The 131,080-nt window shown below is 40.4% G+C and overlaps 2 protein-coding genes across 14 annotated transcripts; one reads left to right on the top strand and one right to left on the bottom strand.

Moving 5' to 3' along the window:
• Positions 1–7,865: 7,865 nt before the first annotated feature.
• Hnrnph1 (heterogeneous nuclear ribonucleoprotein H1) lies at positions 7,866–17,268 on the top strand. 8 transcript variants are annotated; one of them, XM_027953310.2, is made up of 14 exons: positions 7,894–7,955; positions 8,432–8,560; positions 10,066–10,221; positions 10,424–10,567; positions 12,090–12,228; positions 13,174–13,352; positions 13,440–13,511; positions 13,567–13,700; positions 13,845–13,980; positions 14,327–14,386; positions 14,479–14,538; positions 15,312–15,404; positions 15,852–15,901; positions 16,497–16,683. In XM_027953310.2, exons 2-13 carry the CDS (start codon positions 8,464–8,466, stop codon positions 15,899–15,901), a joined length of 1,320 nt encoding a protein of 439 aa, XP_027809111.1. In that variant the 5' UTR covers positions 7,894–7,955; positions 8,432–8,463; the 3' UTR covers positions 16,497–16,683. The 8 variants fall into 8 exon arrangements, with proteins under 8 accessions (XP_027809107.1, XP_027809108.1, XP_027809109.1 ...); XM_027953309.3 differs by having other exon boundaries at positions 7,895–7,955; positions 14,479–14,568; XM_027953306.2 differs by lacking the exon at positions 15,852–15,901 and having other exon boundaries at positions 7,866–7,955; positions 8,448–8,560; positions 14,479–14,568; positions 16,497–17,268.
• A 4,114-nt stretch (positions 17,269–21,382) lies between these two features.
• On the bottom strand, positions 21,383–79,077 carry Rufy1 (RUN and FYVE domain containing 1). 6 transcript variants are annotated; one of them, XM_071612154.1, is made up of 19 exons: positions 78,808–79,077; positions 63,927–64,100; positions 62,695–62,812; positions 57,996–58,097; positions 55,392–55,515; positions 50,150–50,211; positions 48,991–49,056; positions 45,719–45,788; positions 43,492–43,593; positions 42,088–42,204; positions 39,755–39,922; positions 34,099–34,196; positions 31,538–31,657; positions 30,781–30,910; positions 28,442–28,536; positions 26,453–26,641; positions 24,877–24,925; positions 23,064–23,141; positions 21,383–22,009 (listed from the first exon to the last, which is right to left on the bottom strand). In XM_071612154.1, exons 2-19 carry the CDS (start codon positions 64,084–64,086, stop codon positions 21,866–21,868), a joined length of 1,992 nt encoding a protein of 663 aa, XP_071468255.1. In that variant the 5' UTR covers positions 64,087–64,100; positions 78,808–79,077; the 3' UTR covers positions 21,383–21,865. The 6 variants fall into 6 exon arrangements, with proteins under 6 accessions (XP_071468255.1, XP_071468253.1, XP_071468257.1 ...); XM_071612152.1 differs by lacking the exon at positions 78,808–79,077 and adding an exon at positions 78,310–78,620; XM_071612156.1 differs by lacking the exon at positions 78,808–79,077 and adding an exon at positions 77,985–78,001.
• Positions 79,078–131,080: the final 52,003 nt, after the last annotated feature.

A 131,080-nucleotide genomic window follows, 5' to 3' on the forward strand; every position in this document is an offset into this window, starting at 1 on the left:
AAAGTGTTCAGCACTAAAGCAGCTGCAAACACTGAGGAGGAAAACTACAAACATCCAGATAACCACACAAAATCACCGGTGCTCCCACCATCGACCTAAATTAGTCTGTGTAAACATTTTGGAAATATGTATCTTTACACCCACCCACACACACAAATTTTTTCTGTGTATGTTTGTTCTTGTACATTTCAGAAAAAGTGAACCATACTGTGTTGTTCTGTTCATTATTTTTTTTCTTTCAATGAAGATCATAAACATCTTCCCAGTCAAAAATATACTTCATCAGCACTTCTGATGTCTGAGTAATTTATTATACAGATCAGTTTTTCTCAACTTTTCTTTTTCATGTTTGCCACCCAAAGAATCTTTTTAGATATTTTCCCTTTTTTTTTCTCCCCTTGTAATTGTTTTCCAATGTTTCTCTCTCTCTCTCTCTCTCTCTCTCTCTCTCTCTCTCTCTCTCTCTTTCTTTCTGCTGGGAATGGAAACAGGGCCTTGTGCATGTCAGGCAGACACTCTACCCCTGAGTCACATTCCCAGCCCTCACCATGTAAACTTTTAATAGCAGAGATATAGGGTTTACAGTCATCCCTCCTTTGGTTACAGAACCCACCTCCTCTTCCTCCCCAGGACACCAATATCTGAGGATGCTCAAGTTTATTTTATTTTATTGTCTGGTACTGGGGATTGAACTGAAGGGTACCTTTTGATCCCCGAGTCACATCCCCAGCCCCCCCCCCTTTTTTTTTTTGAGACAGGGTCTCTTTAAGTTCTCAGGGCCTCACTAAGTGCTGAGATTGGCTTTGAACTTGCAATCCTCCTGCCTCAGCATCCTGAATTGCTGGGATTATGGGTGTGCACTACCAAGCCCAGCTCAAGTCCTTCAAGTCCTATATCCCTGGGCGCTGGGGATATAGCTCAGTTGATAGAGTGCTTTCTTTGCATGCACAAGGCCCTGGGTTCCATCCCCAGCACCAAAAAAAAAAGGTATAGTACCTACTACATACATCCTCTGACATACTTTAATTCAAACCTAGAGTACTTATTAGGATACAATGTAAGTGCCATGCAAATAGTTGCATTATTTAGGGAATAATGATGAAAAAACATCAGTGCCGCGTCCGGCCAAGGGAGCCGAGTCCGGCGAGGGATGGCGAGGTTAAAAGACACACAGGACACCAAGGTTCTTCATCCAGGAGTCAATACCCTTTATTGCTAACACACTTTTTTTATACCCCAAGCAGCAGAAGTGGAAAACTACCCAAAAGCAGGAGGGAGGGGGGAGAAATTTAGTTTCAACATCTGTTATTGTCAGGTACCGAAACCTCCCTTAAGAAGAAGTCCATCAGACCAGAAAAGGTCAAGGCATTCCGGTGGGACACATATGTCTCAGACGGACAAGCAGGAACAGAAAAACCGCAAGTTCGCCATGGCCTTGTGAGCTGGCCACACTGGCATGCAGAACAAACTAGTGGAGGTAGGGCTCCAGGGGCCAGGGTAGACCTGCTGCCAACACATCAGCACATGTTCAATGCAGACAGTTTTTTTTTTTTTTTTTTTCTGGATATTCTTGACCAGGAATTGGCTGAATTCATGGATGAAGAACCTGATGACAGGAAAGGTCCATTGTATTTATGTTTGTGTATATTTCACACACTCCTGGTACTGCCCACCCCCATGTTTTACATGTGTTTTGTCTTAGTTTATTGTTTGTTTTTCAATTCTCTCAGTTGATTCCATGCAGGATTTTAAAAATTATTCTTAAGTAATCCAATTTATCAGTATTTGTCTTTGTGGATATGTCTTTAATTTCATGCTTAGAACTGCTTTCCTCACCTTGAAACTTCATAGGTACATACATTGTGCCTTTAGTTTCCCACACTTTTAAATTGAAATTTCCCTAAGATATTTAAAGTTCAATATGTGATGTGAGATAGAGCTCTGACGTTAGTTTTCCCCAAATGACTAGTTATTTGTATTAACATCAGTTACTGAAAAGTCTTTCCATTCTGATAGGAAATTTTATCTTATCAAACGCTTGAATTCTAAAATACACCTTGGGCTTGCTTCTAGATTTTTCTGTATGTGTGTGTATGTATATATATATATATATATATATATATATATATATATATATATATCTGTGTTATATATATATATATCTATGTGTGTGAGTGAGATACACTGAGAATTGAACTCAGGGCATTCATTTACTGAGCTATGTCCCCAGCCCTTTTTTAAATTTTTATTTTGAGCCAGAGTCTCAATAAGTTGCTCAGGCTGGCCTTGAACTTTCAATATTCCTGTTTCAGCCTACAGAGTGGCCGGGGTTACAGGTATGTGGCACCTCACCTAGTTGCTTGTTAATTTCATATTCTGCTTTCCCCCCATGTACTATTATATCATAGAATTGCTTTATATTTTTAAAAAAATCTATACAAGGGGCTGGGGTTGTGGCTCAGCGGTAGAGCGCTCGCCTTGCACGTGTGCAGACCTGGGTTCGATCCTCAGCACCACATAAAAATAAATAAATAAAATGAAGGTATTGTGTCCACTACAACTAAAAAAAAGCTATACAATTATTATTTTAATGGCTGTAACATGTCATCACCCACAAAAAAAAAAAAAAAAAAAAAAAAAAAAAAACTAGCTTATACCAGTTTCACCAAATCTAAGATGTCATCAACTTTTTTTCAAGGGTAAAGTACTGGGGATTGAACCCAGGGTGCTTTACCTCTGAGCTACATCCCAAGCACTTTTTAGTTTTTATTTTGAGATGAGGTCTTAGTTACTTAGGGTCTTGCTAAATTGCTGAATTTGGTCTTGAACTTTGATCCTCCTGCCTCAGCCTCCCAAATTCCTGGGATTACAGATGGGCACCATCATGCCTAGCAGATGTCATCAATTTTAAACTCACTATTATTTTATGTTGCACTAAGAAGAAATTCTGCCATTAGTTTTTTTTTTTTTTTAGATTTTTTTTTCACAAAACCTTTATTATATTTATTTATTTTTATGTGGTGCTGAGGATTTGAACCCAGGGCTTCACATACCAAAAGCACTCTACCACTGAGCTATAGCCCCAGCCCTGCCATTAGTTTTAAGACATATTCTTATTTTAGCCAGGTGTGGTGTCACATGCTTGTAATCCCAGCAGTTTGGGAGGCTGAGGCAGGAGGATCACAAGTTGAAGGTCAGCCTCAGCAATTTAGTGAAGCCCTAAGTGACTTAGTAAGACCCTGTCTCAAAATAAAGACTCAAAAGAGCTGTGGATGTGCCTTAGTGTTTAAGCACCCCTGGGTTCTATCTCTGGTACAAAAAAAAAAATCTTTTTTGAAGAGGTTAAACTGAAAAAAAAGTGTGTCTTATAACTGATGAAAAATATAACAAAGAAGTGCTTCATTTCTAGATGGAAAGGGCTTCCTAAGCTTAAAGAAAAATCTCAGGGCTGGAGATGTAGCTCAGTGGTAGAACACTTGCCTAGCATGTGTGACGTGCTGGTTCAATCTCCAGCACAGAAGAAAAAACAACAGACAAATATCAATGGCTTTGCTGTCATCAAAATTAGAAGATTTTGTATGTCTAAACATTAAAAAATTTGGGGAGGCCCTAAGAACTTAAAGGCCCTAGAGAACTTAGTGAAACCCTATCTCAAAAAATAAAAAGCCCCGAGGATGTGGTTCAGTGGTAAAGCACCCTTGGGTTCAATCCCCAGTACAAAAAAAAAAAAAAAAAAGCAACGTAAAATAATAACAGCAATTAAAAGTTAAACAGACTAAGAAAGGGCTGGGATTGTGGCTCAGTGGTAGAGCACTTGCCTGGCATGTGTGAGGCACTGGGTTCGATTCTCAGCACCACAAATAAATAAATAAATAAAATAAAGGGCTGTTGACAGCTAAAATATATGTATATATTAAAAAAAAAAAAAAAAAAAAAACAGGGCTGGGGTGTGGCTCAGCAGTAGAGTACTCACCTAGCATGTGTGAGGCCCTGGGTTCGATCCTCAACATCACATAAAAAAATAAAGATATTAAAAAAATGAAATGATGACTTCTGAACTAAGCATTCAGTTAAAAAAAAGACAGAAAAACTGGGGCATTAATAATCTTAATAAAGAGCTCTTTGTAGCATGAGAAGCAATATCAAAAGATTGCTAAGAAGAAGTCAAACTTTATATGAGAAACCGTTTTTTAAAATGTCAATTTATGTAAGAGAAAATTGGCTGTATCTATGACATTTATGTATGATTACTCACTAGTAATCAAACATATGCAAATAGAAGGTTTTTCTTTGTATTAAATTAGCAAAGATTAGAGGAAAAATTTCAGTGTCTGCTAAAAGGGGGTTGCAGAACTCTCACATATCACAGAAAAGATTGTAAAGTGCTATAACTTTTTATTAGTAGTAAAAATACTCAGAGTCTTCCATTGAATAATTTCACTTTTAGAAGTCTATTCTATGGAAATTATCTTATCTTTCTATGATGATTATACATTTACTCTTTTTAAAAATATTTAGTTGTTGATGGACCTTAATTTTATTTATTTATATGTGGTGCTGAGAATCGAACCCAGTGCCTCACACATGCTAGGCAAGCGCTCTACCACTGAGCTACAACCCCGGCCCACCATTATTCTTTTTTTTTTTTTTAATTTATTTTTTATTTTTTAGTTGTAGATGAACACAATACCTTTATTTGATTTTTATGTGGTGCTGATCGAACCTAGTGGTCCACACATATGAGGTGAGTGCTCTACCACTGAGCTACAGTCTCAGCCCCACATTTACTGTTTTATAAAGAATATTTTTAGTTGTAGATGGACATAATACCTTTATTTTATTTATTTTAATGTGGTTCTGAGGATTGAACCCAGGACCTCATATGTGCAAGGCAAGTGTGCTACCACTAGAGCCACAAAACTTGCCCTATTTAATCTTATTATGGAATAAAATTCCAGAAAACTTTAGAAAAATTTTAGGAAAAATAAACATCTTAGGACTATGGCTATGTTGTTAAAAGGGAAAAAGATTGTTTTCTCCTTTAGAGAGAGTCTCTTCCCTTTATTGCGCATGCTGGTCTGGAACTCCTGGGCTCAAGCAATCTTCCTTTCTCAGCCTCTGCAGCATTTGGTACACCATGCCAGGTGAAAATGATTTTTTTTCCTTTTTTTTTGGTATTGGGGATTGAACCCGCTGGGGTACTTTACCAGTGAGCTACATCCACAGCTCTTTTTTTTTTTTTAGAGAGGGAGAGAGAGAGAGAGAGAGGGAGGGAGAGAGGGAGGGAGGGAGGGGGGGAGAGAGAGAGAGAGAGAGAGAGAGAGAGAGAGAGAGAGAGAATTCTTTAGTATTTATTTTTCAGTTTTTGGCGGACACAACATCTTTGTTTGTATGTGGTGCTGAGGATAGAATCCGGGCCGCATGCATGCCAGGCGAGCGGGCTAATGCTTGAGCCACATCCCCAGTCCCCACATCTCTTTTTTAAAAAATTTTTGAGACAGGATATCACTAAATTGCTGGGGCTGGTCTTGTCTCAGATTTGTGATCCTCCTACTTCACCCTCCTGTCACTGGGATTTCAAACATGCACCATGCACATGGCATGATGGCATTTTTTTAAAAAATGCACTACCAAGGGGATTAGGGTTTTCCCCTCATCTAATCAGAAAACAGTTTTCTTAGGTAATCTGATAAAAACCAAAGCACTCAAATGCTGTAACCTACTAAGAAGTGTAGGAGCTGGGTGTGGTGGTGCACACCTGTAATACCAGCAGCTGGGGAGGCTGAGGCAGGGGGATTGCAAGTTCAAAGCCAGCCTCTCAAACTTAGCGAGACCTTAAGTAACTCTTTGACATCTTGTCTCTAAATAAAATACACACACAAAAAAAGGGCTGGGGGGATGTGGCTCAGTGGTTGAGTGCCCCTGGATTCACTCCTATCTATCTATCTATCTATCTATCTATCTATCTATCTATCTTCTATAAATAAATGAGGAGGAGGAGAAAGGTGTATGTGAAATCCTGGAAGGAGAAAAAGTGTTCTTGCTTTGAATGTCCGGGGATATACCTCCTGGCTGGAAGACCTGGGAGTCTGGCATCTTGATGACCTCAGCAAAAATGTCTTCTGCTTCTAGTGCTTTTTGCAGTTTAGTGTATGCACCTTCATTCCTCCTGCCTGTTCCATTTATCTCTTTCACACCCAGTAACTTCGTGTTACAAACAGTTCTATGGTTCCCCTGCTGAAGTCCTGGGATAGCTTCTTGTGCATAGGGATTCTTGTTAAAGACTTATATGGCGCTCTGCCTCTATCTTTGGACTCCTATTTTTTTTTTTTTTTTGGTCAAGGAGATTGAACTCAGGGGCACTTAACCACTGAGCTACATTTCCCAGCCCTATTTTATATTTAATTTAGAGACAGGGTCTCACTGAGTTGCTCAGCCTCGCCTTTGCTGAGGTTTGCTTTGAACTCGTGATCCTCCTGTCTCGGCCTCCCTAGAGGCTGGGATTACAGGCGTGTGCCACCGCATACAGTCTTTTTGATCTTTGTTTTTGGTACTGCAGACTGAACCCAGGGGCACTTTACCACTGAGCTACACCCACAGCCCAAATTGCTGAGGCTGACATCGAACTTTCGGTCCTCTACCTTGAACTGGTGATCCTCCCGTCATGGCCACCAAGCCCTGCATTCCTATCTGTCCTTTGATGAGTTCTTTTGTCTTACTAAAACAGTTCCGGACTTGGCCTTCACACCTTTACATTCCCGAGGGAAACACTTTTTGCATCCCTCTTCCCAGGGTGACCCGAGGGTCACTAACTGTGGTACTTCTGCAGCACTGTCCAACACTGACTTATTGTTAGTTTGTTGCTTGCGTCTACCAGGGCTGGGGGGCGGCAGACAGCCGGATCAGACTCTGGGGAGGCTTGGGAAGGTAGGGGCATCATATTAGTTTTCGGTGGTCCTGATGGAAATCACAAACTCTTCTGATCTCGCGCCACATGGGCACAGCGGGTGACCCTGAGGCCTCTTCGTGAACTGTGTCTCTACCTTGGAAATGGAATCAGTCTTGGAAAGAGTAAATGGTAACTGTCTCCCCAGCAGCGTCCAGACACACCTGCAAGCTCATCCTGGGTTCACGAGGCGAGGCAGGACTTGGCACTGGGTGATCCCATCTCGTGAGAGGGCCCCGTGGCTTTCAGGCCCCACCAACCCTGGGGCAGAGCGGGGGTGGGGGGGTCGCCCCGTGTGAATTCGTTAAGCAAAAGCGGGGTATTGGCTTTGGCATGGGCACAAGGATGCTGTGGAGGCTGCGGCCTTAGGCCTTATGGCTGCAGGTAAGGGGAAGTAGTACACACGCTTTGGACTTGCTACAAGTCGGGGGTGGTTTTGGGGACAAGAAGTCTGCAGCAGGGTAGCTAAGGCTGGCTCTAGAGAAGAAAAGGGGACAGGTAGCTTGGGGAAAAGGAAGTCCGCGCCTGTCTTTTCAGGTTGGCCAGGAGCGCGGATAAAACCAAGGGGAATAGGAGGACAGCTATCTCGCGACAAGCCTGAGCTTGGGACTACCATACAGTCCCCATAGGGAACTGATTGACGCCATTCCCCTCCCCCACTCTGGCGGGTAGGACTAGAGAACGGTTCGAAGAAAAACGCATGCGCAGGAAACTAAGTTATAAACCGCTGAGGCTCGAAGTTCAATATCTGTGGGAAGACGCAGGCGCATAAAAAGCCCGGCACCTTTACGAAGCCGGAGGCTGAGCCAAAAACGCATGCGCAAAATCGTCTGACTGCCGAAGGTGGGACCACTGTATATATTACGCATGCGCCTAGTTGCTGTGTGATGCAAGGGGCGGTGCAGGGAGCTGGTTGCGCGTGCGCAGAACTTGTTCAAAGGGCCTTATTTAGGTTGCGCAGGCGCCCGCTGGCCATTTCTTCTTAGCCACGCCGAAGTCGTGTGTGTAGGTGAGTCTCCGCGGATCCTTGTTTGCCGCCCAGCGACACCCAAGTATGCTCTTTTTTGCGGGGATTGGTTGACTCCTAAGGCTCTGGTAGAGCCTGGGGGCCTTTGGCAAGCTGTGAAGTGCCGCTAAATGCCGCGGAAATTTCGCTGAGCCTTGGCAGCGCCGCCGAGGCCTGCAGGCCGCGACGACTCTATTGTGTGAGATGTCGGAGGAGGCGGAGCGGAAGCGGCCGCCGCCATTTCCTTGCCTCCACGCTGGCTCTAGGCCGGGGTCCCTTCGGCTTGGAGTTTGGGCACTTTGTTCCCCAAACGGCTTCGGGGTTCGGATCCTTGGCCGATGGTGTGGGGTATTGGAGTGGGTTAAGGTATCTGCACGGGTGGAGCTCCTGACACCTTTCTGGTTCCCGTGCGGCGCTCCGACGGTGGAGGGTCATTTGGTTAACGTTCTTAGGTTTTATCCTCATAACCCGCCTTACAGTCTATTTCGACGCCAGGATCCTCAAAGAGACGATGATGTTGGGCACCGAAGGCGGAGAAGGATTCGTGGTTAAGGTCCGGGGCTTGCCCTGGTCTTGCTCGGCCGATGAAGTGCAACGTTTTTTTTCCGGTGAGTTTGAAACAGGAGGCGGGAGTTGTCAGCCCCACTGTCGGGCGGGCTGGCGAGCGGGCCGGCTTGCGGCTGGGGCTGAGCTGGGCTGGGCTGGGCTGGGCTGGTCCGGGGCGGGGCGGGGCGAGTGGGCCTTGCGGGTGGCGCCCCCTGGCGGGACGCGGGCGGTAGCGGTTCCCTCTGTGCTGCTCGCGCCCAGCGGGTCGCTGTTACGCAATGGAAATTGTGAAAGCTCCACCCGTTCTCTTCGCCCCCCCCCCTCCCCCGGATGGGGGTGCTGCCCACTGGAGTTTTTCTTTCTTTTTTTCGATCTTAAAACAACTCATCTCTTGTGGATGTCCTTTCTAAAATGTCGATTTGGACAAGTGGGATTTTCCCCCTCAATCTTGAGAAAATAGACTAGTAATAGCTGGGCAAATTATAGTAATTTAAAGTATAATTGTTTTCTGATTTTGGTGGTGTTTGGAAAGGGGTATTTTTGTTGGGAAAAGTTAAAATGGTCACTTTCTAATTTTAGTTTTCCTAATTGAGATTTGGTAAATGAAGAGTTCCTGCTCGTCTACTACTTAAAAAGTTTTTTTTGTAGTTGTAGATGGACAGCATGCCTTTGTTGAATTTTTTATGTGTTGCTAAGGATCCCAGTCCAGTGCATCACACATGCTAGGCAAGAGCTCTGCCACTAAGCTACAACCCCAGTCCACGTCTGCTTCTTTATTTAACTCCCTTTACAGTTGAGGTTTGTGAAGCCCAGGGATGTTTTCTTAGTTGTGTAGTTTTTTTTTTTTTTTTTAAACAACTGTATGTAGCTTTTCTGAATAATTTCTCCTGGAATCTTCTTGTTCCTGGTATTAGTAAGAGTAGACTTGAGTTATATTTGGAAGAAGTTTTCAAGTTTTGGAAAAGATTCTTGTAGTATTGACTTACTATCTGAATTTAGCTACGGTAACAGAAAACGACCTGTAATACAAGAATCAAGTATACTGGAAGCCACTTTTGCAGGGGGCAAGACTGGGTTTGGTTTCAGCTGTGCAACTTGGAGCATTTTAGCTTGGTAACATGATCCCCTTTCAGGTGAGTATTGGGCCTGCATTGGATTTGATTGAGAAACTGTAAACTGTCAGCTGTAAAACTGTCAAATTGGTTGGACCAAAACTTAATCTGATGTGTTCAGAAAATGCTGTAAAGTCCCAAGGTCCAGATGTGATCTTGTTATAAGTTCTAAGAATGATGAGACTTGAGTACCAAGCGTTAGAGATGAGTTTGATTACGAACCTGCTTTGAATATTGGGTTTTCTTGAATTAAGATGTATTTAGGGAATGAGTTTCATGGATGATGAGAGAATGAATGCTTAAATACCGAGAGACATGCTAGGAGTTGGTAATATCTTCATTTAGGCTTCACAAGTAACTTACTTTTTAGTGGTGACATAAATGGGCACTTCCATCTGTATCACCCACAGGTAGTTTAGGTGTAAATTCTGTATTAACGGTTGTTTTCTTTCCAGACTGCAAAATTCAAAATGGGGCTCAAGGTATTCGTTTCATCTACACCAGAGAAGGCAGACCGAGTGGCGAGGCTTTTGTTGAACTTGAATCAGAAGATGAAGTCAAATTGGCCCTGAAAAAAGACAGAGAAACTATGGGACACAGATATGTTGAAGGTTTGATTTATGTTGCCCTAGTAACAGTAAAATGTTAAACACATAGTTCTTACCCTGTTCTGAATTTTAGGTATTTGACCGCATGGAAATGGTCATCTAAGGGAGTTTATGGCAACTCTTCTTAGTTTATCTAAAGACCCAGGAAATCTGAACTTTGTTCTATCATTTTCCAAAATTGACTAATTCTAAGCACCTCTTTCAGTATTCAAGTCAAACAACGTTGAAATGGATTGGGTGTTGAAGCATACTGGTCCAAATAGTCCTGACACGGCCAATGATGGCTTTGTACGGCTTAGAGGACTCCCCTTTGGATGTAGCAAGGAAGAAATTGTTCAGTTCTTCTCAGGTATGTAGTCCTGTTGCTGAGCAGTGAGTTTGGCTAGCTTCTCGCAACATGATTATTTAATAGACATGATTAATTAAAATTGATTAGATTAGGTACTTAAATAGGTTGTGAGTATATGCTGATGAATTAATGTTTTCTTCCTAGAGACCTTCAAATAACTTAAGCCCATCTTAAAAAGGTGGAAATTAGAAGTACCAAAATGTTAACTTTGCTTATATTTAGTATTGTAGTTCAGAGTAGATGTTTGAGGATTGTCCTCAACAGCTTAACCACCTCCCTTACATTGCTGTTTAGCAAAGTACTTCAAGTTAAAGGTAAGATTCTTTAACATTAGAATGAGTGAGGTTGTTGTAATTTATGAGTTAAGTGTCTTTGTTTCAAGACACTTATTTGGTACATGAGACCAGAAATAATTCTAATGGTCTGATTCTCTATGCAGAAAATTATTATGGAAACATCTTGGTTTAGCCTGTTATAAATTGTTACTGAAAAGTCAAATGTAGTTGAGTACAGGTTGAATGCTTATAGTTTCAGTACCTGAAAAACAGTACAGAAAGCTTTGAAATTGTTCTGGGCCTAAAGTATTTGAATGTTTTTATGCTGAAGAGCTGATAAGATTGCATGTTTAGCAGAATGTTAGTTCATAATGTTTTAAATACTATTAATATTCTTGATATAATAAAATTGGATTTAAGAGCAAGAAATCCTTTCATGGTTTAGTGTAGGATGTGTTAAAATTTTGACTCAGATATGTATCAAGTCCTAATATTGTCAGAATTTCTGAAATCAAGTCTGTTTTGTTTTATCTAAATTGGTGAGAATTGAATGTATCTGTCAACGTTAAAAATGAACATAATTTCATATCTTCTAGGAAAGTGCTTTAAGCCCTTTTTGTAAGCTTGGGAATGTATCCACGGAAAGGATTTTTCATAGACGGAATTTCCAGAAGTGAATCATACTACTGTTAGAGCATAAGAGTGCATGATTGTGCTGTGTAGATAGTTGTTTGTTGAAAGTTTAGATTGTATGTTTGTCAATTATGTGATTTAAGTAATGTTTCAATTTTTATGAAATGTTTAAATGTGTACTTGTAAAAAAAATTTTTTTTGAAGTTCCAATAATTTAAAGCATTGAAATATAAAATGAGGTAAAAGGTGTGTCTTGAATTTAGTAAAACTGTTATTTTAATGCTTGAAAATTATATTAAATTCTTGTATACTTTTCAACATTGCATAGATAAGAGTGTTTTTAATTGTTGAATTCTTAATGCACCTTGTGTGGAGCAGCAGTTTTTTTTTTATACATTCATACTGTACCATGGGGTGTGTTAAGAATTGAGTTATACTTTGTAATAGTGGAACTTCATATTATTGCAATGCATATTTAAAAGAATACTTGTTGAAAACATACCATTCACCTAAAGTTAAAATTCTGGTTTATTTAAAGCTATAAGAAGAATCATTTCTGGGCTTGTGATGTTAATATTGCCCCCCTACTGGGGTTATTTGTCCTTGGGTTGAAGGGTTGGAAATCGTGCCAAATGGGATAACATTGCCGGTGGACTTCCAGGGGAGGAGTACGGGGGAGGCCTTCGTGCAGTTTGCTTCACAGGAAATAGCTGAAAAGGCTCTAAAGAAACACAAGGAAAGAATAGGGCACAGGTGGGGATGGATGGTTGGTTGGATATGTCACTTTTCTTATGGTAAACAATTAAATCCATATTCTCTCTGCTTAACAGGAGGAAATAAATAATCTATTTCCTATTCCCAGTTAATTGATACTTTGCCATGTTCAGACTTTTGCTAGTCAGCGCCCTATATTGCTTTTAAATAAATTTGAGGTTTTAAAATTGGCCCTAGTTAATTTGGTCTGCTATGTGATTTTTGTGAGACTCTTATTAACCCCAGTCAATGGAGTTGAGAGACTATGGCTTTAAAAATTAATGCAAACCTGGCTTTAGCTGTAATAACACCCACCTAGTAAATTAATATTACCATAAGAAAATGTGATACTTTCTGATCTTGTTTTTAAAGTTGAAATGCAACAAACTTTTTCTTGCTGTATAAATATTCTGCATATGTATTAATAAGCATAGCTTTCAAGAAATTGTCACAAAAGGTTTTATTCTCTCTGCTTGTGACTATTTTTCATTGAAGCATGCGCTTACCTATGCTGATTCCTACTAAAAGCATAGGCTGGGGTATATATTGGCGAGAGGAAATGTGTAGTGTGGGCTAGATTGTTGGTGGAGGCTGGCCTTTTAGCCCACTTGCTATACATACTGCCAATGGATTTGAGTTGAAATGTGTTGAAAGTTGAGTGGAATTATTTCCCTCCTAAATCATTTATTTATAGTACTCCTCTCTACCCCTAAGGTTGGGCTCTGCCTCAGAGGAGTTTTTTCCCTGTAAATTTTACATTTAAAGTAATATTATTGAGTGAATTTCTGGTCATTGCCTATGCAAATATAAGAAATCTGGCTTTAAATATTAGTCAGTTTCATGGCTATGACTAGATTGTTTTCTTGTATAGCTAAACACCTGTATGAAATGAACTAATGTTTTCTCTCCCCTCCCCATTCCCCTCCCTCTTGAACACTGCTTTAGGTATATCGAAATATTTAAGAGCAGTCGAGCTGAAGTTAGAACTCATTATGATCCACCAAGAAAGCTTATGGCCATGCAGCGGCCAGGTCCCTATGACAGACCTGGGGCTGGCAGAGGGTATAACAGCATTGGCAGAGGAGCTGGCTTTGAGAGGATGAGGCGTGGTGCTTATGGTGGAGGTATGTGGTGATGTGCAAGGTGGGACCAGTTTGTTCCTTGTTTGTCTAGGTATTTTCATTTGATTAATTGTACTTTTTGTCTTTCAGGCTATGGAGGCTATGATGATTATAATGGCTATAATGATGGCTATGGATTTGGGTCAGATAGATTTGGAAGAGGTAAGGTAAGAATTGAATTTCTCAGCTGAGGAGTATTACACTCTTGTCCATCTAGACCTCAATTACTGTTTTTCAGGAATGTCTGATCACAGATATGGGGATGGTGGTTCTACCTTCCAGAGCACAACTGGGCATTGTGTACACATGCGGGGATTACCTTACAGAGCTACTGAGAATGACATTTATAATGTAAGTACAAGATGAATTCACAAGTCAGATATTTAGTATGACAGTAAAACTTGGACCTTATTCTACTCGAAGAAAATTGGGTTTACAGTTTAGTTTTTCATAATAGTAGCAAATTGACTTGATTTCTTTGAAATGTCGTTTTAGTTTTTTTCACCACTCAATCCTGTGAGAGTACACATTGAGATTGGTCCTGATGGCAGAGTAACTGGTGAAGCAGATGTTGAGTTTGCTACTCATGAAGATGCTGTGGCAGCTATGTCAAAAGACAAAGCAAATATGCGTAAGTCTGAATTAATCACTTGGACACTTAGGTGGTTGTGAACATTTTAAGATAGAGAAATAGAATAGTGGGTTTGGATATGTTGGAAATTTGTGGGTTTTAAAATTAGTTATGACTGAAGGAGATTTGTTATGAACATATCTTGAAGTTTGTTTTTAATTGATAATTTAGATGAATGTTTTATTAAAGACAAGTTTCTACAAACATCAGAGAAGTAGCTAGACTTTTTTTTTTTTTTTTACCAAAAGTGTTTGAAGTTCACAGATCTACTTGTTAAAGAACTTAGTGTTTATCTTGTTTTCTTTCACCAACAAACATTTTCAAACTTTCTTTTCTCTCATTTCAGAACACAGATATGTAGAACTCTTCTTGAATTCTACAGCAGGAGCAAGCGGTGGTGCTTACGGTAGCCAAATGCTAGGAGGCATGGGTTTGTGTAAATATCACTTTAGTGTCCTTTTTTTAAGCTAACCTTGTATACCTTTTCTCTCATTTCAGAACACAGATATGTAGAACTCTTCTTGAATTCTACAGCAGGAGCAAGCGGTGGTGCTTATGGTAGCCAAATGATGGGAGGCATGGGCTTGTGTAAATATCGTTAGTTTTTTTAAAAACCAAAATATCTGTATAAGTCAATTATTGTAAGTTAAGTTAATCTATAATAAGTGTAGCATAATTAATAAGTGTAGCATAATATTTAAGTTTAGTATAATTAAGTTAGCGTAACAATTTAAGTTAGGCAAAGAAAGCAGTTTATTACTTTAAATGAATTTTGTAATGACTGTATTAATTACTATGTAAATTTTGAGTTGAATCAACTGCTCAGGATAGATAATTCAAATTAGATTTCAGTACTTTGGGGGGAAATGTAGAATGCAGCTAAATTATTAGAGTATGAAGCTTACATCTAAAATAAAATAGTAAAAACAGGATTAAAATAATTAATTTGGGGGCATAATTAGCTGGGGATAATTAGGTATTCAGTGATACCTGTGTATTGACATACTTAAACGTAACAAGCTAAGGGGGAAACCCCACTAAATCCAGTCAAGCAGTTTCATGAGATGTTCACAAAATGCCTCTGCTTAAGGAATCGTGGATTTAGTCCTGCTGATGTGTATGCTGCTGTTAACCATTTGGTTCATAAATATTTGACTAGCTCAATGACGAATAGAAGAGTTAATCTGGTAAATAGACAATAGACAGAAGGAGACAGGGTTAGTAATATAAGATGAAGACTGGAAAATCATAGATATAGAATTACAAGCTCGGTACCACCAGGTACCACATTACATAAGGAACAAAGCTCTAATGTTCTCTTAACTTAACAGCAAACCAGTCCAGTTATGGTGGCCCAGCTAGCCAGCAGCTGAGTGGTGGTTATGGAGGAGGCTATGGAGGCCAGAGCAGCATGAGTGGATATGGTAAGCATGTTTTTTTATATACGTAAAATAAAGTTTAGGTAGGTTTCTTTAGTTGGGAAGTTATGCAGGTTTCTTTTTTGTGAGATTGGGTTATTAAATGTATGCTTTTGATCCTAATTGTTCTTAATAGCTTAATTCTCAGAAACAATCATTGGGCGGGGGAAATGTTCTATGAATTTAATAAATTAGTGATTGCAACTTTGAAATACTATCGAGCCAGAAACCATGCCTTCATTTATTAAAACATTAGAATAGTACACTTTTTCTGTCTTTTGGTTAAATCAATTTTTTGATGGAGGGAGATTTTTAAAGTAGAATGGTGGTTGGGTTTAGGACCGTTATTTACTAGTCAGTTAACATAGAGATGGTTTTATTAATTTTTTTTCAATTGGTCTAAAGAATGGTGATTTTGGTATTATAGTCTTACCCTACAAAATCCTTTTGCAGACCAAGTTTTACAGGAAAACTCCAGTGATTTTCAATCAAACATTGCATAGGTAAATATTTTCTCAAAAAATATAATTTAAATTCCCAATAGCAAATACTGATATGTTGTAATAACACTATTTCTATAGCAGTCAATGGCTCTGACTTAACTCCATGGAGGCTGCCATTTTGGGCACAGTGAGTTGCCTTTAGTCCAACTTTGTCCTCTCACTTCCTGCCCACTATGAATAGGAAAAGCAAGAGACATCCCCTGTGCTCCCTATTCATACATGCCATTCGAAGAACACAATGTGATTGTTATGGTAAATTTTTTTTTTTTTAATGCCTTGCTTAGCTTTAAAAAAATGAAGTAATTTTGCAATTTTTGAAAAACACTAGTTTTCCTTTAAACTTAATTTTCCACGTTGATCCTGAAGAATCCATTTAAATGGTAGCACAAGAGTCTGGCAAGTTGGTACTGCAGAGAAAAGGGGTTAATTGAGACTTGTTTGGAGTCGGGATTCCCCTTTCCCAAACATGCTTCTCGCCACTTGGACAGCAGCCATTTGTACTCGTATACATTTTAAATTTTTTCTTGGAATGCATTATTTTATTTGACTGAGTGTCTGACACTACTTCTAACTTGTCAAATTGATCTCTTTGCAGGTAGCCAAGGAGCAATGAACAGCAGCTACTACAATAGTGGAAGCCGTGCATCTATGGGCGTGAACGGAATGGGAGGGATGTCTAGCATGTCCAGTATGAGTGGTGGATGGGGAATGTAATTGATCCTGATCACTGACTCTTGGTCAACTTTTTTTTAAAGAAAAAACAAAACTTCAGTTTAACAGTTTTTGAAATCCAAGCTTGTGACTTATGCTTACTCTATATGTGGGAATCAGGATTATTTGAAAGATTTAAGGTTCAGTATTTTTGAACACAGCAGTCATCCAGGATGTTAACAGCAAAGTTGAGTAAACTATAACTGTTAAACAATTTTCAGCTTTTCTCAAGTTAGTTATATTGTAGGATGTACTTAAGCAGTAAGCGTATTTAGGTTAAAGCAGTTGAATTATGTTAAATGTTGCTCTTATACCATATTACATTGAACACTGTTTGGATGCATGTTGAAAGACATGCTTTTTGTAAAACTCAATATAGGAGCTGTGTCTACAATTAAAAGTGAAACATTTTGGCATGTTTGTTAATTCTAGTTTCATTTAATAACCTGTAAGGCACGTAAGTTTTAAGCTTTTTTTTTTTTTTTTAAGTTAATGGGGAATATTTGAGACGCAATACCAATACTTTAGGATTTCGGTCTTGGTGTTTGTATGAAATTCTGAGGCCTTGATTTAAATCTTCATTGTATTGTGATTTCCTTTTAGGTGTATTGCGCTAAGTGAAACTTGTCAAATAAATCTTCCTTTTAAAAACTGCACTTTGTCTTGTCTGTGCTTCAGTGTCATGTGGACTGTTTCTTGGTGCTCTATTCCTGCCTGGGGCGTAGGTCCTCGTATCTGACTGGCAGAGAGGCTCGGCAGTTGAGGCTGTTGTTAGATGTCTTCAGACTTCAATTCCCTTCAGTGCAACTGCAGGTAAACATGGCTTTGGGGTCCTTGGAAGAGCTGTATGGTTTGGCCTGGCTGCACAGGACCTGATCTGAGCTGCTTATAACTTGTAAGCACTTGCATAAAACAAAGGGGAGCTCACTGCATGGCCTGCATGTCTGGGAGGCCTTCAGGCATGGCTACAAAAAATTCCAGAAGCAAGGGGGTGGCTGGAAGCTGCCCTCCCCAGTCTGATTGCATTTTTTGAATTTTGTATATAGGTTGTCTGCTAAAAGGTCATAAGATGGTTTTTGTTCTGGTGAACCCTGGGGCCTCACCCATACAAGGCAAGCACTCTGCCACTGAGCTGCATACCCAGCTCACAGACATTTTTTAGTTGTATGGACACAATACCTTCATTCTTATGTGGTGTTTAGGATTGAACCCAGTGCCTCACACAAGCTAGACAAGTATGGTACCTAACACTGAGCTATAACCGCAGATCCTTCACTGTCTGAAATTGCAGTTTTCAGCTTTACATTTTTGCTTAATTCTTAAGTCCATTTGGGAGCAAAACTCCCATTGCCTTGCAAAACAATTAAAATATCATAAAGCGCTTCTTGGTGTGCACATAATTAGCTTTAATTTCATACACTGAAATTCATGTTTTGGTTGCTCAAGTTCAAATGATTTTTTTTTAATATTTTTCAGTTGCAGTTGGACACAACACCTAGACATAAGTTAAGGCAGTTCTTAGAGATACAGACCAAGGAAGCTCTTTGGTAGATGTATAAATAAGGTCCTTGTGGTTTGGGAAACATTACTTATTCAAATGGTATTAGAGAATTTAGGTTGCAGTCATGTGGTGTGTGGGCTTATGGCCTTTAAAGCTGTTAAATTATTACCATGCCCATCCTGAAGGTTTTTAAACTTGTTACTGTACAGTGAATAGACTTGAAAAAGTGTTTTGTTCATTTCTTGTTTTCCTTGGCAGCATTGCACATAGAAGACTTACATGGAGGGTTCTGCAGGTGTCGCTTGGTTGCATGCCCTGCTGGGAGGAGGATGCAGTTCCACACTAGTGGATGGAAATGCCTACAATATACCATGTAGTTTTTATCTTAAACAGGCCTAGAGATAATTTTCAGGCCAGGCAGTATTAGGAGTTGACACTATAATGTCATAATTTGCTAAACGTGATGCTGCCCTTGTGATCTTGGTAAGTTAATCTACAACCAAGAACTTTGAGCCTTGAATTTCTTCTGTGGATCCTTTGGGTAACAGTGCTTGGAATAAGAAACATCTTTATTGAGACACTTGGCCTGGCTAGAGCATGGTGGCACATTTAGTTGAGGAGGATTGCAAGTTTAGGCCAGTCTGGCCTAGGCACTGGGATTTTAAAAATGAGGTTAAGAACCATTATGGCTCTTTTGAGTCCTGTGCTTCATGAATCAGTCCCTCATCTGGAACCTTGCAATGACTACAGAATCTTTTTTTTTTGGGATTTGAACTGAATACTATGCAATAGCTATATCACTCTTCTATACCCCCAGCCTTAAGAATCTGCATTTTAAACCAGACATGAGTGTGCATCCCACCCCTGACCCCTGCCCCTGCCATGTCCCTCATCACCTGCATGTTTATACTTCAGAGGCACTACTTGGCTGGCCCTCTTGTTGGGATGAGTGGTGCCAAACCAGGGACTTAGCAGGTTCCAGAGTTCAGATGTATATTTCAATTCTGAGTATGTTATTTTGACCACCGAGACAACTAAGTGTTTGTATCCTTTAGACCTGTGTCCATTGTCAAGGTTGGGTGAAATATCAGACATATTAGTGGGAATTTTCATGTGAAATTTTTTTTATTGAATGTTCGGAGCAGTGTTGAAGTAGGAAAGTATTACTTTCCTTCCTTTTCTGTGTGTGCAGATGAGACCTAATGCTCAGAAGTGAAGTGACTTGCCTAAAGCTCCCTGAAAGTTCAATTTGGGTGCACTGAAAATAAACGTACAGATAGATGGTACCAGAACAGTTTGGGGATGTAAACTTTTCCTGAAAATTGGGCCCTGTGTGGGGTTAACAGGTGCTTTGTGTATATATATATATATATATATATATATATATATATATATATATATATATATATGTAGTCTATTGTGATGCCATGTGGTTCTATAATAGGGTTTGAAAACATATAGCTTGGGGTTGGAGTTGTAGCTCAGTGGTTGAGTGCTTGCCTAGTACAGGTGAGTCACTGGGTTTACTCCTTGGCACCACATAAAAAATAAAGGTTAAATTCTTAAAAAATCTCCAAACTGTCTTCCAAAGTAGCTTCATATTTCCACAAGCAATTAATTAAAATGCCTTAAAAAAAAAAAAGCCTACAGTGTGGAATGAATGTGGCTTTAATGTGGGGCAGATCTAGTTTTGAAGTCTTGCTATGCAGTTCTGTGCTGTAGGGCCCTGGGTAAATCCTGGGGCCTAAACTTCTGACCCTCCCACATTTTTCCATCTGTAAGACAGATGTTGAAGGGAGCAATAAATGTGGAGTTTGGTTTTGACAGTACTATAGATGTGTCATAGAGTCAGGACTGATGGAGGTTGTAGGTGAACCTTCTGCAGGAAAAGCCCAAGGAAAGACAGCCAGTGTTGGGTTCTACTATGGCAGGTCTGGTACAGCTAATATCAAGCTAAGGAACTGTGGGAAGTGAAAGCATGGGGTTTTAGAAAAGCAAGGTGTCAGTCTAGAAGGTTGGGAAGTCTAAGACCTAGATTGGACTGACTTGTCTGATGTCTGGGCATTGCATTACCTCAGGTGGGGCTCCAGAGAAGAACAGTCCGAAAACAGTACCTGCCCTAGCATTTTTTTTGGTGGGGGTGGGGGCAGGGGGGTTAGTGAGGCTGGAACCCAGCAGTTCTCTACCACTGAGCTACATTCCAGGTCTTTTTTTGGGGAGGTAATGGTGGGGTACTGGGGATTAAACCTCAGGGGCATTCTACCACTGAGCCACATCCCCAGCCCTATTTTGTATTTGATTTAGAGATAGTGAGGCCTTAAGCAACTCAGTGAGACCTAAGTGCTGAGGCTGGCTTTGAACTTGTGATCCTCCTGCCTCAGCCTCCCAAGCCACTGGGATTACAGGCATGTGCTACTGCATGCGGCCCCCAGTCCTTTGAAAATAAATGCCTCACCCTCAACTCCTGCCCAAATCTTTGAGGAAGGATTCCATTAGCTTTCTAAAGCTGGCCTTGAATTTGTTGTCCTGCCATTCGTTGGAGTTGCTGTATTATAGGAGTGGGCCACTAGGCACAGTGTACTCACTGCTTTTTTGGGGGTGTGTGTGTGGGGGGGATACATTTTAGAGACAGGGTCTCACAGCCCCTTGCTTTTTTTTTTTTTTGCTGAGGCTGGCTTTGAACTTGCGATCCTCCTATGTTGGCCTCCTGAGCCGCTGGGGATTATGTACCACCACGCCTGGCTTTCACACTGTTTATGAAATTAAAAATAATGTGTGGCAGGTACTTTTTCCACAGGTTTTTCTATCTATCATTTATCCACTCCCATAAATAGATGGTCCCGATTTAAGATGGTTCAACTTGGGTCATTTTTCAACTTTCACTGGTGTACCCCAAAACTAGAGTTTTCCAATAAATCACATGCTTTATATAAAACAGGCTTTGTGTTAGATGAGTGCTCAACTGTAAGCGCATATTGCAGGCAGGCTATGATGTTTGACAGGTTAGGTATAGTATTTTGACTTATCTGGACATAGCCCCATTGTAAATTAAGCAGCACCTCTATAAATAAATGAAAGACTTGAGCTTTGATAACAAGCTTAAGGCCATAGCCCCAACTTGTGCAATGCCCACTCAAAAGCATCTTCACCTAAAACCTTGCTCTCCTGGCTATGGACCTCATGGCTCAGAACCCTAAGAGCAAGCTGGAGGGCAGGGTGCCCCAGGCTTCTGTGCAGTTGACACAAACTTGCTTTTTGTACACACCAGGGAAAAATAAATGACTTTATTGCATGGCCAACAAAAGGTATTCACAAGGACATGGAAGAGCAAATCTCTAAAGCAGATAAAGCACAAGGATAGATGCTTTGTGCTATAAAGCATTGCACAAATAAAAAATTATGGGGAGGAGAAAAACTGATTGCATACTAGAGTACAACTGCTATAAAAAAGGATAAATTTGAGAAGTGAAAAATGACAGCGAAATCATGTTTACATATGGACCAAAGTCAGTGATGGAACAAAGCAGATGGAAGAGTTTCAGTCCAGCAGTTAGTTGCAGTTAGTTCATACTAGGTGCTCAATAGCCACTTGGCACACTGTCTTCGGAGCAACAGCCACCAAGTGGAGATCTCATTCTCTGATTCTCTTGGGAAACTTCCCCAGCCTCTGGTGTTCCCTGGAGACCCAGAGTTTGGCACTGTACCTGAGGCTGCCCTCCATGCTGAGGCTCTTGAAGGTGGCTGGCCAGGCCTCAGGAGGCAGTGGATGAGCAGCGCTGCAGCAGCAATGTGTGGCAGTTGTCACACACTCGAACTGGCTTTGGGTAGGAGGGCAGGGCCAACTCGTTGCTGGAACAGGTGTTGCAGAATATGTGCCCACAGTTCCGGCAGTGGTGCTAGAGGAGAGGAAAAAGGTAGTCACAGACCCCTAGGGAGATGTGATCTGCATACCCACCCTAATACATTGAGGTCCCTCCCCACAGTGACACTGTCTAGCAATCCCAGTGTTATGGAGATCCTGGTTCATTCTCTGATTGCTGCATTCCAGAGTGGTGACCCAGTGTTTTTAGCCAGCCTTCCTGGGGCGTGAGGGAGTCACTCACTTTATAAAATTGTTGCCATGAACCTCTTAGGTGCTTGGGCTCCTTGAGTATGTGACAGACACCAGGTGGGCAGAGTGGGCATCCTCTGCTCTTCCTGGCTCTACAGACTTGTTAGACTAGACCCAGATCTTGAACCAAACCACTCACCTGGGGCCAGTCAGGCCTGCACTGTAGACAGACATGATCGAAAAGGCAGCCTCAAGAAGGGTGTCTCCAGCTCTGAACCTACTGTCCGGCACTGGCAAGGACTCTGGCTTTTCCTTTCCCAAAGGATATTAATAGGAGCAGATGTGGACATGGAACCCAAAGGTGTGTGGACGGGGTTGGTAGTGGCAGCGGGACAGGACTTGCCCTTAAATTCCCAGTGTTGCTTTGTTTGCTTTTCCATACTCAGCTTGTTTTGCTGAGGCTGCTCAAGACCCCTTGTATCCTGGACCAAAGAAGGAGGGCCTAGGAGTCTAACTAGATCCTGGAGGTGGCTATGCAAACAGGCAGATTTACCTGGGGCAAGTGCCCTGACTGGGGCCCCAGTGAGTTTTTGGTGACTTCCCGTGGATTCTGTTTTTGCCTAAATTGGCCAGACTTTGGTCCTGTTGCACACAGAAAATTTGCAATGGTGTACTTCCCTACAGCAGCTGTGTCATGAAAAGGACTGGTGATGAGGGGCCTGTACTGGCCAGGGTCCCCAAAAGTGAGGGGAGCCAGGCTGGACAGTCAGTTGCATAGATACGTTGGGGGGAGAATTGCCCATTTGCAGACCAATGAGTGTGATCACATTCTAACATCCGGTTTGACAAGGAACTAGAGAAAGGGGAATCTCAGTGGGTGACAACTCACCCCTACATACCTTTCTCCGGGAAATGGAGAACTCTTTTTCACACTGCTTACAGTGTGTTGCTTCGTCATCTTTCAGCCAAGTATGACCCTGAGGAGAAAGAAAACCCTGGAATTCCATTTTATGTCTTGGCCTCTGATGGGAGAGAAATTACCTGTGTTTGGCTGCATCCACTGTCTCTCCCTAATCACATCTGGTTTCCTTGTGAGGCATTGCTGCTTTCCTGCCAGATGTGGCCTCATACAAGCTGTAATGTAGGGAACTGCTATGACTGCAGTTGTCATTCATGTGTTCCAGATGGTGCCTGCCCTCTCAGCCTTCTGGTCTGCCTCCCACTGGGCCTTAAAAGATTCTCTAGCATCCTGTTACTTTGAGCCTCTCCCTTGCCCTTTCAATAAATCCCTTTGGCTGACATCACCAGAGTCAGTTTCTGGTGCTTGCTTCTCTTAAGCCATGCCTGAGACACTATCCAGAGTAACTACCTGAACTAATAGAAGGAAGACGGGTAGTATCTGAGTGGGACCAGGACAGCTGGTGACATGGGTCCCTGGGGAGATGTGCAGCATGTCCTCATGAATGCCCAACCCCCACCCTCAGCCCTGGGAAGCAGCTTAGCTCAGTTGTAGAGGAGGCATCTGGGGCTTTGAAAGATGAATTTTGGAAGACTTTCTCTGGGAAAATAGGACATGTCTTTTATTCAGCCTTAGGGACTAGGGTCAGAAATGATGCACTTTTCTGGCCCTTTAGTATCTGTTGGACATAACAGCAGGCCCTTGGGGCTACCAAATGTGTGCCCAGGATGCATCCCACCTCAAAAGAGCTCAAAGTAGCTCCAGGGTCCTGTTCTATGATTTTATCCTCCCTCTAAACAGTTAAGCTGTCACTGCTGTACACTTCTACATATGGTGGGGGATATAAAGGCAGGTGTCTTATAAAAATTACAGCCAAGGAATTTTCAGTTTGTAAGGGAGGGTTGATTTTGTTTTGTTCCCTTGTGCTGGGGATGGAACTCAAGGCTTCATACACATTGAGTGTTGTATCACTAAGCCACATCCCCAGCCCTGGGGACAAAGTAAACTTATGTTACATAGAAGTTCATACTGCTGTTAGTTGCTGTGACAGTTTTTGCTTCTCACCTACTATTGTACATGGAAGTTAGATACAGCAATGTTGAGAGTCTCTGTTCTGGACACACAAAGGGTGACAGATGGAGGAGGACTGCTTTGGCACTGCTGCCAAAGCAGAATGGAGTCAGAAAAGCTCCTGCAAACAGGGGGGCTGCCCTGCTTTGAATAGCCTGCCCTGGGAGTGATGGCAAGCCTAGAAAGTTTGCCTTTGCTCCCATTCTCCACAGCTAGCACACACATGGATTCCCTGCTTGTTCCTGTTCTTAAGTGGTATGTCGCATTCTGCCTTCCCCAGAATTATCTAGAATCTTTCAGTTGTCCAGAAACAACTCAGGATTTGGTTTAAAGTTCCCGGAAGTGACATGGTGCTCTGCAATGGGGCCTATATCATGATCTCTGGTTCTTAATCTGGGGGGGAAAATTCCAGCTTTCTTCCTTCCACATTTTCCTTCCTCTGGGGTACCTGTCATCTAGGCCTATTTTAAAGGTACAGCTGATGGCACAGGAACTGCAATCAGAAGATCTAGGTTCCAGCTCACACTTGTCCACTTGTTAGTCATTGCCACTGTCAAGTGACATGAAACTCTTGTCTTCACCTCCACTGCCTCAACCACGTTCTCATCTGATTGGGGAACACATAAATGCACATACTCATGGCAATGAGTACTGATTCTTATGCTAATAACATAATCTAATACCTTAAGTGCCTTATTTACTTCTTTTATGTCTTCCATCTTCAGCTTGGACCTGGAGGGCAAAAAAGAGATAATTTTGTAGCAATGAGAGGTTCTAGAATTTTAACAAAACTGCAGTGACTGTGGGCTCTGTGAAAACACTAGGACTAAGAAGTGTCATCCCAGACACTTCATCACACTGGCTTATGTGTAAATAAAATGAAACACTCTTTTGAGGCTGAGCTTGGAATCAAATCTGGGCCAAGAACAGACTGTAGCCTGCAAGGATTTGAAAAGATTTTAAAGTGGTTCCAATCATTTAAAAATTGATAATGATCTCATAGAAGCCCAGGTTTCTGGCTTCTTTGGATCTGTGACGTGCTTGCAGTAGGGAAAGGCTTGGTTTCTCTCAATTCTCCCTGGCCAGTATTCCAAGAGGCAGGCTCAAAAGGCATGGTCTTGTTTGTTTTGGAACTGAGGATTTAATTCAAGGGCACTTAACCATTGAGCTATACCTCTGGCCTCTTTTTTTTTTTTTAATTTTGAGACAGGAGGGCTGGGGAGATAGCTTGGTTGGTAGATTGCTTGTCCAACATTAACAAGGCCCTGGATTCAATCCCCAGCACCCCCCACCCCCAACACACACCAAAAAAAAAAAACAATTGAGAGGGTCTCCAAGTTGTCCAGGCCAGCCTTGAACTTGCAGTCCTCCTACTTTGGCCTCCCAAGTTGCTGGAATTACAGGCTTGTAAATGACCACACTTGGCTGGTCATTTGTTCTTGCTTCATTCATTCTCCACTCTGTTGTTAGGAATAATTATTTAGTTGTTCACATAAGAGACAGGACTGAACATGGTCTAAATTGGCAGAACTAAATCAAATAAAATCAAACTGCATTTGCAGTTTGGGGGAAGTCTGAGCCTTTCTTAAAAGCTGAGATCAATCTAAATTGACATTAGATTAGGGGCTGGGATGTGGCTCAAGCGGTAGCCACATCGATCCTCAGCACCACATACAAAGATGTTGTCCACCGAAAACTAAAAATAAATAAATATTAAAATTTTCTCTCTCTCTCTCCTAAAAAATAAATAAATAAATTGACATTAGATTAGACTGTCAAAATGGCAGGTCTCTGGGGGAAACAGGCCAGATTGCTAAATGAGGGATTAGAAAATAGCATCAGGCATTCACTACTGATCCTGCAGACAGCTCCTTCCCTCCCCTATTCAGTTGCAGAAATAGGCCAGCACGCTGACAGGATCAGAGACCGAGACAGTCCAGATGGACAGGCTTTGGCAAATTAGGTCATGATGGCAGTCTGAACACACAAGAATTCTGGAAAACACAACTCAGGAAGCACCCAAAAGTCGCCAAGATACAGGAACTTTCTTAGCTGGTAATGGGGTCTGAGAACAGGTTTTTCCTCTTCTGGCACCTGGTACTGGCTTGCAGGAGGGAGAAAGAACAAGGGGAGACAGCATGAAAGCAACTCCTGAGATGGTCCTGTCTGGGTTGCACATGCCTGACCTTGCAAAAGCTACAGAACTCAGCTGTGAGCAGCATGGTGACTGGGACATTTCCAAGATCAAAGGCCACTGACATTTTTGAGGTCTCTGGCTCATTAGAAGGGTAAATTCTAGCTGTGCCTTGAGTTTGTCCAGTGTGAGAGGACAGGTAGGAGGAAGCATGGTGCACGCTCCTGGCTGCAAACCCAAGTGGCCTGCTCTGGCCATCCCCAAGTTCCAAGTCTGCTTCTGGTGAGTGTTCCTGAGGTGCCTGAAGAACTGGCCTGTGATTGGAAAACAAGGAAAGACATTTGGCTCTGCCATTTCTCAAGGAACTGCCCCCAGTGGGGCAGAGGCCAGAGCAAGATGATTACCCAGCCAGCTGAGAGCATTGCAGGACACTCAGCCCCAGAAGATGGCAGGGATGAGGGTAGGAGGGGGCTAAGCAGCAGCCCTAAGCTTGTCTAAGCCCACACTCACAGACGGTGGGTGAGGATGGAGAATAGGCAGCATCTTCATCTGCATGTAGGAATATACAGAATATGTTCCCACCAGACCTGTCTTTTATTTTTATTTTTTACTATACTGGTGAATAAAACCAAGGGCACTCTACTACTAAGTTACATTCCTGTCCTCTTGTATTTTTTAAATTTTGAGATGAGGTCTTGCTAAGTTGCTGAAGCTAGCCTTGAACTTGTAATCCTGTTTTGGCCCCCTGAGCAGCTGGGAATACAAGTGTGTGCCACCATGCCTCTTATTTTTCTTAAAAAATGGAAGACCTTTGCTGGGCACATGCCTGTAATCCCAATGGCTTGGGAGGCTGAGATAGGAGGATTGCGAGTTCAAAGACAGCCTCAGCAATGGTGAGGCGCTAAGCAACCAGTAAGACTTTTTGTCTCTAAATAAAATACAAAATAGGGCTGGGAATGTGGCTCAGTTGTTGAGTGCCCCTGAGTTCAATCCCTGGTACCAAAAAAAAAAAAAAAAAGAAAAAAGACCTTTGACCTTTCTATACTGAGAAGAAAAAAATTCCAAGTTTGTACACACCCACATGCAACATGAGTGTTTCTAGCTTATTCTAATTTTCGTTCCCATCCATGGACCTGTGATGGCCACATAACACCTCAGCCCAAGCTATGCTGGTTACCAGGCCCCTATCTCTATGGTCATGGCACTTGTGTTAAGTGATAGTCCAAGACTTTGGAGAGCAGAAAGTAAACTCCTCAGGTCTCTGGGAGCTATGCAGAAAGAGGAACTTCCTCTGATAAGTGGTCCCACTGGGTACCATCTTGCCCCTGTGGGGGCTAGACACACCCGTGAGGTATATAATAGGACAGCAGAGGTAGGAGGTAGACTGGCTCCTGATTTTTTTTTTTTTAAGCCAGTTTGAGTTGGATTTCTATCACTTGCAACCAAGACAGACTTAACCCATAAGAAGAAATATCTTATCTATCCACTCTTTGAAAATTGAATTATTGTAGAAATGGACAAGGTCTAAAATCTGCAGTGTGACCTATTTCCAGGGCCATGTGTGCAGAGCAATCTCTCCAGACTGGGACACTGGGACACTGTGTAACCCTGTCAAGGCTACCAGGGTCTGTGCACCATCAGAACCTGGCAGAAAAGAGCCTCTGGTGGATCCAAGTGTCAACTCCCAGAAAAGGCAGGTGGGCAGGGCTGGCCAGTGTGCTGGCTGCATGGCAGTCTTTCTTAAACCACCTCTGTTCACTCTGGCCTGACTGTAAGTTGACCCAGCATCATCCTTAGGATCTAGATGTTAAGTTTGTGAACATGAGTGTTCTGGTCAATAGAAAAGAATATTCACAATAAATTAATCAATAGCTGATTAAAATTCCCATAGTTGATATCAGGGCTTGATTCCCTAGAGGCCTGACTTCCTAGGAGGTCACCCTTGAAAGCAGACAGGCCTCCTGAATAGCCCTGCCTCCTCCTAACAACAGGAAATAGGTTTGGGTGAGGTGGGCAGACTGGACTTGTGTGATACTTCTAATGGAGAGGCTACAGCAAGCCTGCTAGACCCAGCCCTGCGCACCAGGGGAAGGTGGGGGAATCAGGATTCTTACTGGCTGAGGTGCAGTCCCATTTCCTGGAGGGCTTGTTCTTGCTCATCACAGACCTTCTGTAACTCTACCTTCTCCTCTTGGAGTTCTCGCAGCTCCTAAAATGGATAAGCCAGGTCTGATATAGAATCACATTGTCACTGCACACCACTTAAGATTTAGTAGCCAGATCAACAAGAAGATCAGATTTTTTTTTTTTTTTTGGGTGCCTGGAGATTGTACCCAGGCTTTTGTGCTAAGTAAGTACTCCACCACTGAGCTACACCAACAGCCCTTTTCACTTTATTTTGAGACAGGGTCTTGCTAAGTTGCCCAGGCTGGCTTTGAACTTGCGATCCCGCTGCCTCGACCTCTGCAGTAGCTGAAATTACAGATGTGTGCCACCACATGTGGCTATATCAGAAAATCTTGCAAGAGCAAAATGTCGTTTGTTGCATTATTGTCATTTAAGACATTAGTGGATTATTTTTCACCCGCTTATTAAGAATGGGAAGCTGAAAAGTGAGTGCTATTGTAGGGGCTCTCAGCTGGGGACAGGGACATGGGACAGAGAATAACCACATTAAAAACAGTTATCCTTACAAGGCAAGTAAGGCTTTGCCTGGGCTTCTATTAAAGACAGACATTTTTATTTGTTTATTTGGTGGTGCTGGGTATTGAACCCAGGACCTTGTGCATGCGAGGCAAGCACTCTACCAACTGAGGTATATCCCCAGCCGGAGACAGATATTTTTTAAAAGCAGCTATTTTAAAAAGTATATAGATGAGTCTTATACAAAACTATATGAAGGTGCTGGGTGCAGTGGTTATATACCTGTAATGCCAGCAGCTTGAGGCTGAGGTAGAATACCAAGTTTGAGTCCACTTAAGACTGTATGAAAAGCTATGTGAGGGAGGGAAGCTCAATGGAGGACACAGACTGTGATCTGGGACCAGCACACCTGGCAGGGCCAGAATGGAGACACAGGGTTTTCGGGCTGATGGGAACAACAATGAGACTTAGACCAAGCAGTGAGCAGCTTCCCCAGACATGCCCCCCTGTACCTTGGGAACCTACAACCTATCAAGGGCTCAAAGGCATCCTGAGGCTTATTGGTGATGTCAGACACATTGTTTCTTTTGTTGGGGGATGGGTGGAGGAGGTATTTCAAATACAGACCAAAATATTTTGAGGAGGAATAGAGGAATATGTTCTGTGATGCAGCATAACTTTCTAAAGGTCCCCTCTTGTCCTCTACTTCCTCCCTCATCCCCTCTGAGTCCTGCAGAACCTTTCCCTTCTGCAGCAACTTAAGACACTTTCTAACGGCAACCAAGAGAACCTCTTGGCTCTAACTGCATAGCAGTATCTACTACCTCATCAATGCACAAAACCTAGGTCTGGAAGCTGTGTTGGTGACAACGGACCCTTGTGACTGGAAGGTATGGTGAAGGCAGTGCACTTTTTTGGCTCAATCCTGCTTGGGAACCTGTTGTATGACCCCCCCAACAAGGGAAGACCTCTGCAAGTCACAGTACACCAGGCTGGAACTAACTATCCAGAATGGTAGAAACTTCTGGGAAGCTGGCTGACTATATTAGGGAAAACATTTTCAGATTACCTCGTAGTTTCCTGAGAGGTGTCCAATTCTATAACCAGGCAGTGATGCCGTACTAGCACCCCCTCTTCTCTTGCTCACTGAAGCCTCAGGATCCAGGACATATCTTCAAACAAGTTGGGGCCTCCAGAGGACAGAGGTGATACCAGGGAAAATATATGCCTCAGGTTTTCCCTAGGGCTTATTTTGGGCTCTGGTTCAGTCTGCTTCCTAGAGATGACCTGACTCTGGACAGAGTGGCTGGCCAACCTCTGGGGTGAAAGTATAGACTGGCATATGTTCAAAAATATTGAACTCTCCTACAATACTCTAGTTTTCTTTCTGCAAATCTGCCACTGGCTCTCCACCAGTAGATGGTGATTGCTCTCAAATGAAATGGACTGCTGGCCTGAAAGGTACCCTGCCAAGTCTCCTGGGCTGTCTTTGCTCATTATTCAAGCCTCTGCTTGTCAGTTTTTCTCTTCCCAGATCCTCTGCCTCACTGTGAGGAAACCCTCCTGTTTTATTCTTTTCATAGCACTTAACATTCTCTGAGTTTATTTGGTTGGTGGCTTATTGACTTATGATTTGTCTGTACCTTTTCCTCAGATGCTTTGCTGGGTTGGGAACAGCAAAAACAAACCCTGGAACAGGGCCTGGCTCCCACACAAAGGGCACATGGAGGAGTAGGCAGGAGCATCTCTTTAGCAGAGGAGCATGGGGACTGCTGGATGCTCTTTTTCTCTCAAGGAAATTTCACCTTACCTTCTTTAATCCTTCTACTTGCTGTAGTTCTGTTCGGAGCAGAGAGGAGGTGTCTTTTTCATGCTGTAATTCTCGCTGAAGAGCTTGTCTTTGCTCTTTTTCTGATTTCAACTCTTTCTCTAGACTTGAACTGTTTTCCCAAAACAAAACCAGTTAGTCTCAATGGAGGTTTTTCATAGAAGATTCACAATTCACTCCACAGGGAAGGGAGTACCACCTGAATTTCCACAGGGGCATCTAAGCCCTTCAACAAGGTAGTGAAGTCAGGTTTCCTTTTCCCTAAGGGTCACCTGCACTTCCATAAGGACTAGGAATGCTAGTATTCACACCACACGAGTGAATACTCTTCCTGAGATAGAGACCTGAGGGTCAAGAAAATTCAGTATTTATTCTGCTTATGATAGCCTATAGACAGCCAAGAATATGGGAGGAAGGAAGCAGAAGAAGGTGATCAAGGTCAGAGATGACATTCCACTTAAATCCTGACTCTTCTCTCTCACCAGTTGAGTGGTCCTGGGTGGGGTCCCTGGAATCTGCTTCTAATATCGTTCGTCACATGGGGAAGAGCTATGTCTTTTCTCTCATTATTGTTTTTACACTTAGCATATATGATCTCATCCTAATCCTACATTTGCTGGGTAAACTCTGGGGTAGAACACTATTGGTTCCCAATTCTTCCTGGAGATGAGAAAAAAGATTGGAAGCCACCTTCCCAGTCCTCCCCAGCATGCTTCTGCCTACCATAGCTCTTTCCTACCATTGCTCGTGAAGTTGTGACAGCTGCAGCTGCAAGGCGCTGACCCTCCCGCCGAGCTCCTGCTGCAGCTTGTGGCTCCGCTCCTCTGCCCCCTGTCTTGCCCTTTCAGAATGCTGTAACCTAGAGGCAAGCACACGCATGGACTCCATCTTTGTAAGGAAAGGGTCATCTCAGGTTAAGGTACAATTATCACTGGCTTGAATATTTCCTTTTTTTTTTTTTTTTTTAATGAGTCAGTCTTGCTATGTTACCCAGGCTGGTACTGAACTCTTGGGTTAATGCAGTCCTTCAGCCTTCTGAATAGTTTTTTTTTTTTTTTCCTCTCTCTCTCTCTCTGTGCATGTTAGTGTTACAGAAAATTGAGTTCAGGGCTTCAAGTATGCCAGGCAAGTGCCTTATCACTAAGCTACACCCCCAGCCCAGTGAATTTTTTCTTTTAAACACCCCCAGCCCAGTGAATTTTTTCTTTTAAAACTAATTTACAGTCTAACTGACTTGTGTGTGTATATGTAGAGTCTTAGCACCTGTATAGCAAGACACAGATACTCCACAACCAAGATACACAACAGTTATATCACTCCAAAACCCTAGTTTTGTCCCACTGTAATCACACCCTCTCTCCATCCCAAACTTGTGGCAACCACTCATCTGTTCTGGGACACTATGGCATTACTTTTTTGAGAATGATATAAATGGAATTATACTTTATGGAACTTTTTAAGACTGGTTTCTTTTTCTTGGAACAATATCTTTGAGATCGACAAAATTTTTTGTGTCAGTGATTTATTCCTTTTAATTGCTGAGTTATATTTCATTGTATAATTGTACCAGTTTGTTTATCTACTCATCCAATGAAGGACACTGGGATTGGTTCTAGTTTTTGACAATATGAATAGAGCTGCTGTAAATATTTGTGTAGTGGTTTTTGTATGGATATAAGTTTCATTTCTCTTTCGAATATGTCTAGGAGCACAATTATTGGGTCATGTGATAAAGATATTAGTTTTTTTTTGTGGGGGGCGGGTACTAGGGATTGAACTCAGGGGTACTCAACCACTGAGCCACATCCCCAGCCTTTTTTTTTTTTTTGTATTTTATTTAGAGACAGGTTCACACTGAGTTGCTTAGTGCCTCGCTCTTGGTGAGGCTGGCTTTGAACTTGAGATCCTCCTGCCTTAGCTTCCAGAGCCACTGGGATTACAGCTGTGAGCCACCGTATGGCACAGATGTTTAGTCTATTTTCCAAAGTGGTTGTGCCACTTTGTGTCCCATTAATTATGTATGAGAATTCCAACTGCTCTGTGTCCTCATCAGCACTTGGTACTGTCATTAAAAAAAAAAAAAAAAATTAGCTGGGTATGGTACTACTTTCTTATAGTCCCAGGTACTCAGGAGGCTGAGGTGGGAGGATCACTTAAGGACATTCTGGACAACATAGTGAGACCTGGTTTCAAAAAAGAAAAAACAAAACAAAACAAAAAAAACTAGCTGTTCTGATAGATATGTGGGATCTCATCATTTTACTGTTTATTTCTCTAATGGCTATTGATACTGAATATCTTTTCATGTACTTATGTTCTGTTCGTATGTCCTCTGGTGAATATCTGTTTAAAACTTTTGCCCATTTTTTTTTTTTTTTAGTTGTATTGGACACAATACCTTTATTTTATTTATTTATTTTTATGTGGTGCTGAGAATCGAACCCAGGGCCTTGCATGTGCTAAGTGAACATTCCACCACTGAGCCACAACCCCAGCCCCACTTCTGCCCATTTTTAAATCAGATTGTTTGCTTGAGTTTTTAAGAGTTCTTTATAAATTCTGGATACAAGTTCTTTGTCATATGTGATCTGTAAATTTTCTCCAAATTTACATCTCGCCTTTTTATTCTCCTATGTCTTTCACAGAATGAAAGTTTAAAATTTTGATAGTCTAATTTATCAAGTTTTTCTCCTATGAATTATGCTTTTATGCTACACCTGCAAAAAAGATCTCTTTACCTACCCTAACATTATGAAGATTTTTTATGTTTTATTCTAAAAGTTTTATAGTTTTTAGTTTTACACTGAAATTTATGATCCATTTTCAGTTAACTGTTATAGACACATGAGGTGTAGACTGAGGTTCCTTGCTTTGCGTATGGGTATCAATTGTTCCAATATCATTTACTGAAAAGACTCTCCTTTCTGTACTTGTACTCTCACTTTTGTAAAAACAAGTTAAGCATATTTGTGTGGTCTATTTTTGGAATTTACTGTGATCCACTGATGACTTGATATATAAATGTGAAATATCAAATATCAGCGAGAAGGCACTCATTATATGGTTCTAACCCCTGAGAGGACAATTTGATTTCACAGTGACCAAAAGGCAGATTAACTGATTATGTGCTTAGGTCACACTGCTGCATCCAGTCCTCTTGTTGGGCAAGATTATGAGTCTGGAAAAGGGAAGTCACCTCAACTTGTCTGTACTCCTAAGAGGCACTATGAGTAGGTCTCTAGGCCCCCAAAATGCCTAGCATGTTCTAGGGATGGACTGTCTGCCAGGGGAAGTGATTACCTTTCTTCCATTTGTTTCATGCTAGACATAACTTGATTTGTTTTTCCTTCATAAGATGTGATGGCTTCATTCTTCTGTTGTAAACTGCTCTCTGCATTCTAAAAAAGCAAGGAAAAGGGTTCACATTGCTGCCCACCTTTCCCCCTATGTCTGTTCCACATTATAAATAGGGTCTAAATGTTAACCTTGCATGTTTTAACACTTTCAAGAATACTGCATTAATTGCTGCTCTTCCCTAGATCCTTGGAAGACAAATTAGGTCAAGGTTCTTAGCTCTGCTAACAGGAAGAAGAGCAAAGAGGGAGGTACTGGAATCTGCCCCTCCATAGCTAGAGCAGACTCAAAGTGTTCCTGAGCTGTCCCCTGTGCCAGGAAAATCTGCCAATTCATCTGACACCTCCTTTCAGCTGTCTCAAGGGAGGCAATGATAGTCCCATTTCTCCCATTACAAGAGGGACGCTTAGAAAGAGAAAGCAAGTAGCTGAAGGTTAGGGGGCACATGAGGAGTGAGGCTGGGTTTACTCCCACACCTGTATGACTTTCTCAGTTTAGGCTTTTAATCACAACACATTACAAGTAACCAGGAGGGGGCACTCTTTTATGTTTACAAGTGACACCTTGAAAATAAAAGGACACAGACAGGCTGAAGAGACATTAGTCCTAATAAATTCCTGAATAACATCCAGCCTATACTCTCTGACCGCCTACTCAGAAGGCTGAGGCAGGAGAATCCCAAGTTTGAGGCTAGCCTCAGCAACTTAGCAAGACCCAGTCTCATATTAAAATTTAAAAGGGCTGGGGATGTGTAGCTCAGAGGCAGAATGCTCCAGGGTTCAATCCCCAATACTACAATAAAACAAAACAAAATTAAAATAAAATAAACACTATGTGGTATTTCTTTTTAAAAAATTTTTTATTAATTATTGATGGACCTTTATTTATTTATTTGTTTATATGTGGTGCTGAGAATTGAACTCAGTGCCTCACGCATGCTAGGCAAGTGCTCTACTACTGAGCCACAACCCCAGCCCATTATGTGGTATTTCACTACACTGAAGACACATCATCATTTTTAAGTGCTGTGAAAAGAAAGAAAAACAAACAAACAAACAAACTGAAACACGACATGCCATTGACTGTAAGAAGCATCTTGATTTCAGGGATACCAAAATGTGAAAAATGTGCCTCGTGGATGATGAAGTACTTCTGTCAAATATGAGAGGCACAGTTAATTTTATTTTCGTGTGTTATGGTGCTGGGGATAGACCCCCAGGGCCTCTTAGATTTCTAGGCAAGTGCTCTACCACTAAGCTCCTCTCCTAGCCCCCTAGAGTAGTTCTTGTGGCTAATTTCAAACTTTAGTAAGTGTTTTTTAATGAAATAAAGACAAAACAAACGAGCATCATTTCAAAAGTTGAAAATGAGTTATAGTGCAAACCTGCAAAATGAGAAAGCAGAATATAATGAAGGAGAGGGTGGTCTGTTTTTTTCTCACAGCACGTTTTTTTTTTTTCCTTGGTACCAGGTGGTTGAACCCAGGGGCATTAAACCACTGAGCCATCTCCCCAGCCTGCTTTATATTTTATTTAGAGACAGGGTCTCACTATGTTGCTCAGAGCCTCACTAAGTTGATTGAACCCAGTGCCTCACTCATGCTAGGCAAGTGCTCTACCACTGAGCCACAACCCCAGCTCACTATGTGGTATTTCACTACACTGAAGACACATCATCATTTTAAGTGCTGTGGGGGAAAAAAACAAAAAACAAAAAAACTGAAACACATCATGCCACTGACTATAAGAGGCATCTTGATTTCAGGGATGCCAAAATGTGAAAATGGTTGGCTTTGATCTCATAATCCGCCTGCCTCAGCCTCCTCAGCTGCTGGTTATTACAGGCTTGCGCCACCATGCCTGGCTCTCACAACAGACTGACATGAAATGTATGGGTATTCCCATACCAACAACCCATGCTGACAACAAATGGTATCCTACAGTTCAATTCAATTCTGATACTAATTATGCAGAGTTAGTACCCACAGGTGGAAAAGTCCCCAAAAGACTGCCCTTACTTCCAACACTAGTGGGTCCCATTGCTGATATCCACATTTAATTCTATTGATACTGTTGATGAGTATGAGAAGGTGCTATGGGCACACAGACAAGCATGCAGGAGAATGCTGTGTGAAGAAGACAGCAGAGATGGGGGTGATGATTACCAAGAAAGGCATGCCAGGGTTGCCAGGAACCAGCAAAAGCTAAGAAAGGGGAATGGGAAAGATGCTTCCTTATAGCTTCCAAAATACTAACTCTGCTGACACCCTGATCTTAGACCTCTAGTCTTCAGGATCCCGAAACAGGAAATTTCTCTTAAGCCATCAGTTTTTGGTTCTTTGTTACAATACCCCTGGCAAACTAACACAATCTACTATCAAAACATACTGTAAAGCTATGGTTATTCAGACAATAACCATCAAACAGAATAGAAATGTCAGAGACAGCTGGGTGTAGTGAGTGGCCCATGCCAATAATCCCAGGGACTCAGGAGATTAAAGCAAGAGGATCTCAAGTTCAAGGCCAGCCCGAGCAACTTACTGAGACCCTGTCTCAAAATAAAAAATAAAAAAGTATTTGGGATATAGCTCAGTGGTAAACTGGGCTTAATCCCTAGTACTGAAGGGGGAAAAACTCTCCAAGAGGTATTTAATATTATCACGTGCCTCAAAATGAGGAATATGATGAATTCAACTGTGTACATTTGAAGCCTAAAGTGGAAAGGGTCTGAAGTGAAAATAAGTGGATACAATTTTAAGAGGAACAGAGAGTAACTTGGATCACAGTGCTGCCATAATAAAAGTCTAACATATGTGCAAGTGACTCAGCAGATGGGTTAGCGTTGCCAAAGCAGAAGCAACAAACCAGAAAGCTGGGGATCCTTGTTAGTTATGGCAAAGCAGTTAGTAAAACTATCACTCACCTAAACTTGGAAAACAAAGCACTTGTCAACTATGCTGGTGCTCCAGGAGAAGTGGCTGAGAAGAGCCAGAATGTTAATACGTGTTGGCTATCCTTGCTATCTGGGCAAGGTGCTGGGAATAGGGAAGAGCCCAAAGAGTTGAGGTTTGTAAAGCCAGCTGTTCTGGACCTTACAATATATGAGATAAGACTAAAAACTGAGTAATAAAGGCTCTATAAAACTTCTCACATGGAGCCAGGCACAGTGGCACATGCCTGTAATCCCAGCCACTCGGGAGGCTGAGGCAGTAGGATCCCGAGTTCAAAGCTAACCTCAGCAAAAGCGAGGTGCTAAGCAAATCAGTGAGACCCTGTCTCTAAATAAAATATAAAATAAGGCTGGGGATGTGGCTCAGTGGTGGAGTGCCCCTGAGTTCAATCCCCAGTATCCACCTCCATCGACCCCCCAAAAAACTTCCCACACGGTACAGGGATACAGTTCAGTGGCAAATTACTTGCCTAGTATGCATTAGGCCCTGGTTTTAATTCCCGGCACTAAAACAAAATTCTCAAGCAGCAAAACTCAGATCAAATTTCGTTTTCTCACACCTAAAACTATTGTTTTGGATTATCTGCTGTTAATAGGACGGAGAGAGAGAGAGACACACACAAAACAGACATTCATAGAGCAATGACACAGGTATGAGAACTGTATTCAATGAACTCTGCTCACTGACAGACCAGAAGTGATGAATGAGGCCACTGTACTGTCAAAGGAGCCATGAGTCTGGTCTGAAAATTTCTTGTGGCTGTTTGGTTCCTATTACAATTGCCATGCTGGCAAAGTGACACCAGCAAAAAGCTGGCCATCAAACCTGCTTTTTGTCTGTGGACATGGTCTCTTGACTCCCCCTTGAATATTACTGAGGAAGATGGTGGACTTTAGGTAATATAGAAGCTCTTTCAGAAGGCAGTACCATAGAAGCAAGAAATGCTAAGAAACAGCCTACCATTAGGTGCCACAGCCTTTACAGTTCCTGCCCAGAGGGCATAAGCAACTACTTATGGGCCAGCAACTGCCTACCATGTTTCCCTTTTCCAAATGGGTGCTTCTGTTGGGTGCATCTTTGTACCATCCTGTACTAATATGATGGGCTATTGTGAGAAACAACTGTCTTTCAGCTCCAGGGTACATGGGCTGTTGGAAAGTGCTAACCATTAGCCAGGGCCTACAGTTTTGGAGGAGGAACCAGATGGGACTTCAATAGCAGTTCCTATAGGGATGGCTATCATACAGACAATTGTGTCTACCCACAAATATTCTCCCCTTTATCAGGCCTGTGGCCCAGGAAAGATGACTCTCTCAGAATCCCCTTGAAGCCAAGTGTGGCCTTGGTGACTAACTCTTTCCCATAGAACTGACTGGAAGTGATGTGTGCAACCTGTATCTCACTGCTAGACAGGAAATCCTTGGCCCTGGACTTTTGTTCTTCTCCACCCTTCTTATTGCAGGAACGGTAACAACTAGAGTAGCCTGGAAAGCTTAAAGTGCATTAGCCTAGGCCCCTAAATGACTGTGGAGAGTATATATGCTAGTCTAAAATGGTCACTTGGAACTCTTCTGTCACATAAATACATACTTCCATATTTATAAGCTATTCTATTTTAGAGTTTACTAAATTATTATAGTGGTTTTCCCCTAACACACAACACTAACTAAATTTGTTTCTCTATGGTCTCAAAACAGAAGAAAACATGAAAAAAAATTAAAATAGATCATTTGTAAAAAGGATAAAATTATTTTTCTCCTTTATTATTTCATCTTACATAACAGTTTTTATTTATTTATTTATTTATCGTGGTGCTGGGGATTGAACCTAGGGCCTTGTGCATGCGAGGCAAGCACTCTACCAACTGAGCTATCCCCAGCCCTTAACAGTCCCCCCCCCCCCCCCCCGCAAAGGCAGAAGAAATTAGTTTTTTAGTACTGTCTGCTCTCACATTATCTGTGACATAGATATTACTGGAAGTGAGGGTCAAACTATGTCCATGGAAAATGAAGTATGTCTATTTTGGCAATAAAATAGGAACCAGAACTTTTAAAAAAAAGTTTTAGGACACAGAATGGTACCCTTGTGGATGGCTTCTGGGAAAAACCTATATAATTTTTAGATGCTATTTTTCAAACTCTGATTGATTCTTTCTGGCATAGTTCCCTTTGATCACTCTGAAGTGACATAAGAGAAGTAAGCAACTAGCTGTGTGACCCACAGGCTCAGCAACAATAACCTCATGGCAAAGTTTGGAGAAGATAACACTAAATGCTATCCTTAATTCCTTTCTCCATCTCTTAGTGCATACAATGAATCACTGAAATAGAAGTAAACAGCTAGGAGACACTGATAAAGTTTGGCTTGCATTAAAAAGATATCATGCTTTAGTTGTGCCAGCAGGGTTATGTGATTTAGCCGCTTAGTTCTGCCCTGTCATTTCCATTCTCCTCATTTCACAAGGACTGCTGTCAGACTCAAATAAAATAAATGTAGTACCACAAAAGGGCCAAGGACCAGGTCCGAAACATACTGGGCACTCACAGATATGTATATGCCCATTCTGCAGGAAGAATGATGTAAGACTGAAAGGGAGCACATGGAAAGCAGCAGGAAACCAGATTATGATATAGACCCAAAGCCAATTCCCACCTGAACTTTGTGAAACATCTGTAAGTTAATTGCTTTGACTTCTTCCAGCTGTTGGCGTAGGGCAACAAGTGTGTCCTGCTTCTCGTGGGTATCCTTTTCCAGTAGCTTCATGGCGATTTCCATTTCCATTTTCATTCCAATTTGTAACTCCAGCTCTTTTTCTAGTTCCTTTAAAGGATATTTACAAGAAAAATGCAATTAAAGTAGATAACAAAAATATATTTAACTGGGGTAGTATCTTGGGCAATGACTAAAAGACAAATTACAAATCAGAACAGGTTTGAGAAAAGTCTGTCTGGAGGTTAAGTTTCTCCCCTTTTCCTCATCATATAATTAAATTTGGCTTTACATTAAATCAATAGAAAGCTGACTTGGCAATAAGAGCCTACGGTTCTAGCAACCAAGTTCTCCGAACCCAGAGAATTAGAATCCATAATCTAAAATGTGTCTTGTGCTTGCATGCTAGAAGGGATCTGATGTTGCAATGTTACAATCTCTGGAATGATTTGCTACTTTATGGCAAAAAACATACAACCACTTTAAAAATTTCTTTCTTTCTTCTTCTTCTTCTTCTTTTTTTTTTTTTTTTGCTGGGGCTGGGATTGAACCTATTGTATGCTAACGATTTTGAAATGGTTCTTTTCATCCTGAATAACTTAGGCTACTTTGCCCCACATTCATTCAAGGAAGCAAATAAGTAAAGCTAGCTACAAATTGGGTTTAAAAAAGCAACTGAAGTCCTAAAAAATAGAAAATGTAATTTTAAACTATTCCAATAAAGCTAAATGAGGAAGGAGGGAAAAACTGGGCTTGATAGGGAATGTAGTGGCAAAAATCCCAGCAACTCTGGGAGGCTGAAGTAGGAGGATTTCAAGTTTAAGGCCAGCCCCTGCAACTTAGCAAGATCCTATCTCCAAAAAAGAAAAGGGGTGGGGAGAGGGGGGAGTCAGGAATGTAGATCATTGGTGAAGTGCTGCTGGGTTTGATTCCCAGTACCAAAAAGAAGAAGAAAAATGTGTTTAATAAAGAACTTGCGCCACTGACAGACAGATAAATGGAAATAATAGCCTAAGAGTGTGGAGAGCACGGACTGAGAATGGAAGTGCCAGGTCTGAGACTGGGGTTGCTTGATGCTTGGTGCCTGGTAAAGTTTCTGTGCAAAGGTGCAGGATGCCTACCTGTTGTGGTAATGCCCTCCATGAGGAGGCTCTGTACTAGAGTCTTATCAGCATTAACCTTGATGTCAGGCACACAATTCCTGGAATAGAGGAACTCTCTTGCTAGACAACCACAATGTTTCACCAAGCTCCCCTGCTCCTGAACCTACCCTCATAATAGTAACTTAAACAATGGACTTTCTTGAGAGCTACACAAAGCTGCATATTGCACATTGCAACTGTAGAATGTAACTGCGCAATTAGTTGTATAATGTTGCCAACTCTGTAACTTTCATGAATACAAAGAATAATGCTTGAATAGTCTTCATCTGATAATGAGACATATATAAATAAAGATTGCTGGTGTAATTCTTTAGACTTGCTTCTCCATTAGAGAGCAGCGCTCCACATGACCCCAGCTGTTATCTTCAAAATCTGAGTCTGTGAGTCTTTATTTTTCTTATCCCCCTTTGCCCCTCACTGGAACCTGCCAGACTGGCTACACTGGTCATGGCATAAGAGAATGGTATTGTCAAAGAAATCGTGAGTCTAGTCTCCTAGCAACCTCTAAAAAATGTTTATAAAATGGGAACAAAATATAAATGACAATGCAGAATTTCATTAGGATTTTTTAAAAAACTAACAACTTATTTTATTTTATTTTTTTTTTTGTACCAGGGATTGAACTCAGGGACATCTGATCACTGAGCCACATCCCCAACTCTCAAACTAACAACTTCCTATGAGTGGCATCAGGTTTTAGCACACACGTGAAAAGGGCTGGTTGTGTTGGTGCAAGCCTGTAATTCCAGCGGTTCGGGTGGCTGAGGCAGGAGGATCACGAGCAAAAGCTCGTGAAACCCTGTCTCTAAATAAAATACAAAATAGGGGTGGGGATGTGGCTCAGAGATCAGGTGCCCTTGAGTTCAATCCCTGGTACCCGTCCTGGCAAAAAAAAAAAAAAAAAAGCGTGTAGACAGAAGGGTTGGAGTCATGGCTCAGCTTGCCTAGCATGTGTGAAGCACTGGGTTCAATTCTCAGCACCACATATAAATAAATAAAATGAAGGTATTATGTCCATCTATAACTTAAAAAAAAAAAAAAAGGAATAGAGGGATTTAACTTGGAGAGCTACAGAGAAATTCTTCCTAAGGATGCCCAGTCTTGCATACTTACCAGTCGAACTTTCTTCTCCTCCTTTAGCTGCTTCCATACATCACTGTACATTTCATCCAGTCCTTGCCGGGTCTGCTTGTAAGTCTCCAGCTCAACTTTGGTGTCCTGTTTTGTTATCTATAGCAATCAAGAACACCAAGAGGAATGGTTTGCTTATGGTAAACAAAGTAGCTACAGAGTATTTAAACTTTGAAAATATGTAGGACAATTTCTGCTTTCTTTGCATGATAAAGGTGAAATCTATAAAGGTATTAGAATTTGAAGATAAAGAATGAGAGTAGCCAATAAATTTTTTAAAAAGTTGGGCTCAAATAGCAAATTTATATTTAATTTTCTTTAAAACAGTACAAGAGACCCTAGCAGGAAAGGCTTTTATCCAATCTATCATTCAGTATTTATTGACTTTTTTTTTTTTGCACTGGGTGGATTTAGTGGTGAATCTGATAGGGTTTCTACCCTTAAAATTGTCAGGTGAGACAGCTGCAAGCTGGCAATTTTACAAAATAATACGTGGATTCTATGATGGAGGATGTATAAAGAACTATGGGAATATGGGAGAAGGGTATAAGCCCATCTGTGGGTATCATGGATGGCATTACAGAAGACTCAGCATATGAGCAGAAGTTGAAGAATGAAAAGAAATCTTGGCATAAAGGCCCATAAGGCTAGGAAGTCCAAGTGGTCCATGGGGCCTGAGAGTGACATTGGCAGGGATAGAAACAGAAATAGGAAGTACTTTCTGACATCAAAGGCACATTCTGAGAACTGGATCATTATTAAACTATAGTCAAGTTGGGTGTGTGATGCACATCTGTAATCCTGGAGGCTCGGGAGATTGAGACAGGAGGATCACGAGTTCAAAGGCAGCCTCAGTAAAAGCGAGGTGCTAAGCACCTCAGTAAGACCCTGTCTCTAAATAAAATACAAAATAGGGCTGGGGAAATGGCTCAGTGGTGGAGTGCCCCCGAGTTCAATTCCTGGTATCAAAAACAAAAAACTAAAGTCAGCTCTCATACCTGCAGTCTCTGCATCAGTAGATTCAACCAATCACAAATTGGAAATATTTGAAAAAAAAATTATTCTGTATTAAATATGTACAGACTCTTATTCCTTGTCATTATTCCCTAAATTATACAGGATAAAAACTATTTACATAGCGTTTATACTACATGAGGTATTATGAATAATCTAGAGATTGAGTTATAGTATCTGGGAGAATATACATAGGCTATATGCCAATATTACATTGTTTTATATAATGGAACTTGGATTTTGATATCCTAGGGAGATGATCCTAGAACCAATCTCCCACAAACACCAAGAAAAGACTATATGAGTTGGAGACTGACAATAGGTACATCTGAGTGAGTAACATGACACATAACTATAAGGTCAATTTCTTACCTCTACGCTCTTTTCACTTCTTTCACGAATTAATTCATTTTGTTCTCTTAATTGCTGCTGTTCTTCTTGAAGTGAACAAATCCGATCTGTTGCAGCTGACAGCTGATTAAGAGAGATTTTTACATTTCTTAACATCAAAGTTAATCTTACTGTTAAAATTAAAATATCTACTCGGCATCTTCACAATTAACAACTTATTTTCAGATGCCTTATACTGAATAGGGAATATATGGTTCAAAATCCCAAAGACACAAAAATGTATATAGTAAAACTCCCTCTCCCATCTATCTACCTGTGCCCTTAGTGATCTCAGCTCTCCCCAGATTTTCTCCCTTTGCAAAAATGGTAATATACTACTACTTCATGTGGGCAATGATTTATTGACCAAAAAAATCAGCAACAGCCTGAATTCTACTATTAGAGAAATGGTTACATAAATTATAGTGGAAGTAAGGCAGGTGCACTGACACACGCCTGTAATCCCAGTGACTCGGGAGGCTGAGGCAGGAGGATCGTGAGTTCAAAGCCATGCCCTAGAGAAATCCTTCCTTTCCTTGAATATGTTTAGGGAAAAGTTTAGGGAAAAGTATATAGAAGTTGGATGGATCTGCCTGAGGAGAGGATATTACAAGTAAGGGAGATGATAAAATACAGCAGCTAGGTCCCTCCTTATTCTAGACTCAGAACACAGCTTGCAGAGAGATGGGGAGGCTGGAGAAGGAGCAAGAAGCTTGATATCTGTCTCTGGTACCTGGCTCTGTCCTCAGCATCATTTCCCAGTGAAAGGACCTAGAGCCATTGAATGCCTCTCTTTTTCTTTTGTCAAAAGCAGTAAAACTCCTCAGAATTACTTTCCATTCAGGCTTGGAAGCCAGTTGGGTTTCTAAGCCATTGCTGTGCCCAAGTGAGACACCTTAAGGTTTTAAAAGGGGTACTACTCTCAAAAGGGAAGAAGCAGATCAAGGTGGTAAAAGCTACTTTTCTCTACTCTCTGAAGATACAGAGAGCATACCTTGATGGAGGAATACTTTTCTCTAAAATCTTCTCTTATAATAATTTGCTTTTAACAAAAATAACCCAGCTGTTCAGTTTTGATACTGAAATCAGACCTTCAGTCAAAGCATGCTACCTGGTCTGAGAGAACATAAAGTGATCTGCTCATTCTAAAATCAATTCACATTCAAGTACTCCCCAACCCTCACAACTGTTCTATCAGGCATAGTCATGATATTCAGTTGGCAATCTTTATGACAATACTGTAAAGTATGTATCATCACCCAACTTTAAGACAAAAGTGAGGCTCAAAGACCTACCAAGGTGACCGTGTCTTCCTATGCTAAATTCAGTGAAGTTTCTCCCATGATGCCCCTACCAATGAACACTGTCTTTGAATTTCCTTCCTCTCTTATAAATCTGAGCTCTTCCTCTGAAAGCCTTCAGGACTGGCCCCTCAGGAGAAAGCAGTCAATTAAAGTGTGCCTTAAACCAGGGTCCTTGTTACAAAGGTGTGCTCACTGAGTCTCCTTTCACTGTCCCCTGTCTCCATGTCTTGGAGGTGTTTCTTTTCCATCTCAAAGTCCTCTTCCTTCCCAATGAGACTAGTGGGGAGGCCTGAGCAGCAGGGACCGCTACCTGTGGAAAGCCTCAGAAAGGCTGAGCAACCCCCCTCCTGCTAACAGGAGACAAGATGTGTCCACCAAAGAGCCTGCTGGGCAGCTGGCAGCAAGCTGTCTTCCTCGGCCTCAGCCCTCCTTCTTCCTGTCCTTTCATTCTCTCTTCCTAGTGAGAAAGCAGAGAAAGACCATGCTGTGGGGAGACCGTTTCCATGCTCCTGAGAGGCCAAAACAGAAGGGGTGGGCTACGGTGCCTCTCATAATGGAGTTTGTGCCTTCTAGGGCAGCAGGGAGGCATGTGACATCACAGGAAAGGTGGAAAAGAGGAAGAAACTGCACTTTGACAGGCAGAAGCTGGACTGTTGCAAAGTACTGTTACTTTGGGATGATAAAACCTAAGACACTAAGAACTGGCTCATGATCAGCTGAGGTGTCTCACTGGGAGTCTTGAATAGGGCAGAACACAGATATTCTCTTGTCCCATGTGCAGCTCAACCCAAGGTTAATAATCCCCCTTCCTAACAGTGAGAAACTTTGGTCAGATATACCAACTGTACCATTTTTCTTAACTTTGGGTCATTCTGTTTGTTCAAGGGTTTCAATAAGTTACAAACCTCTTCCTGAAGCTTTGCATTAGTCTTTTCCAAACCATCTATCTTGGTCTGAAGATCTCCAACTGTGCAGCTGTAGAAAAATAAAAATATTAGGTAAGTGTGAACTCTTTTTTCTTTAAAGCTTTTTTAAAGAAGGACAATATCTTTATTTATTTATTTATTTTTTATGTGGTGCTGAGGATCAAACCCAGTACCTCACAAGTGTGAGGCAAGTGCTCTACTGTTGAGCTATAACCCCAGCTCCTAAGTGTGAACTCTCTGTTTACCCAAATTGTAAATGATGAGAAGAGAAATTCTTAGATTTCCTGGATGAAATGAAAAAGCAAAAGGACTCTAACTCAGAGGAGATGAGAATAATAAAAATATTGTTTTTATTTAAAAAAATTTAAAAATACTTTCCAATAAGTTTCACCCCTAAAATATGTGATTTATTCCCTTTTTAGTTAGCTGAAAATATTTTTATTCCAATACAATAGATGATGGAACCAAAATGTGTCCACATTCACATAGCTAAGGTAATAGTAACAAAGTATTGGTACTTTGGTGCAGGAAGATCAAGTGATTTTTAAATTTTTTTTTTTTTTAATATTCTTTCCTACCCACCCTATTTTTTTTTTTTGCAGTCTGGGGATCAAACCCAGGGCTTTGCACATGCTAGGCAAGTGTTCTACTGTTGAGCCAAATCCCCACTCCCTTTCCCTTAAACCCCCATCTTGCTTTTTTTTTTTGCAGTACTGGTGGTTGAACCCAGGGCCTCTTACATGCCAGGCAAGTTCTCTACCGCTGAGCTACATCTCCAGCCCTTACTTATTTATTTATTTTTGAGACAGGGTCTTCCTAAGTTGCCAGGAGGCTAGCCTCATAGTTATGATCTTCCTGCCTTGGCCTCCTGAGTAGCTGGGATAATAAACAGCTGCCACTGTACCTGGCTACTTGCCCCCTTTTTTTCTTGACCAGGGATTGAACCCAGGGCACTTTGGCACTGAGCTACATACCCAGCCCGTTTTATTTTGAGAAAGGGTCTTGCCAAGTCGCTGAGGATCTTGCTCAGTTGCCAAGACTAGACTTGAATTTACAATCCTCCTCTCTCAGCCTTCCAAGTTGCTGGGATTTTAGGAGTGCACCACTGTACCTGGCACTTCCATTTTTGAAATATTACATAGTATGTGCTTTTATATTAAAAAAATATGTAAAAAGCTAATATAATGAGTCATCAAATAGAAAAACAATGGACTTGATAAACAATAATGATAATCCCCACAATAATAGCAGTAACTTATTTTTTGGACTATGTGCCAGGCCCTATCTGTTCTAATTACTTTATATGCATCAACTCAATGACACCTCTCCCCCACCAATTTGGTGAGGTAGATTCTACTGTTAGTCTAGTATACATGTAAATAAATTATAACTTTACATTAAAGAACTCACTGGAGTTCATATCCCCCCCCCCCTTTTTTGGTACTGGGGATTGAACCCAGGGGTGCTTAACCACTAAGCTGCATCCCCAGCCATTTTTTGTATTTTTATTTAGAGATGGAGTCTCACTGAATTGCTTAGGGCCTTGTTAAGTTGCTGAGGCTGGCTTTGAACATGAAATTCTCCTGCCTCAATCTCCTGAGCTGCTGGGATTACAGCCCAGCTTGTAATCTCCAGCTCTTCTTCCTTTTTTTTGGTACTGAGGATTGAACCTTTAGCTTAGGGCACATTAAGCACACTCTACCACTGAGCTACAACTCGAGCCCCTTTTTTTGTTTTTTAAATTTAACTTAATTCAATTAATTTATTTTTAATTTTTTCTTCTTTTTCCAATTAATTTTTTTTTTTTAGTTACATATGGACACAATGCCTTTATTTTTATGTGGTGCAGAGGATTGAACCCAGTGCCTCATACATGCCAGGCAAGCGCTCTACCACTGAGCCACAACCCCAGCTCTCTAATTCTTTTAAAATTCATATATCTATGAAGAGCTGCAGACATCTGAACCCAGGGAATCTTGCTCAAGAGCCTGTAATTTAGAGCTGGGCATGGTGGCACACACCTGTAATTCTAGCGGCTCAGGAAAAGTCTTAAAAGAGTATTCAATTTCCAATTCTATACCAACTGTAACAGAAAATAGCAACAAGGAGAAAATACCATAAAAAGAATGTCCGTAAGAGAAAAAACCGAGATGAACAAAGCTGGTAAGCCAGTACCAAATATAAGCTTTGGGCAAATGACTAAGAAATTGATCCCAGGCACAGAAGTAAGGCAAAATTTATTAATTCATTTTGTGAAGCTGTATAACCACGAGGCCATGCCAGAGATAGAAAACTGAGGAACAATTAAGTCAGATTGCAGGTTAAAAGAACAGTAAAAGTATTACATGTGATACAGGAATGGTTCAGTATGACGATATCCAGTAATAAAATATATAACATTAACAGATCAAGGGATATAAACCATGATTGCCTTAATGGATGCTAAAACGCATTTGATGAAATTCAACATCTATCTCTTATAAAAACTCTCAAATTAGGAATCAACCAAGGATCTCTCAAAAACCAGCCAACAGTTAAGGGGTGCCTCCAGGCAGTGTTTCTTGAAGCACTTTTGGAGGAACGTGCCAACTTCTTTGTCTGTTCCATTGGTTTGGGGTCAGGGGGCCTGCCCCTGGGAAGTACTGTTAATATGCAATGTACTTTCTAGAAGGGGGTTCAGAGAGAGAACAATATGTCTTCCAAAGACTTTAGGCCAAGTGTCCCCTGACATTGAACCTCTCCCAATTGTATATCTAAGGCCTAGTATTTCTTGGAACACATCAGTAGCCTTTCAGCTAAAATTTTTTAAAAAATCAAGAAATTTTCTTGAGATTGTGATCACATTGATCTTGAAAGTCTAGCCCAGTGGTTTTCAACCTTCTTCTAGTCCAATACACTGGGGGTGGGGAATGGAGGAGGCTATGTGCTGATTTCCATGAGTAACAGGGCTTGCTATGGCAGGGCCTGCCAACCACATGGCTATAGGTGAACACTGGAAATTTAAGGTTTAATGTGTTTACCTGTCCATACTGTATAACTGCACAAAACAAAGAACCAAATATTCCCCAAAAGTTGTTTATCAAGAAGAAATCCTTTTACTCTAGTCTGTACACATGAACACTTTATGAATGATTATAACCCCTTTTCATGGTTTGGAAAAAAAAATCAGTATAAACATGTAGAAACTCAAAAAGTCCCAAGAAACAGTGACAAGATATTGAATACCACTGGAATAAAGGAGCGAGTCCTACCTCAGGTGCCGGTTAAGTTCTTCCACATAATTTTTTTGATCAAGGACATCGGTAATTCTTTCATGCCTTATAAAGAAAGCATACAAAGGGGAAAAAAATTTATTGGTGGTTAATAGTTTGTAACTGTCCTCCAACCTTCTGATCATCTTGTAGAAATGCAAATGTCTTCGCAAACCAATAGTCAGAGCTGAGTAATGTCTGCATGGCCCTTGAGTAAATAGAGAGCAACACTAGCCAGGGACATAGCATCTGGGGCGTGGGGAACAAGTGCCCTTAGAGAAGGTACCCAGAAGATGTCCTCCCTCTTCTGCAGACTGGCCAGGTCTTTGGCAAAAGGGGCAGTAAAAATGGAGAAAATCCACAAGCATGCTCTGTTCTTCTGTAGAGCTTAATTCCTTAGTGAAAATGAAAACATATTATCTGTTATTAATGAAACTAAACAAAAACTAAAATCTAATTTTTTCTTGGTGGAACTGGGGATTAAACCCAGGAACAGTTTACCACTGAGTTAGACTCTCAGCCCGTCTTATTTTTTATTTATTTTATTTTTAAAAAATGTTTTAGTTGTACATGGACACAATACTTTTATTTATTTATTTTTATGTGGTGTTGGGGATCGAACTCAGTGCCTCACATGTGCTAGATGAGTGCTCTACCACTGAGCCACAACCCCAGCCCCTTATGTTTTTATTTTGAGACAGGGTCTTGCTAAGTTGTCATCCCTGAACTGTGATTCTCCTGCCTCAGTCTCCTGAGTCACTGGGATTATAGGCATGTGCCACTGCAACGCCCACCCCCCCTGCACAAAACAAAACAAAACAAAAAAACCAATAACCAAAAACTCCCTAAATCTCAAAGCAAAAACAAGAGTAGAGTTCTCTGGCTGGGCATGGTGGCACATGCCTGTAATCCAAGAGACTTGGGATGCTGAGGCAAAATGATTTCATGTTCAAGGCCAGTCTCAGCAACAGTGAGGCCCTAAGCAACTTAGCAAGACACTATCTCAAAATAAAAAATAAAAAGGGCTGGGGATATTGCTCAGTGGTTAAGCACCCCTGGATTCAAACCCTGTACCAAAAGAAAACAAAAGAGTAGTATTCTACTACTGCCAAAATTTCATTAAAACTGTGAAGAAAATAGTATACTATGTAGTACTTACTCTTTGCCACCATCAAGATCCTGCACATCCTTAAGGTAGAGGGAAAAATCAATCACTCCAACCTGATTTAAATAAAATGCACAAGTTTAAATAAATGATAACATTTCTCATTTTCAATAAAGCCTTATAATTCTTGGAATTCAGGATATTCAATTCCACCACAGCTAGATATCTAAAGAATCACATTATCTATCAAGATTAACAAAGTTCTGCCAGGCATAGTGGTGCATGCCTGTAATCCCAGCAGTCCGGGAGGCTCAGGCAGGAAGATCTTGAGTTGAAAGCCAGCTGCAGCAACTTATTGAGGCCCTAAGCAATTCAGTGAGACCCTGTTTCTTAATAAAATCTAAAAAAGGGCTGGGGATGTGGCTCAGTGGTTAAGCGTCCCAGTACCAAAAAAGTTTAACAAAGTTCTTTGGGTATAAAGTAATTATAAAAGAGAAAGAAAATGCTATCTAGACAGAAGTAGATATTTTAACTGACACTTCTGAGTCCTTTTTTTTTTTTTTTTAAACATTTTCAGTTGTAGATGTACACAATACCTTTATTTTATTAATTTCTTTTAAAAATATTTATTTTTTAGTTTTAGGTGGATACAATATCTCTGTTCCATTTTTATGTGGTGTTAAGGATCGAACCCAGAGCCTCACACATGCCAGGCGAGCGCTCTACCACTTGAGCCACAACCCCAGCCCTTTATTAATTTACTTTTTATGTGGTGCAAAGTATTGAATCCAGAGCCTCACACTTGCTAGGCAAGTACTCCACCACTGAGCTACAACCCCAGCCTTTCTGAGTCCTTCTTTACCCAAATTTTGGTGAAATGATCTATCTAGTCTGTATTTCAGGGAAAATTCTCTGCCAGTGCTCGGAGTTAGAGAAGACTAAGACCCCTTAAACATCTAAACATCAAAGGCTTTTGATATTTCTGTTAAGAAATAAAGCACTTATAAGTGAAGCCATTCCTATTTAAATTACAGGAAAATTCGGTACAACTGAAATCTCCACCTATGAGGAAACACTTAATTCAACCATGTTATACCATATCACAAAAAATCAGTGGATCAATGTATGATAATTTGGAAAAGTCCCAAGATACAATTTTAAGCCAAATAATAATATGTATATCATTAACCCCAGAATAGTAACCCCACTATATTAAAACCAAAGTTGTATGATGGATTTAAGACACAACTATACCTTTTCTACCTTCATCCCTTAAACCTACATGCCTTTAGTGCCAATATTTTTTTTTTTTTTTTTGCTACTGGGGACTGAAACCAGGGGTACTTCACATACCCAGCCCTTTTAATATTTTATTTAGAGACAGGATCTTGCGAGTTGCTTAGTGCCTCAGCCTCCAGAGCTGCTGGGATTCTAAGTGTGAGCTACTGCACCCGGCTCTTAGTGCCCGTCTTGATAAAATGCAGTAGAAATGATGCTGTATGACTCCTTTAGCTCAGTTAAAATAGACAATACAGTTTCTATCTGTCTATTTCTCTTAGAATATATGCCACTGAAATTCTGAGCTTTCATGTAAAAAGTGAAAAGGCTCGATACCACCTGGAAAGACTACACACAGATAGCAATGTCTAAGAAGCCCTTGCTGTTCCATCCCCAGCTCTTTTCAGTTTGCTCAGTTAGAGGACAGTCACAGCAGAGAGCAAGCCCCAGGTAATTCTGGCCCCAGCTACCATCTGACTGTACCACATGTGCTCTTGAACAAGAACCACCTACCTGACCCCATTCAACCCCTAACTGTGAGAGATACAGTAACTGTGATAGTTTTCATGTCTGTTGATTTCTTACACAATAACACTAGAAGATTTAATTTAAAACAAAACCTTTGGATACATAAATAAAGAGAAAAGGCTGTAAAAGATTTCTCCCCAAATCTTTACCACAACTTGTGGAGAAGAGAGGACTGAGAGGGAAGAGAAGGGGATTCAAACTTCACTTTTTACTCTATATTCTTATATACTGCCCAAGTTTTTTTCAGCAAGCATGGATTTCTTTTGTAATAAAAAATGAAATCATAAAAACATATATAAATCAGCTGGAAAATACAATGATAGAATGAGAAAGAACTAATTAATAGTAAAAATAGAAATTAATGGATTAGAAAACAAAGCCCTATTCTCAAAGTTCAATCTGTACTAAGTGTGATCAATATTTAACAAGTGCACAGTATTATAGATGAGGACAGTGAGATTTTAAAAAGCTGCAACAGAAAGTTGTCATACAACTCTAGTCTAAAAGATCTGAATGAGGGCTGGGGTTGCGGCTCAGCGGTAGATTGCTCACCTAGCACGTGTGAGGCCCTGGGTTTGATCCTCAGAACCATATAAATATAAATAAAATAAAGATATTGTGTCCATCTACAACCAAAAAAAAAAAAAAAAGGATCTGAATGACATGATTTCCAGCTGGGCAGAGTGATGCACCTTTATAGTCCTAGCAACCTAGGAGGCTAAGGTAGGAGGATTACAAGTTCCAGGCCATCCTGGGTAACATAACCACACAAACAATCAAAACACAAACACAAAAAGGGCTGAGAATGTAGCTCAGTGGTTCAATTCCCAGTACTACAAACAATAACAACAACAATGACAACTTTCTATATGGCAAACAGCTTTGAGAAACAAACAAAAAACCCCAATTAATTAAAAACAAAAATTTCAAAAAAGGGTCAATGTCCTAACCCTATTAAAAAAGATATGAAACAACAAAAAATGGAAAACAGAAAATTGGGCAAAGGACATGAATAGGTAGTCATAACAGTTCAAATAAAACTTGATACTTCTTTCCTTCTTAAAAATACAGATTTGAGATGAGATGTACTGTCTATCTGAAAAGGACTGAGAACATGTGCAGTGTTAGCAAGAGAAAGAGGGTTCTCTTATATAAGGCCAGAGGATAGGTCCTGGAGGTCAATTTTACAGTATGTGGAATATAGTAGATACTGTAACAAAACAACTCCAAAATTTATCCTAACTAAGTAAATGAACAAGAGTACAAAGAGATATTAGGACATTTATAATATTGTTGCTATAACATGGAAATGATCTAAATTAGTAAGATATTGGTGAAATTATGGTACGAATTATGGTATGTTTAAAAAATGGAATATCATGCAACCACCTTAAAATGTTTTACATCTCTACTGTCATTGAGTGTGGTATGGAATGTATACTGTCAAATTAAAAAAACACCAAGTGGGCTGGGATTGTGGCTCAGCAGAAGAGCGCTTGCCTAGCAAGGGCGGGACCTAGGTTTGATCCTCAGCACCACATAAAAAATAAAGGCATTGTGTTGTGTCCATCTACACCTAAAAAATAAATATTTAAAAACAAAAACAAAAACAACAACAAAAAAACACCAAGTGCTGGGGTTGTGGCTTAGTGGTAGAGACTTACAGAGCATGCATGAGGCACTGGATTTAATCCCGGTGCTACACACAAATAAACAAAATAGGTGCTGGGGTTGTGGCTCAGTGGTAGAGTGCTTGCCTAGCATGTGTGAGGTACTGGGTTCAATCCCTGGCACTATATAAAAATAAAAAAACAGGTATTGTGTCCATCTACAACTAAAAAAAATTAAAAAAAAAATCAAAAAACTACCAAAATGTTGTGCTTAGGATATTTTTTTCATGTATTCACTTTTATTCATGTACCAGATATATACCTTGGAGTAATGACATTATGCGTGGTTTAGTTTCATTTTAAAAATACTTCTAGGGGCTGGAGTTATGGCTCAGAGGAAAGAGTGCTCTCCTCGCATGCGTGAGGCACTGGTTTCGATCCTTAGCACCACATAAAAATAAAATAAAGGTATTGTGTCCACCTACAACTAAAAAATAAATGTTAAAAAAATACTTCTATTACTGAAAAAACTTCAACAGTAAAAACAATAAAAAGTATTTTTCAAAAAAAGGTATGTAGGGCTGGGGATATAGCTCAGTTGGTAAAGTGCATGCCTCACATGAGCAGGCCCAGGGTTCGATCCCCAGAACCAATAAGGAAAAAAAAAAAAAGTTGTGTGTATGGGCAGGGAGATGTTATAAAAAAAATGTGAGGCCCTGAGTTTGATCCCCAGTACCATGCATACACTGACATCAACAAAAGTTGATGTGGACATAGAGGGATTTGGGAAGCTTTAGTTTAGTTTTTTTTTTCCCCGTGGTACTGGGGATTGAACCCAAGGGTACGTTATCATGATGCTACATCTCTAGCCCCCCAGCTCCTTTTAAAATATCTTTATTTTGTTTATTTATTTTTATGTGGTGCTGAGAATCAAACTCAGTGCCTCACATGTGCAAGGCAAGTGCTCTACCACTGAGCCACAACCCCAGTCCCCATCTCTAGCCCTTTTTAAATATTTTGTTTTAAGACAGGGTCTTACTAAGTTGCTGAAGATACTGCTAAATTGCTGAGGCTGATGGGAGAGGGGAGGAAGAATGGAGGGAAAAGGTAGGGAATCATGAACGAAAATAGATTTCCATGCACATAATGTTTGCTGGGATGAAGCCAACTACTATAAAGTAAAGTAACTATAAAGTTCTAAAAAAAAAAAAAAAACCCCAAAATCAGGAAAAAGAAGAAAAATTGCTGAGGCTGGCCTTGAACTTGTGATCTTCCTGCATAAGCCTCCCCAGCAGCTGAAAGTACAGGCACATACCACTCCATCTGGCTTATACTTTACTGCTTACTCTAATTTGTGTCCCATTTTATCAACCTGACTCTATTTTCCCATTTCTCATCCAACCTTCTGGAACTTTTGGACTAGTCTTCTCAATGTTTTTGCTATGTCTACTCTAGGCCACTTCTAACTCATGCATGGCCTGAATGGCTACTAGATCAATCTTTCTCAAATCCAGGCCTGGTCATTTTAGTACAGTGCTTAAAAACCTCCAGCACTTTCCTAGGTTTAAAGGGCAAGAACTAAACCCTTTAATGTGACACTAATGGCCTAATAACCTGCCAGTTTCCAAAACCTTTACCTCACTGGGCAAACTCTATTCCGGTATGAAGAACATACTAGGCTTTCTGGTGTGCCTCTGTCCATCACCTTCTGTGAGTTGCTTTCCCCACTACTTTCCTCTCTGCCACAGCACAGCACTTTGCTCAGTTTTCCACCAAAAGGCTTTTGACCTCTGTCCCGTTTTAGATTCAGTACATGTTTGCAGATTCCATGTAAAATTCCAGGGATAATTCATTCATCTAGAGCCAAAATCCCATTTTACCTGAGAATCCAAGTCTTCTCCTTTTAAGCAGAGATTGGCATCAAGAACATTGAGTCCCACCAGCAGACCAACAATCACCATCCCTTCTTCCTCCATCATCAATGCCTCAGGTTCATAGAACTCACTAAAAGAAATTGACATGACAAAGGAGATGCTCAGAAATAACTTTTAGACTCCTTCACCACAACCTGCTCTGCTTTTTCAACTGTTAGCAGATAGGCTAGCTACTGACCTCATCCAGGAGCCAGTAGCTACATGGTGGCAAGTTCTTTTCATTTATTTCCACTATGTCAAGTACTACTATTCCTTCTCTGCTACTATTTGGTGGGGTTCTTTTTTTTGTCTTTTTTGGAACTGGGGGTCGAACCCAGGGCTTTGCGAATGCAAGGCAGACGCTTTGCCACTGAGCTACATCCCAGCCCCCTTCTCTGCTACTATTTGGATATTAAGTATCTCCTAAAGATCTGTGTGGTAAAGGATTGATGCTATTGGGAGGTGGTGGAACCTTTAAGAGGTAGGGCTGAATGAGAGATCTTTAGGTCATGACAGATGTGCCCGAGAAGAGAATATTGGGATCTTGGTTTCTTCTCTCTTTTGTTTCCTGTCCAGGAGGTGAGTGGTTTTTATTCTGCAACATGTTCCTGTTGCCTTGCCAGAGACCCAAAGCAACAGGGTCAACTGATTTTTTTTAGAGTTGAAACCTCTAAAAAATTATAAGCCAAAATTAACTTCTTCTAAGATGATTTGCTCAGGGTTTTTTTTTTTTTTTTCCCCCTTCTGATTGGGAATTGAACTCAGAAGTGCTTTACTGCTAAGCTACATCCTTAGTCCTTTTTTTTTAAAAAAATTTATTTTTATTTTGAAGACAGGGTTTTGCTAAGTTGCTGAGGGTCTTGATAAAATGCTGAGACTGGGGCTGGGGTTGTGGCTCAAAGAGAGCGCTCACCTAGCATGTGTGAGGCCCTAGGTTCGATCCTCAGCACCATATAAAAATAAAATAAATATATTGTGTCCACTTATAACTAAAAAATAAATATTAAAAAAAAAAATGCTGAGACTGGCCCTGAACTTGTGATCCTCCTTCCTCAGGCTCATAAATTGCTGGGATTACAGGTGTGCCCCACTGTGCCCAATTTTAGGTATTTGTTATAGTGATGGAAAGCTGACTGATATATTCTCCATCCTTTCCTCTTCCTGTGGTTTAGGATGGGCTCTTCCCTCTTTCTGTTTAAGGCTAATTCCTCCATTCAGATCTTGAACCCCAGTCCTTCTCATTATCTCTTGAACACTGCGTTCCTGAGCATCACTCTGCCTCTCCTACTCTACATTAGTTCCCCATTTGCAATGATATGAACTACTTCTACATTTATGCTCTTGATAAACAGGAAATAGGAATCCATAGCCTCCCCACATCCAAGAATAAAACCCTTTCCTCTTCCTGTGTCCCACTGAGCGATCTGTGCTGTAAAAACTTCCTTACCGCCTAGTCATCTCAGTCATTTACAGTGGGGTTCCATCCCCTTTGCTATTGATTCTTATCACTAATGATTTACTAATTTATCAAATCCACTGGCACCCAGGCAATTCTGTGTGTGTGTGTGTGTGTGTGTGTGTGTACATATACATATGTGCATTCAGAACTTAATGTCTTAAGAATTAGCATATTAGAACAAAATCTGTAGCTCAAATTACTCAGTATAATTATATTCAGAGTACAATGTATATGAAATACTTGAAATAAGTATTTATCACATAAAAAGATGTTCAATAATAGGCTGTGACTTAAAAACACTGAAAATTTTGGGGTTTAGACCACACTGTAAAAAATACTTTAATCTCACTCCCTAAAAGAATTAACTCCAAAGTGATTCCTGAGTTGTAAATTCTTGTAGTCTAGAGAAAATTCCTTTTATAATGACTACTTACTTATATAGATACAAATATAAAAAATGAGCCAGTTATAAATTTCAGTGATAGGCAAATTAAGTTTTTACTAATGATAAAAGATATAAAATTTTATAAACTGGATATGGAATCCTGAACTCGGTAATATAGATGTGTTCTGTTACAAAAAGCAGGATTTTATACTTTTAAAATTGCCCACTGTGGGCTGGGGTTGTAGCTCAGTGTTAGAGTGCTTGCCTCGCATGTGTAAGGCACTGGGTTTGATCCTCAGCACCACATAAAAAATAAGTAAATAAAATAAAGATATTGTATCTATCTACAACTAAAAAAAAAAAAAATTGCCCACTGTATCTAGTTTTAAACTCATTTCTTTCTTGTTATCATTCAATGTAATAAATACCATTTCATAGAAACTGGAATAGTTTGTCAGTTATCAAATCTTAGATATTGGTACTTTTAAAGAATTATATTCAAAATTTTTCAAAATGAAGTCATGTGAATATTCACTCATAATGACTTTCAGATATCAGTGCTCAAAAGAGAAACATTGCTATTTTAAAACTATGCCACAGAAGAAATATTTAAGATGATAATTTCAATAAAACATTATATACTCATATTTTAATTCAAAATGACCTACAGAACTATGCTCTAATTATTTACAAAGCAAAAGATAAGCAAAGATAGATGATGAAATACCTTAAGAGATGTTTATTGTCTATAAGTACTTTCAGATAATCTGCCAGTTTCTTTTGCATGAGAGCAAGATAAAGCCAAGCTCTGCCTCTTCCCACAGCTGTCCTAGAATTCAAACAGAACCAAACTGTTGTGTCATAACCATAACAACATACAGAAAAACCAAACCAAACCAAACCCCCCAAAACCAATCTTCAGTTAAGCCAGAGTGATATACATGATTGCGCTCTTGAATGCACAGAACAGTGTGAACAGGTGCTTTAGGGTGGAAGGAGGGATGTGCATCATTTGGGCATGCAGAGAAAAAGGCCCACTGCGTAATACCTTTGTGTATTATTTAAATTTTATACCATGGGCATGATATATTTCAATAAAAGGAAAATATCTTAAAGCCAAAAAAATACAATTTCTAGAATAAAACAAGATAAAATTTCATGGAAAGCCAGAAAATATTAGGTTAGATTTGTATAGGAAAAATTTTTTTCAAAAGACTGATCATCATGCATGTTAAAGTGCTGATGTCTCATAAGTTTTCTAAGGCATTGGCTCAAAGGAGCAATTTTGTTTTATTTTTAATTGTAGTAAAATACACGCAATATAAAATTTATCTTCTTAACCATTTTTATTTATTTTGCTTATTTTTTTGGCATTGGGGATTGTTTGTTTTGTGTGGGCTGCTGGGGATTGAACCCAGGGCCTTGTGCATGCAAGGCAGGCACTCTACAACTGAGCTATATCACCAGCCCTTGGCACTGGGGATTGAACCCAGGGATACTTTGTCACTGAGCTACATCCCCAGCTCTTATTTTTTATTTTGAGACAGGGTCTTGTTAAGTTGCTTACAGCCTCACTAAACTGTGCAAGCTGGCCTCCACCTTGGATCCTCCTGCCTCAGGCTCCTGAGTTGCTGAGATTACTGGGTGGCTTAACCCAATTTTAAACATATATTTTCAGTAGTATTAAGTAATTTACACTGTTTCCCAGCTGGTCACCAACTGCACAAAGATGCACTTGGAAAAGGCCTGCATTAAAAAATTAAAAGAAAAAATGCCTTCCTATTGTAGATCTAAAACCACTTAAAGAAAAAAAGATTGTTTCTAAGCACAGCAACTGCATTTGTAACATCAAAGAAAGTAGTGAAGGTAATCAATAATCTGCATAAAAGGAAGGTCTTAGGCCCAAAGACCTTGCTACAAAGGTCAAATGCAGTCTACATTTCAGAAGCCAGGCTCAGAAAAGTTAATCTAATTTCATCAATAAAAAAGGCTTTGAGCCAGGGTTGGTGGCACATGTCTACAATCACAACTACTTGGAGGCTGAAGCAGAGGGATTACAAGTTTTGGCAATTTAGGGAGACCCTGTCTCAAAAAAAAAAGTCAGTATTGTGGGCTGAGTAGTGTGTGCTACCAGGTTTGACTTCAGTGGTAGAACATTTGCCTCTCACGCGGCACTAGGTCGATTCTGAGCACCACATAAAAATAAATAAATATAATACAGGTATTGTGTCCATTTATAACTAATATATATAATTTTTTAAAACATTTTTTTAGTTGTAGATGGACACAATACCTTTATTTATTTGTGCTTATATTTTATGTGGTGCCGGGGATTGAAACCAGTGCTTCACAAATACTAGGCAAGTGCTCTACCACTGAGCCACAACCCCAGCACCCTACAACTAAAATATATTAAAAAAAATGGTCAGTATTGAACTGTACATACAGTTTTGTAGTTTTTTTTCATTTGATTTTTAACTTCTTTCCATATCAAATATTCATTCACATCTTTTTAATTAATATCGTTAAATGACATAATAATTACATATATTTATAGGGTACCTATATCAGCATTTTATGCATATGAAAATAAGTACACAAACTCTTATTGTCCTCCTTAAAAAAAAAAACAAAAAACTAATTAGCTGTTCTGCAACTTGCTTATTTCATTGACTATCTGTCATCTTGAAAATCTTCCCATATTAGTACACAGATGATTTAACTCAATTTTCTATACCTTTAGTGTTTTATTATTAGACTGCACCATTGTTTACTTAGTTTTTTTTTTTTTTTTTGATACAGGGCATTGAACCCAGGGACACTCAACTACTGAGCTACATCCCCAGCACTTTTTTACAGTTTATTTAAATATAGGTTCTTACTAAGTTGCTTAGGGCCTTGTTAATTTGCTGAGACTGGCTTTGAACTCTCAATCCTCCTCCTGCCTTCGCCTCTAGAACTGCTGAGATTATAGGCATTTGCCACTGTGCCCAGCTAGCTTTTTTTTTTTAAAAAATAAGCTAGTTCTAATCTACTGTCATAATATAATTCTATATACTATATGCATCTCTCCCTCTCTCTCTCTTTTTTTTTTCTCTGTTGCTAAGATGGTCTGGCACTTCTTGGCTCAAGTTATCTTCCTGCCTCAGTCTCTCAGGTAGTGTGTGCCATCAGGTCTGACTCTGTGTCATTTTCACATTACATCTGTAGGATAATATGCCTAGAAATGAAATTGCTGGGTCAATGGGTAGATGTATTTGTAATTCTGGTGGATAGTACCAAGCTATCCTCCACAAGAATGAGTGCAATATGATGCTATGTGAGGGTTGGGACAATCAAAAAAGTATAAAATCTATTTGGCTAATTATACACTAAAAGGACCTGGAAGGATACTGACCAAGACATTAATAACATTTTCTGTTTTTTATTATCTTTGTTATTGTTGTGTTGGGGATGGAACCCAGGGCCCTGTGCATTTAAACACCTGCTCTTATCACTGAGCTACACTCCCCAGTCCCAAAGTTTTTACCTAGCTAGTAGGAAGGTGAAAGTTTTGAAATTTTAATTTTTCTTTGCCTTGTTTTTATGTCTCAATGAAAAATTAGCACTTAGGAAAAAAAAGTTATTTTTAATTTTCATAAAAGAGAAAAGGCTTGTCTAGGTTTAAATGCCAATATGAGCAAGTGGTTTTTATCATATATAGTTATGTTCAATAATTAAACCATGGTGAAAACAAATAAGAATTTTGGATATTAGGTCATGCTATAAAAGATAGTTTATGCCAGGTGTGGTGGTGCATGCCTGTACTCCCACCAGCTCGGGAGGCTGAGGCAGGATAGTGAGTTCAAAGCCAGCCTCAGCAATTTAGCAAGGTTCTAAGCAACTCAGTGACACCCTGTCTCTAAATAAAATACAAAAAAGGGCTGGGGATGTGGCTCATTGGTTAAGTGCCACCAGGTTTAATCTCTGGTACAAAAAAAAAGGTGGGGGGATATTTTATGTCAATTGGATAGGGGTATTAAACTAGAGATTCCTCCTAGGATGCAAAATTCATCCTATAAGTTTCAAACTACCTTAAACAATCCTCCACACCCCTAAAAAACAAAAACAAAAAACATAAGCCATAATACTTTGTAAATACTGTAGTAATTTTAGAACTTTTGTTAATATTTAATAAAATAGTAAAAACATTGGAGCTCTTTATGAAATAAAACAGCCCTCAACACGGCTCCTCCTTCTAAAAGGTGGGGAACTGTTATATATCTTTTTTGGACATACATAAGCTTGTGGCTTATTTAACAACCACAGAATTAACAAGGAAACAGATGTGGTAAATTTGGGTGAGAGTATGCTCTAAGTAAAATAAGACTTCAGAAATGCCTTAGGGTTGGGGGGTGTGAGGCCCTGGATTCTATTTCCAACATATGGTGGGAGAGTCATCAAACAAACACTTGAAAAGCAGGGTCTGCAAAAACTTTAAAACTTATGTGGTATAGGCCAGAAGGTTGAACTAGGGATAGGGACAGAAGGCTTAAGTCCAATCTTAAGAAGAATGCACAGGGCTCAGCAGCAATGAAGTTTAGTGGAACTTAAATGATTTAGAATTCAACTGATCCTCCTGGCTGCACCACTCCCTTGCCAAGGAACAATGGACAAGTCACTTAAACACTCTAAGTCTCAGTTTCCACACTAGCAAATGGGGATGTCAACAGCTATCCTAGAAGATGGGTATGCAGAATTAGACAATGAAAAGTCCTCAGTACAATGTAGCATGTAGCAGATCCTTAGGGTGGCAGCTGTTATTATTACTGAAAATGGCATAGGCTGGTTCCACAGAAGTGTCAAAAAAAGGCTTAAAAGACAAGTTTTACATCAGTGTAAAAATCCCTAAGGTCCCTTCTAAATGCCAGATTCCATGACAATGCCTTGTGTGTGTTTTGCCTAGTTTTTGATCTTAAGCCTATGTATAGTAGTCCCAAGGGCATAGCTAGTCATTACATAATAATCTGTTGGTCCCAGCCTGTTCACAAATGCCCCTTGTCCTGGAATCTAAAATATGGCCTGAATTGTATTATTCAAACTGCTCAAATATATTTAAAATAGATTCTAGGAGAGTAACAATTCCTTTTCCTCCTGTTCTTTGGTTGACAATGTCTTCATAACCTATTTGACTTGCATAGCAAATAGGAATCACTGTCCTCATGTTAAAGAAAAGGAAACTGAGGCTCAGAAAGGTGCAAATCTTGCTGAAGATCATGTACATAATGAGCAACAGAGCTTAAAAGTCTAAATTAAATGTGGTTAATGCTATAATTTGTTTCAAGTTAGAAAAAGTTTCATTAGCAAGGAACTGAGAAATGGGTAAACAGAAGGGAGATTTTTTTTTTTTTTTAAATATCAAATTAGTAAAACTATTTCTCACTCACTTTAATTCTGGCAGATTTCTGACACTAGTAGCTATATCTGATGCTTCTGGACAAAGTTTCTCCACCAGCTCCAAAGGACCAAAGAAAGATTTATTTTGGCCAATAAAACTCTTCTTAACTAAAAGGGAAAACAAAAGCGTTATTCATAAGAACAGGTTGCAAGATTTCTTCTCCCAAAAGATAATAGAAAGTTGCAGAGCTTCACAGCTTAATCCTTCTGATTCAATCTTTTTCTTCTTCTGCTTTTTTTTTTTAAACCCAAACTGCTGTAATAATTGTTGGTCTCCTTACTCTTCATATCATTACCTTCCCACTCTTCCAGTCTGTTTTGAATATACATAGCTAGAAGTTCTTTTAAAAATACAAGTTAGATCATGTTTCTTCCTTGTTTAAAATCCCCCCAATACACATAGAATTAAATCAAACTCCTTATCATGACCTCTAAAGGCGTTATTCAACCCCTTCTCACTTCCCTGACCTCATCTCGTTTCAGTTTCCCTCTCAGCATGCTTCAATTATCAGTTTTCCTCAAACCAAGGTTGGTCACATTCAGGAGCTCTATATGTTGTTGGTGGTATTGTTGTTTTTTTCTCCTGTGCTAGGAATGTTCTTGCCTCAAATCTTTGTAGGACTGTTTAACTTCTCCACAGTAGCTGAAAGTTTCCTTCCTTGATTCTACTTTCTTGAATTTATAGCATTCTGTAACTGTTTAAACATTTACTATCTTCTTATCCTCTAGAATTTTGCTGTCCAAAGCAATCACTAGCCACATATGCTACCTACAGAGTGAGCACTTGCAGCATGGCTAAGTAAAATTGAGGAACTGAATTGAGATGTGCTATAAGTGTAATACACAATGGACTTATTTTAAGCCTTAGGATAAAGAATGCAAAATATGACATTAATAAGGCTTCAAAATAATGATTATGTGTCAACATGATAACACTGTGGATATTACAGGGTTCAACAAAATGCACTACTGATATTAGTTTTAGCTGTTTCTTTTTACTTTTAAACGTGCCTAGCATAAAATTTTAAAATGCCTATGTGGCTTACAGAACATTTCTTTTAGACAGCACTGCTCTAGAAAGAATGCTGCTTCTCGAGGGCAGGAAGTTCTTCTGTATTCTGCTGTTATCCCTTCACTAAGAACAATGTTGGGCACTGGTGAAAAATGATGAGGAAACACCTAACCCACATTTCCACACTCCCGAACGCCCCCTCAGGCTCACCTTTCAGCCCATGTTTGAGGCAGTGTTCCATCACTACAAAAAATTGCTGCAAGGGGGCATGGTCCGCATCCAGGCTGCGACCCAGGCTCAGAGCAGACTGGAGCAAGACCTTGATGCTGAGTTTCATCATGTGCATCAAGTTGGCACGCTCCTCCATCATCTGGCCCTTGGAAGCTGTGGGGCACAAGCAGGGAGAGCTTCGTGAGTGGACTGTGTGTGTTCCAGGAATGGGGGATTTGAGGCTGGATAACGGAGGGAAGACAAACAAAGCACGGACTCAGACGGTATGCTCAGGGTGCGAACGTGCGGAGTTGCAGGTAACTGGGGTTCGCAGTCATCGGGTCACTGATTTCTAGAGGCCAGAGTCCCACCTGCACCGCCAGGGCCTTAGGTCAGAAGAAATGTAGGGCTTCCTACTTCAGAAGCCTCTCCCAGGGGGCTCCGCGCGTTGCTAGGGCGACAGCTCTACCAAGACTCACGGCAATTGGTCTCTCCTTATTCCATTTCCAACCAATGAAAGGGTGCAAACTCCAGGAAGCCCTGCCCCAAGCTAGAGGTGTTGCTGGGAAAGCGACTGTTCTGTGAGTATTGCTATTGGAAAAATTCAGCTCAAGGGGACTGGGCGACATGCGCGCCGTATGGCGGCCGGATCCGGCAGACTCCAAGCCACACAGGCTGCTCCCAGGGTTCTTTTGTTCGGTGGTGTGGGCTGGGTCGCAGTAGGGAAGCATTCTTTCCCCCAGTTCCTGACTCAAATTCCTGTCAACGAACTTTCTTCCACAACTAGTGGGCAGTTCTCAGTTTTAAACACAATTTTTGTGGAGAGGGAGATAAAAAAATGTCAGAATCAGAGCTGGGACTGTGGCTCAGTGGTAGAGTGCTTGCCTAGCATGTGTGAGGCACTGGGTTCGATCCTCAGCACCGCATACATAACATACATAGTGTCAATCTACAGCTAAATATATATTTTCTAAAATGTCAAAATCAAATCAGCTACATACCGACATCTATGACAAGTGCCTACCAAATGCTCTCGCAACCTAGAAAACTGCCATGCCAGAAATAAAAAATTTAGATCCGAAATTCAGAGCCCCATCAGGAAAACTAAACTCAGGTGCGAAGGGGGCTCTCCCTGGGGGCCGAAGCACCCCTTTCACCGCACCTATGCCATCATTCAATGTTTTCACTTTCCCAGTTTGGCTGAGGCGCGCGGGGTGGGGAAGAGGATATGGTATTGTTTCAGTTTGCAGCTAATTACTACTGAGGTTAAGCCCTTTTTCATAAGTTCATTGCCTCCTAGCATTTCTTTGTGAATTGCTTGTTCCATCTTCTAATTTTTGTACAGAATTGTTTGCCCTGTATACTCCAGATACTGCATTAATATGGACATATAGTTAAAAGAACATGTATACACATGTACACAAACTCTTTTGTATAGCTATAAGTAAAACTATTTAAATCTAAAAAAAATGATGCTGTTATGACTGAACTTTAATGAAGGTCTTAAGAAAATAGGGTGATATCTGGGACTCTATATCTGCAAAACCCAAGAAGATAGGGAGAGAGCTGCTGGGAAAGACAGTATAATCATTTTATCTTGGTTGTGAAGAGGAAAACATAGGTTAAGTAAAGCATTTGAATATGGGTGGTATAATTATGTTTAAATTTTTAGAGAACCTTGTTTATTAAATTTATAAATTTAAAAAATTTTTAATGAAGTGATGATTAGAAATGGAAAAGGAAATAAAAATTGTAAAATCTCTTCAAGAGAAGGGAGAAACCATCAATTATCACAGAAACAGTTTGTAAAGATTTATCTTTTAAATTAAAGACACCAATCCCAGTTCTATAAGCTAGTAGTTTTCATATCAGATACATATAGGGTAAGTCTTGCCAAGGACTGGTCATACCCTGATATTTTAAGGAACTCAATTTCCATATCCTCAGGTTTCACAGGCAGTTTCTTCCCCTTCTCATTTTATAGAAAGGCAATTCATTTCCCATCCCATAACTTGCCTTTATGCAGTGACCTAAGGTGCAGAATATCTCCCATACTAAAAGGAGGTGAAGCCTCCTTTGATGATTAATCAAGTCACCAAAAAAATGTGAAGAATTTCCAATCTCTTATTGCTTAATGTACTTCCCATAAATACAATGTCCCTCCTTATCTGTGAGACATATGATCCAAGATGTTCCAAGGATGTCTGAAACCTCAATAGTACCAAACCCTATACATACTATGTTTTTTCTTATACATACATACCTATGATAGTTTAATGTATAAAGCAGGCACAGTAAGAAATAGAATAATTATAATAATAAACTGTAATAAGTTATTTAAAATTTATAAAGTATCTAGTTTTGTAATTTTCCATTTAATATTTTCAGACCACAGTTGATTGCAGGTAACTGAAGTCACAAAGTGAAACTGTGCATAAGGGGAGACTATTATTTAAGTTTTAGTCAGTTCTATATGTATCTCTATGATGTGTCATTAACTTGACTGACGTTTTCCACAAATTGAGCCAAAACTATAGCTTCAAGTTTTCGATGAAAATGGATTTAAGGTACAATAAGCTAAAAAACTGTTCATCAAAATATATTCCATTGGCAAAAGTGTAATGAAATAAGCAATATTTACATGTCCACAACCATCCAGAGTATTCTGGGTTAAACAGGGTGCCTAATTATCATTTGACAAGTCTTAGAAGAGCTTTTTTTTTTTTTTTTGGTATATTGCTAGAAGTTGAATTTTTTTTTTTTTTTTTTTTTTTTTGGTGGTTCGGGGTTTTGAATCCAGGTCTACCACTGAACTATACCTCTTTTCATTTCTGAGACAGGGTGTTGCTAAATTATGCCAAGGTTGGTCTTGAACTTGTGATCCTTTGCTTCAACCTCCCAAGTCGCTGGGATTATGGGTGTGCACCACCAGGCCTGGTGCGATATTTCTTGGATATATCCAGATTGCATACTTTTGCAAGGCAGGTAATTTTCAATTATTTGCTTTCTTTGTTGAAAGGAGCAAAAATAACTTTTGATATTAGAGCAATGCTATGTAGTATACAGCTTGGAAGGAGTTCAAAGATGAGCAATACTGTTATAACAAAACTCCATTTCTATTTCTTATTTATGTATAGCAGATATCTCAGTGATCACATCTATAAAAAACAAAACAAAAAAATAGGTCTAAATTTGATGGTGAATTCTATCCTATTTTAGCAGTAAGTCAATCATACATACTAAGGAAAAAATCAACACCATTCAACATCATTCAGCACTATTCAGCTTGTTAGGAGATGTAAAGACAAATTTATTCATGTTTAATAATAATTTAGAAAAATTACATTCCTTTTATCAATGAAACATCACTAATAGCTTTAATGGTAATTCATTCCAGGAGACAAAAATCTTTATATACTTAAGCTTTAGTTATGAGAAAAATATATAAAATTTTGACTTATTTACATATTTTTGCCAAGATTTATGATAAGTTATCCAGCAATATTTTTTATAAATATTGCTGGACAACCTATCATAAATCTTGGTATATTAAGATAAAATTCTATTGCAGCAGTAGTATGGAAATTCAAGTTCAAGGAATAAGTGGGAAAATGGATGATGGAGCCAGGCATGATGGTACAGGTCTACAATCCCAGTGACTTGGAAGGCTGAGACAGCAGGATGGCAACTTCAAAGCCAGCTTTAGAAAGTTAGCAAGGACTTAAGCAACTTAATGAGACCCAGTCTCAATAAATAAATAAAGGGCTAGGGATGTGGCTCAGTGTATAAGCACTCTTGGGTTGAATCCCCTACACCAAAAAAAAAAAAAAAAAGGGACAACGGTGCTTATCAAATCATTAAGGTATTTATATACCAATTGATTCACTCAAGGAAACCTGTATCAGCTTTATTTTTAAAGGTCAATATTTACAATAAAGCAGAAAATGTTTTCTGAATAACTTCAAAATATGATGAATTTTATGTGTCAACTGTAAAAGCTGCAGTGTTCTGCCCCCACTGCCCTGGTTCTAGGGATTAAACCCAGGGTTTTGTGCATGATAGGCAAGCACTTTACCGTGGAACCATACCCCCAGCTCTCAAAGATGGAGTCTTTTAAGAAGTCACATGAACAAAAACATAAGACCAGTGTCCCAGGCAGTTGGAGCTGGGTGGCAGTAGCTTTTTCCACTGTTTCTGCACAGCAGTATTTGCAATCACCTCACACATCCCTTGTTTTTTCAGTACCAATTTCCATTTCTATTCAGTATAGAGGATCATGGAAATTAAGAGCATAGGTATAATCCCAGCGATCCGAGTCACTGAGGCAGGAGGATTGCAAGTTTGAGGTCAGCCTCAGCAATTTAGTGAGACCCTTAGCAACTCAGTAAAACCCTGTCTCAAAATAGAAAATAAAAAGGGCTGGGAATGTAGTTCAATGGTACAGTATCTCAGGTTCAATCTTTAGTGCCCCCCAAAAAGAAAAAAAATATGAACTTGAACAATCTTTTGGCCATTCAAATTTTCCAGATTTGTGATCTTGGCCAAACTAAACTCCTTTAAAAGTAGTTTAAATGGTTAGGGCGAGATGGCACATGCCTGTAATCTCAGAAGCTTGGGAGACCAAGACAGGAGGATCAGGAGTTCAAAGCCAGCCTCAGCAAAAGCAAGGCACTAAGCAACTCAGGGAGACCTTATCTTTAAATAAAATACAAAATAGGGATGGAGATGTGGCTCAGTGTTCAAGTGGGCCCCTGAGTTCAATCCCTGGTGCCCCCCCCCAAAAAAAAAGTAGTTTAATGGTGGGTGTGTAGTGGCTCACACCTGTAATTCCAGGGATTTGAGAGGCTGAGGCAGTAGGATTGAAAATTCAAGGTCAGCCTAGGCAATTTAGCAAGACCCTGTCTCAAAATTTAAATAAATAAATAGTGCTGGAGACCTACCATAGTGGTAGGGCACCCCTGGGTTCATGTCCTAGTTAAAACAAAACAAAAACAAACACACAAACACACACACAATGCAATTTACAGAACATCACAAAGCTCTACACTTTTTGAATTACCAAATAAATGATCTGATCGGGGATATCAATCTTGACTATTTTACAGGGTCCAGGCCTGTCATCTAAAGGAGTAAATCTGAAGAAAGATTGAATTAGAAAAAAACATGTCCAATCTCAAGGAATTTTAGGGATTCTTTTCGTTGGTTTCTGTTACAGAAAAGTGATGGAATTTCTTACAGTGGTCCATGTTATCCTTTGAATATACCTTGCTGCTCTGTCACTGCAATTTATTTTTAAAATGGACATGTTTCTTTCTCTCCCTCTTTCCCTGCTCCTCCCTAATCTCTCTGTCCCTAATCTCAGGGGAAACAGGATTACCTTTCTTCCCCACCCTAGGGAGATTTATCTGTCCTTGAGCATACATCCACCATAGGAATGAAGTAATCCAGACTTTGGGGATGGCACCAGATCTCAGAAATGACTATCTCCTAAGTAAATTACAACTCCAACAGAGAACAGGTGGAATGTAGCCTTTGATTCACCTCTTAAAAGTCTCCTGCTCCTTGATGTGCAGAATCACAGCCTCTGGGACAGGGCTGTGCTTCTTCTTTGCTAGCAAAGCAATAAACCTTTTTCTTTTTTTCTCAAAATGATCTCCTTATTATTGGATTGGCATCAGAGACAAGGACTGAGCTTTTGGTAACAAATTCTTTATAAACTTTTTTGAGTTGTGAGTAACCCTTTGGTGTCTTGCATAATCTTTTAATACAGTGGTGTTATTGTGTAAGGAATTGATAATAAAACATTTCTGTACTTGCCTAGATTTCACTTATCTCTGTGGCTAACTTAAGGAGTTTGCCAAGAGGAAAGGGAAAAAGTGTGCTTCACTTTGGAAGGAGCTGCATCAATTATGCAGGGGCCTTTTGACACATGGAAAATAAAATTTGTCATGGAAGGTAACAGAAAAAAGCATGATATGTACTACCAACCTAATGAGAAATATACAGCTAACTAATGTTATGTTTTTAGTTTTTGTTTTGTTAATGACTTCTCACATGAGCACATTCATATGAGTATGTACGCATAAAACATTACTCATCCTTTAGGAGGTCTCATCCTGTTTGTATGAAATTAGTGTGTTGGGAGAAGAAAGTACTCAGGCTATATGCAAAGACACTTGGAAAGAAACAATAGTGCTGAAGGCAGTTTTGGGGAAGGAATATAATATGTTGAATGTTCTTTTATGTGTTTGGATTTTTTTTTTTTTAAACTATGTGTATTTCTTTAACAACAGCCCCCTCCGCCCCCACCCCCCAAAAAATACAGAATAACTGTGGACAACACAATCCCTGTGGGGCCCAGATCCCACATTGGATAACTTTAACTGTTTTTTTTTTTTCTTTTTTGAACTGGGGATTTAACTCAAGGATGCTTTATCATTGAGTTACACTTACAGCCCTTTTTATTTTTATTTTTTTAAATTTTGAGACAGGGCCTCACTAAGTAGCTGAGGCTGGCTTCAAACTTGCAATCTTCCTGCCTCAACCTCCTGAGTCACTGGGATTACAGGCAAGCACCATACCCAGCCTTTTGCATAACATTTTAAAACAAGCATTCAAAGCATTATCCAAGAGTCCTTTAAAATTGCTTCTGAAAAAATGTTATCTGGCAGGGGTGCTACTCACATTCAACCATCTCCACTCCTAAACTGCTCTCTGAAAACTCTTACTGTCCTTATTACTTGGATTAGCCAGCTGTGGCCCTGGTCCTGGATCAAGTGGAATACTCTTTCTTCCAATTTACTTCTCGGAGGCCTCTGCAGAATGTGCTGTGCAGGGCCCATTTCCTTCTTGTCCCACCTGATGGCTTCAGTTCCTGGTGACCTTTTGGGACCAGCCACACTGCTCATCCCTATAGTTATTTGAATTTCAGTCCTTTGGAAGTCATGTTCATAATTTTGGCCAGATTGAGCACAGCAGTTCATTATTTATTTATTATAATAAATAGTGCTGGAGACCTACCATAGTGGTAGGGCACCCCTGGGTTCATGTCCCAGTTAAAACAAAACAAAAACAAACACACAAACACACACACAATGCAAATTACAGTGGTTGAACTCAGCGATGCTTAACTACTAAGCCACATTCTGATTTCTTTTTATATTTTATTTTAAGATAGGACAGTTTTTTTTTTTTTTTTTTTTTGAGAGAGAGAGAGAGAGAGAGAGAGAGAGAGAGAATTTTTAATATTTATTTTTTTAGTTTTTGGCAGACACAACATCTTTGTTTGTATGTGGTGCTGAGGATCGAACCTGGTCCGCACGCATGCCAGGCGAGTGTGCTACTGCTTGAGCCACATCCCCACCCCAAGATAGGACAGTTTTAACTACATGCATTTCTGTCTCTTGAGGAAACTGTCCTCTTGCTAAACTGCTTAGGGCCTCGTTAAATTGCTGTAATTGGCTTGGAATTTGCAATCCTCTTGCCTCAGCCTCCTGAGTTGCTCAGATTACAGGTATGTGCCACCAAGCCTAGCACTTACTACTTTCTTTAAACTGACTAATTAAAAAATAATCTACATAGTCCCTATTATGACATTTTATATATAAAGTTATTTAAAAAGAGAAGCTGAGAATAGGCTCAAAAGATACACTGTCCTGATTCAAGTTTCCTTCTTTGTAAAATGGAATAATGATGTTACCCACACAATTTGTCAAGATCAGTGCAAAATTTTGGACCAGGGCCTGGACCAAAGTACAGAAGTCAATCTCCTTTTCCCCAATCCTAATGGATTGCAACTTTGCTGCAAAGAGGGTGTGGGTAGGAGGCCCCCGCCTACATGCCTGCCTAATATGCTGCCTTGCCCTGAGATTCAGAGGGTTCTGACCTTAACTACCTGTGGTTGCGTGGGGTTAAGGAGGGTAGAGAGAAACCCCAAGGCTTCCAGAGTGAGCCATAGCACCAGGGAGGAAGTAGAAGGTGAGACCCCCCTGGAGCCTGGCTCCAATGCCCCTTCATGTGCTCCTTGGTCCCAACAGACTTCACTTATGAGACAAACTTAAAGAAAAAAAATTAAGAATTTCAAGCATGGGGCAGTTTTGACTGGCTCTTTGAACCACACTGATTAGACTGAATTGACTGCACACCCATGAAGCCAGTCCTGCTACCTTCAAGGATTACTGTGAAGATTAAATAGATGGTCCATGTACTGATAGTACATGTACTAAATTGCTAAATTGCTTAGGGCCTTGCTAAATTGATGAAGTTGGCTTGGAATCTGCAGTCCTCCTGCCTCAATACCAGAAAAAAAAGATAGTACATGTAGAGTCTCACTAAGTTGCTTAGGACCTTGCTGAGGCTGATTTCAAACTTGAAATCCTCTTGCCTCAAACTTCCGAGTTGCTGGGGTTATATGGCCAGCTATTGTTTTTTGGCAGTACTGGGGATCAAACCCAGGGCTTCATGCATGCTAGGCAAGTGCTCTATCAATGAGCTATCAGTGAGTCCCGGCCCTTTGTTTTGAGAGAGATTCTTGCTAAATTGCCTAGGCTGGCCTTGAACTGTGATCCTCCTAATCTAGCCTCCTGAGTCCCAGCTGCCTGGCAAATGTTGGCTATTTTTATGACATTATCCTAAGTGGAAAACCCGAAATTTTTCAAATATGTATTTATTCATCAAATATTGATTACTTATTATTCTTGCTAGGCACTGGCTTATTTTATTTATCAATAAACAGCTCATGTTTATTATAGTCAGGCATGGTGAAATGATGTTTCTTTTAGTCAATGACAGACCAATGCACACCTCATATTTGTGGTGATACTGGTGTAAACAGACCTCCTGTGCTTCCAGTTATATAAAAGTACAGCACATACAGTTATGTACTATAACTGTAATACTATAATATTTGATACTGTAATACTATAATATTTGATAGTGATAATAAATGACATTAATGGTTTATGTATTTATTATACTAGCTTTTTATTATTTTAGTGTTTACTCTGTTTAAAAAAGTTAACTGTAAAACACTAACCTCAGACAAGTACTTTGGGGGTGTTCTAGAAGAAGGCATATTGCTATCATAGGAGATGACAGTTCCAAGTGTGTTCCCACCCCTGAAAAACGTGTCAGTGGGATAAGATTGGGAGGTGGAAGAAGTGGTATGATGATCTTGACCTTGCATAGGCCTAAGTTATGTGTGTATTTTATTTTATTTTATGGTATTGAGAATTGAACTCAGGGGTGCTCTACTACTGAATTACACCCCCAGCCCTTTTTATTTTTATTTCTCAGTCTGGCTTCGAACTTGTGACCCCCCTGCCTCAGTCTCCCAAGTTGTTGGGATTACAGGCATATGCCACTGTACCCTATTGTATTTTATATCTTTTTCTTTTTTTTGTACCGGAGACTGAACTCAGGGGCACTTGATCACTGAGCCACATCCCCAGCCCTTTTTTGTATTTTATTTAGAGACAGGATCTCACTGAGTTGCTTAGCGCCTTGCTTTTTGCTGAGGCTGGCTTTGAACTTGTGATCCTCCTACCTCAGCTTCCCAAGCTACTGGGATTACAGGCCACCGTGCACCCAGCATATCTTCATTTTTAATTGACATATAGTAATTACACATATTTATGGGGATATAGTGTGACTTTTCAATACATATATACAAAGTAATGGCCATTCCAAGGTATTGGCATATCTAGCACCTCAGATAGTATTAGTTCCCTGTGTTGAGAAAATTCCAAATTTCTGTTAGCCATTATGGAACATTCAATCAATTGTTGCCAATCAGGCAGGGGATGTAGCTCAGTGGTAGAGTGTTTGCTTGACATGTATAAGGCCCTGGGTTCAATCCTTAGTATCACCACCAAGAAAGAAAGAAAGACAGAAAGAAAGACAAAAAAGAAAGAAAGAAAGAAATCAATAATTACCAATCACAGTTATCCTAGTGTACTACAGAACATTAGTAGTTTTTCCTCCTATCAAAATGCACCCCATATCCATTAACCTTTCTCTTTCTATCACCCTCTCTCATCCCTGGCTCTGGTAATTACCACTCTATTTTCTATGAACCTTAGGTCTTAACAAAAAAGCTTAAAAAGTAAAAAAATAAATAAAAATAAATATAGGGCTGGGGATGTAGCTTAGTGGTAGTGCACTTCCCTAGCATATACAAAGTACTGGATTTCATCACTAGCACAGCAAAATAAATCCATCAATACATATACCCAGCAAAAAATCAATAAAAACAAAAATAGAGCTGGGGATGTAACTCAGTGGTAGAGCACTTGCCTAGCACATGCAAGGCCCTGGGGTTTGATCCCTAGCACTGCAAAATCAATCAATCAATCAATCAATATTAAAAATTTCAAAAACAGATAAAGGATATAAAGAAAATATTTCTGCACAGCTATGTAATGTGTTATTATGAGAATCACATAGTAAAAAAAAATTAAAGTTTATTAAGCCAAAAAAGTTATAGTAAGCTAAGGTTCATTTATTACTGAGGAAAGAAAAAAAATTTTTGTAAACTTAGTGCAGTGTGGGGAGCCATTCTCACACGTGACTGGGCAACTCCTGGTTTGGGTCTGAGGCACTCTGGCTAAACTGTGTCGGAGCTTTCCCGACCCTCTCCTGGTGCGAGAGCCTGTCCGTGTGGGGGTGTGACTTGACCACTTACCCTGGGGCCAATCACTGACCCTGACCTTGGAGTGCTGCCCCCCTCAACCTTCATTGGATGGAATTCTCCCCTGAATTTCTTGTTCCCCAATAAAAGGCTACTCCCTGGCATGCTCTCTCTCTCTCTCCTGATAGCCCTGAGTAATCCCTGCTGCCCTACCGGGTGGTTCGAGATATGAGTCAGAGGGAAAGCCGTCTCGGACATGGTCATAGAAAAAGGTAACTGAGTCTGTGTGTTTTATTTCGATCTCACTAGCTAACTTTTATGCCAAGAACCTCTTTAATGAAACCAGTGCGCTGGTCGCATGGTGGAATTTGGCGCCCAACGTGGGGCGCCAATTGCCAGGTTTCTGTTCTCGCGACTAAAAGGCTCGGGGGTCACTCTAGTTAAATTGGGCTAACTGGGCTGCACGAAATAACCACACAAGAGACACAAATACCTTTTTCTTTGGGGTTGCTGTGACGGCTCCTCTGACCTTAAGGGTCCGCAGAAAGAGAGAGCGAGAGCACGCGCTGACCCCTTTTATTGAGGAGAAGCTATTCAAATGAGGCAAGGGGTCAGGTTTCAGGGGCTGAGTCTATTTTCATGATGTCCACTGTCAGCAGGTTGACTGATACCTGGGTAGGCCACACCCAAGGGCACAGTAAGAGGAGGGGACACACACAAGGCACTTCCATGGAAGATTCTATCCTAAACAGGGCAAGGGGTTATATTACAAAGGAACAGGTGAGCATAGCTTCACCCATGGGGCTGTAGCAAGACACACCCATTTCTGTGACTGAGCACCTCAGCACCCAGCTGGGGAGTGTAACTCAGTCACCTGTAAGGTTGGCCTCCCACAGTACAGTACAAGTATACAGTGTTTATAAAGTTTACAGGAACATATAGTAATGTCCTCAGTTTTCATCACTCATTACTCACTCACGCCTAACTCAGAGCAATTTCCAAGCTTGTAAGCTCCATTCATAGTTAAGTGTCCTATACAGGTATACAATTTTTACCTTTTATATTTTATTTTACAGTACTTTAGATGTGTTTAGATACACAAAAACCACTGTGTTACAGCTCCTACTGTACTCAGTACAATATCATGCCATACAGGTTTGCAGCTTAGGAACAATTGGCTATACCATGTAGCCTAGGTGCATAGTATGCTAGACCACCCTGGTTTCTGTAAGTACACATTATGTTCACACAATGATGCAAGTGCCTAACAATGCACTTCTTAAAATGTAACCTCATTGTTAAGGGCTGCATGACTATATTTGCTTACTTTGTCATCTGAGCTAAGAGGTTACCAGGAGATCCTGTGTCTTGACTCTAAAGACTGTTGTACAATCAAATTTTCACTTACATGTGGAAAAGTCTCCAGAAAGGGGTCATCTTAGAGGGCAGTGGAGTCCTGGATTGAGCAGGCTCTTTCCTTACTTTGTAGTCCTACTTTGCACTGCCTGAATCTGACATCGACAGATGTACCAGTGGGTAGAAGGGAATCAAAAAACCGCAAAGGCACCTTACAGTATTTTTTTTTTTTTCTTTTTTTGGTGCTGGGGATTGAACCTAGGGCCTTGTGCATGCGAGACAAGCACTTTACCAACTGAGATATATCCATAACCCACATTACAGTATTTCTTAGAAAGCACTATAGTCTTTAGTCAGCTCTGCCCCACAGCCATTGTGAATGTTCTACACTACACTATCCAATAGCCATATGCAAGTTACGAGGCACTAAAAGTGTGGCTGCTGTGACTAAGGAACTCAATGTTAAATTCAATAAAATAGTGTCCCTCATTATCCACAAGGGGATTGGTTCCAGGATTCCCAAGATACCAAAATCCACAGATGTTCAAGTCCCTTCTCTAAAATTATGCATAATTTAAATCATCTTTAGATTACTTATAACACCTAAAACAATGTAAATACTCTGCATATAGCTTCCATATGATAGTTTAGGAAATGACAAGAAAATCAGTACATGTTCAGCACAGACACAATTTTTCCCCTGAATACTTCACTTTTCATCTGCAGTTGGTTGAATTCATGAACGCAGAACCCATGTATAGGACTGCCAAATGTATTCAATTTCAATTTTTAAATTCAATTAAAAAAATCAGCCAGGCATGGTGGCATATGCTTGTTGTTCCTATTACTCAGGAAGCCGAGGCAGAAGGATGGTGAATTTCAGGCCAGTGTGTGTAACATATAGAAATGTGGAAATAAAATAACAAATGAAAACAAAACAACAACAACAACAACAACAAAAAAAAAAAAAAAAAGAAGAAGAAGAAGAAGAAGAAGGAATTCAATATATATTCTTTTAACCCAGGGGTGCTGTACCACTGAGTTATATTCCAGTCCTTTATTTTTTGACACAGGGTCTCACCAAGTTTCTAAGGCTGGTCTGCGACTTGTGTCTTCCTGCCTCAGTCTCCCTAGTTGCTGGGATTATAGGCAAGCATCATCATGCCAAGCAAGAAATTCAATTTTAATAGAATCTTAATTAATTTTACATTTAAATATCACTCAGGTCTAATGATTACTGTATTGGATAGCACAGCTCTAAATATTTGGCTTATAGGACTAGGTCAAATCTTAATATCATAATCATTTAATGTTTCCTTTCTTCTCATAGACATGCTGAAACATTAGATTACAAGGGTTTAAATGGATTTCTTTCTTTCTGTACTGGAGATTGAACCCAGGAGCGCTTTACCACTGAGCCACATCCCCAGTCCTTTTTATTTTGAGACAGAGTCTCCCTAAATTGTTTAGGGCCTCACTAAATTGCTGAGGTTGGTCTTGAACTTTGGATCCCGGCTGGGATTACAGGCATGCGCCACCATGCCCGGCTGTTTAAATGGATTTCAAGAGCTCATTGGGTGATTAAAAAAAAAAAAAAAAATCCCCATTTTTACAGTCTGGAAACTGTAAGTATGAGGGGTGATGGCTTCTCCCGTTAGTGGCAGTGCCTGAGGAGAACCAAAACCTACTGTCTCCCGACTTTATTGTTCTTACTCCACTGTGAGTCACATTTGCTCTTTCAACACCCGCGGGAGGAAGGTGGGAGACCCACTGGATTCTGAGTTTTAACAGCAAGAGAATGGTATTGTGTTCGATTCTTGTTTTTATTTTTTTGTACTGGGGATTGAACCCAGAGACGCTTTACCATTGAGCAACACTCCCAACCCTTTTTTAATTTTGAGACAGGGTTTCGGAAAATTGCTCAGAGCCTCCTTAAATTGCTGAGACTGCCCTCAGATTTGCCATCCTCCTGCCTCCGCCTCCCAAATCGCTGAGATTATAGGCGTGCGCCACTGCGCCCTACGATACTTAAGTATTCAAAAGTTAATACGGATTACTTAAATCTAAATCCGTACCTTTTCTTATCTACAGTCAAATCCGTGAGAAAAGTGCTGCTGTTCTGGAGCGTACAATTACTACTGCAAAATGACGAATGGCTGTGGCCCAACTTCAGGCTGTCCAATCCCATGGCCGAATCCCGTTTCAGCAGTGCAGCGTAAAGACCGCCGGCGAGCAGCGAGGCGTGTAACAGGTTGTTTGTGTTGACAACTCGTCTGACTAGCTGAACTGGACGTACACCCTCGCCAGCCCGGACCCCACCGCGACCCGGAGCCTCAGGGATCAGCTACCCACGCGCAGCGCGGCAGCAGCACCACAGGGGCGCCCCCCGGTAGAGCCTACCTGCGCGCACCGCGCCGTCCCCGCCGCCGTTCCCGCCGCTCAGCCCCGCAGCCGCACGCAGCGCGCTCCCGCAGCTCGCCGACAAGTTCCCGGTGGCCTTTCGCGCCAGGGTCAGGATGGGCACAGACCAGCCCTCGGCCGTCGCCCGGGACCTCGCGGCGCTCCGCAGCTCCCCCGGGCTTGGCAGCTGGCTCCGGTCCACTATCTCAAACTCCTCTCCGGGCTCCGACGCGGACCCTGGCCCTGGCTCCGGCTCCCGCTCCGCCCGGCAGCAGTCTTCCCGGTCGGCCATCTTGGCCGCGTCACGTGCCCGGCGGGCTGGCGGCGGCCGGCGTGCGGGCGGGCGCTCCAGTTCCCTCCTAGCCCTTTTATTTCTGTTCCCCAGATTTATCTCCCTTCTCACCGCCCGCCTTGCTTTTCTTTCGCATTCAAAAGTTCAGGAAAGTACAGATCACCATGTAAGAAACCCCCATAATCCCACCAGCTGGGAAGACTTACTTGCACGGAAGTTGCTCTTGAACTTTCTCTCTTCTAGGATTCTGCACCCAGGCTGCAATATAATGGGCTCCCTAGGCCTTCATTTTCTTAGTGATACGATTTCCTCTTTTTAATTTCATTTCCTGTCTAATATTTTCCACTGTATCATTTTTCTGCAACATTCTTAAGAATGATCCCTAAACTGGGCGCGGTGGTGCAAGCCTGAAATCCCGGCAGATCGGGAGGCTGAGACCCGAGGATCGTGAGTTCAAAGCCAGCCGCAGCAATTTAGCAAGGCGCTAAGCAACTCAACCCTGTTTCTATTTAAAATACAAATAATAGGGTTGGAGACGTGGCTCAGTGGTTGAGTGCTCCTGAGCCACGCCCCTCCCCCCAAAAGAATAAGCCCCAAACTGGCAGCTAAGCAAACTTGGACAGATAAGTTAAAAAAAATTATTATTTTTTTTCCTTTTAAATCAAATGACTACATACGACAGCTTGGCAGGAAAGTGTTTAATACTGTGGTGGACTGGGAATTAGAAGATCTAGGTTTTGCTATTAATTAGTTAAGTAGGATAATAATAGGACTGGCCTCATTGCTAAATAAGATTTTGCAGTAAGGACTACACAGCAGATGTTAGCCATTGTTAGAAACCACTGGCTCTAGTTACCAAACAGTTTGAGCAACTCACCTAGTTATTCAGTCTGCATTTTTATCCGGAAAATGAGGAAATTTGGCTAAATAACAACTCAAATTTCACTAGCGTTTAACACTGTAAAGTGAGGCATGTGGGCTAGCAGAAGAGCCAGAACGGTGGCACACACCTCTAATCCCAGCTACTAGGAATGCTGAGACAGAAAGATCAAGTTCTAGCCAGCCTGAGCAATTTAGTGAGATTCCCTCTCAAATTTTTAAAAGAGGGCTCTGGACCATGAAACAAACAAGAAAGAAAGAAAGAAAAAAAAGCTGAATATTTGATAAAAGTTGTCAATGTTTAGAAATAAGATATTTCACCTAAAAGTCTGGATTTTAGCTTTCTCTTGAATCACTGTAAGATTTGAAAATTTGGTGTGTATTCCCTGTTGGTAATAAACTATTGGGGTGGGCGGTGGCTGCTGTCAAAAAGTATTCAATGACACTTGTAATGAAAAATAATAATCAGGTAAAGGGACCATTGTAACCAGGTCTAGCATTGGGAGAGATTGGGCTCAACTCCCAGTATGGCAGGAGCCAGTGTGAATTTATAGCCAAGGATAGAAAATTACCAAGCAGAAACATCATAAGGGAGATTTTGGCCTCATTAACCTAACAATTCTTGCTGAAGACAAGCCAGGGTGATCAGGATCACTGGGGGGATAGGGAAGGATGAAGATCCTGATCAGATATGGAGGATGGGGTTCTTGTTAAACTGACTTAAAACAAGGCCTCCTGGCTGAGGCAGGAAGATCACAAGTTCAAGGCTGGCCCCAGCAATTTAGTAAGGCCATAAGCAATTTAATGAGACTCTGTTTCAAATAAAAATATAAAGGGCTAGTGATGTAATTTAGTGGTTAAGAACCCCTGGGTTTAATCCCTAATACCAAAACAAAACAAAAAACTGAGGTAAAGCAGTTAAAACTGGATTTTACAAGGTTGTACACAGAAGGACAAAGAGATTTAGATGCCTCACTGAAGGTCAGTGAAGAAAAATATTGTGTCATTTCCCCTTAAAAACCCCTGGTACACCAGGCATGGTGGCACATGCCTGTAATACCAGTGCCCTGGGAGGCTGAGGCAGAGGATAGTGAGTTCAAAGCCAGCCTCAGCAACAATGAGGTGCTAAGCAACTCAATGAGACCCTGTCTTTAAATAAAATACCAAACTAGCGCTGAGGTTGTGGCTCAGCAGTAGAGCACTCCCCTGGAACTGGCAAGGACCTGGGTTTGATTCTTAGCACCACATAAAAATAAATAAATAAATGAAAGATATTGTATCAATTACAACTAAAACATAAATATTAAAAAAAAAAAAAAAAAAAAACTAGGGCTGGGGATGTGTCTCAGTGTTCAAGTGCCCCTGAATTCAATCCCCGTACCAAAAAAAAAAAAAAAAAAAAAAAAAGAAAGAAAGAAAGAAAAAAAAAAAAAAAAATCCCAGGCACTCCCTGGGTTTCAGTCTTGGTCCAGCCCACTTCATCAATTTTGACAATCTGTCTGATCTCTGATCTTTGAGAGACATTTGTGGAACCACTGCCCTCAGTGGGGTGGTCCTACTTCATAGGAATTTGTGGGGATGTTGTTTGGGTTGTTTCAATAATAGAGGGCATTCCACTACTTCTTTATTGGAGGTAGACAGAAATGAAGATTGTCTGGAATCACAAAGAATTGTCCAAACTCCTTTGTGACTTTCCAATGTTACTAGACATTATGTAGGTGAAACTGTTTTTGTATAAAGTTTTTTAGGTGAACAGTTTTATTATTATATCAGGAAGTTATGCTTCAGTAACATATAATCCCTAAATCTCAGTGGCTTAACATAAAAGTAAGTTTCTCATCATTCTGCATGACCATGTGGATGGAAGGAGTACTTGCTCTAATGATCATAGGCTCTTGTGTTGGAATGTTGAGTTAATGTTAAATATGCCAAACTTTGCTTATGCACATTTCATTGGCAAAAGCAAGTCATGTGGCCATATCCAACTTGAAGAGAGTTGGGAAGTTCAGTCCTGCTGGTGTTTTGGATAAGGTACAATGACTACCTTAAGTGAACCCTGAATTGTTCCAGAATGCAGTTAAACTGGTTTGTCAGAATTTAAGCATTTCAGAAAATCATGTTGCTCTCAAAAGCACTGCTTTGGGAAGTTGAAACTTCAAAGCAATACCTGAAATCAACACTTGTGCTATTAACAGTAATGGCTATTTAACATAAAGGTGCAAATGTCTGGCTACATTATTTCTTTTAGAAGTAATTGTGTCACATTTATGTATTGAAATATATATATATTTGTTTCATATACATATGTTTTGTGGTAATGGTGTTAGGTACTGGATAGACATGAGCAATGGGTCAGGGATGTAAGAAAATACTTAGTATATCTGGGCACTGTGGTGCACACCTGTAAACCCAGCGACTCAGGAGGCTCACACAGGAGAATCGAAAGTTCAAGGCCAGCATCAGCAATTTAGTGAAGTCCTAGGTACCTTAATGAGAGCTTATTTCAAAATAAAAATAGAAAGGACTGGGGATTTAGCTCAGTAGTAAAGCATCCCTGGGACAAATTCCAGAACTCCCCCCACCCCCCAACAAAAGAAAGAACTTAGTACAGAACAAATCAGTTAATCAACAGTCCTGCCTCATTGGTGCCACAAAGTCTGACAAGCTTAAGGACCTTTTCCTGATCTCAGCCCTATAAACTATTTCTTTTGCAACAAGAGGAAGACAAATTAAACTCAGAGTGAGAGCCAAAGGGCAAGAGTATGATTGCTCAAAAGGACCTAATTGCTAAAATATCTTCAGCAAGTTCCTGCACAAACAACACTGACCAGACTGTGGCCTAGGATAAACATGGTCACGATGGTCACAAGATGCTGAGTCCCTGGGAAAGCAGATAATTAAGACCAGAGCCTACTGATCATAAATTGTGTAAAACCAGTTCCAATTAAGACCTGTGAGCAGGGCCAGGATGACCAAGAGTCGCCCTTAAGTTATTAGCATAGCCTTATAATATCATTGTAAATATAGCTTTTCTTCCTGCTCATGGGTTTCTCTTAGATATCTATGGGTATATAAACATCAGCAGAGGTTTAGTAATCTAATGTAGTCTGTCATCCAGAGCCAAGAGAGGATAGTTGAGTAGGACCTTCTAACAACTTCCCCTACTCCGAAAACACTGAACTCACCAAGGAGTTGTGGGTCTCCTCTTTGAAATGATCCACCTTCTCCCTTGGGGATGCCTTCTTTCTTTCCTTTTTTTTTTTTTTTAAATTTTTTTTTTGTAGGTGTAGATGGACAGAATGCCTTTATTTTATTTGTTTATTTTATGTGATGCTGAGGATTGAACCCAGTGCCTCATGCATGCTAGGCAAGTGCTCTGCCACTGAGCTACAGCCCCAGCCCTGCCTCCTTTCTTAATGAACTTTATTGTTCTTCTACTATACCTTGTGTCTTGCTGGAAATTCTCTTATGAGATCACAAGAATCAAGAAACACACTGTGACCCCTGGTAACATTAACATGATGCCAGATCCCTTTTAACACTAGGGATTGAAACCAGGAGCTTTCTACCTCTGAATTACAACCCCAGAACTTTTTGTTTTGAGGCAGGTTCTCACTAGGTTGCCCCAGCTGGCCTCAAACTTTCCATCCTCCTTTCTTAATCTTCCAAATATCTGGGATTACAGATGTGCCCTAGTGCTTGACTTTCTTAGTTTTGTGTTCTGTGTTCTATTCTCCAGACTTAGCTCAAGGTCTTTCTAAAACTCAGTTTTGACCTCTTTACCTTCCTGCTTACAAATCTCCTATGGCCTTCTCTGTTGCAGAAGGGTCTTGCCCAGGTGGTGCAGCTGCAGACTGCTCATTTTCTACTTGGTATAGATGAAAAATAGTTATGTAGAACCACGGGTAGTTTGGGTGCCTTGCCTCAGCCCAAAGTGGTATCCAAAAAGATGGGTCCATATGGTTTTATTGATATTGTAAGTTGGCTGGAGCTTTACTAATTTTATTCCACATGAAATTTTTTTTTAAGGTGGTAGTTATTGAACTCATGGCCCTGCACATGGTAGGAAGGGGCTCTAACACTTAGCTGTATCAGTGGCCCACATATGTAAAAATTTTATACTTGGTTTGGTATTTTATAATGTAGGAGATTCTCAATTATGGACATAATTGATATCAGGAACAGGCAATTAAAATAAATTACTGGGTGTGGTGGCACATATCCATAATTCCAATAACTTTTTTTTTTTTTTTAAAGAGAGAGGGAGAGAGAGAGAGAATTTTAATATTTATTTTTTAGTATTTGGCGGACACAACATCTTTGTTTGTATGTGGTGCTGAGGATTGAACCCGGGCCGCACGCATGCCAGGCGAGCACGCTACCGCTTGAGCCACATCCCCAGTCCCAATTCCAATAACTTGATAGGCTAAGGCAGGAGGATCACAAGTTCAAGATCAGCCTCAGCAACTTATGAGATACCATTTCAAAATATAAATAAATAAATAAAAAGCATTGAGAATGCAGCTTAAGGGCAGAACATCCCTGGGTTAAATCCCCAGTAACTACAAAAAAATAAAATAAAATCACTGTTCTAAGTACACATCATTAGTTATAGTTTCTTGCCACAAATGTTTGCCTAAAAACAAGTCAAGCCTTTCAAGCAATGCTATTCAATAGAATCTTATAAGCCGATGGAAATTTTCTACTTTTCCACTCACCAACATGGTAACCACTAACCCTAGGTGGTGACTGAGCCCTTGAAATGTGGTCCATGTGACTGAAGAACTGAATTTTTACTTCAAATAAATTAATTTGAATTTAGATGTGACTAGTGGCTAGTATATCAGCACAGCTTTAGATCTTTCAATTTGCAGAAAATATACAGAAAAGAAAAACAACGCCTGTAGCAGCAATAAGACATAGCCAAAGGAGGCAGCATGCTACAGGGCCTTGTGCGACAAACGACAAACCTGGTAGATAAGAACAGCCTGGGAAGAAAGGCTTTTTTTTTTTTTTAATTTAGGAAATTTTAACATGGACTGGTTATTAGATGAAATTATAGATATTTGTATTAAATGTAATAATGGATTGAAGTTAAGTCAGATAATATCCCCCTGCCCTTTTTGAGCTACATTAGAGTTGTGGCAAAATGTCATGATATTTACAGAAAATAAAACAGAGTTGGAACTGTGGCTCAGTGGCACATCAGTTGCTTATCATGTGTGAGGCTCTGGGTTTGATTTCTAGCACTGCCACCTGTCCTCCCCCAAATAAAATGCAGGTATGGCAAAAGATTGAAAAATTTTATATCTAGGCTGGGGTTTGGCTCAGTGGTAGAGTGCCTGCATGCAACCCCCAGCTCTTCAGGGGGAAAAAGAGTTTAAGAAAAGTATCTCTGTTTAGTGTATGCATTTCTCTACTTCTCTGAATGTGTGGATTTTCATGCTGAAGAGTGAAATTATGTATACCCATGTGAATCTATATGAAACAGGAACCAGGTTTTCATACATAGTGAAAAAAATTTTACAAAAGACTTGATTGATATTTTATTTTGAAGAGTAAAGATAAAAATTGTGGAAATAAATGTATTTTCTCCTATATTTAACAAAATGTAGAATGTATTTAAAAATTTGGAATCATCAAGTATTGATTTTTTGCATATTTTTTTTTTCTGAAAAATTATATTATACCAAGATACAGCATCATTAATTTCTTTTTAAATATTTTTTTTAGCTGTAGATGGACACAATATCTTTATTTTTACTTATTTATTTTTTTATGTGGTGCTGAGGATTGAACCCAGGACTTCAACGCGTGCGAGGCAAATGCTCTCTCTACCACTGAGCTACAACCCCAGCCCACAGCATCATTCATTTTATAGAATGAATCCAGTGGAGTCAGGAAAAGGATCCAAAATATTTCTCTTCCTCCCTTTCTCTCTCTCTCTCTCTCTCTCTCTCTCTTCTGATGTGTCTACTATTTCATTTTATTTAGATGTAGCTAGTACTCAAGCTATTTGGCCCAAAGTGGTAATTATTCCATTCTTCTTGCTATTTATCATTCTATTTTTGTGGGATCTCATACTATAAAATAAGCTATTTTATGATATTGTTACTCAGTTCAGTATTTTGTGCTGAAAAATATCTAAGCTCACTCTCCGCTTTATGCTTGTTTTAAATTTTTAATTTTTTTCTAAGTATTTTATTTAGAAGTTCTTATTGAGTTTCAGCATCAATTTTCTTGTCTTCAATTGTTGACTGGTCCATAATTCTGCTAAACTCATGTGCCAGTGGCTTTGTGTGGGGAGATGAGTAGCTTTGTGTGAGCTTGATCATGACTTTTGTTTATTTGTAAAATCTTGCATTGTGTGCAAGATTCACAATTTCACTGTGAAATCCAGATGATTTGTATTGTAGGCATCTGGGACAATAGGGAACAGACAAGCTTGCCATTGGTATAGTACATTGGGAATGATGCATTGTGGTTCAGTAGGGAGTGAACTTTGAATAGGGAACTTTCTTTTTCTTTTTTTGGCCCTCATATTGGGGATTGGATCCAAGGGCATTCTACCACTGAACTACATCCTCACCCCTCAGCTTTTTAAAATAGTTTTTGGTATTCAGACAGGGTCTTGCTAAGTTGCCCAGGCTGGCCTTGAACTAGTGATCCTCCTGCCTCAGACTCCCAAGTAGTTGAGATTATAGGGAGCACCATCTTGCCCAAGTAGCAGGGGCTTATTTTAAAAGTGATTTTTTCCTGCCAGGCATGGTGGCACATGCCTATGATCCCAGCGGCTCTGGAGGCTGAGATAGGAGGATTGCGAGTTCAAAACAAGCCACAGCAAACAGCAAGGCACTAAGCAACTCAGTGAGACCTTGACTCTAAATAAAATACAAAATAGGGGTGGGAATGTGGCTCAGTGATTGAGTGCCCCTGAATTCAATCCCTGGTACCAAAAAAAAAAAAAAGTGATTTTTTTCCTTAGTAAATTTTTTAGTTGTTTGTTAGAGTCTGTAAACAAGTCAAAATAACACCTGGCATTTTGCCAGGGGAATGTTAGAGTTCATAAACAAGTCTGGATGGTGCCTGGCAAAATGCCAGAGGGAGTGGTTTGAGAAGTAACAAAAGCGAGCCATTAAGTGTGGAGATTCCTGATTGGTTGACTGATGTATCTAGTTTATGCTAATTAGGTAAGCTGTGTGGAATGTATAAATACTGCTCCTGTCCTGCAATAAATGGCTCCCACTCCTGCTGTATCAATGTACACAAGTTCTTCGTCGCCCCCCTGGTTATTCTGCTGCAGCTGGACTGTGGCAGATGGTGGCCCGTTACAGGGAGCCCCGGGACACTCGGGGGTAAGTGACGAAAAAAAAAGCTGCCTGTCCATAGATAGGACGGGAGCAAATCTGCTCGTCCCTAGGCAGATAGGGCAAGAGGAAAAATGGCCATTTCGAGAAAATGGAAAAGATTGATACAGTATGTTTGTGTCTTGTTTTGTCTCAGTATATTGTATTGTCTTTGTGATGAGAATATGGAAGGGGTGAGAAGTAAATTTCTAAGGGAAGAAGGCACCCCAGTGGAACCAAGAATAGTTAGGGCATGTGTTGATAAGAGCCCAGGAACTCTAGTCAGAAAGAAAAAGAAAGTTCAGAAGAAGAAGGATTATCAGGAAAAAAGTTGCAGCAAAAGGCTATTACTAAATACTTTTCGTTACCGGAGGGTGCGTGAAGCGGAGAGGCGGCTGCCGAGTGTGCAAGCCAGTCACAGCGCAGCAAGGATTTTCCAAGAGGCGGTGGCGACTGGCCCTTCCCCGCCTCCTGGCCGGGGAGCTGGCTCTTCCACTGCCGCGAGCCCAAATCTAGACCTGACCTGGAGGCACAGTCTCACAGGCTCTTGCTCCCTGTGCCCAGTAGCAGTTTGAGTCCGGGACTCTCCCCGGGGCCATCTGGGGCTGCCCAGGACGATACAGGCGGAAGAGTCCCTGAAGTCTGATCATTTCCAAGGCCAGTAACTACAATGGTTCTCCCACACCTGAAAGTTAATGAGTAATGAGCGCCATTAGGGCCTATTTCAAATGTAAAAAACCTTGAGATAATGTACTAAATTGTTCAGAAGGTTGTTTTCTTAGTGAAATGCTACAGGATTTTCTTTAGCCATCCTGAGTTCCTGCCTTCGTCCCAGTGCCGGTGAGGACAAAGGTGGAAGAATTTCCAGTGTTGCTGAGAACCGGACTGAGATTTCAGCTGAGAACCGGACGAGACTTCGGATCAAGCTAGCTGCCTGCAGAACTTACCTGGACTGTGATTTACCTGGACTGTGAGTTAATCTATTGAGACACTGCTTTACCTGGACTGAGACAACAAACTGTAATCTATAGCAAATTGTAACTCGGTATCTTTGCTAACAGTGTCATTGCTGGTATAATTTTTCCAAGGGCTTCTTGCATGGAGCCATCAATTGGCTTGGTATTGTGGCATTTTGTATCCTCCCTTTCTGTTTGTAGCAGGTTATTTATGGTGTTTCTGTAAAAACCACTATGGTCGTTATTTAAATTAAACAAAAGGGGGAAATGTTAGAGTCTGTAAACAAGTCAAAATAACACCTGGCATTTTGCCAGGGGAATGTTAGAGTTCATAAACAAGTCTGGATGGTGCCTGGCAAAATGCCAGAGAGAGTGGTTTGAGAAGTAACAAAAGCGAGCCATTAAGTGTGGAGATTCCTGATTGATTAACTGATGTATCTAGTTTATGCTAATTAGGTAAGCTGTGTGGAATGTATAAATACTGCTCCTGTCCTGCAATAAATGGCTTCCACTCCTGCTGTATCAACGTACACAAGTTGTTCGTCACCCCCAGGTTATTTTGCTGCAGCCGGACTGCGGCAGTTGTTGATGTACTTTTATTTTTTATTTATTTATATGTGGTGCTGAGGATCAAACCCAGTGCCTCACACATGCTAGGGCAAGTGCTATGCCACTGAACCACAACCCCGGCCCCATAAATATTTTAACATTATAAAAACTTTTGCTTCTCTTGTGTGTGTGTGTGTGTGTGTGTGTGTGTGTGTATGTGTGTCGGGGGGGTTGGGTACTGGGGATTGAACTCAGGGGCACTTAGCCACTGAGCCACATCCCCATCCCTACTTTGTATTTTATTTAGAGACAGGGTCTCACTGAGTTGCTTAGTGCCTCATTTTTGCTGAGGCTGGCTTTGAACTTGTGATCCTCCTGTCTCAGCCTCCCAAGCCGCTGGGATCATAGGTGTGCATCACCACACCCAGCAAACTTCTGCTTCTGTAAATGGCCTTGTAACTTCAGGGACTTGGGTAAAATAGCTTCAGATAACATGAACCCTTTCTATTTTGAGTTCAGAAACTTTAGAGCTTAGTTGGATACAAGTAAATGGGATATAGGCACTGTTGCTGAGATGGCATCAAAATATAGCACTCAATTTATGAAAATAATCTTGTATTCATCCCCAAATAGATAGCTTAAAGCAAGAAAGTTAACCTGAGAATTTGCATAATGGATCCCCAGTAGAGAGAGCTGTCATATCAACTGAATGACTTGTGACATTTTCCTGCTTGGCGTCTCACACTGGCCACAGAATACCAGAATTATTTTTTATTTATTTATTTTTATTGTTGTGCTAGGGATCAAACCCAGGACCTTGTGCATGTTGGGTAAGTGCTCCACCACCAAGCTACATCCCCAACCTGGAAAGAATCTTTAAGTTCAGCCAGTCATGCTTTCAGATGAAATGCTAGGAGCCAACAGGACCATGAAGGTGGCCTTAAAGTCCCTGCCGGCAGCTTCTAAATGATGACCTTTCTGATTTGATAACATTTTCCTATGACAGGCCATATAAATTTACCTAATTCTCCCTCTGCCCTATAACATTTTGAAGCAGAGCTGGGGATATAGCTCAGTTGTTAGGGTATCTGCCTCGTATGTACAAGGCCCTGGGTTTAATCCCCAGCACTACCCACACAAAAAAATTCAAGCAAGGAGTATCACATTTTACCATCTCTATTCATTTATCATTTTTAAAATTCCTTCATTAATCCATTTTGCTTTTTGATGTATTTCAAAATAGGAATTCCAAATTCTAATACATAAAACAAACTTTTTTTTTTTTTTTTTTTAGTTTTCGGCGGACACAACATCTTTGTTTGTATGTGGTGCTGAGGATCGAACCCAGGCCGCATGCATGCCAGGCAAGCGTGCTACCACTTGAGCCACATCCCCAGCCCTAAAACAAACTTTTTATATAGAATTTATTTCAATCTGGGTTGCGGTTGTGGCTCAGTGGTAGAGCACTTGCCTGGCACATGTGAAGCACTGGGTTTGATCCTCAGTACCACATAAAAATAAATAAATAAAAACAAAGGTATTGTGTTCATTTACAATAAAAAAATTAAAAAAAGAAATTATTTCACTCTTACAGGAAAGTTACAAGAATAAAGATAGTACAAAGTAGATCTGTATACCCTTTACATTAGTTATCATTTCACTATAGTTAATATTTCACTATGCTAGTTTTATCATCTTTATGTGTACATGCTTTCTCTGTAACTATATATATATATATATATATATATATATATATATATATATATATATTTTTTTTTTTTTTTTTTTTTTTCTTGGACTTTATTTTTCTTGCAGTGCTGGGCATGGAACCCAGGGCTTCATACATGATAGGCAAGTACTCCACTATTGAGCTGTACCCTCAGACCTCCTTGGACTTTGTTAGAGCAAATTATATAAATATGACCCCTTTTAATCCTTCAGGATTCATTTGTTTAAAAAATTATATTCAGGTTTTATTGTATTAAAACGACGCATGAGGTTGTGGCTCAGCAGGAGAGCACTCGTCTAGCAAGGTGCTGGGTTTGATCCTCAGCACCACATAAAAATAAATAAATAAAATGAAGGTATTGTGTTCAACTACAACTAAAAAAATAGAATATTTAGGACTGGGGTTGTGGCTCAGTGGTAGAGCGCTTGCCTAGCATGTGTGAGGCCCTGGGTTTGATCCTCAGCACCACATATAAATAAAGTGAAAAATCCATTGGCAACTAAAAAATATTTAAAAAAATATTAAAAAAAGAACAACAACAAAAAAAGATGTGTGAAATATATAACCCATCAATTAGGACTTGAAGAACTTTGATTTATAAAAATTATTCTCTTTTGCTTTTGATTATTTTTCAGCTTTATTAAGGGCTAATAGGCAAACAAAAATTATATTTATAATATACAATATAATATTTTGATGTATGTATACATTGCAAAATGATTAAATCAACCTAATTAACATATTCATCATCTTACTTTTTTTTTTTGTAGTGAGAATGTTTACAATCCACTTAGCAACTTTTTTTTTTTTTTTTTTTAATATTGGGGATTGAACCTAGGGGCACCTAACTACTGACCCACAGCTCCAGACCTTTTTAAAAAATTTTATTTTTTATTTTGAGACAGGGTTTTGATAAGTTGTTTAGGGCCTTGCTAAGTTGCTGAGGATGGCTTTGAGGTTGCAATACTCTTGACTCAGCCTTTCCAGCTGCTGGGATTACAGGCGTGTGCCACCACGCCTGGCTCTTTTAGCAATTTTTAAGTGTACATTATTAACTATAGTTAATATAGTTATGATATTAGGTCTCCAGGGCTTATTTTTAACTGAAACTTTATACATTTTAACCAGCATTGCCTCATTTCTCACCCCACATCTTCAAAACCCCATTCTTAGTCCCTAGTAACCATCCTTTTCTCTGATTTTTATGAATTTGACCTTTTTGCATCCTATATGTAAATGGGATCATGCAGTATTTGTCTTTCTGTGCTTGCCTTATTTACTTAGCAAAATGTCCTCCTATTTAATTAATGTTGAAAATGACAGGATTTCCTTTCTTTTTAAAGGCTGAAGAGTTTCATTGTGTATGAATTCCACAGTTTTTTGGTCCATTTATCTATTGTGAGATAGGTTGATTCTACATCTTGGCTGTTGTGAATGAAGTTGTGAGGAATAGGAAAGTGCAAATATTTATTTGAGATTCTGATTTTAATTCTTTTGAATAAGTATGCAGAAGTGGGATTGGTGGGTCATATGATAGTTCTATTTTTAATTTTTGGAGGAACTCATACTGTTTTCCATAATGGCTATATGAATTTATTTTTCCACCAACAGCAAGAAATATTCTTGAGAACTGGAATATTCTCTTTATAACCATGGTAAAATTCTGAACATCAGTAATTTAATATCATTATGTACACTTTTTTTTTTTGGACTAGGGATTGAACTCAGGGTACTTGGCTACTGAGCCACATCCCCAGCCCTATTTTGTATTTTAGAGTGCCTGGCTTTGAACTCGTGATCCTCCTACCTCAGCCTACCAAACATCTGGGATTACAGGCAGTGCCACCATGCCCAGATCATTTTGTACTCTTATTCTAATCTTGCATTTGTATCCAATTCCTAGTTTAAAAAATGACCATATTTCATTACATTATATGGAAGTATCTCATGGATTTTTGCCAATTTCCTATTTAGGATATGTGGATAGTTTCCAAATTTTCTTTTTCTTTTGAGAAAGGGTCTCACTCAGACTGAGTTTGCTCAATCTGGTCTCAAACTCCTGCGCTCGAGTGATCTTCCCACCTCAGCTTCCTGAATGCTGGGCTCATAGGCATATGCATCATGTTATGTTCTAATTTTTGTTGCAGAGTGATACAAAGCGGACATTATGTTTTGAAGGAATGAATAATGTAATTTAATTCCATATGCAAATTACTTTTCTGATAGAGAGTTCAGGATGAATATTTATTTTTCTAGAGTAAGTAGTTCCCCCAGTCATTTCCTGAGCCAATGTCCTTAAACTTTTGATTTTTTTTTTTTTTTTGGTGGGTACCGGGGATTGAACACAGGGCCTCATGCATCTTAGGCAGGTTCTCTACAGCTGAGTTAACTGAGTTACACCTCTGCCCAAACTATTTGAGTTTTTTTTTACTTTTTTAGCAGGACCAAAGATTTTTATACTTGAAGACTGCATCTCATATTTTTCCTATCATGACCCTTCTAGGATGCAAAGATATTCTTGTGCATTGTATATGGGTGGAGGCTGCTTGCTGCAGAGGTAATACTCAGAATCTGGCTTCTCCAGACTTTTCTGGGGTTCCTTGGACCAAAGACATTAATACCTCTGTAAGCCAATTTTCCTAGTAGCCATACTAGTCAGGAAACTCTGCTCTGCTCTTTGGAGAGTGAGGTATTGTCTACTTCCTGGTGAAGAATATCCTGAATGCTTTTAAATTTGTGCTAATATACAAAAACAGCTATGTAGCAAATGTAAATATTTGCTGCCATCTTGTGTCCTAAAATGGATTTGAGTTTCTAACTATTCAAGATGTGATAGTTACCATCTCATGCACACATACATCCATCCTTTGGTTCTCCCATGCGTTTATGCTTATCCATCCCTCAATCCATCCATACTCATCCATCTGGCCATCCTGGATAACAAAGCTCTATGTGATCTGGCCCCTGCCAATCTTTCTGACCCGAGTTCATATCACAATGTAGTATGTGCATCTGCAGAGTCCCACATGACTTTTTTCTGTTCTTTAAACACACCAAGCTTATTCTTTGTATATACTTTCCCCTCTGCATGAAATAATTTTCTCCCAGTCTTTGCACATCTGGATTTTTATTATCATTCATATTCTAGTTCATGATTCATATTCTAGTTCAACTTAATTTTTCAAAGAGATTTTCTCCAAATCATTCTAAAATATGCACCCCTCCCAACCTCCAGTCCCTCTCGGTCACATCACTCAGCTTCACTTCATGCATAGTATGTATCCCTTCCTAATATCTTCCTGTTGAAGTCTTATTTGATCTTGTCTGCTTTCCCCCTACCAGAATGTAGCTCAGAGGGAAACTTATCTACCTTATTCACTGCTTAATCCTCTGTACTTAGAATAAACTACTCCAATATTAGTGACTTTAAACAGCAGCGTTTATTTTGTGCTCACACTACACAGCCATGTTGGGTGAGCAGAGTAGTTCCTTCCAACTTCCACCCTTTGGAACTTCCTTTCTCACCACTGAAGTGGAAAGGGTACAGAAGGACCTTCTGGAAGTGACTTACACCCTTCAGCTCACATTTAATGGCCAGAGTGGACATATGGCCATGCTTAAACTCCCAGGAACCCCCTTCTTCTCCTCTGGCTCAAAAGCCAAGGTGTTTGTCTTCTGTTTCTTCTGTGCCTTTTCTGTGACCAGGTGTACCTTTGTAGTCAAGTGGTGGGAAAAAAAAAAAAGAATAAAAAACACAGAGTTGTAGCTTCAGAACTGTCTCGCCTTGGACCAGAACTTGAGAGGAAAATGAAAAACAGACAGGGAATATCCCTCATTCTCTCTGTCCTTCTGGGGTGCCCTTCTTGCTTCTTAGGCAAGAAAGGGAAGTCTTTTTATTTACTTATTTATTTTTAAAGCTCCATTTTAGTCAGCTTTGCATTACTATGAAAAAATACCTAAGATAATCAATTTAGTAAGGGAAAAGGTTTATTTTAAATGCTTATCTTATTTATTTATTTTGGTATTGGGGATTGAACTCAGGGGCACTTGAACACTGAGCCACATCCCCAGCTCTATTTTGTATTTTGTTTAGAGGGTCTCATTGAGTTGCTTAGTGCCTCGAAGTTACTGAGGCTGATTTTGAACTTGTGATCCTCTTGCCTCAGTCTCCCAAGCCTCTGGGTTTACAGGTGTGCACCACCATGCCTGGCTCATTTATCTTTAATATTTTTTTTTGTTTTCTGATAAATCTGTTTTCCTTCCTTACTTCCTTTTGGGTACTGGGGATTGAACCCAGGGATGCTTTACCACTGACTTACTTCCCCAGTCATTTTTATTTTTTATTTTGAGACAGGGTATCACTAAGTTGCTTCAGGCTTCACTAAGTTGCTGAGGCTGGCCTCAAACTTGTGATCCTCCAGTTTTAGCCTTCCAATTGCAGGGATTGCAGGTGTGTGCCACTGCAGCCAGGTCATGTTTTTCTTGAAGTATTGTGCTAGTTGAGACCCACAAATTTTGACATTGATATGGTTCAGTTTTAAATATTTCATAATTTGCTTTTTACTATGAATTGTTTATAAATGCATTATTTCCTTTCTAATAATTCCTTTTTGTTTTTATCCCTTCCCTTTCTCTCTTCTTCCTTTTCCTGCTCTTCTCCCTTCCTTTCCTTTCCCCCTTCCTTCCTGCTATGGATGGATAACATAGTACAAGATTGACTTTTTGGAATTATTAAAACTTCCTTTAAGATACAACACATGCCAGGCACGGTGGCACATGCCTGTAATCCTAGCGGCTCTGGAGGCTGAAGCAGGAGGATGGCAGGTTCAAAGCTAGCCTCAGTAACTTAGTGAGGCACTAAGCAACTCAATGAGACCCGTCTCTAAACAAAATATTAAAAAATGGCTGGGGAGGGCTGGGGATGTGGCTCAAGCGGTAGCGCAATCGCCTGGCATGCATGTGGCCCGGGTTCGATCCTCAGCACCACATACAAAGATGTTGTGTCCGCCGAAAACTAAAAACTAAATATTAAAAAAAAATTCTCTCTCAACTCTCTCTCTCTTAAAAAAAAAAAAAATGGCCGAGGATGTGGCTCAATGGTTAAGCACCCCTGGGTTCAAGCTCCTGTAGCCCTGCCCCCCTGCCAAAAAAAAATTAAGATGCAACATATATGTTTAATTCTTGTGTATGTTCAGAGTACTTAAAAATCATACAGTTCTTTATTGATAATGAAAATCTTCAGATCTCTGCTTTTTTTTTTTTTTTTTTAGTCTGCTTGGTTTATTGGTTTCTAAGAGAGGTATGTTAAAACTGTTGATGGCATACCAACATTATTGACTTATTTCTCCAAGAAATTCTTTACGCTGTGACTTTCCATAACTTGAGACTCTTTGTTTGGGCATATATGTCTATGTGGATATATATGTTTTTTCTATTGGGGTAAATGTAATTGTAATTTTGCTAGATATTGCCCTTTTCTGCTTCACAGGTTTTATCTCACTGCATTGCTGGTAGATATATGAGAGTGATGGTTTCTCCATAACCTTACCAGTAAGGTGTATGGGAAGTTTGAGAAATTCTGTTACTATAATGACTGAGAGAGTATATGTCAATGTAGTTTTAATGTGTATTCTTCTTTACTTTATTTGTGTTGCTACTTTACTTACTTTATTTGTTTTGCTATATCAAAAATGAGACTAGGTAATTTATAAAGAACAGAAATTTATTTCTCACAGTTCTGAAGACTAGGGAAATTGAAAATCAAGGAGCCAGCAAATTGGATTGTCTGATGCAGTTGTTCTCTGCTTCCAAGATGGTGTGTTATTGCTGAATTCTTCAGGAGGGAGGAACACTATGTCTGATACCAATAGATGGTCCTTTTCCTCAATCCCATCTAGTAATGAGGACAAGCTTTGAGAAAAAGAAATAAAGAAGGTTTTTTTTTGCTTTGTTAACAAAGGAGAAAGGAAATGGACTCATGTCACAGAGGCTTGGGAGAAGGAATGGAGGGCTTTAAAAAGGGACTATAAGAGCTGTTTTCCAGTTATTATCAGTAGATGCCAAGTGTTCAACTTTATGCTTAAGAGAGCTGCTTTTCCATTTCAAGGTTTGGAGTTTCTTTATTTAGGTGGGCAGTAAACAGGACAGATAAGACGGATAACTCCATCTAGGATAGGAAGACTGTTAATTTTGCCTCCCTCACCCCTGCCTGCTGTCCTGCAGTTTCAGGGTGAGAGGGAGAAGAAGAAGAAAGAAGTCAGTTTAAAATAAGCTTCCAACTGTTTATATGTTTAAGATAGCTCCAAGAGGAGGTAGATGTTGTAATCCACCAGCTTTGGGGATTAGAGGTTGCGACGGTGGACAAATGATGCTCTGTGGCTTTTGGTGGCTGGATACCTCACTTCATCAACTTATTTTCCTTAAAGTACTTTTAATCTTGTGATAAAATATTCATAGCATAATGTTTATCATTTTAGCCACTTGTAAGTGTAGAATTTGGTGGCAATAAATGCATTCATAATGATGTGTACTCATCACAACTATCTAGAACTTTTTCATCCTCCCAAACATAAACACCAATTTTCCACCACTGTGACAAATTCTGGAGAGAATTAACTTAAAAGGAAAAAAGGTTTATTTTGGCTCTTTGTTTCAAAGATTTCAGACCATGATTGGTTACCTCTGTCACCTTTGGATTTGTGGCAAATAAGCACATCATGGCAGGAGCATTTGATGGAGTAAGAGGCTCACTTTATGGTGGCCAGGAAGCAAAGGGAGAAATAGGAAAAGGCTAGGGTACAAATACCCCTTCAAGAGCACATCTCCAATGATCTACCTTCTTTTCAATAGGCCCCACCTCTTAATAGCTCCACAGGCTGGGGAGGAGGGGACATTTTATGAAAATGCAGAAGTCATAAAATTAAAGAACAACATAAGTTCCAGAAAGAAAATCAAGCAGACTGGTGGCACATGGAGGTAGGACAGATTATCAAAGAACTACTTTGAGATCTGGATTTGTGGCTCAGTGGTGGAGTGCTTGCTTCACCTGTGAGACACTGGGTTCCATCCTTAGCACATAAAAATGAACAAATAAAGGTATTGGAGTCCATCTGTAACTTTAAAAATATTAAGAAAGAAAAGAAAAGAAAAGACTTTGAAACCAATCCCAGAAAATTAGGATCATGAGGTTCTAGATTGAAAGTGATCATCAAGTGCAAGGAAGGTCTTTCAAGTTATAATGCAAAATCTGGAGGCCACAATGACACTGCTTCCTGCCCAGTTGGCAAACCGGCAAGCACTATAAATGGGTTCTGAGGAACAGAGAAGAGAAAATGGAATACATTTTTAAGTATGATGTGACGCAAGAATTTAACTGAATTTCTCCTCAAAATATTAGCCATTTATGTAAATACCACTTATTCAATAGTCCATCTTTTCTCCACTGACTTGAAATGTGAAGGATTGATTTTTGTTTCTGTCTACTTTATTGTTCTGTTGTTTCTATTCATTTATCAATTGATTCTTTTGAATTTTATATACAATCACATCTTTTGCAAAATATTGTCAGTTTTTTTCCTTATTTTACCAACATTTATATCTTTGCCTTTTTCTCATCTTATTCCTGCTTAGAAACTTCAACTGTGGCACTTCTTTCTTTTTTAAAAAAATTTATTTGTTCTTTTTAGTTATATATGACAATAGAATATATTTTGACATATTATATATATGTGAAGTATAATTTCCCATTCTTTAGTATATGATTTGGAGTTTCACATCATATGCAATTTTAAATATTTTAAGTCAGTTGGAGGACAGGAGTAAATTCTAAGGCACAGCCATCAAATATCTTTTTCTATGTTACCTTTATAATTTCAAAAATAGTTACACTGGTCCTGTGTGGTACTTGTTTCTTGCTACAGGTTTATAAGAAGATACTTTTTAATTTTATCAAGTTAAGCAAGCTTCCTTCTATTGTTCAACTTTAAAATAAATGTTATACAATGCCTTAAAAATATTTATCAAGGTATTAAGAAAAATTTTCTCACTGATTTGTTAATGCAGTGAATTCCATTAAGAGACTTTCTAAAAAAATAAAAAATAAAAAAGAGACTTTCTACTCTTGAGTCATCCTTTTACTCTAGAAATAAACTTACTTGGTTATGATTATTATTTTTTAATAGGATGTTGGATTCTATTTAATAATATTTTATTTAGATTTTTTTCATTTGTGTTTGTAAGCACATTGTTATATCCCTCTTTTCCTACCCCTTCCTTTCCTTTGTTCTTTCTTCCTCCCTCCCTACCTCCCTTTCTTTCTTTCTTCTTTCCTTCATCCATCCATCCTCCTCTCTCTCTCTCTCTCTCTCTCTCTCTCTCTCTCTCTCTCTCTTGGCACTGGGGATTGAACTAAAGGGTGCTTAACCCCTGAGCTACATCCCCAGCCATTTTTCTTTTTTATTTAGGGACAGGGCCTTGCTAAGTTGCTGAGGTTGGCCTTGAACTTGTGATCCTCCTGACTCAGCCTCCTGAGTTGCTGGGATTACAGGCATGTGCCACCATGCTTGGCTCATTTTTCCCTTTTAAAAACTTGTTCTTGTTTGTCTAGTTTGATGTCAGGATTAGGATAGCCTCCAAGAGTATCATACTAAGGGAAGACAAATTCATATTCCAGCTATACATCTATCACTGTAAGAATAAATTCCTGCCCTCTCCATGATAGAATTGACTGAGTGTAATCAGTCTACCTTGAGTAGTCTGAGTGGTCTTTCCAGGAAATGTTGTCATCATTGCATCTGTCTGGCAGACTGGGCACTCAACAGTGGCTGTAGCCAGAGCAGGTTTGATGGAGAAAGGCTGTATAAGAGCCTCCATCCTTGCTTCCATGGCCACTTTGAGCCTAGACCTAAGCAGCTGGAGAAGAGGCTTGGACAACAACAATGGGATTGTCGCGACCCCTTGCCCGCAAGGAAGACGCAACTCAGGAATCTTCTTTCAGCAGTTTATTCAGGTCCTTGATATTTCTTCTTCTCACTCTTGGATGCCCCTCCCAGCCTTAATAAAGCATCCCAAGCCCCAATGCAAAGCTGCCGCGTGGAACTTTCTCACAGGGTGGTGAAAAATCATGTGCCAACTCTCCCAGATAAGGAGTTGTTTGTCACAGACCACAGCGGAGCCAGCGTCATCTTGTAATGGCGACCATAGTCTGCAGAAACGGCAGAAGCGGCTCACCACAGTTCCCCCTTTTCTGTTTTCTTAAAACAATACAGGCGAGAGTAGAGGTCCTATCCCACTGTGCAGAAGTGGCTGCATAGTATGACTCAGTCCTAAGGAGGGCCCTTCCCCAGACCCGAGGCCATATCAGCCGACGCCTTTTTTCGTGGGGCGGGGCGTGGACGCGTCTAACCCGCATGCAATAGGACATGCTCTCCTTGAGGTCCACGTCAAGGATCACTCAAGTGCAGTGCCTTGCCTCGCATCCTGTATCGTGGCGATGGTGGACGAAGGGGGATAGCTGAGGCTGAACTGTGGCTGTTTATAATGACAAACAAGTTGACAGCACCCTGAAAGAAAGGCACGGACTTCAAGAGGATAGAAAAGCACTAGTGTGGAAACCCATCTGCGTGCAATGGCAGTAAGACCGGCAGAGTGCAAGGGCTTTCCAACACTAAGAGAATAACAAGGAAAGTCATGTCGATCCCAGTGCAATGTTATAATAACTTGGGGTGCAACGACCATGACAAAGGTTTACTGTTTAAGATGCGCAAGCCAGACTTGAGGTGAGTTGCCATTTTCTAAAGCTGCAAGAGCTTGTATGATCATAGCCTTATCGTGAGCACTGCGGGCCTTAAGGCGACAGAGAAACCACAAACAGAGGAACATACCGAAGCAACACATTGCACCAAAAATGCCTACCCCCACCCACTCTTTGAAGAAGGAAAAAGCAGAAGATATCCAATCGGTGAATTGACCCAAAGTCACTGGTTCGACACGGGTACTGTTCAAGACAGCTATCTGGGTTAGTTGAGACTGGATCATGTCTTCCGCTGCCATGGACCAATTTCCAGCCAAATATTTGCCAATGATGCGGGACGCATTCCTGGAATCATTAAATCTGACAGAGGTTATGCATAAATGTGCACGTTGGTCAACACAACCCAAAAGCACCAAGTCAGCCAATTCTTCTACCTGAGCTTGGAGTAAATCTATTCTTTGGTTGGCAGCTAAAATCCCTGACAAAATATGTTGATTAATTGTATTTTGGGATGCAAGTATGGTGGAAGTTTGTTGAACAACTTGATTAATGGTGGCAGCAGTTTGTACTTGACTGGCCATGGCTACTCCAGCTGTAACTGCTGCAGCAGCAGATACCGCCACAGCTGTCACTATAGCTGCCATAATTCCAAAATCTCTACGGATTCTAATCAATTCAACAATAGGAAAGGATTCTGGATCTGCAGTAACCGGGATCGGGACAAAGGTTGGAATTTTCATAATCACTGCCATAGTCCAGGAGCCATTCCAACACTCAGACAAGTAGCAAGTAACATTAGAACAATTAAGCATCCCCTGTAATGTAACATTAGCCAAAAGAAACAGGAACGGAGATTGGAGACAGACTGCTGCGGAGGGTAATGTAGCATTAGATAATTGTGAATTATTTGCAAAAATTTTAAGCCTCCTACCTCGCTCCGAGTCTTGGGTAATGCCAGAAACATTAAACAGCCAACTTTGGACTCCTAATATTTCCCTGGGGAAACACAAGCTCCGACTAGACTAGCCCAATCTGAGGGAGTCATACAAAATCTAGTAAGTCCCTCCACCTGAGTGAGAGTGAAAGCGGCATCCATGCCATAAGTGCGGACGGATTCTGCCAAGGTTTTAACTATCTTAAAGTCTAAAGGCTCATGATATCTTCCTCTATTATTGTCCTGAAACACCGGGTAGGCAAGTCCCATATCGGTATTAACTGTCCTCCAAACTTGCGCATGAAAAGATCTCCCGGAACCTTGGCTCCCCCCCACATACGGGGGTGGGGCAACAGGCATCATATCTTCTTCTAAATTTTCAACCTCCTCCTCCTCAGAATTCTGTTGACCAATATTAGATCCCTCCCCCTTCTTACAGTAGGCATGCGCGCCTTGTGTCTCCTTTTTCTTCTTTTCATTTTTATCTTATGTAGTTGTTGCAACAATATATCAAGGTCCTCAGAACTCTCTGAGTCGCTTGTGTTCTCAGGCGTTTTTAATTCGGTCAAGTCTGGATAGAGTCTTCTCCTATTTTTATCTTCAGGCTCTTTTGCCTTCTCACTACTGTTACTTTTGATACTCTCTGCCACTTCACTATGTGACCCTTCAGATTTTTCCTCATGTAGTTGCTCAAGAACGGCCTGACCCTCACTCACAGCTTCTTGGCATTTACCATCTGTAAGGCAACTACGGACCATTTTCCAAAGGGGTATCACCCCACCCTCTAATATGCCCTGCTCAGATGCAAAGTCAAGATCTTTGCCTAATTTATCCCAACTAGGTACAGTAAGGCTGCCCGAAAATGCAAACCACGGTGCAGCGATATCTATCTTCTGTAAAAATCTCTGTAAAGTACTATGTTTCACTTCCAGGCCCTTGGAACGTAACAGGCCATCTAGGGAGAAGCGGACTTGAAGATGCGGCACCCATGACACAACAACAAAAGAAGCACAAAAAACAAAAGCGAAAGTAGAAGCAAAAGTACACAGTGCAGCTGCAATAAAATGTAAGGCTCTCTCTGTGTTTACAGAGGAGCTGCCCTGCTTTGGTCGCGGATCCCACTTACTAGGGACTAACCCCGCTTTGGTCGCGGATCCCACTTACCTGGGACTAACCCCACTTTGGTCGCGGATCCCACTTACCTGGGACTAACCGGTGCACCACCCCTGACTGCTGAAAGTTCTGGTTCCCGGGTCTCGGCACCACTTGTCGCGACCCCTTGCCCGCAAGGAAGACGCAACTCAGGAATCTTCTTTCAGCAGTTTATTCAGGTCCTTGATATTTCTTCTTCTCACTCTCGGATGCCCCTCCCAGCCTTAATAAAGCATCCCAAGCCCCAATGCAAAGCTGCCGCGTGGAGCTTTCTCACAGGGTGGTGAAAAATCATGTGCCAACTCTCCCAGATAAGGAGTTGTTTGTCACAGACCACAGCGGAGCCAGCGTCATCTTGTAATGGCGACCATAGTCTGCAGAAACGGCAGAAGCGGCTCACCACATGGGATAGTTCATTTGATACCCTGGTTGATGAGAGCATTTTCTCTCTAGAGATGGAGGCCATCTGATGAGTATTCTGCTACTTTCCAAACTCTTGACCAACTGTTCCAATGGTAAACCACTGCCCATGAACTACTGTAGATCTATATCACAGGGCATCTTTCTTTTCTTTTTAAAATTTATTTTCATTTCATTTGTTCTTTTTAGATATATATGATAGTAAAGTGTTTTTTTTTTTAGTTGTGGTGGACATAATAACTTTATTTTATTTTATTGTTTTCTTATGCAGTACTAAGAATCAAACCCAGTTCCTTACACATGCTAGGCACGTGCTCTACCACTAATGAGTAGTAGGTTTTGACATATTATGCATATATGGAGTATCACTTATCCTAATTAGGATCCTGTTCTTGTGGTTGTGCATGATGTGGAGTTTCATTGTGGAGTTTCATGCCCACCATCACCAGTATTTCTTTTTTTTTCTTTTTTTGGGAGAGTACCAGGGATTGAACTCAGGGGCGCCCAACCACTCAGTCATATACTCAGCCCTATTTTGTATTTTATTTAGAGACAGGGTTTCACTGAGTTGCTAGGTGCCTCACCAAGTTGCTAAGGATGACTTTGAACTTGAGATCCTCCTGCTTCAGACTCCGGAACTACTAGGATTAAAGGTGTGCACCACTGCACTGGGCACCAGTATTTCTTGTATGCTTTATCTTTTCTCATCTTGAGGTTATTTTGATTTAACTTTTTATGATAATTTCCTTAGAAAGTATACTTATGGTGGACTTCCTGAGAAATATGTTGGAAATCTGCTTTTCTTGTGTTGGAAACTCATAAGATTTTTCCTTTGATCATGATTGTTAAAATTAATTTTGTAAGATATGTCAACATTCATGACTTTGAAAACTAATTTTCCCTGGTGCTTGGTTTGGCATTTTCAGTCAGAAAATACAAGTCTTTTTTCAGCTAAAGGAAGTTTTCCTGTATTGCATCTTGTATTATTGCTTTCCCCTACCTATTCCTTTCTATCACTCTGGAGTTCCTATTATTCATCATGATTTCATTCATTTTCTTTTAATGAATTATCCTTTTATGTGTATGTGTGTTTGGGGAGTTGCTTTATGTATTTTTTCAACAAACATTATCCAGCACCCCTTTATGTTCAAATTTAGGTACTGAAGTTAGATTAGTAGAAGTGCAAATAATATTGCCCTCATGGAAATTATTTGTTAGTGGAAAGAGATAATAAATATATTAGAAGGTGAAAACTACTACTGAAAAAAAAAGTAGCAAGTAAAAACAGGGTAAGAGGATCAGGAGTGTCAGGCAGGGGATAATTTACAAATTTTAAATGGTATGTTCAAGTCTCATTGAGATGAGATTAGAGAAACACAGGTAGGGAGTGAACCATACAGAAAGTGGGGCTGGATATTCTAGAAAGCAGTTAGTGCAAAGACGCCAAGATGGGAGTGTGCCTGGAGTGTTGGATGATAAACAAGGAGGCTGATGTGATTGAAACAAGGGGCTTTGAATGGGTATCAGGCCACAGGTACTTTTTGGGTCCCAGGCTACAGTAAAGACTAGTTTCATTCTACTATGAACGTGTGAGTCCTTACCTTCTGAAATTTGTACATTGACACCTAATCACCAAAGTGATGATGTTGGGATGTGAGACCATTGGGAGGTGATCAGGTTAGAACGTTCATAAATAGGATTAGTGCCCTTTTAAAAGAGATCCCAGGGAACTACCTTACCACTTCCACTATGTGAGGACACAGCTACAAGGTACCACGTATGAACCAAGAAGTAGAACCTCACCAGTCACTGAATCTGCTGGTACCTTGATCTTGGACTTACCATGCACTGGATCTGGGAGAAATAAACATATGTTATCTATAAGCTACTGAGTTGATGGCATTTTGTTAGAGAAGATTAAGTGGATTAAGACAGAAGCCATTGAAAGTTGTTTTTTTTTTTTTTTGGCGGCGGGGGGGGGGGTGGGTGGTACTGGGGATAGAACTCAGGGGCACTTGATCACTGAGCCATGTCCCCAGCCCTATTTTGTATTTTATTTAGAGATGGGATCTCACTGAGTTGCTTAGTGCCTTGCTAAGTTGCTGAGATTGGCTTTGAACTCACGATCCTCCTGCTTCAGCCTCCCAAGCCAATGGGATTACAGGCACATGCCACCACGCCTGGACATTGTAAGGTTTGAGACATAAGAATGACTTCATCTGACATAGATTACGAAAGGATCTCTTTGGCTGACCTATGGAGATTAGACTGCACTTGAGCAAAGATTGAAGCAGAAGACCAGACAGAAGGCATTCTGGCAATGCAGGTAATAATTGATGATGATTTGAAGCAGGGTGGGAGCATTCAGAAAAACTGGAATTGACCATTTGGAATTGGGGTTGCTGTCAGCTGAAATGGGAAGTGTGATGGAGGTAAAATAAAAAATTCAGTTTGGGACATGTTGACTTTGAGATGTCTGACATCCAAGTGGAGTGTCAAGTAGACAACTGGATAGCTCAGTCTAGAGACTGGGAGAATCTATAAATTTGGAAATTATTGGCATGTGTACAATATTTAAAACTGCAAGCCTGGACAAGATAACTATACTGGTCATGATAGACTCGGGCCTTGGCCTTGGTAACAAACAGCTCCCATTTTCCAGTGGCCAGATACAGGAGAAATTTTGTTTCTTGATCATATGAAGCCTGTTACAGGTCTGGGCTCCTTTCCAGGACATCTGTCTTTCATGGAGTGACTCAGCGATCCAACTGCTTTGGTTTTTTGATCTCACGTCTCAATGTGAGGACCTTTCCAAATAGCTGCAGCAGGAGAAAAGACAGCTGGAGAGTGGTGTGCCAGGCTGTGCTGGGAAGTGACCTGATTCTTCTGCTTGCAAACCACCGTCTAGAATCAGTAGCATATGGTTGTCCACTTGCTGGACAGAGATGGGAGGAGAGAAAGATGAATCAAGAGACCAAACAAGGGAGGGTAGACAGGAGCAAAGAAGGTCATAGAGAAGAGAAGGAGCGTGTAAAGGAGACAGAGAAGGAATGTTGAGGGAGTGGGGAAGGAGAGCCAGGAGATGGTATAATGAATCCAAGGAGAGAGTGATCAAAATGAGATAGCAAGGTGATGACTGAGGACTGGCTATTGGATCTAGCTAGGAGGAAGTGACCTGTGATCTTGAGAAGAACAATTTCTCAAAGCCACACATACATAAAATGAAATTCTTATGTAGAGTAGGTTTAAGAGAGATGGTGGAGGATGAAGAGGAATTAGAGGGAATTAGAGACAAGTATTGCCAAGTAGCTGGCAGAGGAAGTAGGTTTAAGACAAGGGTGCTTTTGTTTGTTCTTTTCAGCTGGAAGAGGTAACAGCACCTTTCTATGCTATTGAAGAAGGTGGTAGAGTTAAAATTGATGATGTTGGAGAGAGGGTGGAGCAGTGCCCTTGAATTAGGCAAGAGGGGTGGCCTGCAGAGGGCTGGGTGTAGACAGGATGCCCAGCTGTGGGTGGCAGGTGGAAGGTGGAGACAGTGAAGCAGATTCTAGTGGAGGAGGGCTGGAGAAGGCAGAGTCCTGGGGGCTGGGAGGAGAGGGGAGAAAGTGTGAAATTGCCTTCCGTTGAGGGGGGTGAGGTGGGGTGGGGTGAATGTAGAAATATTGGGGAAGCACAGTGTGACCAGGGCAGGAAGAAGAGGCTGTTGAAAGTCATGAGTTGAAGTGAGACCCAGGTTGATGTGGCTTGTAACTGAAAAACACGCTCACCTGCCCAAACCCAGAGAATGGGCTCAGAGACACAGGTACATCGGGAGTGAGACTTTAATGTCAGTCTTGCAAGATCAGGTATCTGGTGAACAGACACAACCAGAGCAGTTACAATCTGTATTTTGTCTCCTAATGTTCAAGGTTCCTCCCCTGGTTCCTCATTGGCTGAGTACTATGGGGTGCACAATCTTGCCTGAAGGTCTCCTAGGTTTTACTGGGTTATTTAAAGAAATGCACCTTTATCTGTCTCCACTCCCTTTGTGCTCTTGTGGTGGGAAAGCCTTCCTGGGGTGAATGCATTTTGGCATTGTTCCAGGAAAGCAGGGTGCTGAAACTCCAGACCTTGGTTCTAAACCTTGGTTCTTTTGTTCCAAAGAAAATTTAAAGTCAGACACCAAAAGCTATGCAAGACAACTTTATTATAAGTGAAAGTAAAGAGAAAGTGAGGTAAAAGTAAAGTAAAAGCAAAGAGAGGCTTAAGCAGAGAATACTCTTAGAGAGAGAGTGGGACATCTCCAAGCCGAGAAGGACAAAGGAGATAATGCTGTCTACAGGTTTGTTACTGTTTGATGTTTACCAGGAGATCTGGGGGACCATCTTCTGAACTCTGTGCCAATCAGGTGTCCAACTCCTCCTTCACTTCCCGTGGTGCAGTTTTTGACCTTACTTGGTCCTCTCCAGAACTGTCAGGGTGGCCATCCTGTTTGGGGGGGGGCTATATCTACAAGTCAATCCTATGCTAATGTGGGCGGGTGCTGGAGTCAAGAGCTGGTCAGAAGTTACCTTTGTGCACTAAGGAATCTAAAGGAATCTTGCTTCCCAGACAAATGGAGACACTTACAGCTACAATTCCTAACTTCACATAACCTCAGTGAACTCTATCTAGAGTTAGTCCCATTAATCCTTTTCGTTTCATGTATTTTCCCATTAGCTCCTTTGCTTCTGTTTATTTTCTACAAATTAACTACCACCCTTTGCTTTCTCATCTACTTTGAAAGTAGTTTAAAGAAGGCCCTAAAGTAATTTAAAGAACACTTGTGACCCTGTCATGTATTTCTCTGCTCATTGCAAGTTACTACCTAACAGTGTATATGCAGTTCTCACTTCTTCATTTAAAATTATGATTTCTTAACAGAGATATTTCTATTTCTGTTGGTCAGACTGACCCCTTCCCCCACCTCCTGGTTGTGAAGGGACTGTTTAGGTGCAGGAACTTTGAATCTACCACATCCACAGGCTATGGTGCTATTGTGTGAGTTAACTGGTAATTTTCCACTCCACTCTGTTTCCTCTCTGGTTGTTTGTCTTATATCCCCAGTAATTTTACATTTAAGGCTAAATACTGTATTCTGAAAATGGGCCTCTGGACTATTTCTTTTTTTTTTTTTAATTTTTTATTGTTGGCTGTTCAAAACATTACATAGTTCTTGATATATCATATTTCACAATTTGATTCAAGTGGGTTATGAGCTCCCATTTTTACCCCATATACAGATTGCAGAATCACGTCAGTTACACATCCATTGATTTACATATTGCCATACTAGTGTCTGTTGTATTCTGCTGTCTTTCCTATCCTCTACTATCCCCCCTCCCCTCCCCTCCCCTCCCCTCCCCTCTTCTCTCTCTGCCCCCTTTACTGACATTCGTTTGTCCCCCTTGTATTATTTTTCCCCTTCCCCTCACTTCCTCTTGTATGTACTTTTGTATACCTCTGAGGGTCTCCTTCCATTTCCATGCATTTTCCCTTCTCTCTCCCTTTCCCTCCCACCTCTCATCCCTGTTTAATGTTAATCTTCTTCTCATGCTCTTCGACCCTACTCTGTTCTTAGCTACTCTCCTTATATCAAAGAAGACATTTGACATTTGTTTTTTAGGGATTGGCAGCTTCACTTAGCATAATCTGCTCTAATGCCATCCATTTCCCTGTAAATTCTATGATTTTGTCATTTTTTAATGCAGAGTAATACTCCATTGTGTATAAATGCCACATTTTTTTTATCCATTCATCCATTGAAGGGCATCTAGGTTGGTTCCACAGTCTAGCTATTGTGAATTGTGCTGCTATGAACATCGATGTAGCAGTGTCCCTGTAGCATGCTCTTTTTAGGTCTTTAGGGAATAGACCGAGAAGGGGAATAGCTGGGTCAAATGGTGGCTCCATTCCCAGCTTTCCAAGAAATCTCCATACTGCTTTCCAAATTGGCTGCACCAATTTGCAGTCCCACCAGCAATGTACAAGTGTACCCTTTTCCCCACATCCTCGCCAGCACTTGTTGTTGTTTGACTTCATAATGGCTGCCAATCTAACTGGAGTGAGATGGTATCTTAGGGTGGTTTTGATTTGCATTTCTCTGACTGCTAGAGATGGTGAGCATTTTTTCATGTACTTGTTGATTGACTGTATGTCCTCCTCTGAGAAGTGTCTGTTCAGGTCCTTGGCCCATTTGTTGATTGGGTTGTTTGTTCTCTTATTGTCTAATTTTTTGAGCTCTTTGTATACTCTGGATATTAGGGCTCTATCTGAAGTGTGAGGAGTAAAGATTTGTTCCCAGGATGTAGGCTCTCTATTTACCTCTCTTATTGTATCTTTTGCTGAGAAAAAACTTTTTAGTTTGAGTAAGTCCCATTTGTTGATTCTAGTTATTAACTTTTGTGCTATGGGTGTCCTATTGAGGAATTTGGAGCCCGACCCCACCGACTGTAGATCGTAGCCAACTTTTTCTTCTATCAGACGGCGCGTCTCTGATTTGATATCAAGCTCCTTGATCCATTTTGAATTAACTTTTGTGCATGGCGAGAGAAAGGGATTCAGTTTCATTTTGTTGCATATGGATTTCCAGTTTTCCCAGCACCATTTGTTGAAGATGCTATCCTTCCTCCAATGCATGCTTTTAGACCCTTTATCAAATATAAGATAGTTGTAGTTTTGTGGATTGGTTTCTGTGTCCTCTATTCTGTACCATTGGTCCACCCGCCTGTTTTGGTACCAGTACCATGCTGTTTTTGTTACTATTGCTCTGTAATATAGTTTGAAGTCTGGTATCGCTATACCGCCTGATTCACACTTCCTGCTTAGCATTGTTTTTGCTATTCTGGGTCTTTTATTTTTCCATATGAATTTCATGATTGCTTTCTCTATTTCTACAAGAAATGCCGTTGGGATTTTGATTGGCATTGCATTAAACCTATAGAGAACTTTTGGTAATATCGCCATTTTGATGATGTTAGTTCTGCCTATCCATGAACAGGGTATATTTTTCCATCTTCTAAGATCTTCTTCTATTTCTCTCTTTAGGGTTCTGTAGTTTTCATTGTATAAGTCTTTCACCTCTTTTGTTAGGTTGATTCCCAAGTATTTTATTTTTTTTGAAGATATTGTGAATGGAGTGGTTGTCCTCATTTCCATTTCAGAGGATTTGTCGCTGATATACAGGAATGCCTTTGATTTATGCGTGTTGATTTTATATCCTGCCACTTTGCTGAATTCATTTATTAGCTCTAATAATTTCTTTGTAGACCCTTTTGGGTCTGCTAGGTATAGAATCATGTCATCTGCAAATAGTGATAATTTAAGTTCTTCTTTTCCTATTTTGATGCCTTTAATTTCTTTCGTCTGTCTAATTGCTCTGGCCAGTGTTTCGAGAACTATGTTGAACAGAAGTGGTGAGAGAGGGCATCCCTGTCTTGTTCCAGATTTTAGAGGGAATGCCTTCAATTTTTCTCCATTCAGAATGATGCTAGCCTGAGGCTTAGCATAGATTGCTTTTACAATATTGAGGTATGTTCCTGTTATCCCTAGTTTTTCTAGAGTTTTGAACATAAAGGGATGCTGTACTTTGTCGAATGCTTTTTCCGCATCTATCGAGATGATCATATGGTTCTTATTTTTAAGTCTATTGATGTGGTGAATAACATTTATTGATTTCCTTATATTGAACCAGCCTTGCATCCCAGGGATGAATCCTACTTGATCATGGTGCACAATTTTTTTGATGTGCCTTTGTATCCGAGTGGCCAGAATTTTATTGAGGATTTTTGCATCTAGGTTCATTAGAGATATTGGTCTGTAGTTTTCTTTCTTTGAAGTGTCTTTGTCTGGTTTAGGTATCAGGGTGATGTTGGCCTCGTAGAATGAATTTGGAAGTTCTCCCTCTTTTTCTATTTCCCGAAGTAGCTTGAAAAGTATTGGTATTAGTTCCTCTTTAAAGGTTTTGTAAAACTCTGCTGTATACCCATCCGGTCCTGGGCTTTTCTTAGTTGGTAGTCTTTTGATGGTTTCTTCTATTTCCTCAATTGATATTGGTCTGTTTAGGTTGTCTATATCCTCCTGACTCAATCTGGGCAGATCATATGACTTAAGAAATTTATCTATGCCTTCACTATCTTCTAATTTATTGGAGTATAAGGATTCAAAATAATTTTTGATTATCTTCTGTATTTCTGAAGTGTCTGTTGTGATATTGCCTCTTTCATCCCGTATGTTAGTGATTTGAGTTCTCTCTCTTCTTCTCTTCGCTAGCATGGCTAAGGGTCTGTCGATTTTGTTTATTTTTTCAAAGAACCAACTTTTAGTTTTGTCAATTTTTTCAATTGTTTCTTTTGTTTCGATTTCATTGATTTCAGCTCTGATTTTAATTATTTCTTGCCTTCTACTTCTTTTGCTGTTGTTTTGCTCTTCTTTTTCTAGGATTTTGAGATGAAGTATGAGATCATTTATTTGTTGGTTTTTTCTTTTTTTAAGGAATGAACTCCAAGCAATGAATTTTCCTCTTAGAACTGCTTTCAATGTGTCCCATAGATTCCGATATGTTGTGTCTGTGTTTTCATTAATCTCTAAGAATTTTTTAATTTCCTCCTTGATGTCTTCTATAACCCATTGATCATTCAGTAACCTATTGTTCATTCTCCAAGTGATATATTCTTTTTCCTTCCTTCTTTTATCGTTGATTTTCAGTTCCATTCCATTATGATCAGATAGGATGCATGGTATTATCTCTACTCCTTTGTATTGTCTAAGAGTTTCCCTGTGACATAATATATGATCTATTTTTGAGAAGGATCCATGTGCTGCTGAGAAAAAAGTGTAACTGTTTGATGTTGGGTGGTATATTCTATATATGTCAATTAAATCTAGGTTATTAATTATGTTATTGAGTTCTATAGTTTCCTTATTCAACTTTTGTTTGGAAGATCTGTCCAGTGGTGAGAGAGGTGTGTTGAAGTCTCCCATGATTATTGTATGGTGGTCTATTAGACTCTTGAACTTGAGAAGAGTTTGTTTGATGAACATAGCTGCACCATTGTTTGGGGCATATATATTTATGATTGTTATGTCTTGTTGGTGTATGGTTCCCTTGAGCAGTATGTAGTGTCCCTCTTTATCCCTTTTGATTAACTTTGGCTTAAAATCTATTTTATTTGATATGAGTATGGATACTCCTGCTTGTTTCCGAAGTCCATATGAGTGATATGATTTTTCCCAACCTTTCACCTTCAGCCTATGTATGTCTTTTCCTATCAAATGCGTCTCCTGTAGGCAGCATATTGTTGGGTCTTGTTTTGTGATCCATTCTACTAGCCTGTGTCTCTTAATTGGTGAGTTTAAGCCATTAACATTTAGGGTTATTATTGAGATATGGGTTGTTCTTCCAGCCATATTTGTTTATTTATGTTACTAAACATGGTTTGTTTTCCACTTTGATTATTTTCCCCCCTTTAGTGTCCTACCTCCCACTGTTGGTTTTCATTGTTATTTTCCATTTCCTCTTCCTGTAATGTTTTGCCAAGGATGTTTTGAAGAGATGGTTTTCTAGCTGCAAATTCTTTTAACTTTTGTTTATCGTGGAAGGTTTTAATTTCATCTTCCATCCTGAAGCTTAATTTCGCTGGAAACACAATTCTTGGTTGGAACCCATTTTCTTTCAGTGTTTGAAATATGTTATTCCAGGATCTTCTAGCTTTCAGAGTCTGTGTTGAAAGATCAGCTGTTATCCTGATTGGCTTACCCCTAAATGTGATCTGCTTCCTTTCTCTTGTAGCTTTTAAAATTCTCTCCTTGTTCTGTATGTTGGGCATCTTCATTATAATGTGTCTAGGTGTGGGTCTCTTATGATTTTGCACATTCGGCGTCCTGTAGGCTTCTAGGATTTGGGGTTCTGTCTCATTCTTCAAATCTGGGAAGTTTTCTCGAATTATTTCATTGAATAGATTGCTCATTCCTTTGGTTTGAAACTCTGTTCCTTCCTGTATCCCAATGACTCTTAAATTTGGTCTCTTGATGTTATCCCATATTTCTTGGATGTTCTGTTCATGGTTTCTTAACAGTCTTGCTGAGCTGTCTATGTTCTTTTCAAGTTGATATACTTTATCTTCATTGTCTGATGTTCTGTCTTCTAAGTGTTCTACTCTGCTGGTAGTATTCTCAATTGAGTTTTTAAGTTGGCTTATTGCTTCCTGCATTTCTAGGATTTCTGTTTGTTTGTTTTTTATAACCTCTATTTCCCTGTATAGTTGATCTTTTGCTTCTTGGATTTGTTTATGTAATTCATTGTTGAAGTGATCTTTCATTGTCTGATTTTGCTGTCTGATGTCTTCCTTGAGACTCCAGATCATCTGAAGCATGTATATCCTGAATTCTTTATCTGACATTCCATCAGCTGCAGCTATTACCTCTTCTAAAGTTGAGTTGACCTGCAATGCTTGTGGTCCTTTCTTTCCTTGTCTCTTCATACTGTTCGCGTTCCTTTCTTCTTGGTGAAACTGTTGTGCTATTGAATTTTCCCCCTATATATTTATATTGGTCTTGTATAGTTGCAAAGTCTCCCTCGCAGGCACGGGCGGCGGCTCTGCCCCTCCTCCAATTGGGGCAATGTGCCTACCACCCCGGCAGGCCGCTGGGCCTGCTCTGCCAGTCGGTAGCAGGTCCGCCGTCCTTGCAGGCGCGGGCGGCGGCTCTGTCCCTCTGCAGGCCGCTAGGCTTGTTCTGTCGGTGGTCGCAGTTCTGCCTACTTTGCAGGCGCAGGCAGCGGCACTGCCCCTCTGCAGGCCTCTGGGGCTGTACTGCCAGTGGGTCGCAGGTCCGCCTACTTTGCAGGCGTGTGGGGGGGGGGCGGCTCTACCCTTCCTCAGGCCACTGGGCCTGTTCTGTCTCTCGGTTGCAGGTCTGACCTGTTCTGATGGTGGTCTCAGTTCCGACTACCTTGCAGGCGCGGGGGGGAGGGGGCGGCTCTGCCTCCCAGCAGGCCGCTGCTCCTCTTCTGCCGGTGGGTCGCAAGCCCGCCTACCTTGCAGGAGTGATTGGAAGCTCTGTCCCGCCGCGGGCCACTGGGCCTTTTCTGTCGGTGGTCACCCTTCCCCTACCTGGCAGGCGAGGGGGGTGGGGGGCGGCTCTGCCCCTCAGCAGGCCGCTGGGCCTGCTCTGTCTTTGGTCCCAGTTCCCTCTACTATGCCGGCGCAGGGGGAGGGGGCGGCTCAGCCTCTCAGCAGGCGGCTGCTCCTGTTCTGCCAGTGGGTCGCAGGCCCGCCTACCTTGCAGGAGTGATTGGAAGCTCTGTCCCGCCCTGGGCCACTGGGCCTTTTCTGTCGGTGGTCACCCTTCCCCTACCTGGCAGGCGAGGGGGGTGGGGGGCGGCTCTGCCCCTCAGCAGGCCGCTGGGCCTGCTCTGTCTTCGGTCCCAGTTCCCTCTCCTCTGGACTATTTCTAGCATGACTTACTGAGTTTCATTCCGTTAGAGATTTGGATTAAACCAAGTTGAGAGGTCAAGGAAGTGAGAGGGCAGGGAGTTTGGGGGATGTGTGAGAAGCTGATGGTAATTATGATCATATTAGTTTTTTTTTTTAAATATTATTTTTGGTTGTAGATGAACACAATACCTTTATTTTATTTGTTTATTTTTATCTGGTGCCAGGGATCGAACCCAGTGCCTCATGCATGTTAGGCAAGCGCTCTATCACTGAGCCACAACCCTGGCCCCTCATGTTAGTTCTTCTATTCAATATTTTGGATCATAAATTATGTGGCCAGCAGCATCCATTTTATTTTTCACTTCCTAAATAAATATATATAATTACTTATTTACTTATTTTTGGTACCCAGGATTGAACTCAGGGGTGCTTAACCATTGAGCCACATCCCCATTCCTTTTTTTGTATTTTTATTTTGAGACAAGGTCTCTAAATTGCTTAGGGCCTCACTAAGTTGATGAGCCTGGCTTTGAATCTGTGATCCTCCCGCCTTAGCTGCCGGGATTGTAGGCCTGTGCCACATAACTAGTGAGAAACTAGGGAGAGTTTCTCCTGGAATGTACCCCCCCACCCCCGCCACAGTCTTTGACAGGATAGTTCAACTTAAATTTTTTTGACTTTACCATGGTGTAAAAGAATACCCACACAACCATTCAGATTTTTATTTTTAGTACAGTATTCAATAAATTCCATCAGATATTCAACACTTATTATGAAATAAGCTTTGTATTAGATGATTTTTTCTAACTGTAGGCTAATATAAATGTTCTGAGCTTGTTTAAGGTAGGCTAGTCGAAACTATGATATTTAATAAGTTAGGTGTATTAGATACATCTTGGCTTGTGATATTTTCAACTTAAAATGAGTTTTTTTGAAATGTAAACCTCATCATAATTTGGGGAGATCTGTATATCCATCTATCTGTCTACCTATCTATCTATGCTCACAAACACAGACACACACACACCACACACACACATAGAGATTTGGAATACACACACACACACATTTTTTTAAAAATATATTCCAAATATCTATCTCCTTAAGGGTTCTAGTTATAGTTATTTTTTTTTTCAATGCTATCTCTTATTTCCAACTCTGAAGCCTCCCTCTCTGGGCTACCTGCTCTGGTTGGCCTTGGCCCCCCTTCCCTGAGCCACTGGATTTTCCATCAGTGCTGCTCACTGTAATTCTGACAATGATTAGAGTTAGCATCACCTGGGAGGCTTTTGCAAACTCAGATCCTCAGGCTGCATCCCAGCCACCCCAAACACCCCTGGGGTGGGGCCCAGGAACGTGCATATTCACTAAATCCCCAGGGGATTCTGTGGAGAAGCACTGTTTTATTACCTGTAGCCTCAGCTTTCCTGTCTTTGTCAGGGGCATGGACACCTGCAGATCTGTGGTGATTGGGATCTGGGGCTCTCAGAGACTATACTGGGAAGTATAGAAGCAAGTCCCTCTCTAGAGGAAGGTGGAAGGCAGTGGTGGGGGAACGGGCAAAGGAGCCATCTGAGGGGTGTCCCCTACTTCACAGGATTCTTCATGGGCACATTTTGTTGAACTGAGCACCCACCAACTCTACGTGTGTTAGTTACCCTTCCTAGTTTCATGGTGGTCCCTGTGGCTTTTTCAATGTTCTTCCCTGGCCCAGCAAAAGGAAGACAATGACTCTTAGCCCAGAGGAAACAGAAGTATTTCTAAATGAATTTGCAGAAGTCATGGCAGAAGACATGCAAGTTTGAAAATCAACACATGTCTGATTTGCTTTGGCTGTCAAGATACAAATACTGAAAGACTGACTAAGCATTTTTCTGGGGCTGGGGTTGTGGCTCAGCGGTAGAGCGCTCACCTCACATGTGTGAGGCCCTGGGTTTGATCCTCAGCACCACATAAAAATAAATAAATAAAATAAAGGTATTGTGTCCAACTACAACAAAAAAATTAATATTAAAAAAAAAAAGAACTGACTGGGAGGGGATGGAGGTAGGAGCTAGGAGATTAGTCCCATGGACTGGAGGGGACCCTCCTAGGCTAGATTGAGTGTGGGAACACCAATTTCAGAAAGAAAGTCTGCTGGCTGCAGTGTCCCAGTACCCAGGAACCAGTGAGGGGGACAGGGAGAGCAGCTGTATGTCTCTGGGTCTCTTGATCAAAGACTGGCGCATTTTAGGGACACTGCTAGCTGTCACAAATGTATTAGAGTGATTCCCTGTCAGCCAGTGGCTGTGGCTAGGGTTGGGGCTTCAATGGACTCCAGCCCATCATATGCTGACTGGGCAGATACTGGGGAACCAGGGATCAGGCATTGTTCTCCCCGATGTCAGGGCACCACACTGTGGAATGGGAGAGAACAGGGTGAGATGAATCTATCTGAGGTGTCAGTGACCATAAACTGGGCTGAAATTTCCTGGGAGAGTATGTATTACCTTTTAAGAAACTGGGAACAAATTAAAATGATGAAAATTAGAGTTACATTTTGTTTATATGACTTTTGAGACTGAAAATTTGTATTTGTTATGTTTATATGTGAACATGAAAATATCTTGCACAATGGCTGGCTTATAATCCAGTGCCCAGTAATTGCTAGCTAATGCTTTTCCAATATTATACATGGTCTAATGATGTGCACACACACCAGTGGAAAGGGTTATTGAGAAGAGAGGATGCTCCTGGTGATGTTGTTTTATTTTCATTTAGAAATTTGTTTGTTTTTTACACATTACTATTTTGCTGGGAATTGAACCTAGGCCCTCAGGCATGCTAGGCAAGAACTCTACCACTGAGCTACACCTCCAACCCTACACATATTTGATTGTAGCATATAAGTGATTTTCTTGATTGGTTGGCCAATAAAAATTGGTTGAATTTTTATAACTTGGAGGATTTTTACAAAAACATTTTCATGTTTATGATAAACATTTTCATGTTTATGATAAACATTGGTGTTATAATGTGATGTTTCTATTTTATGTTACAGTTAGTGTTAATGTTAGAACTGACATTAATATGTTGGTACAAGATTATTAAATTCTTTGCAGATCAGAAGACTTAAATTAGAATCCTAGATCCACAATTATTCACTGGAGGAAGACACTTCATCTCTAAGAGTTCTCATTGTAAAATACATGCAATGTCTAAGTCACGAAGCTGGTGGAGCAAAGCTGTCAGAGAGGAAAGAACATCTTTTGAGGACTTGTGCCTCTCTGGTACTCTCTAAGCAGTTTAATGTACCCTTTCTGAATACTAAAGAACTTAGCACAGGGTAGGCACATGTGCAGAAGGTGGTGAAAAATTAATTCCATTCTTCTATGTGCAAGTTCAAAACATGTACCACACCCCGCCTTATACAGACATATGACACATGCAATACACACCTTACATAATGTACACATAATACATGTACATATACATACATGTACTGCAGTAATACATTGTAGGCACACACACCACACATGATATAACGCACACACCTGCACCACACAGAACATTACACAATGCAACATATCTAGGCGCATGAACACATACCACATGAACACACAATCCAGGTAAACATACATATGTTCCACACACTGCATGCATGTACATATACATCACACACACAACACAAACATAACCATATGCACATGCTACATGCGCTCATATTTATACTACACCACTTGTGCACACACATGTTCACATCTCCACATACTCGTATACACACAACCTATACACAAATATCATGTACACTTGTACACACTCCATACGCACGTACAACACAGTTATGAACGCATATCACATACTACATGCACATATGCAAGTTTGTTGATCAGGAATGGCAATAATCAGACATACCGCTAGGTGGCATTATGGCATTTGTTCAGAAATTTTTATTTGCCTATTTTTATATAGTTGTGATCCTATTGTACATCAGTCGTTTCCAAAGTGTAGCCTAAACTATTTTCATAATAATACTAAGATGTTATTTGCCTTTTTTCACTCTCATTCTCCTCAGTATACAGTGGAATTTTTCCAGAGATTGCAAGATGTGTGACATTGCAATAGACAGAAGGCTGAAGCAGATGTGAGAATCCAGCTGTCTTCCACTAAACCAGACATTTTTAAAAAGAGATTTTCAAATGTAAAAATGTTATTATTTGCTCTAATTTTTAGAGTATGTAGTTATTTTTTTCATAAAAAATAGTACTTATGTTAACATGAAAGATGTTTACTATTTTGTTTAAAATATTTTTTTTTAATTTAAGTATTTTGAGCAACTTGAATTCTCAAAATTACATACATCTGTGACATATAACATGTTGTTTTGAATTATAAATACATTTTCACAGACATGTGGAATGTTTAGGGACATGTGGAATGGCTCATTAACATATATAATTACCTCACATTTATTTTTGTGTGTGATAAGAACACTTAAAATCCCTCTCAGCATTTTGCAAGTATAAATTGTTGGTTTCTTTTTAATAAAGAAATATTTCAAAATCTAATTTTCTACATCTACCACAGTAAAATATTTTTGGAGAGGAGGTTACTAGAAATTGGACCTAGGGTGTTTTACCACGGAGCTACATCCCCAACACTTTTTTTATCTTGAGATAGATTCTAAGTTGCTGAGAGCCTAAGATGCTGAGGTTGACCTCAAACTTGTAATGCTCCTGCCTCAGCCTCCCTAGTCATTGAGATTATAGGCATATCCCACTGTACTTGACTCTGCTACAATAAAATTGATAGATATAACACACAGAAGCAAATTAAGTTTTTAAGCATAGTAAGCTATCCTGAGGGGCTGGGGTCATGGCTCAGTGGTAGAGTGCTTACCTCACAGTGTGGGTCACTGGGTTCAATTCTCAGCACCACAGAGAAATAAATGAATAAAATAAAGGTCCATAAGCAACTAAAAAATTTTTTTTAAAAAAAGCTATCCTGAGGCGAAAATGTTTGACAAGTACTATTCTCTATGTAATCACACGTTCATATTGTACACTTTAAGGTTTTTCTTGTATTATAAATTTATAAAGAACAGATGAATACAGTGAAGTGGGGAAACTACTTGCAAGTTTGTTGCCCAGGGACAAGAGACAATCACCATGGACCTTTTTGTTATTTTTCTTTGGTTAGTGTGTTCTGTCTGTAAGCTCCATGTTCTAGGTTGTGCCAGCCTATGAGTCCACATGCCATCTTGTTGAATTGACACACAAACCTCACAGCTGGAAGACTTGGAAACTTCACCTGCTCTCACTTGTAGCTCAGGAAGCATCTCTGTTTCCTCCAGTATTTTTAGGGCCTTCTAGGGGTCTTACCGGAGTAACTAGCTTTTAGAGTGTCACCTCTCAGGGTCTGGTTAATGTGTCACAAATGCCTTTTCCTGCCATGTGGTGCCTCTTGATTGGCTCTCTTGCCTTCATCTTTCCTGGTCTCCTTGGGATCTGGAGAGGCCTCATGTTCCTGGCAAAGCTGCCTCTGGCCTGAAGTGCCCTGCGTAGGTGGCTGTTTTTGCTGTTCCAACTCTCCTGATCTCTGCTTGCTCTGCCATTTTGGGTCAGGGTCCCTGCTCTGGCCTTGCCACTATTTTCAGGCTCTGTCTGGGCCACTATCTGCTGCTCCCATAGTGTCCACTTCCTTAGCACTAGTGGCCAGGTGAGCTCTCTGACCAAGGATCTCCCCGTGCATTTCTCTCCTATAAGAGAGCCAAGAAACATCTGCTTTGTCCATATTCAACTCTCTTGGAGGAAATAGATTGGTGGAAATGCAATTACATGAAACCCTTGGGGGAGTTGTATTAGTTTCTTTTCTGTTACCATAATGAAATACCTGAGGCTTAGCACTTTATAAAGAAAAGAGGTTCCCTAATTCTTAGTCATAGAGTTCTAAGAGCCTAGCACAGGTATCAGCTTGGCTGTGGTGAGAACCTTGTGGCAATTGACATCAGTTTGTTTATTCATTTACTTTGATGGCAATTTGAGTTGTTTTCACTTTTTTTCTATTACAAATACAATTGCAGTCAATTGTGCTAATTCTGTACAATTATGTATGGACATGTTTTCATTTCTTTTGGGTCAGTATCTAAGAGATAGAATTTCTGAGTCACAAGGTTGAAGAATACTTAATATTATAGGAAACTGCTAAAAAAAAAAAAACCACAAAGCTTGTATTGATTTATATACTCCCACCTATAATGTATGAGAGTTTGGTTTCCCATCCTAGCAAACTCTGGGTAATGTACTGTCAGTCTTTTTAATGTGAGCATTTTTATGGGTGGGTAGTGTATCTCATCCTTTTAATTTGCATTTGTATTTGATTTTATAAGTATTTACTTTTGTTTATTAACATTTATACTGTCTTATTCTAGGAATAATTTTAGAGAGCTAATTTTGTATTTTTCTTTTTTCCTATGTAGTCTTATAATCTATTTTTGAAGAATTTAAAAGACATTGCTGTACTTTCTTTTAAGTGACTGCTTACCATTCCAGAATCTGAGTGAATCGTGCAGCTTTTTGTTGGCTATTTTAGGCTAGATAGCATGGAGTTTAGGCTGTGGACTCTGAAGCCAGAGGTCTTGGTTTGAAGCCCACTACCTGTCATCGTCTGACTTTTGGAAAGTGACCCATTCTCTGGATCCCTGTAAAACCTCAGAGTTGTGAGCATTGAATGAGAAAGTGCAGGTTAAAATCTTAGAGGATAAGTGTTCAGTAAATGCTCCTGTCTATTATAAGCCACATTACCACTGTGCAATAAAGCCTTATATTCTATTTAGGGTTACTCCTTTAGGATCAATATCCAGAAGTGAAATGACTGGGTCAGTGGGTGCCAGCCTTTTTAAGAATCTTGATAGCTATTCCCATTGCTTTCTAAAAGGTTCCCCTTAATCCTCCTGCCAGCAGCATATCAGAGTGCCCACGTCACTGTGCCATTCCTGGAAGGCAGCGGCTTTTTACCTGCATGGAAAGTTCTATCTATAGTGGGAGCAGTCATTTTAATATAAAGGCTCAGAAATTACTCTTCGTATTTGCTGCAGTGTTATCTGCCACCTGCTTCCCAAGTATCAGCTAGCTATTGTGCCATAGTTATGCTGCATAACAAACCATCCCCAAATCTCAATGGCATCCAGTAATAAACATTTTGTTTTACTCATGAGTTTACATATTTCTCATATTCCTTCTAGCGGAGGCATGCTCATCTGTGGATGATAGCAGGGGACAGAGAGAGGGCATATCCAATCATGTAAATACACTAAGTTTCTGCTTGTGTCACATCTGTAACACCCCCTTGGCCAAATCCAAAATCAAGGGGTGGTAAAGTTCATCTTGCTATGGCAAGAGTGGGTGCAGGTGAAGAACTGGAGCCAAGGATTCAATCTACCACATCCTATTTCCTCTTGCTCTAAGTTAAAAGAAAGTTCTTTATTGGACTTGAAAGGATGAAAGAGAGATTTGTTCAACTTAATATGTGGATACATATTGACTGACTTACAATGACTTACAACTTATGATAGTGTGAAGTATGTATTCAGTAAAAATCATACTTTGAATTTTGAATTTGTATTTTTTCTTGGGCTAGCAATATGCAGTATGTTATTCTCTTGTGATGCTGGGCAAGGCAGCGATTCCCAACTCCCAGTCAGACTTATAATCTCAAGGAGAAAACCATGACTCTGGTATACCATGTTGCTAAGCTATGATGTTCAGTAGATGAGGTGTAGTTGATGTATCTTAGACTTAAAATATTTTAAATTTATGGTGGGTTTACCCAGGACTTAGCTTTCGTTGTAAATCTAAGAGCAAATGTATTAGGAACTCATGGTTTTTATATTTTAGCAACTCAGTACTCTCTTTAAGAGAACTGTGGTAGAGTGTGTACCTGGCATTTGCAGGGCCCTGGGTTCTATCCCAAGCATGGAGAAAAAAAATAAAAATAAAAATAAAAAAAGAACCTGTTTGGATTTAGCTTTTTCTGTACTGTTCCTGATCATATCTGATCTATTTTGCACCCAGGAAGCTCTCTAGGCAGCACAGCTGATGTAGTTTATTTACTTATTTATTTATGCTCTGTAATTTTTATTGGTGCATTATAGTTGTATACAACAGTAGGACTTTTTATATATTCATACAAGTACACAATAATATAATTTGGGCAATATCATTTGATCTGATATAGTTTAAGGGGAACTGAAAAGGATATATGATAATTTAAATGAATTTCTTTGATATGTTTCCCTCTCTTATTCCTGCCCTTGAGTGAATTTGAAGACACAAAATTTACAAACACTTTCATTACTTAAAACAACAAAACTGGTTTGCTAGTCCAATTATTTAGTAATCACTGCAGTTTATTAAAAATCCCAAATTACAAGCCTGGTGTGGTGGTGCACATCTCTAATCCCAGCAGCTTGAGAGGCTGAGGCAGGAGGATCATGAGTTCAAAGCCAGCTTCAGTAACTCTAAGGCACTAAGCAACTCAGTGAGACCCTGTCTCTAAATAAAATACAAAATAGGGCTGGAGATGTGGCTCAGTGGTTATGTGCCCCCCGGGTTCAAGCCCCAGTAATCCTCCCCCCTGCAAATCCCCAATTACAATATTTTCAAAAGTGTGGTAGTTCCAACTGGATAATTTGCAAAAAAGCCTCTTCTTTCATTAATAGTAAGGTTTGCACTTAGAGTGTGATTTTACTTCAATTTCTCCCTCCTTGCAACAAATTCCCTTCCAGGTTGAGCTCATTTGAGATTTTATTTTCAGATTGATATTTAAAACTTTTTAGACCAGCTTAATGCATATCCAGCATAAGTTTTTAGGTTATTTCTCTCTTCATTATTATTATTATATTTTGGTTCTGGGGATTAAGCCCAGGGACTCACATATGCTAAGGATGTGCTCAACTGCTTGAGCTAAGCTCCCAGCCCCTCTCCCTCTGATGTTGGATGTATTATAAAATTTTTATTTTCTTAGATTCTTTCTGGGGGGCAATTTAGAGATGGTAAGAACCTATACATGCTTGAAATGTTTTTACCTTGCATCCCAACTTTAATGCTAGTTTGGCTGGGTATTAGATTCTAGATTAAAAAGTTTTTCCTTCAGAATATTAGAGAAATTGCTCTACTACTTTCTAGCATATGGAATTGATGATACATTTGATATCAAGTTGATTTTAATTCTATGTGACAACCTACTTTTTCTCCTCTGGAAGCTATAAGGATTTTCCTTGGTATTCTAACATTTTACAGCATTGCACCTGGATTTTGAAAATTCTTTTTTTTTTTTTCTTTTTCTTTTTTTTTTTTCGGTGCTGGGGATTGAACGCAGGGTCTTGTGCATGTGAGGCAAGCACTCTATCAACTGAGCTATATCCCCAGCCCTTGAAAACTCTTTTTCATGTTTCATTCCATCTGCTTGATATGGACCCTGTCAATCTGAAGACTAAAGGCTTTCTTCAGTTCTGGAATTCCCCTCACTGTACTCCATTATTTCTTTGAGTATTTCTTAACTTCAATTTTAACTGCTCTTTCCCTTTGCAATTTCTCATATATTGATATTAGGATTTCTAGGTCTGTCCTCCACGTCTGGTGACATTTGACCCATATTGATTCTTCCTTTCTTTTTTCTTCTCCTCTCCTCTCTCCTTCCTCTCCCTCCCCCTCCCTCCCTCCCTTCCTTCCTTCCTTCCTTCCTCTCTTTCTCTAACAGAGTCTTGCTAAGTTGTCCAGGCTGGCCTTCAACTTGCAGTTCTCTTGCCTCAGTTTCCCAAGTACCTGGGATTACAGGTGTGCAACAACACGTTCAGTTCATATAGTTTATTTCTTTGTCTTTGAAGGTTAAGCACATTAAGCTTTGGGAGAATCCCTTGTTTTGATCTTCTATGTCACTAATTCCCCTTCACTTTATTTATTTCAGTATCTATCTCATCTATTGAGTTATTTGTTTATTTTGGCATTAGGGATTGAACCCAGGGGCGTTTAACCACTGAGCCACATCCCCAGTTGTATCTATCTATCTATCTATTTATTTATTTATTGTTTTGAGACAGGGTCTTGCTAAATTGCTTAGGGCCTCACTAAGTTGCTAAGCTGGCTTTGAACTTGTGATCCTCCTGCTTCAGCCTTCCAAGCTGCTGGGATTACAGGTGTGCAGTACTGTGCCCAACCCATCTATTGAATTTTGAAGTTATCTTCAGTTTCTATTGTTTATAATTAATATTTTTATGGATGAAATATCCTCTACTATCTCTTGGAATATAGAAATCGTATTTATTGGTCTGAGACTCTAGCTCCGCAGTAGAACACTTGCCTAGGGTTTAATCTCCAGCACTGAAAAGAAATATAATTATATCTAAATTGTATCTATTATAATGTTCTCTTCATTTTATCTATTAATTTCCTTTGGTTATAATTCTTCATTGTTATGTATATTATCTTTTTTTTTATCATGGTGTTGGTTTTTCTAAAATATTTGGAGACTCTTGGCCCATCTCTAAATGTAAGAATACCTATTAACCTTATTCTTATCATATCTACCTCTGATGATTTTGGGTTGGGGAAGGCTTTATTCCTCAGAGTGGTATAGGAGTTCCTTCTCCTTCCTGGGGACGGGGAGTTGGCAATCACTGGGGATACTCTTCTTGCCTCACTGGAGTAAGTATTCACACTTGAAGATTCAGATTGGGACAAAGGCTGTGGTTCAATGATGGTGGCCTTTCTTATTTCCCTATAACATTACAGATTTGCTTTCCTTTCCTCTTCTTTCCCTTTTATGCTTCTTCTACTTAGAGAAGACTTTTGTGTCATTTGTGGGACTTTGGCTGGGAGGAAGGTCAAATGGGGGTGCTAGGTCCTCCATCTGGCTCTAATCTGCATTTTTAGCAAAACAACTAAGTTTGGAAGTTTGAAAGTAACGACATTAGGGCTGAGAGATTTCTTAATGTAAATATATTTTAGCAGAGTTAATGAAAACTTGGAGTGCTTACAAAGTTGGATATATTACATGTGTGACAAATTATATATAAACCAGATTTCATTTCCTGTTTTTTTCTCTCTTTTTTTCCTTTTAATCAGCAAAGGAAAAAAAATGGCAAGAAAACCAAGTCTCCTATATTATAGCTACACATTTTAAGGGATAATGCATATTTAAACATTTTCAACATGTGCTGTTAAAATGAAAACTTTATCAAAAAAAAAAAAAAAAAAAAATCCCCCCAAAGCATAAAGTTCCAGCCAGCAATGGGCCCTTCATTTAGATGTGGTACCAGCTTTGCCTCCGGGGACCCATCGGCCCCAGGTTGCTGCTGTTAGCAACCGCAGTACCATTTCTCTCACTTGTCTCTTATCACTATGGTGATTCTTGTTAAATAAAGTGAACATTCCTGATCATGTGTCCTAGTACCTTATTTGGCATTTTTATCTGTGGCTGTTAGTTTCCACAAAACAACAGCCATCTATTCAATAAATATTTGCTGAATATCTACTACGTGCTCAGTGTTAACAACACATAGACGAACAGGACAAGAGGCTGATTCCCAGGAGCTTTCTACAGGAAAGAAGAGGCAAAATATGCAGATTCCATGGACCATCCAGCAAGTAGAGCCCAACTTTACATGTCTGTGTGAAGTTACTGACTTAACAATTGTTTTGTGTTTGTATAAGTACAATTATTTTTAAAGATTATATTTAACTTTTCAGTGGGATTGTAATCCCAGCTATTTGGGAGGCTGAGGCAGGAGGATCACAAATTTGTAGCCACCCTGGGCAACTTAGAGAGACCCTGTCTCAAAATAAAAGGGATGTGGCTATAGCTCAGTGGTAGAGCATCCCTAGAGTTCAATTCCTAGGACCAGAAAGCAAAAGCAAAAACAAAAACAAAGCAACTTTCTAGTGGGAGATATATTACATGGTTCAACAATCAAATGATATGAAAAGATATCCCCATTTGCTCATTCCCTTTTTCCCACCTCCCCTCTAGCTAATCATTTTATGAGATTCTTGTTTATACTTCTCGTGTTTCCTTATGCAATTATATATAAACCTGTGTTTTAATTTTCCTTTCCCAAAACGGGTGGTGTGCTATATACTTACTGTGTATCCTAGAGTTCATATTGGTCCGTAGAGACCTTTCTCATCGTCTTCGATAGCGCTAAATATTCCACTATGTGGATGAATCATAGTACATTAACCAGTTCCTATTGATAGCCACTTGGGATATTTCCAATCTTTTGCCATTACAATGAGTGCCCCAGTGAATAATCTTGTACGTGTGCCATTTGTATGCATGCAGGGGTATTTGTAGAATTGATTTACAGAAGTGGGATTGTTGAATCAAAGGACACTTGCAATTATAATTTTGGCAGATTTTGCCAGCTGTCCCTAGGTAGGGTTTGTGCCATCTTGCCTTCTCCCAGCAGTGTCTGAGAAAGTCTCTTTCTCCTGGGTAAAAATATTTCTAATCCTTCCTTGTCTTTTAGTACCAATAATATGTATGCATCTCTTCCTTGTAGTACTGTATTTGTTTTTGAGTATTATCAAAGTTTCTATTAGCACAAGTAAAGCCATCCTAAGTAGATAATGTGTTATACTTGCTTTGTGGTGTTTCAGATGAGAAATTCTTGAATGTTTAAGGAATGATATAGAGGGCAGCCTAGGGTGGGGAGGGGTGGAGTTCAAGCCATTGGGTAGTGGGAGGGAGGATCAGGGCTAGACTGTGGAGAGGACTTGTGCTGTCAGGTACTAACAGCTTTGGATTTTTCTTGCACACAGTAAGCAGCCGGTGAAGGTTTCGCTGAGGAGGAAGGGGTTGGTTAAAACTCAGTCAAGGCAGATTTTAATTCTAGTAGCCTGTGCAGGATGTGAAGGAAAAGACAAGAGACTGTGACTTTTAATTCTTAAACTTCCCTGTTGTGGCTTGTTACAGAAGTAAACGTGGAAGATTTCTATTTAGGAGTTTTCTGTTGCATTGCACGGAGGCGGAGGCTGGGGAAGAAATCCTTAGCCAGGAGGGATAATTTCACTATTATGCTTTCTAGCTGGAAGGCTTGAGGGGCCCAGTTGGTTCCTCAAGAGCTGTCCTTGCCATTGTCATTCAAATGCACACTAATCAAGACATTGTGTGAGTCACTTCCAGCTCACAGAGCCGCCGGTGCCTCAGAACCTCCCATCTTGGAGATATTATTTCCCACTTTCAACGCAGAAGCACTCATTAGTGGGACAATACCTCGTCCAAGACACTGCGAAGAGAGGGTGTCAGACCTGAAAAAAGAAGGACAGCTTCCCGAAGTTTTGCTCAGTTGTTTTTTTTAACCAGTGAGTGGCCTCGCCAAACGAGGTCGTCTGGCTCCTCGTGGGTGCGAGGAGCAGGCGATGCTGTGTGCGGTTTCCATGGCAGTGGCCAAGGAGCCCGCGGGGACGCGCAGCCAGGTGGCTCGCGCTGGCTCACCTGCTTGCTGTTGGCAGCCTCCGTAATGAGGAGGCAGGAGGCCCCCTTCTGCCTCTCAGTTCCTGGAGCTTTTAGATTGTCTTTGGTTACTCCTTTTATGAGTATGATCCCTGTGTGAGAGAACTTTAAAGTTCTGATCTCATAAAAAGTGCGACTTTATCTCGGAGAGGATTGAATGGCAGCCATTCAAAAGGCGAGGGTGGAAAAGTACCAGGAGCATGCGCGCCTCTGGGAAGAGCGGCTAGAACTGAGAGGGGAGGCTGGTGCCAAAGACTGAGCTTCCTGCAAAAAGAAGGTTTTCGCAGCCGAAAGAGGCTCCACCCTCGAAAGGGCCACAGGAATCCTTTTCTCAGTGTCCTTGACCTCAGCCATCGGAATCCAGAACTGGTCATCTTCGCTTGATCTGGTCTCTTCATTTAACGAGCTCACCATGACGTGTCGGTTACTTGCTGCAGCCCAGAAATGTCTGTTTAATCACTGTCCCGTAATTTCCCAGTGAGGACATTAGGAATTCAGAGTCATGGGAGCGGGGAGGGGACCTAGGAACTCAGCGCAGGACGTCAAAGTCAGGTCCAAGTTCAAAGTGTGCTTTTTCAGCAGGTGCTTTCTGTTTCCAGGTCAGCAGACGCAGCTGCTGTTTGCAGCCCAGTGGTGTTGGAGACATCAGGCTTGGGGCTTGGCCATAAGGGCGGGTTCTAGCAGATCACACGTTTTTATCTAAGGAGCTAACCTTGGAAGAATTCCATGGCAGAGAGAAAGGAGAGGCTTGGGGTCAGGGGCTTGGTCTCCGGTTTAGGAAATAAAGATGTTCTAAGTGAATTCCACCCAGTATAGTTATGAAGGCAGGAATGATAGGGATCGCTGGAGCAGAGGGGCAGAACAAGGCTCCCCCAACTGCTTAAGACCCTGAAGAAGTGGCCCTAAGGCCACATGTTCTTCTTGGATATATTGAAGAATCAACAAACAGAATGGAACATATTTTAGTGTCAAGCTCCCCCGGGAAACAGCAACAACAATCAAATTCAATTTAACACTACCTGTGAGTCAAAAGCGGATTTTTTCTTTTCAGGACAAAATATATTTTGCCCTACTATTTGCCATTAAATCATAAACCAAGACAATGAAACTCCCATTGGCAAGACCCCCAAACTAATTAAATACCTTTCTTTGGTTCTGTATTATGACCAGTTAAAGGAGAAGGAGAGAGAAGTAGAGGTAAATCAGATCATGCAGTCACTCCTCTGGTGAATATTTTTAAAAGTACTTATTCTGTTTTGGGCTTCAAAGCAGGAACTAAGTGATTTAGCCTTTATTCCCAGATGCTGTTTGCTGGAGACTCAGGGAGGCAAGCAACCAGACAGGTGATAGATGGAGGCCTGGTGTCTTGGGCTTGGGGCCAATGGCTGGACTAAGAGGGCCCATTAGCTTGGAGGCATGGACTCCATGCTGCAAGATAGGCCTTTAAACAGGAGGCACTAGTTTCTCCAAGCCCATTCGAGTTGGTGGATGGAAGAGGGTAGCAAAGGAATCCAGTGAAATGGCAGCAGTGGAAAACCAGAGAGAAAAACAGTGGAGGCATGAGCAGGGGCAGAGTCATAAGACTCTGGACCAGGCCCAGTGGCTGGGGATAAGAGGAGTGAAAGGAGGCAGGTCAGACTGCTGGGCTTCTGCTTGGGCAATGGTAAGGCAAATCACATGGATCCCTGGGACGGGGCAGTGGAAGGGCACCTGGATGGGCATTGTGGTTAGTGGGGGGTAGAGACAGGGAGAGTGATGAGTTTGAATACTTAATTTTATCAGGTAGTGTATTTGTTGGGGTTCTACCAGAGAAACAGAACAAGTACACACAAGGAATTGGTTTACATGATTGTGAGTGGCTGGGCAAGTCTAAAAAGCCCTGGGGCAGGCTGTCTAGAAGGACAGCTGGAACTCTCAGGCAGAAGTCAACACTGAAGGTGGAATTTCTTCTTCCTTTGGGAAATTTGCTCTTAAGGTTTTTCATCCCATTAGATGAGGACACCTCAGATCATTGAGAATAATCTCTTCTACTTAAAGTCAACTGATTGTAGATGAGAATTAGATCAATGAAACACTGACACAGAGACACCTAAGTTTGTGTTAGATTGGGCAAGTAAGTGAAAATGGAGACCAGGCTTGAAGAAACCCTGTGTGAAGCCAGTCAGACCCCATAAGTGACTTTAACCTTGCTTGATTTGCAAACACTAGTGAAACTTAACTTGAGCTATTTCTTATAAATACCTATATGAAAGAAAAGCAGAACTTAAGTTCAACCAATCAAAGGCAGGCAATGAACATATAACTAGGGACTTTTCAGCAGTGGACCAACTAAGGCAACTTTATAACTGTAACGAAACATTTTCATTGCATTACTTTGGCATTTACTCTATAAAAGCCTGTCCTTATATTTCTTCAAACTTCTTGTAGTTTGGAGCTTCCTATACATGAATTGCTATTTGTGCAAATAAGCTCTTTAAATTTGTGCCTCAGTTTACTTTTTTAATAGGTTGAAAAACTGGATACTATAGTTCAGTCAAGTTGACATAAGACTAATCATCTGCTATAGTTTGGATTTGGAATGTCTCCCAAAGGCCTAGGTTATTAAAGTTTGGTTCCCAGTGTGGTACAATATATTGGGAAGTGATGGAATAGGGTGAGGCTTTGGTGGGAGATCTTAAGGTTATAGTGGATGTGCCTTTGAAAGGGACAGTGGGACTCCAGTCCTTTCTCTTTCTCTCTCTTTTGCTTCCCGGTCACAAGGAAAACTACTTGGCCTTCCTCTCATGTACCATGATGCATTGCCTCACTACAGGCCCCAAAGCAATGGGACCAGTGGATTTTGGACAGAAGGTTCCAAAACTGTGAGCCCGAACAACCTTTTTCTCTTTATAAGATAATTGTCTCAGATGTTTATTACAGTGACAGAAAGCTGACTAACACACCATATCTGGGTAAACCATGCATAAACGGAAATATTAGAGGGTGATGAAAAAAATGTTTTAATCTTGTCTCAAACTCCTAGTACTTCCCCCTGGGAGAAATGCAGTTAAATTTCAGCGGCTCAATCATGGACGAGAGAGGGATTTGGATAGGAAATAGGGCCTGGAGGTCTTTAGAATTTGGGTAAGATGCAAGGCCTTGGGACTGAGTGAGACTACCCAAAGAGAGAATGACAATTATGAGAGAGAGGGGAGAGAAGGGCCAAACTCTGGGGACATCTTGAAGAGAACAGGAACCAGGAGATGGGGCACCATGGAAGCTTCAGTTCATAGTTTCCAATGAGCTAATGCAGAGTGAGTCCAGAGCAAGTACCTAAGAGGCCAGGCTGCATGTGCAGCAGAGGGAGAGACAGTCCAGATGCCAGGAAGATGGTATTCTTCACACTTTATTGTGGCAGGAAGAAACACCTGTCTACCAACAGAAACACAGAAAGGTCAAAATCAAAGTAAAGTCAGTTTTTATTTGAGAATAGAATTGCAACAAGAATGGCAAAGCACTGCAATGGGAATACATATGCCATAGTAAACTGTGGGTGTATTCAAAGAGGCTGAAGCAAAGGGAAGCTTTTAAAGGCAAAAAGACAATAATCTTTGGTCACAGTGATTAATTATAAGGGTGATGTCAATCTGAGGTTGTGTGGACAGATGCTGGGCAGATGTCCTTGCTGAGGTACATTTTGCATAAGGTTGTTGTGGTCTCTCTGTAAGGTTATGACCTAGGCAGAGTCTTTTGTGATAGTTATTATCAGGCAATTGCATGTTCACAAGCCATTCTAACTCCTTTAGTTATTTTTTTCTTCCTGGAGTTGATATAAGCAAC

This window comes from Marmota flaviventris, chromosome 5 (genome assembly GCF_047511675.1).
Source record: "Marmota flaviventris isolate mMarFla1 chromosome 5, mMarFla1.hap1, whole genome shotgun sequence".
Lineage (NCBI taxonomy): Eukaryota > Metazoa > Chordata > Mammalia > Rodentia > Sciuridae > Marmota > Marmota flaviventris.

Coding starts and splice junctions, on each gene's coding strand:
- Hnrnph1 (XM_027953306.2), top strand. CDS start 8,464: ATGATGTTGGGCACCGAAGGCGGAGAAGGATTCGTGGTTAAGGTCCGG. Junction 10,568..12,089: donor AATTGTTCAGTTCTTCTCAG/GTATGTAGTCCT, acceptor CTTGGGTTGAAG/GGTTGGAAATCGTGCCAAAT. Junction 13,353..13,439: donor GCGTGGTGCTTATGGTGGAG/GTATGTGGTGAT, acceptor TTTGTCTTTCAG/GCTATGGAGGCTATGATGAT.
- Rufy1 (XM_071612152.1), bottom strand. CDS start 78,601: ATGGCCGACCGGGAAGACTGCTGCCGGGCGGAGCGGGAGCCGGAGCCA. Junction 42,205..43,491: donor GAAGTGAAAAGAGCGTAGAG/GTAAGAAATTGA, acceptor TGATTGCTATAG/ATAACAAAACAGGACACCAA. Junction 24,926..26,452: donor GAGCCAGAGACCTCAAAAAT/GTCAGTGGCCTT, acceptor TTTGCCCTCCAG/GTCCAAGCTGAAGATGGAAG.